The sequence below is a fragment of the Ostrinia nubilalis genome, chromosome 13, assembly GCF_963855985.1.
Source record: "Ostrinia nubilalis chromosome 13, ilOstNubi1.1, whole genome shotgun sequence".
NCBI lineage: Eukaryota > Metazoa > Arthropoda > Insecta > Lepidoptera > Crambidae > Ostrinia > Ostrinia nubilalis.
Genome location: NC_087100.1, coordinates 13,500,402 through 13,627,866, shown reverse-complemented (window position 1 = coordinate 13,627,866; position 127,465 = coordinate 13,500,402). Strand labels below are relative to the sequence as shown.

The following is a 127,465-nucleotide window of genomic DNA, read 5'->3' as shown; positions in this document are numbered from 1 at the left end:
CCGCTGACGTCGGTCACCGATGTCAGCCTAAATGGAAATCAAGCCTTAATGTTTGAAATGTTTGGAGTTTTTCGTTTCGACCAAATGACGTCCACTGCCAGACAAAGGCCTTTCCAAGGATTTCCACAAATACCGGCCCTGCGCTACCCGCATCCAGGTACCTCCCGCAACATTACCAGTTCGGAGCTTAATCACTACATAGTATAAAACAAAGTCCCATTCTGCTGTCTGTCCCTATGTATGCTTAGATCTTTAAAACTACGCAACGGATTTTGATGCGCTCTTTAATAGATAAAGTGATTCAAGAGGAAGGTTAATTATGTATAATTAGTATTAGTATAGTCATAATTTTAGAGATTTCTAATGTGATGTCATAAAGTTAGCATTGTATATAGTTCCAAAATACTGAACTGTCCTATCGATGACATTGACAGTGGGGCGCCACCGTCAATACCGGATCGCTGTTTCCGACTTTTTCCGTGTTGGAAACCATATAGTTGAACGATGGTAGCGCCCCCCTGTCATTGAGTTTGGTGGGACAGTTCAGCATGGGTCATCTATACCCGTGCGAAGGCGGGGCGGGTCGCTATATTATAGTATCTATCTGGGGGCACGGCAGTGCCCCCACCAAGTCGAGCAAAAAAGCGGCACGGCCGTACCATCCTTTTCTCGAAGCAATTCAGGCCATTTTCGACTGCCTGTAACTTCGTTGTGGATAAAACTAGAAGGCTGAATTTTCATTAGCTATGCAGACATTGTAAAGACACGGTATATTTAAAATTTCATTCAATTTGAACCAGTAGTTTAAGAATTATAACGGGTCAAAGTTACTTAATTTAGTCACTCACTGACTGACTCACTGACTCACTGACTCACTGACTCACCGATCATCAAAACTCTAAGGCACTTCTAGCAGACCTAGAAGCTTCAAATTTGGAATATAAGTAGTGTTTGGTGTATGAATCAAGGAAAAACTAAAATATTTGGGGGCACGGTAGTGCAACCGCCAAGTCGAGTAAAATTTTTCAATTTCGGTCCAGTTTTCTAGATACATAACTGCTGTCTACAAAATACAAAAAGAAATGAGATTTGGGGGCACGGTAGTGCAACCGCCAAGTCGAGTAAAATTTTTCAATTTCGGTCCAGTTTTCTAGATACATAACTGCTGTCTACAAAATACAAAAAGAAATGAGATCCCATCAAAAACAATACTTGTCAAAAAAACCAAGTCTCGCAACTCAGTTGTTCTACGGTAAAAAGTTGTGAGATCCATGTAATACCAAGTCCAGGCCAGGAAATCTTTAACGTTTTACATAAATATATTGACTTGGCCATCGCATGAAAACACGTGTAAATTAAATTATTTAGTGCGATGGCCAAGTCAATAATTTATGTAAAACGTTAAAGATTTCCTGGCCTGGACTTGGTATTACATGGATCTCACAACTTTTTACCGTAGAACAACTGAGTTGCGAGACTTGGTTTTTTTGACAAGTATTGTTTTTGATGGGATTAACTCGTACACGTCATGTCTTCTCTATTTCAATGGTTTAATTACCTACATTCATTTGGCTTTCTAAGTCACATGCTACTGTTTGGATATCATTCATCAACACCAGGTAGTTTCGTCTCCACTGCAGGACATAATATGACAGTCTCCATCTCCAATGTAGGTATCGAAGGCAATTTCCATTTGGTCCAAACTCCCTACTCTGGCCAGACGGCATGTAGTTTCGTCTCCACTGCAGGACATAATATGACAGTCTCCAATGTAGGTATCGAAGGCAATTTCCATTTGGTCCAAACTCCCTACTCTGGCCAGACGGCATGGGGATGAATTGGATTTCATGCATCATCATCATCATTTCAGCCATAAGACGTCCACTACTGAACATAAGCCTCCCCCAAAGACTTCCACATCGCACGGTTGGTAGCGGCCTGCATCCAGCGCCTTCCTTTATTAGGTCATCGGTCCACCATTTTATTATATGAGTTTAATTCTGTGCTGGCGATACAGGAGTTGGAATGGAAGGTAAGACACTGCCGACTATTGCCGACTGAAATGATGATGATGATGCATGAAATCCAATTCATCCCCATGCCGTCTGGCCAGAGTAGGGAGTTTGGACCAAATGGAAATTGCCTTCGATACCTACATTGGAGACTGTCATATGTCCTGCAGTGGAGACGAAACTACCTGGTGTTGATGAATGATATCCAAACAGTAGCATGTGACTTAGAAAGCCAAATGAATGTAATTTTTTTTTTTTTTTCATTTATTTACCAAATAAAAAGAATTACAAACAAAATTTGTTTTGACAGCATTCAGGAAACCACTAAGGTTTGTGTTGATGCTGTTGCAGTTCTACACCGATACTTATGGTTACAATAATAATTAAAATTAATTTACTATATTTTATGACTTTCATAATTCATCCCGAATATAAACAATACCCGATATTATTATGTTGACATCTCATTTATTTCATATTCAGAAGCAAATGCGTTTTAATTTTATGTTTAATATTAATTGGCGTTATATTATTTTTAAGTTCCGAGGGTAACTCGTTAAATAATCGCGGTAACAAATACGTCGCTGTGCGCTTGCCGTAGCACAGTGTTTTTTTTGACCCGAAAAAGTGACATTCTGTTTTTATCACTAATATCCAAAGTTTAACTTATTATTAATGTTAGACTAAAACACCCAGGTGACAAATAGCTATAGATTATTTTAAAAAAAATATTTTAGAAAATTTATTTTGTACTGGGTCAAACTACAATTTTATTATTATTTAAAGAAACGTACACACTAAGCTTCTCTTTGCATTGCTGGTAGGTAGGTTGGTGTATGGCGAATATTATTGCACCTATAATTGTTTAAAAGTAGTTATAGGAACGACAGTATGATTATTTTTTAAATTTAAGAAATTATTATTTTTCTCTTTTTCTACGCCGAAGTAGAATCTCTGCTTAGGTCAGATACATTTCTTAAAATAAGCTCTATCACCTATAATTTTTCTATATTCCAACTTGGCCGCAATTTCGAGAAAAAGTATTTTTTCCAAAATGTTAGGATTGTTACAAAAAATGACCTTACGTAGTTCCACTTTCTTTAGGGTTCCGTGGCCAAAGGATGCTAATCGGTCCTAATTATGTGTTTAATTTGTCTTAGGTAGGTTATCAGTTAAATTACTATCAGTGCTCAAGAATACTGTTTCTTCATCATCTTTTAAGATATATGAAGACTCTTGATCATCAGGAGTGGTATTTATATTTGCATAATATTAATTATGTCCCGTTAGCATCCTTTGGCCACGGAACCCTAAAGAAAGTGGAACTACGTAAGGTCATTTTTTGTGACAATCCTAACATTTTGGAAAAAATACTTTTTCTCGAAATTGCGGCCGAGTTAGAATATAGAAATATTATAGGTGATAGAGCTTATTTTAAGAAATGTATCTGACCTAAGCAGAGATTCTACTTCGGCTTAGAAAAAGAGAAAAATAATAATTTCTTAAATTTAAAAAATAATCATACTGTCGTTCCTATAACTACTTTTAAATAATTATAGGTGCAATAATATTCGCCATACACCAACCTACCTACCTGCAATGCAAAGAGAAGCTTAGTGTGTACGTTTCTTTAAATAATAATAAAATTGTAGTTTGACCCAGTACAAAATAAATTTTCTAAAATATTTTTTTTTAAATAATCTATAGCTATTTGTCACCTGGGTGTTTTAGTCTAACATTAATAATAAGTTAAACTTTGGATATTAGTGATAAAAACAGAATGTCACTTTTTCGGGTCAAAAAAAACACTGTGCGTAGGTATTGTTTGCTCGGCGTGTGCACAGCCGGCCCGCAGCGACCGCCCGAGTGAATACAGGGTGAACGCGTTGTTCTCGTAGCATTTCTTCGAAGAAATATTGTTTGAGAAAAACGTTTTTAAATTGTGAATGAATGGGTAAGATTTTGCAATGTTGAAATAAGCTAATATCGTCATCTAGAAATTGGTTTTTAATTTTAACAGAAACTATATTTTTTTAAATTTTTACTTGAAGCTTATATATTTTTTCGAGGTATAATTTGTACGTACGACCATAGCTACATAGTCCATATTGAATGTATGAATCAGCCATTGCGTGATACAACATTAATTTAGTTTTGAATGGTATGCGCTTTTTTAAAATTATTATATTGGCCAAAAATTGTCTTAATTTATTACAAATGTGTTGAACATGATTGGACCAGTTGAAAGTATCATCAATTATTAACCCTAGGTATCTTATGCTATTTACTACCTCCAGCGGAGGGCAGCTGCACACTAATGTATGCAGGCAGTTGTGGTTATGAGCTACTATGGGATTGGGCGGTAATCGTTTCATGTAAGGAGATTTTATGACCATGAGTTTAGTTTTTTCGCAGTTAATTACTAGACCTGCATCGTGACACCATCGTAATAGTGCATTTAGGTCAGATTGTAGTAGCGCACAAGCTTTTTGCGGGTCTTTATCCGCAATGATAAGGCACGTATCGTCGGCAAACTGATAGCAAGTACAGTTACTGAGGCAGTTGCTCATGTCATTAACATAGGTCAAGAAGTGGAGAGGTCCTAATACTGAACCTTGAGCCGTGCCAACCGTTGCCTCGACAGATTCACTTAACGATTGGTTAATTTTAACAAAGTATTTACGATTTTTCAGGTAGTCCTCGCACCATTTATGCAGTGGTCCGCGTATACCACATTTGTCGAGCTTATGAACTAGTTGTCTATGTTCTAATGTGTCAAATGCGCGTGAGAAATCAATAAAGAGAGCCATTACAATTTTTTTATTATTTAAATGCTCGTTAACCTCGTCTGTGAACTTAGACAATAACTCTGCTGTACCTTTGCCGGCTTGAAACCCGAATTGGTTCTCGTATAAAACTTCGTGTTTTGCGTAGAATTTATGTATATGCTCGCAAAAAAATTTCTCCACGATTTTGTCTATTATAGAAAGCAATGTGATCGGGCGATAGTTCGAGTAATGATCTCGTTTACCTTTCTTATGAATCGGTCTGACACATCCCATTTTTAGTTCATCGGGGTATTTCCCAGATTTAACGCTGCAATTAATTAGGTTGGCAATAGCCGTGGCAATGCCGGGCCTTGCCATTTTAATATCTAATACTTTGATATCATCTAGTCCTGGGGCTTTGTTATAGCTAAGTCTGTCAATAATTTTACTTATTTGTTTACTGGTGGCTTTTTGCAAATACAAACTACAGTTAAGGTCCATCTCAGAAATGTCCAACTGGTCTACTAATGGTGACTTACAACTAGGAATTATATCTTTGACTGCGTTATCAAACTCGTTTGCGAAATGATCCGCAATTATTTTGGGAGTAATTCCTTGTGCATCAAAGGCTTTTGCGATTGCTTGATCAATTGATAGCGTAACCCTTCCTAGCATTTGGTTAATTATTTGATAAATTTTTCTACTATTTCTAGAATTAGATTTGTTTTCCTCTAAGTAATAACAGTTTCTTCTATTTTCTAAGATTTTGTGTACTTTATTACGAGCTTTATTGTATTCTAGTCTCAAGGCCGGATCATTTGAACTATTTTTCCACGATTTAAATAATTGGTCCCTTTTATATAATTAAACCATTATAATAAATAAATAATAATAAATCTTTGGACAATTTCACACAGCGCCAGCTAGCCCCAAAGTAAGCAACTTAATGCTTGTGTTATGGGTGCTAGCTTAACGGATATACTACTTATATACTTTTTTTTTTTTAAATACATACATATTATACATAGTAACACCCAGACCCGTCACAGAAATTAAAATTCATCATTTCAATTTCTGCCCGGCCGGGAATCGAACCCGAGACCTCTCGGCATAGTAGTCCGCTCTGAACCACTACACCAAACGGCCGACATTGAAATTGAGAAGACATGTATACGAGTTAATAGATACTATACAGGGTGGAATTTTGTAATGCCACCTGAAGGGAAAGTACTCTTAATATTGTAGATAGAAATTTTTACTCAAAGAGAACATTCCTTTATTTTTGAAAAGAAATAGAACTGCATTCAAAGTTTTCCAAAAATTTTCTTGCTACACCCGGGAATCGGACCAACTAAAATATGATAAAAATTACATCCTGTATTTTTATTGCATCGATCGTTAGGGTTAAGTATAAGGATGAAATCTCTCAAACAAACTTGATAAATCAAATGAAAGGAAAACCATGAAATCTTAGATTATTGTAATTATTTACAGTATGGGGGTAAATTTTCGAAAAATTTTCGAAAATCTTTGAATGCAGTTCTCTTTCTTTTCAAAAATAAAGGAATGTTTTCTTTGAGTAAAATTTTCTATCTACAGTATTAAGGGTAGGTACTTTCCCTCCAGGTGGCATCACAAAATTCCACCCTGTATAGCGACCCGCCCCGCCTTCGCACGGGTATAGATGACCCATGCTGAACTGTCCCACCAAACTCAATGACAGGGGGGTGCTACCATCGTTCAAATATATGGTTTCCAACACGGAAAAAATCGGAACCAGCAATCCGGTATTGACGGTGGCGCCCCACTGTCAATGTCATTGATAGGACAGTTCAGTATTTTGGAACTATATACAATGCTAACTTTACGACATCACATTAGAAATCTCTAAAATTATGACTATACTAATACTAATTATACATAATTAACCTTCCTCTTGAATCACTTTATCTATTAAAAAGCGCATCAAAATCCGTTGCGTAGTTTTAAAGATCTAAGCATACATAGGGACAGACAGCAGAATGGGACTTTGTTTTATACTGTGTAGTGATTAAGCTCCGAACTGGTAATGTAGCGGGAGGTACCTGGATGCGGGTAGCGCAGGACCGGTATTTGTGGAAATCCTTGGTGGAGGCCTTTGTCTGGCAGTGGACGTCATTTGGTCGAAACCAAAAACTCCAAACATTTCAAAAGAAAACTGAGCATTCGCATGACGTTTGCGCCCTGGAAATGATATTCTTATAAGGACCTGTCAGCTTACTAATACATAGTATAATTACATATTAGATTTAATAATTAGAAAAAAAATTACAATATGAAAACTGGCTCCAAAAGGTGACAAGGTTAAAAAACCTAATATAAATTTATTTGTTGAGGAAAACGATGGACTTTTGTGGTAAAAAAAAATGCAACCGAATGAAGTATGGAGGCGATCGTGAAATTTATTTTGCCTTAAATGCTCCTTTGTCTAATTAGGGTACAAGCCACACACACATTTTCCATAATATTCTTTCTAACCTTGGTGGTAAACGATTATTATACCTAGTAGGTAATAAAGTTTTTAATTTCATTTGATTAAACACCGTCTTTTGTCTGAAAAAAGACAAAAGGGCAGGCACATATCTCGTAGAGCTGACGGCCGCTGGGGCAGGAAAGTTCTTGAGTGGCGACCACGAGCCGGAAGACGTAGCGTGGGCTGGGCAGGCCTCCCACTAGGTGGACCGACGATCTGGTGAAGGTCGTGGGAGGCGCCTGGATGCGAGCGGCGCAGGACCGGTCTTTGTGGAAATCTTTGGGGGAGGCCTTCGTTCAGCAGTGGACGTCTTTCGGCTGAAACAAACGAACGAACGAACGAAACACCGTCTTTTGTCTACTCCGTGATTCCCACTCGGCATGGGGCACACTGAAAACCAGCGCCGTGGCCTTCGTCACCGTGGGCCACTGCATATGCTGAGTGGGGTCCCATTGCGATGGGCATCGCTGTTGCGACAGGGTGGCACTTTCACTTTCTTTCTTTTTAATGTTTTATGTGCTAAGTTAAGTACTTTTGACTTTTCTTTTTTTTTTCTCGCAATTTTCTGTTACTCGCATATTTAGCAATCTTCTATTAGGATTGTAAAGAAAAATTAATGGCTTTTATTGTTATTAATAAACATGGGGTTATTTCATTTAATTATTATTATGCGTCTATTGCTAAGCAATTAGCAACATTAGTTGGATTTTCCTCAAGTGTTAATTAAGTGGCATATCAAATTGTTGCCATAACTTGAGTTCTAAGTTTCCTGTTTTGTTCTTCACAATGTTGTTGTACAGTCACGGAATGAAAAGGTTCGTCAGTTTTCAAATTGATTCCTTCAACGAATCGCGAGCACATATTACCTTTTGAAACTATGTTACAGAATAATCTCGAGTTAGAGAAAATAATCTTTAACTGTTCGTCAGTAAAGTTCAAAATTATTCAGATCAAAGTTGTTTGACGATTTAACTTGTCAAGAAGATTATTATGATTGATAAACTAAAACCTTCTTGTTGGTTCAACCTGCCATTAACTATTAAATAAAAAAAACTACATTTTGTAACATTGCACTGATGGGACAGAAAAATAAACAAGCAAAACCTTATTCGTTAGCAAACGTCATATTTATTTAAATGTTAGCAGCACTGTTTCTTGCACGGTTATGTTGGCAGGTTTGACTCTTACAGTACCTAGTGCATGCGAAAACCGACACTAAGGTGACGAACCTTTTCATTCCGCGACTGTACTTATAAAAAGATAAGTGTATGATTCAAGAGGAACTATTAGCTTTAAAGTAAGAATTATGTTATGTTTTATAGTAAAATGGTTGATACCTACCTAACAACTAATTATAATTAGTCATAGTTCTTTAAATTTTTTATCATGCGATCCCATTGTCTACAGTCGCATAATCTACTTTAATTTTATCCCTAAAACCTCTTTTCCTAAACGAAAACAAAAATACAAAAGTCATCAACTAATAAATTCAAATAGTAGGTATTAAATTAAAAAGTAGGTATTAGATAGTAGGTATTGTCTATGTACCTAAAGTCTGATTATATGATATATCACATCTGACATAACGTCTCTGTTTGACCCTGTTATCACCATATCAATTTTCCCCTGCTCAACTACAGTCTGGTATTTCCCAAACAGAAACAAGATAATTTCATAATCGACCCAAAGTTAAATAGCCTAATCAAAATAATCATAACTTATACGATTAATTTGGATAAAAAAATAATATGGCCACTAAAATATATAAATCCAGATCTCGCGAGTTCGTAGCTTAGTTGCTGGCTGCATAGCGAGCCAGGCAGACACAAAACTCGGAGTTAAAGCATTTGAAGTTGAAGTTAAAGCATGTCTTCAACAATGGTGTCATCAACTGTTATTTGTGTGTTGTTCTTGGTACTGTTCGACTCCGTTTTGTGTGCTTTTAAAGTACCAGACGCGAAGCTAGAAGCTATATACCCGAAAGGACTCAGAGTATCCATTCCAGGTAATTAATGAAATTGGTTTGAATTAATTTGCCGGTTGTTTCTTAGTTTTTAAATTATAATTAAATCTTTTAACAGTGCGTTTGTAGAAGATGTAAGAAAGAAATATTTGGATGTTGGACATCAGAATAAAATAAAGGAATCAATTTAACTTGTGTAATAAACTACTTAAGTCTTAGTAATTCCGGTATACTTACCTACTTAAAATAACTGTCGCATGTAAAAAGTGAAGGCCATCCATTCATAAGCTAATTGAGTAGGTAAGCGGTTTACGCAGTCAGTGACATCTATAATGAAGATAATGTCTGACGTCTTCTTACGGTAATTTAACAACTAGCTAATCTTCTATGCTGCTATCACATATAGTCAAATAAGTTGTTTGACAGGGCAAACCCCCTAGCTGATACGAAGCTCCGATAGCAGAACGGTGATGGGGTCGGACTGGCCCCGCCTCCTCTGAACTATTGTTGTGAACCTAGCTACTCTTTAAAACAAGCATATTTAGCTTAGTATGAGGAGTTAACGGGACTACTAGTTTTTTGCACAAATTAATATACCTACCTAATTTTCTTTAAAAAAAGCTCTCTCTCTTGGACCTAAGTACCTATTTTACTTATTAGATAACATTAAGTAGGTAAAGTTATTTATAATAGCTACAACGTACCATTCTACATTACATACATATTTAGCAGGCCTGCAAGTTATCCTTCTTATTTGCAACTGGGAAAACACAGTTCCAACCTAATCTTAAATGTTGGAATAAGAACCAGTTTTGTGGTAACGACCTCACTACTCACTACTCAGATGGGTGATGTCAGAATAAACATTTAAATACAATCTCGGTTTCAGCTTACTTACGAGTATGTCCAATTCTTTAATTGTAGGTATTGTTGTTTTGCAAGATTTCAAAAGGACTTTAAACATTACATAAGTACCTATATGCGATCAATAAATAACAACTCCTGTACCTACTAGAATTATTTTAATTTCAACGTGAAAAAATTTTTAAGCAATTTTGACATATTTGATTACTTAATAACTTGTGCTGTTAAGATTTTACGGCTATTATTAATTGAGAGCTTTGGATTTAGTAAATAAAAAAATTCCAAATGCGGAAAATCCGCAAGAAAACATACCGCACGTTTTGCTTATTTTACGAAGATTTTTTAAACGCTTTGAACCAGATTAATTTACACTTAAAAAACCCAAGAAAATGCATTAAATTAAATTAACAACGTAGTAGAAAGTAGAATACATTTGTCACCAACCCCTACTCTTCCCGCGGGTGTCGTAAGAGGCGACTTAGGGACTACACATCAAACAGAGAATGGGCAGCAGCGCTCTCTGAAAAACATCAATCTTTTAAACTGCGATCTCCAACCCGCCTGCCAAGCGTGGAGATTATGGCAAAACCCTCCACTATAGCGGAGGAGGCTCATAGTCCAGCAGTGGACTGTAAAGGGCTGTCGATGAATGAAATTAACAACAAAACTTTTGTCAAATTACTACTTTACTAGTAGCTTTTGCTCGCAGCTTTGCCCGCGTAAAAAAAATTTCTGTCACAGAAAAACTAACGTGCGCGTCCCTGATTCAATAACCAAGATAAAAACTATCCTTTGTCCTTTCCCGGGACTCAAACTATCTCTATACCAAATTTAATTAAAATCGATTCAGTGGTTAGGCGTGACAAACAGAATTACTTTCGAATTTACAGTATTAGTAGGGATTTAGATCATAGTTACTGGACCACAATTAAAGTTAACTTTAATCTCTCACAGACAATGGCTTCTCACTCTTCGCTTTCCACGGCAATCTAAACAAAGAAATGGACGGCCTGGAAGCTGGCGTCTGGTCCCAGGACATCACCAAGGTGAAGGACGGTCGGTGGACCTTCAGGGACAGGAACGCCGAGCTGAAGATAGGGGACAAGGTCTACTTCTGGACGTACGTCATCAAAGACGGCCTAGGATACAGACAGGATAATAGAGAATGGACTGTCACGGGTGAGATTTTTGTCTAAGAAGGTAGTTATAGACTAATGCTAGAATTTACTGCTAGACAACATCCCAAAAGTAAGTAGCATATTGATGTTCGATCGTTAATCTATTTACAATGATGATGAGGCTGATCTTAAAAGGAATTTAGCCATAGTTACCAAAATGTAGGTAATAAATTACTGGCTATCCATTCTTCCAAAGAGTAATTCTTGACATGTGCTGCTATCACATTAATTTGTCGTTCGTTCGATTTAGCTCCGCTTAAAAAAATCGTTTGTAACACGCTTATAATTATCTACAATTTTGCACACCTTTTTCAGGTTACGTCGACGAGCAAGGAAATCCTGTAGACGCTACCGGGTCACCTGCACCTAACTCTGGCCCGCAGAACCCAAATTCTGGGTCCATTCCTTCATCTACAGCACCAACCTTGAGTGGGAATCTGCCCTGTGAAGTCTCACTGTCCAAGGGCTCCGTGCCCGGCTTTGTGTGTAAGGTAATCTGTACCCCCAGTGAATGAATCTCTGAAAAATTAGCTATTTTTTTTGTATCTAATCGGTATGTTTCTACGACGTAGGTATAGAAAAGAAAATAATTTTGTGCCAAATGATACAAGTAAGGCTTTGTGAACCAATTTTGAGTTTTCTTTCGTGTATATTGATACATGTCTACTTTTAACAAAGTGTACCGGAGGTTTCTTTCACAATTTTATTGTGTCAAGAGGTATGACTCGTGTTACTACTTTTTACACGATTGAAGTTATTCAGATTGAATTTGTGATTAACAATATAAGATGACGTGTAAAATGTTATAAGTTACTTAGATCAAAAACATTTGAAAAGCGCAACTAATAATTTGGTTAATTATTTGGTGTAAAATGATACAACTTAGCCCAAACGTCAGATTAAAGGAAAAAATAATGTCGTTGTTAATAGTTTTAATAAATAATGGTGAACATCTACTAGTAAAACATATAATTGAATTCATAGTGCTTAACGTTATCAATAAAAGTACTTAATAAGTGCATTATCGAATTTACAAGAGCTCCAACTACCAGAAATCTTTATAAACAAAACTCATCACCTTTGACAACAAATTGAACTGGGCGAGTCATGTCGAGAGCAAAATAAAAATGGCCTGGATAGCATTCCATCAGTGCAAGAGACTCATTGGTAGTAGATGACGTCTCAACTCAAAGATAACACTTTGGCTCTACACGTCGGTTATATGGCCCTCCAAAATCAAATCAAAACTCCAAAGCCTGTGTGGCGTTTAACCTCTTAAAATTAAGTTAATATTAATTTTTAATAGTTTATCTTAAATTAATATCATTGTAAAAATATTATAAATATGTATCTGTATTAAACCTACTTAACGTAACTACACTGTGTATAATAAATAGCATACTTATTTTTGTATAACTTTTGTCAATCTAGTTAAACGCACAAACACCGCGCGCAATCCGTTTTACTATTAGATATTTTTGTAAATGCACGATCAGCACGGCGCGAGCGGCGGCGGTCGGGCCAACCGGTTTCGTGAATGAACGCCCCCCGCCGCAGCCGCCGCGTTCGCCTGACGCGCGCCAGTCAATCTTAGTCAGCTGCAGTGCCTGCAGTCAGCTGTCGATTTTGCATAAAAACATTGCGCGCGCGCTTAATTCTTTCGTGACCTAGTTAGTTTTATGTAAATTTCCGTTCTGATATTCAACTGTGACCTTGTTATCTATCTACTTCTTACTCCTTATTGTGGACAGTTATTCTGTGTGTGACGTCAATAAACTGTTTGGTGTTTCCCTGAGACTGTGTTGTGATTTATAAACGTCCTTACTACACACATAACAAAAGACACTTTCCACACCTGCAACGCCTAGTAAGCATAGCGGGCACTAGTTGTATGAGAACCACTCCATCGACATCACTTGAGTACCTTCAGAATCTTAGATCTTTAGACCTCTTCATTCAGGAAAGGTATATCCTGATAAAATAAAAACAGTAATAATGCTAAATAACAGGCGATACTAAAAAATACATAAAATACTCAGAAAATGCCAACAAATAATAAAAAATGATACTTTTTGAAAAAAATATGCTTTTAAATACGAGTTTTTTTGATTATTTGATAAATTTCTCCATAAAATGCCCTTATTAAGCTCGATTCACCACACATATCAGTGAAGCCACAGTTCCGTCACAGTGTCCGCTCAGTTCAGTATCAGTGCTACAGTGTTGCGTCAGTGAAATATTTTGAATATTTTAAAATGTCAGAGAGCTGTTTCAATATTCTTGTTCAGAAACTATGAAGTAAGTTATTTTGTTTTTGATGCCGCGGCGGCGTCCGTGATCCGACAAAAAATATAGTCGTCAACGAATACGTCCGTGATTGCCGGTGTCGGCACTGACACTGAGAGCACTGTGTCGTCACTGACACTGACAAGTGGGGATGCGTTCATAGAAACTGTATGAAAGAATATTTCGCACTGTGCCGGTACTGAGCCTGAACTGTGACTTCACTGATATGTGTGAATCTGCCTTGACAGGTAGTTTTTGTTACTTTGTATTATTCTCTATCGTATTACCTTCGTAAAACCAAAAATTGCATGTCTCTATCCCTATCACGATGTTTGCAATGATCGAACCCAATTCCCACATAAGGCTGATCCCGGGATAGTCCCGGGATCCCGGGATTACCCATAAAAAATCCCGTAATCCCGGGATTGAAAAACATGCTCGGGATTGTATTCTCTATATCCAACACAACTAATGTTACACATACACACGAGCTCACGCACACACACACACACACACACGCACACACACACACACACACACACACACACACACACACACACACACACACACACACACACACACTTACACTAACAAATCACAACGTATACACGCGCGCCATAAAAACTTACGCATAGGCACTTAGCACTTAACTTTAATCTTTTTGTATTGTAATATCTTATTGTGATCCGCGGGTGGGGGACCTGGAGGCCTGAAATACAGGGTGACCCTAGTTTAGGCTCCAGACCAGATCGCACACTCAGAACAACAATTGTTATCTTCCAAAAAATTTTTAATGTACTATAATGAGTGTCTGATAAAATAAACAATTTTATTATTATTATTATACATACGGCATATTATTGTGGGGCTCAGCCGCGGATATTGAAACTGTGTTTGTTCTGCAGAAGAGAGCAGTGCGGGCCATTTATAACCTTGGACCCCGATTTTCCTTGAAAGATTTTTTTAAGGAAATTAACATACTGTCAGTAGCTTCACAGTTCATTTATGAAAACCTTTTATATGTCCGCAAAAATATAGAGCAATTCACGAAAAAGAGCGATTTGCATAACTTTAATACAAGAAACAAAAATAAACTTGCCGTTCCAAATTTCAGACTGCATAAGATTGGGAATTCATTTATGGGGAAATGTATTAAATTATTTAATAAATTACCACAAACTGTTGTAGAACTACCCATTCATAAATTCAAAGCACATATTAAAAGTACCTTAATGAAAAAGGGCTACTATAAAGTCGATTATTATTTAAAAGATAAAAATGTTTGGGATTCGTAATTACTAATTTTAACTAGATATTTCAAATGTTTCTTAATATTGTCACCTAGAGATCAATTTTATTTTCTTTTATTACAGATGCTTGCATCGCTACTCGAACGAACTGTTTGAACTGAATAAATAGTTAAGTTACCTACATAACTAATTACATAGTTTTAATTAAAAAAAGATGTTTTATTTACTTTACCTTTAATATCAATCGATTACTACCATAAATATTAAGTAATAAAATACATTTTAAATAAAGCCTTGAAGCAATAAAATAACAAAAAAAAATCGCATCGCTGTGGAAATCCTACGAACGACCGTTAATCTACACTAATATTATAAAGAGGAAAACTTTATTTGTTTCTTTGTTTCGTTGTAATGAATAGGCTCAAAAACTGCTGGACCGTTTTTAAAAATTCTTTCACCATTCGAAAGCTACATTATCCACGAGTAACATAGGGTACATTTTATTTTGGAAAAAAATATGTAGTCCACGCGGGCGATGCCGCGGGCGGAAAGCTAGTTATACAAATAAACAGCCAGACACTTTTACAATTAATATTATTTATAGTCTACATTTTGAGTGCCAACACTCGGACTAGAATTACAATCACAATCACAGCGCGACCACTTTGACGTAGTCTACCACCAGCTCAGGCTGGTTCCAGGTCTGCTGCCAGGAGTCCAGGTGCTCCCAGAAGCTGAGCATGGCTTTGTGGGCGACGTCTCTCCAGGGCTTCGCCCTGTCCCCTGAGTAGGCGTCGTCGCGGAACTCGCTGATACCGCCCACGGCTACGCCCAGAGTTAGGTAGAACTGGAAGAAAGTGATCAAATCAGAAATGAGGAGAGCCGCAGGAGAATCAGTGACCGACATAGCTCGCAGAATTGCTAAAATCAAGTGGCAGTGGGCGGGCACATAATTCATAGAAACGATGGCCGTTGGGCAGAAAAGTTCTCGAGTGGCGACCACGGGCTGGAAACTGGAAACACTAGCGTAGCCTGCCTACGCCTGCCTGCCTCCTACTAAGTAGACCGACGATCTGGTAAAGGTCGCGGGAAGAGCCTGGATGCAGATAGCACAGGACCGTTAATTGTGGAAAACCTTGGGGGAGGCTTTTGTCCAGCAGTGGACGTCATTTGGCTGAAACGAACGAAGAAAGTTTCCTCGTTCGTTAATTGAGATAATCAATCGATTTAAGCAAATTATGCGTTAATTACATACTTTCAGATACCCTTTACCTGATATTTATTTTATTTTATTTTAATTTACTTCATTCGGAAAACAAACAGTGTTAATTGACTTATTAACTATCTGAGTATAAAGCTTTACACCAATTATATTATGTTTTCGCTTACAATAACTGAGATAATGTTTACTAATATACTTAAATTATTTTATACTTCTTACGCTACAAAATACGAATTACGCTGCAAACTAAACAACATACTTAAAGATAAAAAATAAAATATAAAAATAGGAACAAATGAACCTCCGGTCAGGGAACCAACTCAAACCAGGCTTTCGATTTAGGTAAACATAGGCGAAAATTCCACTTTGAGAATGGGGTTTTGAAACAATATTAGTGACGCAGAGTTAGATGAGTACCAAATTGCATCATAATTAATTAATGGACTAGAAGTATATAAATATGACTCCTTAGGCTTATGCATCACATTATGTTAAGGTGATTCAAGATAACTTTGCGAAAATATTATAACGAAAATGTATGTTAAATGTCACTGTTTTACGCGTACTTAAGGTAAGGTAGCGCGGGGATTCCATTGCTTCTGGTATATTAAATAAGGTTCTGCTGTAAAGAATATTTAAATGGCCTGACTTACATGGTCATCGAATCGCGCCAAGTTGGTTCCCTTAGCGAGCAGCGTGCGAGGTAACGCGCATCTTTGCGGGAAGCGCTCACGCAGCGCACGCGAGCCGTCCACGCGCGCCCACTGCTCACCATCCACTGACAGCGTAATCTGGTCTGTAACAAACACATTTTATGTATCTAGCTAGCTGTGCCCGCGACTTCGTACACGTGAAAACCCGTTTTCGCAACATTTTTCATTCTTACTCTGCTCCTATTGATCGTAGCGTGATGTTGTATAGCCTATAGCTTCCTCGATAAATGGGCTATCTAACACTAAAAGAATTTTTCAAATCGAACCAGTAGTTCCAGAGATTAGCGCGTTAAAGTAAACAAACAAACTCTTCAGCTTTATAATATTAGTATACCTACATAGATAGGACCTTCAAAGACCTTTTTTTACCCAGGAAAATGGCCTATCCATACCTACCGCCGGGGGACGGCAGGTTATGTGGGGCTCGAACCCACTAAAACCTGGGGTGTTCCCTCTGCCGCATAGTGGTAAGCGCATTGGGTACTAGAAACGACTAAGGCGCTTTTCGCGGACGTCCCGCCCTACACGGCGGGACCCACCACGCCCCCACTTAATGGGGGACACCTTCAAAGACCTGTCTTTGCTGTACTTAAAAAAAAATACACGCCAGATTATTATAATATGCTTGTATCCTATCAAAAAATACCTTGGCGAACAAAAAAATAATTTCGATTCACCACGATTTCTAGTCAATAAATATAGGTGTTTCTATTTTTTATTTAAACCTACTGCTAGGCAAAGGCCTCCCTGAGGATTTTCACAAAGGCCGGCGCTGCCCGCATCCAAATTACAAGTGTACAATGTTAACAGCATTGTTGTGTTCCGGCAGTTAGAGGTAAGATAGCCAGTTCCTCCGTGGTTGAGGATTCCGGGTCTTCACCCGGAATCCTTGCTTCCACCTTCGGCCTGATCGTCACTTATCATCAGGTGAGATACAGGCTAGGAGCTTCCTCGTTGTGGATAAATTAATTAATTACCTATTTTTTGAGACCGTCAACTTTCTTCTGGGATATTTTACTTGGGTTTATTGGGTACTTACCAGGCAACCATGTAATGGAGTATTCGTGGAAATCGTCCCCCCACATTTTTCCATTGGTCAGCACTTTATTTGTGAGCAGTTGCCCGCGACACTGGAAGTCCATCACTGGTCCTCCGTATAAAATCTGCCAAAACATAAACATTACAGATTAATCATCCTACATCTGCTGCTTACAAAATAATAAAATTAAGTGCTCTGTGCTTACAACGTTTAAAAGGGGATGATAAACACAAAAAAGAAGAAATTTCATAAATTTTCTGTTTTTTATGTTAAAGCCAAAAATATCCAAGTTCTACTATGCTTCACGAAACACGAATCAAAACAAAACCAATAGAACAAATCAAGGTAATGGAATTCACAAATTTTGAAGTCCTTAAAGGTGCAAATCCAAGATGGACTGTAGACCGCAAACTGCAAGGCACCACGGTTTCTTTGAACCTCTATCAAATAAACCATGGTGGCTTGCAGTTTTCGGTCTGCAGTAATTCATCTTGGACTTGTACCTTAATGCTAGGCCCATACCTACACGACCAGATCGGTACACCCATGTAGCAGATATTCGTACAGACTTGTCTTTGAAAAGAAGCACTACACAAGTGGAGCGAGCCACAGTTTGGGGCGGAGCCGCGAAAGAATGTCTAGGCCGTCTAGCCCGGACAATAATAACTCGCAGTTCCGTCCCAAAGACTTTGGGTGTTAGTGAGTAGGCCCTGCTCATCTGGCAGGGAGAGCCTCACAACACCCACTGTTTCCCCCACAGGTGGGACATGCTATTTCATGCATTTCCTGAGGAATTTTTTTATGAAAGAAGCACTATAGTATTTTTAAGTTACCTTGTTACCATACTCGTCAGGTCCCGCCCGTAAGTCAGCGTTACCGCGGGCTGAAGCTATCTTGATCACTCCTGAAGCGAAATGCGAACTGCCGTACTTCTTTAGAAACGGCTCTAGAAGTAATTCTGTAATAAAAAGCACGTACTTATTCTACTAACTAAAGTAATTGACATAGCCAACAGAATCGCCGAAATCAAGAGGCGGTGGGCGGGGCACTTAGCTTGCAGAGCTGATGGTCGCAGGGGCAGAAAAGTTCTCGAGTGGCGATTGTGGGCTATCAGATGACCTGAATTATCTAGATCAAAGACACTTTTCTAAACGATTTAGGAAGCTTAAATACAAACATTGGCGGAAGAATGGTGGGGCGCGTCTTCCTGGATGAAACGATCTATTGATCGTCGAAGACGCGCCCCACCATTCTTCCGCCAATGTTTGAGTGTTATTGGTACACGCTAAATCATCCATGAGTGCACACGCACACTACAACGCACATGACGCTCGGATCGCTCGGATCAAACTCCCCGCACCCCGCGCTTCCTTCGACCAATAATAATTGGTGGGGAGCATCTTCATGGATGACACGATCAGCTAGACTAAGTATGCGTATTGTTGGCGTTAGTTTTTACAAAACAAGTATTTGTTAGAGGATCCAAAAGGATTCCTCCATGGAAGCGGAAGAGCTACAGTCGCACAGCATCATCATCATCATCATTTCAACTAAAGCTGTTTCGGAATCGGATCCAGATAGCAAGTGGACATACAGCAGCTTTCTGCAACTCCCCAGGTATACCTATTCATCTTGTGGGCAATCACATGACACTTGTAAAAAATTTAGGACGCTTATCTGGGGGATCAGTGATGATCCTACGGCTCGGAAACGTGGCCTCTCAATATACTTATCAATAAGCTCAAAATGGTACAGCGTGCTATGGAGAAGGCTATGCTCGGTGTTTCTTTAAGAGATCGAATCAGAAAGGAGGAGATCCGTAAACAAACTAAAGTCGCTGACATAGGTCAACGGATCAGCAAGCTGAAGTGGCAATGGGCAGAGCACAAAGTACGCAGAACTGACGGCCGATGGAGCAGCAAGGTTCTGGAGTGGAGGCCACCTACCGGAAAGCGCAGCGTAGGACACCCAGAAGGCGATCGACCTTATAAAGGTAGCAGGAAGGCGCTGGATGCAAGCCACCAACTGGCCATAGTGGAAATCATTGAGGGAGGCCTATGTTCAGCCGTGGACGTCCTATTTCTGAAATGATGATGATGATGATCTTGGGGCGCTGCCACTGCACCTGGATACATCCAGTCGCCCTGAGGCAGCTTGGCGCGGATGGTGACGGTCCCGTAGGTGAAGGCCACGCTGCTGGTGAGACGGCCGCTGGCTACAGGCGGTAGGATGTTGGCGCCCATCGCTTGCCGGTAGCACGCCTCGGCGCTGGCGGTGCAACTGCAATAGCAGATGGTTGTGAGACTTTTGAGTCACCATGCACCAGCCGGGCTAGGCACATCCTAGATATACTATTATCGACGTTAAAATGTATGGGCAAAATCGATAAAATGGCTTGATAATCGCTTATCGCGGCGCGCATCCTAGGCCTACTGGATGGCATAGCTCTGTTACAGTCAAAACTCACAATCATGGTCAATATTAATTTTGACTGGTTGGCAAAACTTTAAATCAGGCGAAACCATTTTTGACAGATTTTTTGACTGAAAATATCAGTCAAAATTGATATTGACCAAGGGCATAAGCATTCAGTCAAAATTACTTTTGACTGATTTTCGTAGTCAAAAGTGGTTAATACTCGGTCACAATCTTCTTAATATTGGGGTAGATCCGCCGATTTTATTCCGCGGGATTTATTTTACGTTTTTTGAAAAACTTAACAGGGATGCGTGTAAACTAGCTTAAACTGAAAGGTTAAGCAATAAGCTTTTTAGATCAGTGTGAGGCCCTTAGATTCAATCGTGATTTTAGAAGTAACAAGCGTCCAAATATTTTTTCACAAAATGGTAATGACGTTTTCCTAATGGTAATGATTTTATTAAAATGGTAATGATCTTATGTTAATGGTGATGACGAAATATATTTTATAGTAATACATTAAATTAAAATTACTTAAAAACTAAAATTTAAATATAATTGTTTAGCTAAACACCAATTTTATCTATGTTATTTTCCTAGCTAAGCACGTACCTATTAAATAATGGGTTGGAAATAAAAATAAATGTATTCAATATTTTAATGAATTTATTGAATTTGGAACAATACGGACATTAGTTAAATTTTTTTTACGTTCCTAATATTATTCAGAATCAGAAAAAATATATATTTACACCAATGAGGATTTTGATTGAAAAATATGCCTAGGTACTCTTACTTAGACTTACACAATAGTCAACATACAAGAAATGAATAAAAAAACGTCTTTTCGTAAACTAATAAAAAACCTTCTCATTTAAAAACAAAGCTTAAAGAACAATGGGACAAAACGTCCCCAGAACTGTAGCACTTTAATACCTACCTTGTATGATAGACCATGCTAATACCCGACCGATCTCTCTAGCTACAATCACGGCAAAGGTCCTTGACAGTGTGCTTGACTCTCTACTAGATAAATATTTAAAATCACATAATGCTCAATTCGGGTTTAAGCCTGGACTGTCGACCGAGAGCGCCATCCTTAGTCTTAAGCACACTGTCAGGTACTACACGGATCAGGGGACTTCCATTTACGCATGCTTCCTCGACCTCTCCAAGGCGTTCGATCTTGTGTCTTATGACATCCTTTGGGATAAGATGAGGAGGCAGGGCGTCCCGTCAGAAGTATCACAAATATTCCATTATTAGTATGCTAACCAGATTAACAGCGTAAGATGGGCTAACGTTTTTTCTGAGGAGTATGGGTTGCAGTGCGGGGTGAGACAGGGTGGGCTGACGTCTCCCAGGCTTTTCAACCTATACGTAAATGACCTCATTGTTGCCCTTAGCAGTATGCGTATCGGATGCTGGGTAGATGGTGTTTGTATCAACAACATAAGCTACGCTGATGATATGGTACTGCTGGCGCCAACAATGGGGGCTCTCAGAAAGATGGTGGGTGTGTGTGAAGCGTATGCTAAATGCCATGGCTTATTTGTATAATGTGAAGAAGAGCGAATACATGGTATTTAAGGCCGCCAGTAAATGTCCAAACGTGGTACCCGACCTCTTGCTGAATGGGGTAAAGTTAAACAGAGTCACTAAATTTAAATATCTCGGACACTACGTTACTGATGACCTTAAAGATCATGTTGATATCGAGAGGGAACGAAGGGCGCTGGCAGTAAGGTGTAATATGTTGGCTCGCAGGTTTGCCCGATGTAATGACCATGTCAAGATCACTCTGTTTAAAGCATACTGTCAGAGTCTATACACGGGAAACCTATGGACCACGTACTCGCAGAAATCGCTTGGCGTCCTTCGGGTCCAATATAACAACGGTTTCAGGGTGCTGTTGGGCTTGCCTCGCTTCTGCAGTGCTTCGGAAATGTTTGCTCAGTCGCATACTGACGGCTTCTTTGCTGTCCTATGCAAGAAGACTGCCTCGTTGCTCAGTAGGATACGGGCGAGCCCCAACAGTATCCTGAAGACCGTGGCGGAGAGGTACGACTCTCCTATTATCCGACATTTCCTTCGGCTACTTCTTACCGAACGGGTTGGATAATTAGTGGTATGTTATAATAAGTAAATTACTAACATAGTTGTATAAGGCACCCATTTACTAACCATGTGGATCATTGTTATCTTTAAATGAATAAATTGAATTGAATACTATAATTTTATTATATGACAGCTCAAGTGTGACATGTCTCAGAAAAGTTATATCAAAAATAAAAATTCATAAGCAACCCTGAAAAAATACATACAAAATCACTTTTGACCAACTTCAAAGGGCACGACAGCTTGACCCCGGGACAATTCGACCCCTGTGACAACTCGACCCCTGCTACAACTCAAACCCTGCGACAACTTGATTTTTTTCAACACTCAACACTTTTAACTTACTTCAAAATAATGGTTTCACGACTGCTGGACAGTGGCGGCGTAGCATGGGTTGGCACCCGGGGCATAGCACAGCACAGCATCCCCCGTCATAAGTCCTTAATGTAAGTAAGTTGGGTATACATATAGTGGGGAGGTAAGACACCCCAAAATGGTCTGGTGCACCCCCTCTTTTGGGTTACCGATTGAATGAATGAAAGGTGTTAGTTCGAATGAGCTATATGATACTAATCGCAACACCCCCCCCCCCCCCCCCAATCATGGCATATCCTCGTTATACTAGCGCCAGTGAGTACTAATCTGCGTGACTTTTGTCACCCCCTGATGAGTGGCACCCGGGGCGGACCGCCCCCCCCTTACGCCGCTAGTGGCTGGACCCTACGACTGCTTAACCCTACGACCACTCGAACCCTCCGACAACTTGTACTTGTGACCCTGTGACAAGTCGAACACTGTGACACGTCAACCCCTGCGACTACTCTGAGCATTTATTGTAGATACAGTTCAGGCATTGATTGATGGAGCTAAATGGTTTACAATAAGTATCATAGTTGAATATTTTGGACTTGTCGTAGGGGTCGAGTTGTCCGGGTCAAGTTTTTGTAGGGTCGAGCTTCGTTTAAAGTAGGTTAAAATTAATTTAATCTTGTTATCGCAGGGGTCGAGTTGTCACAGGGGTCCAGTTGTCGAACTGTCGTAGGGAACCTACGACAGTTCGACCCCGATGACAACTATGATACTTATTGTAAACCATTAGCTCCATCAATCAATGCCTGAACAGAATCTAGAATAAATGCTCAGAGTAGTCGCAGGGGTTGACGTGTCGCAGTGTTCGACTTGTCACAGGGGTCGAGTTGTAATAGAGATCGACTTGTCGCAAGGATCGAGGTGTCCAGGTCGAGTTTTCTTAACGCTCAAGCAGTCGTGATACCGTTTGAAGTAGGTCAAAAGTAATTTAATCGAGTTGTCGCAGGGGTCAAGTTGTCGGAGGGTTCGAGTGGTCGTAGGGTTCAGCTGTCGTATGGTCCAGCAGTCGTGAAACCATTTGAAGTAAGTCAAAAGTGTTGAGTGTTGAAAAAAATCAAGTTGTCGCAGGGTTTGAGTTGTCGCAGGGGTCGAGTTGTCACAGGAGTCGAATTGTCCCGGGGTCAAGCTGTCGTGATACCCATTGAAGTCGGTCAAAAGTGATTTTGTATGTATTTTTTCAGGGTTGCTTATGGATTCTTATTTTAGATATAACTTTTTTCTGAGACATGCATGTCACACTTGAGCTGTCATATTATAATAAAATTATAGTATTATCATGTACTATCATATTATAAGGTAGGTATTAAAGTGCTACAGTTCTGGGGACGTTTTGTCCCATTGTTCTTTTAGGAAACCATTCATAGTCATCATTACCATATACAAAGTGTCATCACCATAAGCCTAAATGATATGGTAATGATGTTAATGGTAATGACGAAAACGATTTTAAAATTATATAAAAATAATTGTCACCACTATTGGGACACCTCAATATCGCCATTTTTTTATTGTAATCACATGCTACAAAGTGCTAATTATTAGAAAAATATCGATATATAAAACTTACCAAATCGCACAAAATGGGAATGACGCGAGCCGATGACAAACTGCGAGTGTCTCTCGTTTTCGGAGTTTAAAAAGTCTCGGAGCTGCGTAAATTTTACGTGCATTCTGTTCTGTTACGAGCAACGAATTGAAGAGTGGGACGCGCGGACACAAGCGGTGATAAGTCGCGTCGCGGCCACATTAAAGAACCTTTGATGCTGCCGCGATGGCTATGACGATTTCTCGTGACAATATTTCAATTCATGATTCCATTTTATTGGCTAATACGATTTCAATATAATTTTGTTATTTTGTCACGGTAAATATGTACATTTTAAATTTATAATCAAAATCTGGTCTGTGTATAGGTAAAGTAAAAAAAATTAAAAGACAACGGCAAAGGTCAGTATTTTTACTGTGATGGTAATGACGTTTAGTGCGTGTTTTCTTGATTATCGAAATAACTTGAAGTATTTAATCAATATGGATCATGGCGCCTTATGTGGAAACTTGTATGAATCGTTATTCAGAAGTTTAATTTACCAGAACTACAACAGTTTTTTTTTTATCGATCGGAACATAAGTTTTTTACTGTTTCGCGGATTTACCCATTGTCACAACTAGCAGTAACTAATGTATGCAATGCTTCGCTAAATCATTGACCTTCGAGACTTGTCAGATCTATTAGGCGTTTCGTTTCAAAATCAAAAATATTTATTAAGTTTAGACCACAAGTGGCACTTATGAACGTCAAATATAAAAAAAGAAAAGGTAACCCTTATGGGGCACTTTACATGTCTCCTTGTCTTTTGGCCCCTTCCAGCGCTTCGAGACAAACATATGGCAAGTGCTGAGAAGAAACGCCGGAACAAACTCAGTCACCACTTATAGCCAGGAATTTAAGCTTACATAATAATGAATGATGTTTAAAGCAATGTAAGCTTACATGATTATAAAAATCTTTTATACAACCTGCGTACTATCTTACCCACTGAATAAGTCCAGGCTTCCCGTGTAGATGGACTCATTGTTGAACCCCGGGAGAGTCTGCTGCAGTTTCGGCGCGATGTGCAGGAAGCCCCCGGACACTGACACGGGTCCGTTGGGAGACAACCTTTGGTATGACACGAAGGGGAATTCCTATTGAGTAAAAAATAATAACTTAGATTTCAAATCAAATCCTTTAAAAATACAGGTGTCTCAAAAGAAAGTTTTCATTTTATTAGCTTACTATGTGAACGCAACAAATCCGAGGGGTGCGGGGGTTATGTCAATCAGTAGCCTGGCTCTTTGGAATTTAGGTGCTATGGAGCATTCATCGGAAGTGTAGACTGTACGTGATGAGCCAAACCATTCCAAACTCCTCGCACCCCGCGCTTCCCTCGACCCACCTCGACCAAAATTGGTGGGGCGCGCCTTCGTGGATGAAACGAACTATAGGAATAGCTAGGTGATACTGCTTACAGGATGGTTGATGGGTATATATTGCTCGATCTGCCAAAGATCGTCCTTGAATGAGTCGAAGTTGTCTTCGAAGATGGTCTGCCCTGCGCATGCTTTGCCGCCGCGGATGCGCGTCGCTGACGGACGGCAGTCAGGCGTGGGCGTGGGATTTGGGCCCGTGGGGTTGCCTGAACGGCTGCTGAACTCTGGAATTGTTACCAACTACTTTAATCTAAATTCTTAATTAGTTACTCTTTCAAGGGTTGCAATTTGAAATTAAATCAGAAGGTACGTAAGAAAATTTTTAGTCATGTTGTCACAACCTCAGTGTTAGATTGATTTGGAGAAGTAGGGATCCTGGATGGGAAAACTTGGAGTGCAAGTATGGTTTTGTTCCCCAGTCGACGAAGCACATGATGTCGTGCCCAAACAACTGCACACAGGAAGATTTAATGAAGGCTACTGATATCACCATTCTTGTAGCGGAGTTTTGGGCTGCCACTGTTTAGGTTTGTTGTCGACACGACAAGAAGAAGTGTTAGATTTTCTCAGCTGGAAAAGCGAGACTTTATCGCATCTCATGAGATGCAGGTACAAGGTAACGAGATTTATTTAGGTATCTCAATCTGTTGAGAAAGATAGGTATTGAGGTGAGGAAGGAAAATGACAATTTATGCTACTGGAGAATCATTATTAGGCCTCGTTGGGAGGTCGTCAGTCAATGACTCAGAGAATTACACAATTTTTGGTTGTAAAACCCTAAAGCTGGAAGAGTTTTAGGAAATTATTATTACTGACGGGATTGCTACCATGTACCTTAATTTTGAGTTTCCGATATTTCGGCATTGTTGCAAGCGCCATGGTCACGGAGTAACTGAAGAAACTTGCGGGTGAGATGTTATGGGCACACATATCGGTCTACCCTCTTTCGCAGTCTTTTGTTGAAAAGACAATTTTCTCCAGGTACATGGTAGCAATCCCGTCAGTAATAATAATTATGTTAGTGACCATGAGAGTTTTAAGAAGTTTATCTCACCAGTGATAGTATAGGTGAGACCGTCCTTAACGAATCCTTCTCTGTTGACCGACACAAAAACGTAGTAGTTGACGACGTCGCCGACTTTCAGCTGGGCGTCTGGATTGTCGTACACCCATCGCCCGTTAGTTGCCTGGGTGATTTCGCCCTTAAGTCCGCCTACCGCGGTGCTGTCGATGGCCCTGTTTACATTCCCTTGGAATACGAAGAGGGACATTCCAGGGGAATCTAGAAGCAAACAAATAAATGTATACCTACTTATAATAAATCTGTAGAGAGGTCAATTCTGTACATGAAATATATTTTCAAAATAACTATCAGGGGGTGATTTTTTTTTTATAAATCTTTGGACAATTTCACACAGCGCCAGCTAGCCCCAAAGTAAGCAATTTAATGCTTGTGTTATGGGTGCTAGCTTAACGGATATACTACTTATACAGGGTGTCCCGTAATGTAACGTCAAGCCGGAACTGGGTGTTGAGGCAAGTTATGCTGGTTATCAGAAAAATATAAAAAAAAATCTATGTGGCATATTTTCAAAATAATAGGCATTTAAAAAAAATAAAAAAATTCTACTCCCGGTGACGGTCTTTTTACTCGTGTTGCCACAAATCTTCACTTTTTCCAAATTTTTTTTTTGTTATGTAACCCTGAATAATGCTAAATTGTTATCAAAATTACAAAACCAGCTGCTCCAACTTAGATGAAAAAAATACATTATTCCCAAAAAAATTTTCAAAATAAAAATTTTGCCTAGTTTAAACTGACTGTACTGAAAAAAAAATGTACTACACGAGTGTGGCAAGTGACGTCATAATTTGGCGTATTTAGTAAGGATTCCAAAATGGTATAACACTTGGTAAATTTTTGCTGTAATTGTCGACAATTTTTGTTTTTTTGGAAATAGTCCCGTTTTTTACTTTATCTACCTTGGTTAAAAAATATTATTCTAATGTGCCCAAAATTCAAGTTTCTGTGACTGACTACCGTACAGTCAGTCACAGAAACTTTTGTCACCATGATAGTAATTAGTAGTTGACATACTGTGACAAAAGTCACCCGTGCGCGCGCGCCTTTACTACCTGCTCTGCCTGCACTTGTACTTGGTTACAGGGATAATAAGGATATGAAGTTTCGGTTATGGATACGGTTACGGATATTAGAATAATATTATACCGGTTTCGGTTACGGTCAAGGATATGAAATCATTTCAGATTATCCGAAAGTTTCGGATAATTTCGGTTACGGAATTATTAGAATTTCAAAAATGTAGGTATAATTCAAATAGCAAGATGCTGCGTGACCCACATAGCTACTTTATGTACCAACTAAGACGACACCTATCTACACTAATATTATAAAGAGGAAAACTTTGTTTGTTTGTTTGTTTGGTTGTAATGAATAGGCTCAAAAACTACTGGACCGTTTTTAAAAATTCTTTCACTATTCAAAAGCTACATTATCCACGAGTAACACAGGCTAAATTTTATTTTGGAAAAAAATAGGGTTCCGTAAAATATGTAGATATTGTAGTCCACGCGCGCGAAGCCGCGGGCGGAAAGCTAGTGTATGATAAAGGTAAAAACTCCGCCTTTATCCGAAACTATCCGTAACTTTTGAATCAGTTTCGGTTACGGTTATGGATATTTTTTTATTTCGGATATCCGATAGTTTCGGTTACGGTTACGGATATCCATAACATCCCTGCTTGGTAAGATGGCCCTGTCCGTCCCGCTCATACCTATTAAAATGGCTTCTCCACCTCACTTAAGCCAGAAACTTGAATTTTGGGCACATTAGAATAATATTTTTTAACCAAGGTAGATAAAGTAAAAAACGGGACTATTTCCAAAAAAAACAAAAATTGTCGACAATTACAGCAAAAATTTACCAAGTGTTATACCATTTTGGAATCCTTACTAAATACGCCAAATTATGACGTCACTTGCCACACTCGTGTAGTACATTTTTTTTTCAGTACAGTCAGTTTAAACTAGGCAAAATTTTTATTTTGAAAATTTTTTTGGGAATAATGTATTTTTTTCATCTAAGTTGGAGCAGCTGGTTTTGTAATTTTGATAACAATTTAGCATTATTCAGGGTTACATAACAAAAAAAAAATTTGGAAAAAGTGAAGATTTGTGGCAACACGAGTAAAAAGACCGTCACCGGGAGTAGAATTTTTTTATTTTTTTTAAATGCCTATTATTTTGAAAATATGCCACATAGATTTTTTTTTATATTTTTCTGATAACCAGCATAACTTGCCTCAACACCCAGTTCCGGCTTGACGTTACATTACGGGACACCCTGTATACTTTTTTTTTTAAATACATACATAATATACATAGTAACACCCAGACCCGTCACAGAAATTAAAATTCATCATTTCAATTTCTGCCCGGCCGGGAATCGAACCCGGGACCTCTCGGCATAGTGATCGATATTCGATACTGATGCCAAAAATGAAATCAGTAAAATTTTTGTCTGTCTGTCTGTCTGTCTGTCCGTCTGTATGTTCCTTATAGAAACAAAAACTACTCGACGGATTTTAACGAAATTTTGTACAATTATTCTTCGTACTCCTGAGCAGGTTATAGGATACTTAGGAATTCCCACGGGAACGGGAATTAGCGGGAAAATCCTGTTGTATGAAAAATCTAAACCGCTTAAGTTAGACACTTTAAATTTGGCATGCAGGTACCTTAGTAAACTTAAAGCTTAGTTACAACAGGATATTGAAAAATTCCCAAAGGAACGGGAATTAGCGGGAAAATCCTTTTGTATGAAAAATCTAAACCGCTTAAGTTAGACGCTTGAAATTTGGCATGCAGGTATCTTAGTAAATTTAAAGCTTAGTTACAACAGGATAATGCAAAATTCCCATGGGAGCGGGAGTTAGCGGGAAAAAACATTTGTATGAACAAATCTAAACCGCTTAAGTTAGACGCTTGAAATTTGGCATGCAGGTATCTTAGTAAACTTAAAGCTTAGTTACAACAGGATATTGCAAAATTCCCACGGGATCGGGAGTTAGTGGAAAAAAACATTTGTATGAAAAAATCTAAACTGCTTAAGTTAGACGCTTGAAATTTGGCATGCAGGTATCTTAGTAAACTTAAAGCTTAGTTACAACAGGATATTGCAAAATTCCCACGGGAACGAGAGTTAGCGGGAAAAAACATTTTTATGAAAAAATCTAAACCGCGTAAGATAGATGAAGGGGGTAAAACGGGATCCACGCGTACGAAGTCGCGGGCGGCCGCTAGTTATTAATAAAGGTCCTTTCGAATACTAGTTTGGTCAATTTGGGAAATAATGTAAAAAATGTACTCTGGTAAGTTTTTTACGTTAATTATATTGATGTACTGTTCAAGCAATCGGGCAGATAAAAAAATATAGGATAGTAGGTACTATCTTTTTTTAGTTTAGGGGAATTACTTTTAGCAGTATCACGTTGACTTAATATTCAACTTAATTAAAGCTCTTCTTGAATTGAAAAATAAACTTAAGTATTTTTTAGTTAAGGCCCCAAATAAAATTTTTCTTATTTTGTCTATTGATTTAGTAGATAAATATAAAGTTTTGGTATCTTTACTTATATGGTTCCTTAAGAATGTTTGTGCTTACTTAAGTAGGTATTGGATACAAAAATAAAATAAAAGTTTATGGATCAATTAAGTTGTAGCAATAAATAAACAATTTATTGGAAGTCTTTTCATAAACAATACTCTATCCGTGTGGCGGTAAAAACACGGCTTTTAATGTTTACTAAATAAAAAGCTGTTTTCAAGGGCAATAAATATTTAAATTAAACTCACCAGGTATGGATGCCCTGAATCCTTTTGGGGAAAAAGCCTCGATTTTGACATCAGGGATATTGAACTTCTGTGCACAACAGGTTTGTAATAATATTGCTATGACGCACGTGTGCGTAAGCGCACGTCTGACCAGTGCGACGGCCATCTTGTCACTGAACGGGTTGAGGTGATAAACCCAAGACAAAGAGACAGTCCTGCAAATTGTATAACGTGACGCATACAAATGTGTCACTTCAAGCTTGAATTGTGAATTTGTGATGTGAATTTTGTTTCTATTAGACCTCAAATTATGTTGTCGACAATTTCCACGTTAGGTATATGTTGCTGCCGTTAAATGATATTGGTGTAATCTGATCGGTCTAGTTTCTTTCTAGAATCTGTAAATAAAACAATAAATATTATTTAACAAACCCAAACCGATTAAATTCAAGTAGTCATATTATATTGATAACCGCTAAACGATAACCTTTCTTAATTCTGAGTGAATAAAATCATCAAGCTTTTTATTATTGCAACAGGCAAATGTACTTAATATGTTGGGAAAACCCTACCTCCGGTTTTCTATGGTAAACATCAAATGGAAATTGAACCCGGGACCGAATGCAAGTCTGATAATACTTATGTAAGTAAGTAGTACGTGTTTTTGAGCTTTCCGGTTTTGGCCACGGTTTATTGCTTCTTCAATAAATTTTTAACCATTTGCTTTTGCTCATGACACATTTCTGTGGTATCACAGACTTCAATGTTTGCATTGCTAAGAATAAAACCCTAAAACTAGGTTCGGTGTGAGACATCAATTTGATCATGGTATTAACTTAATTGCAGTAATTCTTGGTATAGCGTCATTTACCGTATTGCTTACTTTGTGAAGTGAATCCCCGATTTCGCAAAATGTGTTTCTATTAATATTGTTGTTCATGTCGCGCGGTTCTTTTTGAAGCATTTCCATTACGTTTCAGTTTTATCTTTTCGGTCTAGTCCACTTTGATCACCTGGCTTTGATCACCCAGGTAGTCAAAGTGAACTTCAAGCGACAATTTGGTGTCCTTTGATCACCCATAGATAAGATGACCTGGGTGACCTCTTTGCTGTCCTGTACATAAAATCCATTTTTATTTCACCGCCCGAAGTTTCATTCCAACTGCGTTCTCAAATTACCTAGTCACAATTCGAAACCGAACTTTATTTTTATGTTGGGAGAGGTGTAAAATAAAACACAATCAATAACTTGATATTCGGGCTATTTATTTGTATCAGCTCCTTAACATATAAGTGGTCTTTACTGGCGGTATAAGTGTGACTTAGGGCCATAGCTGACATTTTAGTTTTATGCCCGTTTTCACCATCTCTATCTCTAATTTTTTAAGTGACCCCTACACGTAACAGGCATTTTGTTTTCAAAGGGGTCACTTAAAAATTAGGGATTGATGGTGAAAACAGGCATTTTAGAAAGACCATCAATCAGGTCTTAATTACTATAATTGAGCGATTAGGACTTGTTTGAATGATTCGTGTTTTTGCTACTTTTGCCATTCATTTAGTTGTTTCTCTCCCTCCAAAAATGCATGACTGTGTATTGCCAGCTAATCACGCAGAGTTGCCAAATTAAAATGTCAGTTATGGCCCCCATAATGAGGGTAGCCGTCATTTCAAATGGGCAAACAGAAGGGCATAACCGAGTCATTATGGCCGTTCTTTCAATATGCTATTAACAATACAGAACAGCTAAAATATTCCAGCTGGTTTTTGGGAGACCAATAATAATATTTCATATCTAACGATTGTGAAATGGATGTGTTTCAATATATTTCATTTAAATATATATTCTTAACATTACAAATAGAGGTGAAAACAGTTGAGGAAGTCGTACGTAGAATACAAAATCGTCGACTACTTAAATATGAAAGGACCCAGAGGTATATTTAATGTATTTTTTAGCCAACACACCAATCGCCTAATGTAGATCCTAAGCTTTTCACTCAATGAAACTGTGAACAATTTCTGCAAAAAACTTAAAAGTTTATCAACATACATTATTTTCTATGCCATTTTTAGTTATTTTTGTTTTAGTGGGAAATATAAATGTGTATGAAGTTCCAATGACAGTTTAACTTTCCCCCGGGACAAACTTGACCTTCACTGGCTGGTTTTTTATTGGCGATCAAGCTATAGATACTGGCTACATAGGAGTTGCAGCGGTGGGAACATGGGGTGGGAATAGTCCCATTATCTAGGTTCTTTTAAGAGCATCATTTCAAAAGTTATTATTAATTTGTTTGTGGCAAAATGCCTGTTAACCCCTCCAAGTAAACAATCGTCAAGAAACGAATTAGCGTTCCTCCAATATCTAATCATAAGTCCAATGTTGAGGAGACTGGGCTATTGTTGCCTCATCGTCTATGGAGCTTGCTCTACCACCTCTTTTTAGGTGTGACTAGAGGTTTTTGTCTGACATTTTGACATTTGCTAGATAATTTATTGGGCCAGTAGGAATCTAACTACGCGTTTTGTTTTATATTAAAAAAATAGCGACGTTTTACCTGAAAATAAAACGTTTATTAAACATACTTACCTTATTCGAAGCCTTTATAATGAGAGTAGTGTCTGTCTTTTCCTGTTTGAGTACTAGTTTTGACGTATAATCTGCCCACGTGACTACTGCTCCGGTCCCCCACCGCCTAAGCACGCCTCAATTAACGACACTAGCGCCACCAACGGTAGCTCGAAACTAGGTTTCGATATTCTCGCCATTGTGTTTTATGACACCAGGTAGATTTAAAAAGTAGGCTTCGAATAAGGTAAGTATGTTTAATAAACGTTTTATTTTCAGGTAAAACGTCGCTATTAAACAGTACTGTACCGTTATTCGAAGCCTTTATAATGAGAGACGTGTCTATTATCTCCTGGTGGCGCTGTGTAATCGCCAATGTGATCAATTGAAGAATAAGACATTGATCAGTGAGAAATGTTATGAATTAGTTAGAACCTAAATGATTGTTGAATATTTAGGTGGACACGCTTATCTGTCTACTGAGTGGTAATGTACTGTGTGTAGGTAGGTACATTATAATATTTTACAGAACGCAACCTGCATCTGCATCTCCGTAAATTCGCGTTTAATGCATCGTTTATTAACTATGTAATAATGAACTATCGGTTACTTTACGTCATGTAAAAGGCGCAAAAGCTACGTCTACCTTCACTCACAGTATCAGACCATGCATTGGATGAATTTAATAAGCTTCGGTAGGAGTGAATAATTATTAGGTATGGATAAGAATATTCACTGGTACAGTTTAGGTCGCTTGCCGATAGCGGGCGTTTGATGATCTCCCTCATTTAGGTATCAGATCAGGTTTTAATATTTGTAAACCTTTACAGGACCGTAGCCTAGGTGGACGGTGTAATGAATAGGTGACACTAGCTAGCCGGCTATGTATAGGTACGATATTTTTGTATTGCCTAAGTATTCCGCGTTATCGCTGTTCGCTAGGGATAGCGAAGTTTGAGTCGGAATTGATAAAATTTATAATATCATTAGGACTTTCCTAATACAAAATTAGTAAACTTTACGGTTTACAAACGTCGGTGCAGTGGTAGGACTGTGCGACCATTATCTTTAGGGCTAACAGTGATAACTTGTCAGCTGGATCAGCTTATTGACGGTTAGTCAACTAGCTTAATTCAGAGCAATCTTAATAATTATGTATTATTGCAATTACAATTGTGATAATAATGTAATAAGGTTAAGGAAGAAGAGTTTGTTTGCATCAACACAAACATTATCTTTGTGTTAGAGTCCTTTTACCAACGAATGCTATAAAATCATAATTGCATTATTCTACCACCAATAGTAGCGGAGCATCAATAAGAATGTTGCGAAAGCGGGTAAAGTTATGCAGACGAAGTCGCAAGCACAGCTAGAATTAAATGATAGTTTCGTAGCCGATCTAAACCTTATCAGGTTTCATCAAGGCCCTTAGGGTGGGCATCGGATTTAATTTCGAATGATTTATTTTCATCACCCTGAATGCCGTTGGACGATCGCTCATTTGCACGATGTAATAATATTTATGTAAAAATATTTATGTAATGATGTTTGTGTAACACAAAGTTTTATATCATCGCCAATGTCACTCATGATTCATTGAAGTGTACATACCTAAGTTGCCAGTAGGTAGGTAAGTACTAATTTTTTGTGACAATAGTCAGCAGAGACAAATTACTTTATTGACCTAGCGAGTCGGGTAGGTATTAGAATATTTCACGAGGCTGTTGTCCTTAAAACAAGCTAACTCGTAAACAGTTGTTTGTGCCACAACATTTTGCTTGTGACTACCTTCGTTACAGTATAATAATTGATGGATTTAAATCACATCAAATACGAATTTTGTAAATTGTACCATGTAGGTAGGCGAAGGACTTTCGGCCCCAAGCAAAGAGCTTAAGAGTGCGGCACAATTATCCAAAATTAATTCCAACCATGTTTATGTACTTCTGTGTGACCTTAAGGTCACAGTGATAATTGGAAAAATCTGAGTTAAATTACTTTCTTGGACTGAAGGTTTTTATTTATTCCCTTAATTCCTCGTAAAAGTCGTTCATATTCATACGACAATTTTTATTGTACCACAGAGGTGCACAAAAGGTCGAATTAGCAATATGACATGGTGTCATATTATGACACTAATAATATATTATATTTATTTACTTAAATTAAGTAGACTAGACGTAGTCATTGACACTATAATAGGGCACACGGAAAGTTCAGTTAAGAGACTGAAGACTTGTGTGACTTTTGGTATGCAATCTTTTCTCCAACGGATGTAATGGCTTGTGTAAATGAGAAAATAACAAATTGTAGTAGGTAAACCTGCGCGGTTTAATATATATTTAGTAGGTAAATACGGTTTACTAAAGTCACTGTTTTCGTTGTACAGTGAAATTCAATTGCGAAATGCGTTACCATGCAGCGTGTCCAATTTGTTTTAAGCTCAGATAAGCTTCATACTTTTGATTATTGTGGATCATAAGTACTTGGTATTGGGTGCCATGAGCGCCTCAAGTTGGCGGTTAAAATGCTCTTTGCCTCCCGCAAATCATGAATTGTAGTGTTATAACATGAGAAGAGCCAATGCTTTAGGATTTGTAACGTTACGTGACTTGATCTGCATGTTTTTGGTAACCGAGACTCGGTTAGACCATTTTGTATTTATGGAGTTCACTTTTTACTGTTACTAGTTTGTAAGACTGTTATTATTTTGTTTATTTATTTTATATAGGTAAGGACAGACTTCATTGTGTTTATTATCCAGACTTGTATGCTTTTATTACAATAGGGGCATGGGTTATATCTGACCCCGAAGCAAGGATGGGTCCTGAGTTACCCCAGAATGAAGTCGTCCAATAGGTAAGGGCGCGAATGCCGCGACTCTTTCTGTGCGAATCAATTGATGCCGTCAGAACATTTGCATGAGTCTGTCGGTGTACTATAGGTATGTATAGGCAGAAAAATACTTATTTTAGTATTCAGTACTTTGTGGTACCCGCCAAGCGTCTATGGATGTATAACCTTATTTAAAAGACTATCAGGTCAATAGTTGTAACTTTACTATGCAGAGGCTGCATAAAGGCTTAAGTTTATTTAATTTCTCCAGGCGTTAACTGTTCGGTACCAAAAATTCAGAGCGCATAGCTGCGACCCCGATTAATTAACATCCTTCAAGATTCTAAAGGTTTAGGGCGATGCCCTCGTATCATCTCGGCAGTAATGAAATAAGCCAAACTGACACGAATCGAGTCATTTTTGCGTAATCTCATGATCTCTGTCTCCACCTTTTACCCATGGTCGGTCTTAAATAGCTTACTTTTGTCATGAAATAAAGCATTTTAATTAGGGTTCCATAACCCTTGAACATTATGAGGATTTGGGGCGATGCCCTCATGTCCTCCCGGCAACATCACTTTAATTTTGCCGTGCAAAATAGAATTTCAGAACCTTTTATAGTTATGCGGATTTAGGGCGAAGCCCTCATGTCTACCCGGCAACTTTACTTATTTTCGTTTGCCGTGGAATAAGGTGTTTGGGTTCTATAACTCTTCAAAATTATGAGAATTTAGTTTAGGACGATGCCCTCATGTCTTTGAACCGCAAATACAAACGAGCGAGGTTGCTTGGCTCGAAATGTAATGATTTGAGTCCGATTCTCTTTGGGTAATCTCCTATCCCAGAGGGATGAGGAATAACATGACAGTTTAGAGCGATGCCCTAAGATCTCTCGACGTAAATAAAAATGAGCGAGGTTGCTCGGCTCGAAATGTAGTGATTTGAGTCCGGTTCTCTTTGGGTAATCTCCTATCCCAGTGGGATGAGGGATAACATGAGGGTTTAGAGCGATGCCTAAGACCTCTCGACGTAAATAAAAATGAGCGAGGTTGCTCGGCTCGAAATGTAATGATTTGAGTCCGGTTCTCTTTGGGTAATCTCCTATCCCAGTGGGATGAGGGATAACATGAGGGTTTGGACCAATGCCCTACTAAGAACTCTCGACATAAATAAAAATGAGCGGCGTTGCCTGGCTCAATATGAAACTCCTTGAGTGTTTGAGTTTTCTCCTATCCCGGTGGGAAGAGGGAGAAAAGGTTCTGGCTCCTGGTTTTTCCCTGTTTGCTCCAAGAGAACTTACCCTCGCTACAGGATTATGCTGCTGCGCTTTGGTTACACTGCCATCTAGCTTGCCGAGTAGCCAGTTTGAGTTTTCCACTGTAGGTATTTAGCATAAGACGAAATCTCAGATCGATCTGCGGAGCAGAGTTGCGATCGTATTGCTGCCGAAAAAATTTTCCAGACGCCGCTAGCATCAAATAAACTGCGTATCTCCTTCACCGTTTATTACACAGACTCACTGTTTATCTACACAGTAACAGCATAGCGTTTTCCTGAAATCATAGTTTAAGAAAACCACAAAGGTATTATTATACCTACGTACCGTATCCTAATAGGACAAACTGCACACTTCACTCTTGGGTTATAAGCCATGCGTTAGACTTCCATAATGGCGGTAGGATAGGTACGTCGGTACGCTACCCTACCTAGTGGAAGTTTTCATACTTTCCCCGGATGCATATTGATAACGGTAGTTTACCGTTTATTTATTTTGTTGATTTATAAATCAACACAATCCGTCCGATGGAATTCGTATGTCTGAAATGGTATTGGTAAGTTGGTACTTACAGCTTATTGTAGCAAGCAATCACATCTTGCGACTATCACATTACACCACACCATCCCTACGCCAACCCTTGCTCCTCTTCTGCACGTGGACATAATATTTCCTCTTTCCTTTTGAAAATAAAGACATTTAACGGAAAACCCTTAGGAACAAACACAGCTAAAAAGGAGTGTTATACCGTTAGGAATGAACATTGCTAAAAAGGAATATTAGTTTTAAAACACATCTGACGAAAACCGTTAGGCACAAACATTGCTAAAAAGGAATGTTAGTTTTAAAACACATCTAACGGAACACGCCGTCAGGTACGAACATTGCTAAGAAGAAAAGTTAGCTTAAAAACATATGTAACGAAAAACCGTTAGAAACAAACATTGCTAAAAAGTAATGTCACTTTTAAAACACGTCTAACGGAATACCGTTAGGTACAAGTATTACTAGAGAAGAAAGATAATTATTAAAAATTACACTGAGTTAGATTGAATGCAATCTACCCCCGAACGGTAACACCGTTGTAAAAATAAATTACACTGCGAAATAAGTAATCACAGTAATTTTTATAAGTTTTCAGCCAGTACATAATAATTTAGAAGTACTTACATTATGATGGTAATATTTTACCTGAATCACGTCACGACTAGTACCTGTGAGATGGGTCGCGAACTAGCGGAGCTAATTCTACGACCGTCTCGAACGGGAACTAAAACACCAATGGCGAGAATATCGAAACCTAGTTTCGAGCTACCGTTGGTGGCGCTAGTGTCGTTAATTGAGGCGTGCTTAGGCGGTGGGGGACCGGAGCAGTAGTCACGTGGGCAGATTATACGTCAAAACTAGTACTCAAACAGGAAAAGACAGACACTACTCTCATTATAAAGGCTTCGAATAACGGTACAGTACTGTTTAATAAGTTATGTGTAATCATCTCATAATATTCTTGCAATACTCAAGGTTTAATAATATTATGAGTGGTTTAGTATAGACTCGATAAAAAGTGTACATACATTTGTCTCGAGTGCATACGTCACAGCTCGGTCAGTGGCGGTCGCCATTTGGCGTCCGACCGTAACGCGAGTAGGTCGTGTTGCGAGCGTTGGCATGATAATCGAGTAGTGTACAATACAAAAGTCATAATAGTGATAGAACAATCCGACCTGGAACACGGACTTGGTCTGCGAGCGGCACGACAGCGCGTTGAACATGTCGAATAATACGAAGCACGTGAACGTCATCGTGGTGTCGCGCGGGGTTATCTTGTTGTCTGACATCTGGGGAAGGATAATATGTCATTATACAAGACAAAGTAAAAAAATCCTCTATTTGCATAGACTATTAAAAACGCCGCAACACTCAGTCACCAGTCAGCCGGCCAAATAAATAACGTCGGTTATGAAGGTCTTTAGGGTCGATGGGATTGGCCATATGGTCCCGGCTTATCCATTCGGGTCTTCATTGAGAAGGGACATGTTGAGTCTCGACGTTTTCGGATGGCTTCTTGGGTCGTTTCTAGTACGCAGGCGCTGACCACTAAACGACAGAGGGGAAACCCCAGGTTTAAAAGGGTTTGAGCCCATTTTTGTAAAGATGAAAAATTACTTATATTTAAGCACTAAAATTACCCTTGTCCCTTTGTAGGTTTCGGATACATATTTGAACCGAAGGACTTTAGTGACCAGTCTCATTTTGTAAGCTAATTGCACTCTATGAAGGAGTTACCTTTCATTATCTTTCGTCATTAGACATCCAATATAGCTTAATCTGTGATTGAAAGAGACAAAAACCATGTATCAGCTTCAGCATGTAAAGAAAAAGGTAATATACTATTTAGTAACTTCTACTGCAGATGAAGGTTGCCTGGTGGGGTAAATCTGGGAATTAGGAAATCTTAAATAGATGACCATAATATGAACTTGGTTACCCAAAAGGCGATGGAGCGGGCTATGCTCGGAGTTTCCCTGCGTGATCGAATCAGAAATGAGGAGATCCGCGGGAGAACCAAAGTAACCGACATAGCTCGCAGAATTGCTGAAATCAAGACTTGATTTCCTTTAAAGTTAAACCAGGCCTCCGTCACTCGCCTATGCCGGCCGAGATAATTACCTACAGCGCGTGACAACTTCAAGTTGCTAATCAGTCAGGGCCGCCGCCGCGCGCCTGTGAGCACACGATATTTCTATACACGCTCGGTCGATCATCGTCACAATCAAGGTTTATTGTTCGAACAGCACTGTTATCTTTCTTTAATGAAAAATCGTAATATTTAGGAATAATAATTAAGTAAGTAATTTAAATAATTTAAAAAATATACACTTTTTAAATAATTTTGAAATATTTAAGACAAAAAACTGTAGCAAAAAAATTATTTTAGCTAATATAAACATTAACTTTACTTCACCGTGTCTATTTTCCGACACTACACCTTTTATAATAATAATAATAAATTTTTATTTCAGAAAAAATATTTTCCATAGTGGGTTAGTAGTTACAGATGTACCTACTTATAAGCTAGTGTTAGTAATTAAAACAAAGAGAATGGATAAAGAAAACCTAACCTACTTTACATTTACCCGAGCAGGTCTCGAGCCGACATGGACGCTGTTCCAGTGTCTCAAGATAGGACAGCAATAGCGACTCCCTATCGCCGCCAGGAGGCTGTTGGAGCTGTCTCGGACGCGGCGCCACGCGGAGGCAACCCGCTTGCGCATGACGACTGGGAAACTGTCTATGCGAGCCTCAGTGAACATAGCTGACGCGCTACAGTACCGAGGCAGCCCCATCAGCATCCTGAACCTTTTAAAACTGTTTGTCCAATTTCGAATTATCGCAACACTGAAGTTTATTAATAAGTACTTTAGAGATGGTACGATTATACAAACACCACTAGATTAAAGTTTACCAATCGTAAATACAATAAATTATTTTACTTTGCTTATACAACCCTGACGCTTGAGCTGTGAGGTAGATCAATTCTGAACACAAAAAAATTGCGCTCTTGTGAGCGTAGTAGTAAGGTGCGATTTCGAATGCACCATGTGCGTTGGATATTTTGCATTATTATTATTACCGTTAAAATGTCGGCATCTGATCCTACACAAAGGAGTGCAATTTCTGTTGCTACTATTATGTAGGTATTCTGTGGTTAAACCGTTACTAAACGAATTTTTCGCAAAAATGAGTTATCAACGCCATCTTACTAAAGGACACGTAAACTACAAGATAAAATAGACCACTTCTTCAAAATTGCCTTCTAACGCCATCTAGCCTTAACGCATAACGTTACTAAGCCAAACTTTGAACGGCTCGCTAAATACAATAACGGGTTTATGCAAGTAAGAACGTGTTTGTTGCGGAGTGATGACGAAAGTTTAAATTCATAGTGTGATTATTTGCATAGTAACGGCCGTTCGTCACAAAAAAAGGTAAGTTGTTTAGTTTTTTTAATGAGTACCTAAAGTGTGACTATATTTTTAAACACAGTTTTCGTTTAAAAAAATACATACCTAATTCATTATAAAATTTCTTTAGTAAACGGTAACAGTTGGTATAGTCACAGTTTGCCTTTATTTTTTTAGGTACTTATCTAATAATATTTATCACTAAAGGGTGCCTATTTCGTTAATTACAGTTTTTCAATAAGCAATGAGTAAATTTTATGATAGGTATGCCTAGTTACAATAGTGAAACATTTTTTTTAGTCTATAACATAGATTAAAAGCATTCTCACTCCGCGCGGTACATCCGATAATTACCTACAGCGAAGCGCCCCGCCGCGCCGGCGGGTATTATATCAGTCGAGTGTCACGCTCGCGCCCGTCAGGACGCTGGCGTGCGTTGTAGTACCTAATTCTATGATCGAAGTATTATTTAAAAATGGACATAAAGAGAAATAAATATTATTGTGCGGCGTTCGGGTGTTTAAATTCGAAAAGAAATCTACCGGATTTATCTTTTTTTTTCGCTTCCCAAAGATGCTGAAAGGTATGTTGGCCATGTAGGTAATCAATAATTCTTAGGATAGTATAGGAACCTAACCTACCATGACTACTGCTCAAAATGCGTTCGTTCGTTTCAGCCAAATGACGTCCACTGCTGGACAAAGGCCTCTCCCAAGGTTTTCCATAATGAATGCGTACTTACCTACATACGTACCTCATTACAAATAAGTAGATTAATTATTTTTTTACTAGACAGACAACAGCGTAAGAAGAGTTCAGAGGCACGCGATAGAAAGAGACAAAACTTGTAGGTAAATAAAATTGTAGGTACGTAGTGCTGTGCGAGCTGAATTCCACTGTATCGCGTCGTAGCAAGACTCGCATTTATTTAAATCGTCTTGCGGAGTAATCCTTCTGTACCTGTACTATTACTTATTCTGTGCTTTAGGTGATGTCGTATTTCCGGAACCCACGTTTGGCTCGCATTATGGAAGCTGTGGACGCTGAAAAAGATTCCTCATGTTTCGAAGAACCCAAGCAAACATCTATGGACGAACTTAATATCATTTTAACTATAATTTTACACAAGATGCAAATCCGATACGTCATTCCGATCCGCGGCTTGCGCCAGTTCTCGTTCGCGAAGGAGAGCGGTGTGAGGCTTTTGTCAACTGCCGCAACATCACGATGCATTCCGCACTCATTGGTAAGGAAATAATCCCTGAGACTGCACACTTCACGGTTGTGGAGGTTCTTGGCATTTAAAAAGCCTCGACCTCCCCACTTCCGTGGATTATACAGTCTCATTACAGATGAGCGCGGATGTAACATGCGATGTTGTGTGAGCTGCTGACGTACCTTCCTATCCAGGGCGTTAAGCTCAGTCAGAGTCCATCTTAGTATGCCGAAGGAGTATATTAGTAGAGGCATCACCCAACCGTTGAAAGCTCTTGCTTTGTTGCCGCCAGACAAAAGGCTATTAAGAACTTTTGTCAGTCGGCTACAAAAGCGTTCTTTCACCATTTTTTTTATGTCTTCTACCGATATACCTAACGATTCTGACATACCAAGATACTTAAAGGTCTCAGTTTCGGACAGAGATTTGAGTGTCATTGTCTCAGAAAGTTGTAAATTCGGAGAATTCACAACTTTTCCCGGTCTACATGTAAGACCGCACACTTGTCTACACCAAACTCCATCCTGATGACGTTGCTAATACCAGTGTGGTTTTTAGCAACTTCACCAGGTCTTGTCGTTTTGTTGCGAACAACTTGAGATCATCCATGTAGAGCAGGTGACTAATGACCTCACCCCCTCTTCGTAGCCGATAACTAAGCCTGAATCCTTTAACAGAGTGCGACGAGGATTCAGTGCTAGGCAGAACCATAAGGGACTCAAACTGTCACCCTGGAAAATGCCTCGCTCAATCCTTATGAAGTTCAATGGATCAGGAGACCTCTCACCACCACCTGGCTGCCGAAGGACTGTAGTCCACTGCCCCATGCATGAGCGTAAAAAGGATCTCAGAGTTGCATCAACCTTATACAACTCTAAAATCCTCTCCAGCCATGAATGAGGCACCGAATCATAGGCCTTCTTATAGTCAATCCAGGCAGCAGCGAGAGCTTTCCTGCTCCGCCGAACTTGTTGGCTAATGGTCATGTCTATGAGGAGGAGCTCTTTAGTACCACGAGACCCAACCTTACATCCATTCTGAGCAGGGGCCAAAATATTGTTCGTGACAATATGTGTGTTAATTTTTGTGGTCAGAATAGATGTAAGGAGCTTGTAGATGGTAGGCAAGCATGTGATTGGTCTGTAATTTTTTGGGTCCATGGTACTACCAGATTTGTAGAGCAAGGTGGTGACACCGGTTGTCATGAAGGCTGGAAGGGACCCGAGCTCGAGGGCTTCTTGAAATTGTGTTGCTAAGCGGTCATGTGGGCATCGAATCCATTTAATCCAAAAGTTGTGCAATCCGTCCGGTCCAGGGCTCTTCCAGTTCTGGGCCGTACTGATTGCACTACTAACGTCTTCGGGTTCTATAACAATAGACCCCATAGATTCGATGGACTCACATTCACGCTCAATTACACGCATCCAATCACCCTCCGGGTGGCAATGGGCAGGGCACATAGTACGCAGAACTGACGGCCGATGGGGCAGAAAGGTTCTGGAATGGAGGCCGCGTACCGGAAAACGCAGCGTGGGACGTCCACCTACAAGGTGGACCGACGACATCGTAAAGGTAGCAGGGAAGCGCTGGACGCAGACCGCTGCCAATCGATCAACATGGAAAGCATTGGGGGAGGCCTATGTTCAGCAGTGGACGTCCTATGGCTGAAATGATGATGATGATGATGAATCACCCTCCGTATGTTCAACGGGCATCGACCAAATGCCACGCCAGAAATCAATCATGGTATTGACATCTGGCAGCTGCCCGTCGCTCACACGTTGATCAGATCCCTCCCATCTCCGGTACACCCTCCTCTGGTCACTTTGGAAGACGCGATTTTGCCAGTATCTGTTCACGCGTTCTTTGTAGCGACGAATACGGTTTGCCCATGCATAGACTTTTTGCTTTAGGTAGTCAATGCGTTCTGTGACACATGCCATGTAGTCCTGAGGTAGAACGCCAGTCCCAGCAAAGGCTTGTGCCACAAAACGCATGACTCGGGGGCGATTATTGCCCCGTCTAAAACAAATTAGCTTTGCAATGAGAGTTCTGAATGCATTAATACGCCGTTCGATTCGTATTTGCCACGCGGGTGTCATCCCGGCAGGACGCGCTGCTCTGTCCGGGTCCGGGAACTGGACACCAGCAACACGACAAACCGCAATGGCACCACAATATAGGGTCGAGTGGGTATCAAATAAATTTGATGTACTATTAAATATCAAGTAATAAAATACATTTTAAATAAAGCCTTGAAGCAATAAAATAACAAAAAAAATCGCATCGCTGTGGAAATCCTACGAATGACTGTTAATCACACTTTTGTCGAAATCATCTAAATATCTCTGACGACGCTGGTTCAGCCTTAATCTACACTAATATTATAAAGAGGAAAACTTTGTTTGGTTGGTTGTAATGAATAGGCTCAAAAACTACTGGACCGTTTTTAAAAATTCTTTCACCATTCGAAAGCTACATTATCCACGAGTAACATAGGCTACATTTTATTTTAGAAAAAAATATGTAGTCCACTCAGGCGAAGCCGCGGGCGGAAAGCTAGTTAGACAAATAAACAGCCAGACACTTTTACAATTATATTATTAGTCTACATTTTGAGTGCCAACACTCTGACTAGTATTACAATCACAATCACAGCGCGACCACTTTGACGTAGTCCACCACCAGCTCGGACTGGTTCCAGGTCTGCTGCCAGGAGTCCAGGTGCCCCCAGAAGCTGAGCATGGCGTTGTGGGCGACGTCTCTCCAGGGCTTCGCTCTGTCCCCAGAGTAGGCGTCGGCGCGGAACTCGCTGATACCGCCCACGGCTACGCCTAGGGTTAGATAGAACTGGAAAAGCATTATAACTGGTTAAAAATAAAGTCATAAAGTATGAAAGTCGCCTCTTACGACATCCACTTGCAGGAGTGGGGGTCCTATTAAACTTTGTCGAAACCAGACAGCTAATAAAGTAAGATGCTTTTAGTACGAGTATAGCGATAAGTAAGCAGACTCTGTTCTAGTAACGTATGGGTATTGGGTACGTTGATACCATTTGATATCTTTACAAGATACTATTACGTTATTAAATCCACGCGCAAAAAGCTACTCTTAGAGACTGCGGTTGTGCTGAGGCACCATAGTAAATTACACTCGATAAACGTGAGTTAAATAATTACTTGTTACTTTTTACTTCTTAGTTAGCCATTCATTTATTTCACACATTTTTTATATAAGATATTGCTAAGATCTCTCAGGAATGCCATAAAACACTGGTCTCTCCAACCCATCTGGTCAGAATAAAGGAGAGTCATATCCTCTGGAAAATTAAGAAGGACTTCTGTAATGGAGACTGACCAGAATATGATGATGGTGAAATATTTACTTATAACATTTATTTACAACTTTATGCAGGTTGAATATGTAGAAAAGGTAGTGTTGACTTACATGGTCATCGAATGGTGCCAAGTTGGATCCCTTAGCGAGCAGCGTGCGACGTAACGCGCATCTTTGCGGGAAGCGCTCACGCAGCGCACGCGAGCCGTCCACGCGCGCCCACTGTTCGCCGTCAACTGACAGCGTAATCTGGTCTGTAACAAACACATTTTATCGGCCATTCTCAGATTAGCTAGTTTTTACGTGTCCGGGCTGTTAAATCCTTAAAAATGACAAATTAGAGACATGCAAGTATTTTTATATGTTACTTAACAACCCTGTCCAGTTGTGCATAAAATTATAGGCCTCTATTTTAAGTATAAGTGGCAAAATTAATTTCATGAACCTCTGTTCTATAATTACCGTGACGCGTCCGCACACCGACTTAATGTTAAAAGTTGGCTGTAATTTTTATGTCGTTAAGTTTTGATTTACTCCATTCAACATTTTAAAGAGTTTATAAGATTGTCTTATGCTCGGCAAAATATCTATTCAATAGAACCATTCTGTAAATAATTATAATTAAAAAACCGCTTGTCCGAGCTAAAGTCCTAAATACCGTTACGTTTTCTGTTCGTGGTCATACTAGCCTAAATAATAGTATTTGACACTTATGACCGCGCGCAGCGATAGCCCTTAGTTAGTGCCTTGACCTGTTAGCAAGTGGATGTCTATTGCGTTGGCGTAACCGTTGATAAATTGCATAAGAGTATAATTACCATATCTTTGGTTTTAATTTTTTCTAATTACCATGTCCTTATTTTTATATATGATTTATAAAGGTCGATCAACGTTGTTAGTGTAAATAGAAACATTACTTTGGCCTCCGTACATTGTAGTAAGACAGTATTTGCATACCCTGCAGATTTTGGAAATGTTGAAGAAAATCTATCGTTTTATAATTTCCATGTACTAATTACCATATATTTATAATCACCGTTGTATGAAATTATTACCTACAAATTGCACTCACGATTGAATAAGTATGATGATAAAATATGAAAAAATACCTACACTTTCGCATAACTTCTTTACGGACTTTTCTTCCAATCTGACATCAAAATTTTGAAAAGTTTTCGTTAGAGTTACCTCGAAATAGATTCGATTTCATGATGAATGTTCAGCTTCAGTTGCTGCATGGTTGTTGGATTATAGAGTATATTTTAACTCTTAAGGTAACCCCACAAAAAGAAGTTAGCTGGAGTGAAATCGGGGCTTCCTGAAGGCCAGAAGATGTCACCCCTGCGTGAAACATGTCTCGTACCAGATATTTATTTTTACTATTAATATCATCGATATTAGCATGTTTAATCATTAATTAATATTTATATGTCTAATACCATTAAAATCGATCCATATTACCTTCGCAATAAGAAAAGGAGATTGTTCAACAGTAACACTTACCTGGCGTGAACACATTAAGAACAAAAGGAACAAATGAACAGACAATGGGCCTTTTCAAGGCGAGAGTGTATAGGCACTTTGTACCATCCTAGACTGCATCCTACCTGCCTTGTTATGCATAGAAAAAACTTCGTGATATGCAATAGATACTGGGCAGAAGAAGCTTGGAGAACAAACTATTTACAAATGCATCCTAAGACCCATGTAGACATATTATGGCATCCACCCAGCCTAGCAAATGTAGAAATAATTTAACGTTTTCAAAATAAAGTATTAAAAATCTTGAGCTGTGCACCTTGGTTTACAAAGTCCACTGAAGTGATACCAAACGTAAAAGAGGAAATCTATTTGCTGCATCCCTTCTAAATTCTGAAAACTCTACATTCAGGCTCAGGAGAAAGCGCATAGCATCAATCTGAAAACGTATTGTAAAAGAATCGAGGTGACAAATCATGGGATGTGCAGAGCTGGTGGAACTGTCATTATTACAAATTCAATCCAATCTGATAATGGCTGATGGCTGATCGCAGATAGATTAAAAAGAGGAAAAAAACATTAATATCATTAATTAATTTTTCGAATTTGTGAGAAAATTTGAGATCCATTATCTCTATCCATCGTTTGTACCACATTTAAAGCAAATAAATGATGATTCAGATTCTGATTCAGCTAAATGCTCTCATTTGAAATGTGACACGTAGCCCCTTCTTGCTGAAACTAAGTGTTCCTGTTATAGCCTCGATTCTTGCAGTATACTGAAAATATCTTGATTCAATAAATAATAGTAATTAGTGTTTTTCTTTTTAAAAAGGGTTACTAAGAGTACCTACAGCGTTTTTTATGACGCTATATATTTGTGTACAAATTTATCAATGCAAGATGTTGTTTTTTTGTTATTTTACATATCTTTTCTAATTACCGTTAGATTAAGTATTAGCCTTATCTAATTACCGTGACCATAAAATTTTTAGGACTCATTTACGCGGAAACCGCTTTAAATAATTGGACGCCTTTACGATTGTTAAATTCGTACTTTTCAGCTGTTTTATATTTAAATGCGTTGAGTCAATTAAGCCAAATTTCAAAATTAATATGGTAATTAGGCTGAGAACGCATAATCGTGAGAATGACCGTTATGTATCTAGCTAGCTGTGCCCGCGACTTCGTACACGTGAAAACCCGTTTTCGCAACATTTTTCATTCTTGCTCTGCTCCTATTGATCGTAGCGTGATGTTGTATAGCCTATAGCTTCCTCGATAAATGGGCTATCTAACACTGAAAGAATTTTTCAAATCGAACCAGTAGTTCCAGAGATTAGCGCGTTCAAGTAAACAAACAAACTCTTCAGCTTTATAATATTAGTATACATAGATAGGACCTTCAAAGACCTTTTTTTACCCAGGAAAATGGCCTATCCATACCATACATATTCCATACCATATATGTGGAGCTCGAACCCACTAAAACCTGGGGTGTTCCCTCTGCCGTATAGTGGTGAGCGCATTGGGTACTAGAAACGACTACAAGGCGCTTTCCGCGGACGTCCCGCCCTACACGGCGGAACCCACCACGCCCCCACTTAATGGCGGACACCTTCAAAGACCTGTCTATGCTGTACTTCAAAAAAAAAATACACGCCAGATTATTAAATACTTTTACCCTATCAAAGATCCAGGCTAGGAGCTTCTTCGTTGTGGATAAATTAATTTATTATCTTTTTTTTTTTGAGACCGTCAACTTTCTTCTGGGATATTTTAATTGGGTTTATTGGTTATCATGAGATCACATATTTTTAGATTAATAGGCAGTATAGCGTGGTATAGCTTTGTACTTACCGGGCAACCATGTAATGGAGTATTCGTGGAAATCGTCCCCCCACATTTTTCCATTGGTCAGCACTTTATTTGTGAGCAGTTGCCCACGACACTGGAAGTCCATCACTGGTCCTCCGTATAAAATCTGCCAAAACATAAACATTTCATATTAATCATTGAGGAAGACTTACAAAATTAATAAGTGGTGTGATTAGGTACCTACAATGTTTAAAAGGGGATGATAAACTTGAAAAAGAAGAAACTTCATAAAATTTGTTTTTTAAGTTAAAGTCAAAGTCAAAGTTTCTTTATTTGTATAGACTATTAAATAGTTCTTACAAATCGTCAAATATTTTGCTCTTAAGGAGCCTCTACATGTCTCATAATCTTTTTACCCTACCAGCGCTTCGAGACCAACATTTGGCTAGTGCTGAGAAGAAGCGCCGCAACAAACTCAGTCAAAAATATCCAAGCTCCACACACATATCAAAACAAATAGAAATAGACTGTAGACCGCAAACTGCAAGTCACCACGGTTTCTTTGGTGTACCTTAATGCCTGGATGCGGACAGCGCAGGACCGCTCATTATGGAAAACCTTGGGGGAGGCCTTTGTCCAGCAGTGGACGTCATTTGGCTGAAACGACGACCTTAATGCCAGGCCCATGCCTGTCTGGAGCGAGCCACAGTTTGGGGCGGAGCCGCGAAAGAATGTCTAGGCCTCAGATCATAGAAAGAGAATAGATATGAAGTCGCGCGTAACTACAACGAGAACCAGTGTCCCCACATTTCCCCCACCACAGCTCCCACACACACATTCAACTGTGTAAAAACAAAGCGACTGAGAGTCTACGACAACATGTGCAACCGGCTTAAAAGTGCTGTGATTGGCCAGAAGGCGTGCCTTATGGCCAATCAATGGCCGCGTGACGTGACGCACACTTTGAAAACTAGTGAGAGAACAAAGATAAAATCAAGTCGACCATATATCGATACTTTAAATCGCTAGGGGCAAGGCTCGAAACTGGTTTCACAAAATGATTATGTATGAAAACCTTTTTATTATTATACGTTATTATTAACTACTATCACGCATTTACTTTTTAACCGCTTGAGTCCCAGACGGCATTAATTAATGTCATAACAATTGATTATCTATTGTATCTAGATTCGCGGGCCTTGAAGGATTATTTTCCTCTTGCCTCTCGGCTGTTGTGTCGGTCGGACGTGTCGAGGTGCGTCCTCGAGCAAGTTAAATATTTTGGGCCTGCGCCCTCGGGCTTCGCCTCCAAGTCTCGAGTCTCCGGAGCCCCCTCGCGTCGCGATTGTTGAGCGGACAAATTTTTGTGTTCTCCGTGGGATTCGAACTCGGTGCTTGCCGACGGCTGATTCCGAGCTTGAACCAAACGCGCCAAGCGAACAGTGAGCGGCCGCGACGTAATTTGCAACCACAAGCTGCCCAGTGCTACGAGTGCCAGATACAAACATCGTGTTTTGCTACGGATGCTACGAAGACGCTACGAACAGTATCTGCGAGTTCTGCTACGGGACCGTTACTCACAGTGACTACGTGTGACTGCGCACCGCCTTATCTTTGCTACTCGAATTCTATACATCAGTGTCGTAAGAAAAAATAAAAAATGCCTCTAAAACGGACCCCCCCAAAGTCTCCGGGAGCAAAACAACACAAACAGAAAAAGCCAGCTTCACCAGAAGCCTGCGTATCTACCGACGCCACTTACTCATCCCCCTTGCCACAAGTGAGTACCGACGGCAACAACGCCTCACCACTGAAGAAGCAAAACAAGAAGCTTACTACACAAACCGCCCCAACTGGCTGTGGGCTGCCAAAAAACAGTTCAGATGGGAAATTAACACACTTTGGCTCAGAAGCGAACTTGTCTAAACCAGGTAATACCTTACACAATATAACTACGCGCAACGTTAGCAAGCGTTTGCGTAGAGATAGCGATAATGGTACCTCCGTGTCCTCGCCCATAGGGGATGTTTCGATAGAACGCATGATTGCAGCGCAAAACACAAAACTCGATGCCATCATGGAATTTATGCAAAATGTGAACACTCAAATGAATGAAGTGCAGGACTCACTAGAGTTTATGTCTCACAAATACGATGAACTTCTTGGTCGGTTCAACTCTATGGAACAGGAGAGAAGAGAGGAGAAAAAGTACATCGAAACTCTGGAAAAGAAAATTGAATATTTAGAAAAAAATGATAGAATAACTGACATTGAAATTAAAAACATACCGCCTAGCAATACAGAAAATAAATCTGATCTCTTAAATATACTAAAAAAAACGGGTGCTATCATCAATGTAAACATAGAACAGCATGATATTAGAAACATATACAGAGTGTCCACTGCTGTGCCCAACAACAAACCAATTATTGTTGAATTCAATAATATTTTCAAAAAAGACGAAGTACTGAAATCAGTTAGATCATTCAATGGGAGACACCCCAGTAATAAATTAAGCACATCCCATCTATCGCTGCAAGGACCGTTGAAGCCTGTATTTATCACGGAGAGTCTGACATTCAAAACCAAAAAATTTTATGCTGTTGCACGAGACTTTGCCAAGTCCCATAAATACAAATATTGCTGGACATCGCGTGGCACAGTCTACCTACGCTTAAACGACGGAACTCAAGCACACCGCATCAACTCAGAATCAGACCTCGACAAAATTAAACCATGACTATGTAAACAGTGTACTATCATAGTTTGTACTTTCTTGTTTTATTATTTGCTTTTTTCATTGTTCATTCATTTAACTCGCATTATATCCATTGTTTTAAAAGGAGTAGGATGTTATTTTGTTTTTAAAAATAGATGTTTAATCACTATACATTTCAAATATCCATACGTAATAAAAAATGCACTCACACAATCACTTATCACACACAAAAACAAATACACATATCAAATCAACATAGTTACATTAAATTACATACATATTGAACTAGTAAAATCTATTAATAGTTCTGGAAATTTACTAAACCATTTGCATCTGCTAACTACAGGTCATAATGGAAATTTCATGTCGCACAACTCAGGTTTCTTATACTATATTGTTGCCAACTTTAACACATTACAGCACAGTCTTATTTCTCTAACCAAACATGGAAACACAACGCAAAAGCATTGATGTTGAGATAGAACAATTAGGTCAAATACCATGTACATACGCAGATTCTCCTGTGTCGGCTAGAACAATTTTAAGCACGGATTGTGTGGATTCTATGTTTATCTTGTCAGTCAACATTAGAAGTATATTCTGCAATCTCGACAGGTTTTTGATATTCATGAAAGAGTTGGATCTCCCCATTGACGTTGTTGTGTTATCGGAGTGTTGGATAAATTCTAACGTCCCAGTGCCTGTTGTAGACGGATACAACTCCTTTGTTAGTCAACGTACATTCAATCAGAATGATGGTGTCGTAGTATACATCAAAAATAATATTGAAGTCACCTGCACAGAGATTGCGATTTGCGATGGGAATTGTTTGTTGCTCAATTTTCATAACGAAACATCTGTTATATGTACCTATCGGCCACCATCCTTCAAAAACCCTTCACGTTACATTAACTCATTGAACCATCTATTGGAAACCATCACTACTAGGAACATAATTCTCACAGGTGATGTGAACATCAACATCTTGTCAGAACACCTAAACAGCGCAGCAAGTGATTACTTAAATACCATGGCTTATCATGGTCTTAAACAAGGTATAAATAGGCCAACAAGACTAAATGCATGCTTAGACCACTTTATGGTAAAAACATCATTGTTCTGCCAGACATTGGTTTTTGACGAGTTCACGGACCACTCGCCAATTTTACTAAATATTTATAAATCCATTATTAGGAAAATTTCGAAACCACTAACTGTAAATAAAATTGACTATGAAAATGTTAAGAAAGATTTTTTGGACTTAAACTGGAACTACTTTTATTGTTTGACGGATGTAAATCTAGCTACTGAGTATCTAATCAATAATATCAAGAACATAATAAATAAAAACACAAAAACCACAAAGATACCAAACAAAATGAAACCATTGAAACCTTGGATAACATTTGGAATAGTAAAATCAATTCGGAATCGGGACAAATTACTTAAAAAATTTAAAAAAACGCCTAATGATCTAAATTTAGAAATAGAATATAAAAATTATAGAAATACATGTAATAAATTAATAAAATATGCCAAAAGAAATTATTATAAGAACAAATTAGAAAAATCGGTTGGGAGCAATAAGGAGACCTGGAAAATCATCAAAGAACTATGCAACATGACAAAAATTAAGGAATCGGAGTCAAATCTACTCACCTTGGATGATAATCCAGAAACGTCACTAGATAAAGTTAATCAATATTTTACGAATGTGGGCAGTGATCTCGCCAATCAAACACTGCACAAACTAGGGCTGACGGAATCAGACTTAATAAACAAAATAAAGACTACAACTGCACCTGTGCACTCAATGTCGTTCCTACCAACGGACCCCCTTGAGGTCGCCAATATAATAGCAAAACTCGATTCCAATAGTGCTGGCGGAGGTGACAAGATTGCTGTTCGTGTTTTGAAGATGATTAAGGAACTAATAGTGGCACCAATTGCTTTCATTTGTAACTTGAGTTTCACGACAGGTGTTTTTCCTACCTCTTTTAAAACTGCCATTGTTTGTCCCATACATAAGGCTGGAGACCGGAAGAACCCATCAAACTATAGGCCAATATCACTTCTATCGACCATGTCAAAGATATTGGAGAAACTCGTCAACCGCAGACTGGTCAGCTACCTGAATAAGGCAGATCTGCTTTCAGAAAACCAGTACGGATTTCGTGCTGGCAGATCGACGGAGGATGCTGTGCTCAAACTGACCTCTCTGATTACCAAGTACCTAGACGAGGGTGATTGCTGCGTTGGAGTATTTTTGGATCTCCAGAAAGCCTTCGACACAGTTTCTATCCCGATATTACTCGCACGGCTAGAGAGTTCAGGTGTTAGGGGCATAGTACACTCTTGGTTCTCGGACTATCTGACAGGTCGACGTCAAATCGTGAGAGTGGATGAGTATCACAGCAAGTCTGCTCCATGCAACTACGGTGTCCCGCAAGGCAGTACACTCGGTCCAACACTATTTTTAATTTACATAAATAGTTTATGTGATCTGAGTGTTCCTGGGGCTGACACCATCATGTTTGCAGACGACACTGTGGTTTTATTCCATAGTAAAAAATGGGAAGAGGCGAAGCATATAGCAGAAACAGGACTAAGTCATTATAACAGCCTGGTTAGAGCACAATCTTCTAACAATTAACTCCCAAAAAACCAAATTCCTCTGTTTTAGCAAGACAAAAGCCAAAAGTCCAGACAACAATTTATGCCTAACGTTACACACATTCCCCTGCAACCAGAACATACAATCACCCTGTCATTGTCCTACTCTCTCCCGCATTCAGACAATCAAATATCTGGGTGTTACTGTCGATGACAACCTCCAATGGAAGCAACATCTAAATGTAGTCTCCGCTAAGGCGCGCAAACTCATATTTGCATTCAGACAGTTACGTATTGCAGCAGATCACGATCTTCTTGTCTCAACTTACAAAGCTCTTTGTCAATGCATCCTTACTTACTGTCTATGTGTTTGGGGTAACGCGGCGAAGACTCATATGATTCTGCTGGAAAGAGCTCAAAGAGCCGTTCTCAAAGTTGCACTAGGTCTTCCTTATCGGTTCCCAACAGAGCATCTGTATCAGCAAGCTAGGGTTCTCCCAGTCCGTAAATTATACATACTATTAACCTTATGTAGATTCCACAACAAAATAGTCCCATATACAACATTAGACAAAAGGAGAGTCCCTAGGTTCACTATTCCCATAACACACTCAGGACTCATGAAACGGCATTTTTCACACATGGCCCCTAGACTGTACAACAAAATACTTGCAACAAGTAAAGACATCACACAACTTGTTTCGGTAACGTTTAAAAAACTTATTATAAAATGGATGGAACAATATACGTACGACACTTTAGAAATGTTAATCCAGACAATTACTAGTTTCTCTTAGCACACTTATTCACTTACACACAAAATCACACTTACACACAAAATCACACTCACACTATCATACACACATTTTTGTTTTGTTTTTCTATTTAAATTATTTTTTAAATTAAAAGATAATCTAAACACTAAATTTTAGTCTTATGTTTTTTTGAGGAGGAGCCTGACTCTCGTTACACAGGTTAACCTTATACGAGAGCGGCACATATCTTGTAATTGTAAAGTGTTTATTTAAGGCCGGGTAGCAGAGAAAATGGCGAAAATGAGGTTTTCATTTTTCATTTTTGAGGTACTAAACAGTAAAATTAAAGGCTAAGATTTTTATTGGGCATAGTTGAGGATATTTTCTAGGGCTATTAACGGATGGAAACACGATTTAATGAAGTTGACTCGATAGAATAAATTCCCAAAGTTACCTCTATTCGTTTTCTATTTATGGTTTTATTTTTAAAATAAGCGATTTGAGATTCTAAATCTTTTACTAAACTAAAGTTCAGAAATAACTTGAGGGCTTTTAACGGATGAAATTTTTATATTGCGTCTTATTTAGTTACTATGTTAAAAAATGTGGAAAAAATCGTCTATGACGGCTTGGACAATCTCAATCAGTCGCGCGGTGGCGCTTACGGAGGACGGACGCGTGTCAGTTTTTTGGCCGTGACAGTTCGCGATTTGTCAATATTTTTGACAATGATGACTTTGATGAGTCACAGTATAATAATATCAGTGTTACTGGAGAAAGCTTAAATTCAATTCAATTTTGTCTACCTATTGAAATTTAAATCGTTCGCATCCTTTTAAACGAAGACTCTACTCATGATACATAGTACATTCCTCAAATATGAGACAAAACCAATGAGTTAAAATTACATTTTAATAGGACCTACATACAATCGTCTTACATTCTTTAGAAGAGCACACTGACACAAATAAATAATAAAAAATACTGTCTAAGGTCTGTAGCTAAAGGTCTACGCTGCAAGATGGAAGAATCTTCTAACCAAAAAGATGGCAGATGCAGCAGATGTCAACGGATTTAAAACTGGAGTTGATGTGACTCCTTGCAGACTTGAGTGTCTAGAGCGTACCTTCCTCCACTATGCGTAAAAGTTTTCCAAAAATACTGTCTGAGGTCTGTAATAAAAGTCTAAACTGCAAGATAGAAGAATCTTTTAGCCAAAAACATGGTAGATGCAGCATATATCAACGGATTTAAGACTGGACTGGCACCACCTTGCAATGTCATCCTCTCATTGTTATCTGTAATGTAAATTATTTTTAAAATGTATTTAAAAAATAAAATGTTCGTTTTATTATTTCAATAATCTGACCTCTCAACTCAACTACACTACACAAACACCTTTGTTCGCAACTGTACTGACGAAACCTCGATATTATACCGTTCATTTAAGATGGCAAGCCTTATGTATGGAACGGTCACTTTTTTGTAACCTTTATAATTTGGTCGGCTTATAGAAGAATTCCGGGTATTTTTTTGCAGTTCGATAACTTTCTTATAAGTCGTAATATAAAGCTGAAATTAACAGGATAGCTTATTCAAGGAACATTTTAATTTGTCCATTGTATGCCATGTTCCCTTGTTATAAGGGAATCGCGTATTCGGCCACGAAAGTAAGACTGTTAAAATAAATTATATTTCTTGAAATCTCTCTTTTGCGCAAAGCCACATCATTTATATTTACTGTGGTTATAAAGGTGTACCAAGGGTACATGCTACACCTTTTTATTCGATTGTAAGAGTACTGGTTTACTCACAAATCCGTTTTATCTGATTTTCTGAAATCTTTTAATTACACTGGTGTTTATCATTCAAATCAATAATATCACTCATGTTTGAACTAATTTGGACATATCAAGGTCTATCATTGGTATTTTTTTCAAACTTCTGAGTTGAGCCATTTACGAGATCTGGGACATCACAAAACATTACCCTAGCAAAATTCTAAATAACTTGAGAACCGGAACAAATTTTGCTATTCGTGGACAAATTACTACGCAACAAGAGCTATCTATCCATGTATTTGGTTCCGGGATAGAACGACTTTAAAAAAAAAAAATTGCCAGGGTGTTGTTTGAAACGTTATCCCAGCAAAATCTGTTTTTTCCTAATAACTTTAAAACTATAATTTTGCTATTAGTGGACAAATTTCTGCTCACGATGGACTAATTATCTGCTATACTCTCGACTCTCTAAAGCACAACATTTATAAACATTTTGCTGCGGTAATGCACTCCAGGTAACCGTGTGTGATGCTCATTGCTCATAGTGATTTTCGATACAGAGCCCCGTACATACGTTATACATAAATTATGGAAAGAAAACACCCAGACCAATACAAACAAATATGTATGCAATTTTAGTATGATATTTTTATTTATTAATAAACAAAAAGACTGAACAAAATTGATGCGTGTACTGATTAATATAATTAACTGCATGCAAAGCTTTGTGAATTGCAACAACTATAATTTATTATCCAAGCTCTAAATAATCGCTACTACGAGTAACTGATCATAAAATGTTTTTCCAATCGCTCAAGCTCCCGAGGATGTACCGATAGGTCGGGTGACGTAATCTTGAAATTCTTTTAGCTGGCGCGGAACTTTTTGAACCGTGTTTACTTTGGCAGTTATATTCTATATTTATTCGATTCTAAAATATATTCCCAAAAATTTTGAAAGTTGTTTTAATTTGTATCACTTGGATATTATTTGTATTAGAAAGTGCTGTGAGTGTGACGCTTGAACGGAAGGAAGTCAACCTAACCTAACCAACTGCGTATTTCTAAACTGCGTATTTCTATACTGTGTAGCCGCGAGAGCTCTTTGGCGCGCTGTCTTCGGCGAAGTATTGCGCGCGCAGATTTTGACAGCGCGAAATACCTACTTTAACAGAAATACCAAGCCTTAATAAAAGTATTTTCATTTCATTTTCATTTTCATTTTCAATTATGGCGATCTGCGTACCGCATATGTTTATCAAAAATAATGCCTATATTAGGCTTTCAACTAGCTCATAAAGTAATTACATAGTTGACAGTTACTAATTACTTCTACTGTTATTATTTTTTTTGTAAAATCTTATAATCGCAAGTAACACATAATTTTTTTATTTAAAATTACAAAATAGAAAATTATAATTTACTTCTATTTATCGATAATAGGAAACCGCATTAGAACACGAGCACGGCACTATGTTACGACCGGCACATGCGACCGTACTGTGTATTTTCACACGACAGTGGATATCGGAAGAAATTAAATACATCGCGCAGTAGTTGAGCATGACATAAAGTGGTTGCTAACTAAATCGTCAATGTACAAGTGTGTTAGAATTTTTATCACCACTGATTTCGATATCGCAGTAACTGTTACGGCACTGAATTCGTTCGTAAAAATGTTAAGTTTTTTTTATTTATAACCAAAATACCAATGGATTTGCAATACTTACATGTAGTAAATGACTCCATTGTTCCTGTAGTTCTTCGTTTCACTTGTTTTATTGCACGTAACGACGCATTATCCAAAAAATTCGGAGAACATTTCCTTAGTACGACTGAATCGCGACTAACCTAGCTACGCGGCCGATGTTCGTTTCTGGGCATATCGCGGAGACACGCGCCACGCCCCCGTTTCACATCTATTCCCTTCTATGATCTGAGGTCTAGGCCGTCTAGCCCGGACAATAATAAATAAGTCGCAGTTCCGTCCCAAAGACTTTGGAAGGACACCGTCAGATTTTAGTGAGTACCCTGCTCATCTGGCAGGGAGAGCCTCACAACACCCACTGTTTCCCCCACAGGTGGGACATGCAATTTCATGCATTGTGGAAAATTTTTTTTGGAAAGAAGCACTAAGTATAGTTACCTTGTTCCCATACTCATCAGATCCCGCTCGTAAGTCAGCGTTACCGCGGGCTGAAGCTATCTTGATCACTCCTGAAGCGAAATGCGAACTGCCGTACTTCTTTAGAAACGGCTCTAGAAATAATTCTGTAATAAAAAATACGTACTTATCCTACTAACTAAAGTGACTGACATAGCCAACAGAATCGCCGAAATCAAGAGGCGGTGGGCGGGGCACTTAGCTTGCAGAGCTGATGGTCGCTGGGGCAGAAAAGTTATCGAGTGGGACCATGAGCCGGAAGACGTAGTGGGGGCAGGCTTCCCACTAGGTGGACTGACGATCAGCGGGATATTCCGTCATTCGAACGAAAGGCTACTTACTCCCTAATTGTTACTATGTGTATTCTTGGCGTTAGTTATTTACAAAACAATTAGACTAATTTTATTAGAGGATCCAAAAACAATTAGACATAGCCCAACGGATAGTCATAGTCATAGTCATTTATTCCATAAACAATAACATTATCGTATTGGAAATATTACAAAAAACATGAAAAATTAAAAAACATCAACCGATATAAAATCACAAATTATACAACACAGCATAAAACTTTAAGGAAGCATTTAACAAAATGAGATCTTTACTTTTTATCATTTAAATAATCCTCTATACAATAATAACATTTCTTCAATAACAAAGACTTAAGCTTATATCTAAATTTATTAAAATTATAAATAGTTTTAAACTCTACAGGCAAGGCATTAAATAACTTAATTGCTTGGTATCTTACACAGTGACTAGCGATATTTAATTTAGGTACTATAGCAATTTGTAAGTTTTTTTTGCGTGTGAGTTCTCTCTGTGTTCTGTCTTCATTTGACTCAAACTTGTACAAGTGTTTTATTAGATAGGTTAACAAGGTAAAAATATACAATGACGGGACAGTTAAAATACCTAACGTTGCAAAATGTGGTTTACATGACTCTATTTGAGGAATGCGTTTCATGGTGCGGATAGCTCGCTTCTGTAACACGAATGCTGCTGAAATATTATATTTATAACTATTTCCCCAGAACATAATACTATACCGGAGTTTAGATTCAATGAGCGCAAAGTAAACCAATTTGAGCTGATCTAAAGTTATTTCATCTCGTAAAGTTCTTAAGGCATAGCATGCTGAGCTTATGCTAGATTCTAATGCTTCAATTTCCTTCTTCCAATTTAAATCTCTATCAATATGTATACCCAAAAACTTAACTGTTTCCACTGAATTAATTCCTAAGTTATTTACTAATGGTTCTAAAGAATCTTTATCTCTAGCATTAGTCCTGAATAGCAAAGCAAAAGTTTTGTTTTTATTTAACACAAGATTATTTTTAGCAAACCAATATACAAATTCATGAAAGGTATTTTGTATTTTAATATTAAGTTCTTGTACATTATTCGCAGAAACTACAGCATTAGTATCATCTGCATAGATAGTTAATTTAACATCTGGCTGATTTGCTTTCATGTAATCAGCCAGGTCATTCAAAAATACTACAAACAAAATAGGTCCCAATATTGAGCCCTGCGGAACCCCTCTTTTTATTGTTCTTAATTCCGATTTGTATGTAGTTTCCTCATTATTAACTATTTGTATAATTTCAACAAATTGCTTGCGATTTGATAGATAAGATTGAAATAGTTTTAAGTTTTTATCTCTAATTCCGTAGTGTTCTAATTTTTGAAGCAAAATTTCATGATCTATTGTATCAAAGGCGGAGCTTAGGTCCAAGAACAATCCTCCTACTTTCATAATTATTACTATTTAATTTAGCAACTACATCATCAATTAAGTTATTTATAGCATCTATAGTTCCTACACACGTCTGATATCCAAACTGCCTATCACTCAGTATGCCATTTTGTCGCAGATGTACCAACAGTCTTGACATTATTAGCTTTTCATAGATTTTTGACAAAATAGGTAACAAAGAGATAGGCCTATAATTTTTACAATCTAGTTTACTTCCTTTTTTATGTATCGGAAGAACTCTTGCTAACTTAAGTTCATTAGGAAACAAATTTTTTTTTCCAACAAGCTTGATTAGCAAGCTGAAGTGGCAATGGGCAGAGCACATAGTACGCAGAACTGACGGCCGATGGAGCAGCAAGGTTCTGGAGTGGAGGCCACGTACCGGAAAGCGCAGCGTAGGACACCCAGAAGGCCACCGACCTTATAAAGGTAGCAGGAAGGCGCTGGATGCAAGCCACCAACCGGCCATAGTGGAAATCATTGGGGGAGGCCTATGTTCAGCAGTGGACGTCCTATTTCTGAAATGATGATGATGATGATCTTGGGGGCGCTGTCACTGCACCTGGATATATCCAGTCGCCCTGAGGCAGCTTGGCGCGGATGGTGACGGTCCCGTAGGTGAAGGCCACGCTGCTGGTGAGACGGCCACTGGCTACAGGCGGTAGGATGTTGGCGCCCATCGCTTGCCGGTAGCACGCCTCGGCGCTGGCGGTGCAACTGCAATAGCAGATGGTTGTGAGACTTTTGAGTCACCAGCCGGGTTAGGATGACTAATGTGCGCCGTGATATACTATTATCGACGTTAAAATGTATGGGCAAAATCGATAAAATGGCTTGATAATTGCTTATCGCGGCGCGCATCCTAGGCCTACTGGATGGCATAGCTCTGTTACAGTCAAAACTTACAATCGTTCAAAACCACTTGTGGTTTTGACTGATGCCCATGGTCAATATTACCTACTTTTGACTGGTTGGTAAAACTTTAAATCGGGCGAAACCATTTTTGACAGATTTTTTGACTGAAAATATCAGTCAAAACTGATATTCAAGGATTTTCGCAGTCAAAAGTGGTTAATACTCGGTCACAATCTTCTTAATATTGTCACAACTAGCAGTAACTATATGCAATGCTTCGCTAAAGCATTGGCCTTTGAGACTTGTCAGATCTATTAGGCGTTCTTGTCAGATCTATTACTTAGTTTGTGGAGATTTTAACGTCAATTTACTAGATAGCTCATCATCATATTCTGTAAGACTACTTTCCCTTTTTCAGTCATTTAACTTGTCTAGTCAATTTAAGGAACCAACTAGAATTACGGAAACCACAGCTACTTGTCTAGATAATATTTTCTCTAGCTGTGTCCCTGACAATAAAGCTGTCATACACAATCTTACGTCAGATCACTGTGGTATTAAAGTAGAATTTATTTGTAATAATTTGAATAATAAAAGTAAAAAAAATGCCGTATGTAGACCTGTAACCATTAGTCGTCTAGAACGTTTTAAAAATAATCTTGAAAATAAATTGCATTTAGTCCCGTATGTGCACGGAGACCCAGATGCTCTTTACAATAACCTTTTCGAATGTATTAAAACCGAACATGACAAAGTTTTTACGGTAAAGCCATTAAAACCAAATACCAAATCAAAGTTTAGTGACTGGGCTACCAAGGGAATATACAAAAGTCGAAATACGTTATATGAACTTTATGGCATGAAAAAGTATAATAATAGTATATCATTTCTTGAGCATGTAAAAAAGTATTCAAAAATTTTTAAGAAAGTTTGCTTCATGGCTAAGTCTTTTTATATTCGGGACAAGATAGGGAACGCCAGTAATAAAATAAAAGAAACTTGGAATGTTATCAACCGAGAGACTGGTAAACTAAAACCAAAAGATAATGACTTTTCTCTCAAAGTTCACGATAATTTGATATCTGCAGATAAAGATGTAGCGGAAGCTTTTGACAAATTTTTTGGTAATATAGCTTCAGCAACAACTGCCAACTTAAAGTCATCTCCCTCCGAGGCCGAAGAAATATTGAAAACCCACGTGACACCCTGTAACTCGCACTTCTCTTTTAAACATATTACTCCATTAGATATCACTAAAACTTTTAATCTTTTAAACGTAAAGAGTACAACTGATATCTGGGGCATCTCTGTCAAGATAGTCAAACACATTATTGATATAATTTCCCCACAGTTAGCGATAATATTCAATAATTGCATAGAGAAGGGAATCTTCCCCGACCTCATGAAACATAGTAGACTAATGCCATTATTTAAGTCTGGTAGCAAAACCGACCCTGGCAATTATAGACCCATTTCTATCTTGCCCGCTCTGAGCAAGATTTTTGAAAAAATCATACAGGAGCAACTTATGATTCACTTTGGCTCTAATAAACTATTTCATAGTGAACAATATGGTTTCACCAAGGGTCGTTCCACCACCGATGCTGGGGTTGCACTACTTAAACATATCTTCGAGGCTTGGGAGAATTCTCAAAATGCACTAGGGGTCTTCTGTGATCTCTCAAAAGCTTTTGACTGCGTAGAACATCAAACGCTAATTCGCAAACTGCACTATTATGGGGTAAAGGACTCGGCTTTGGATTTAATACAATCCTATTTAAACTTTAGAGTTCAAAAAGTTGACATAAATGGTGTTTTGTCTTCTGGGTCACCTGTGAAAATGGGAGTTCCGCAGGGGTCCATTCTGGGTCCATTCTTGTTTCTTATATACATTAATGATCTACCATATTTTGTTAAGGACTCTTGCGGAATCGTGTTATTTGCTGATGACACATCTTTGATTTTTAATATCGACAGAAGTAAAAATAACTTTGACGATGTAAATAATGCACTAACAAGAGTTTTAAGTTGGTTCACTACAAATAATTTACAACTCAATGCAAAGAAAACAAAATGTATAAAATTCTCTTTGCCTAACGTAAAAACAGTTAGTACTCAAATAGAACTTAATAATAATGCAATCGATCTGGTAGACTCTACTGTATTTCTGGGAATTACCCTGGATTCAAAGCTCCAGTGGGGCCCCCATATAGAAACTCTGGCGGGAAAGCTCAGCTCAGCGGCTTTTGCAATAAAAAGAATACGGTCATTAACCGATGTTTCAACAGCTCGCTTAGTCTACTTTAGCTACTTTCATAGCCTAATGTCATATGGAATCATGCTATGGGGCAAAGCTGCAGATTTTGAAACAATATTTATTTTGCAAAAACGTGCGATAAGATACTTGTATAAAATGAAAGCAAGAGCATCCCTTAGAGAATTGTTTAAAGAAATTGGCATTCTCACGGCCGCTTCACAATACATCTTAAACTGTATTCTATTTATTCAAAAAAATATTACTGAATTCAAAAAGAAAAGTGATATTCACCAAATTAACACTAGAAATAAAAATAAATTGGCTATACCCGCTTTTAGACTTAATAAAGTGTTTGCCTCTTTTATGGGACAAGGTATCCATTTTTATAACAAAGTCCCTGATAAATATAAAGAGCTACCGTATAATAAATTTAAAGATATAGTTAAAGATCACATGCTTAAAAAAGCCTATTATACAACTCGAGATTTTCTTAATGATAAGTCATCCTGGGAGTAGGATTATGGTCCTCTCATGCTCGCACTAAAAAGAATTAAAATGAAAAGTAATGTATAAACTCATAATAATTTCTCAAATGTTATAGTGTCATGCTTCTCAATCTGGACTGTTACTTAGCTTTATTATTAGTTTTTTATTTTAAAGAGATAACTTGGAATTGTCATTCTCACTAAAATGTCTCTGGGGTGGTGGCGTAGTGAGGCGGGTCGTTACATTCCCTCTAATATGGTCGAGTGAAGCGATGGCTGGTTCACTCGTCATGTCTGTGAACAGGCGCTGCTTTCGGGGACTGGTCAATCCAAGTTATTCAAATTTATGTATGCGAGTCATTTCTACTAGTATCTTAATATGTAAGTCTAGATATTAGCACGTCACTACCTTGTTTAATATACCACGCAATCTTGTATACCCATTCTTATAAGATACACCATACAAGAATGCATGGTAAATTCAGTGAACTGCTCCTGAATCGAATGTACCTACTACTACTATTTCTATTTATTTATATTAACCGGCAGACAGTGGTGACTGAGTTTGTTGCGGCGCTTCTTCTCAGCACTTGCCAAATGTTGGTCTCGAAGCGCTGGTAGGGTAAAAAGATTATGAGACATGTAGAGGCTCCTTAAGAGCAAAATGACGATTTGTAAGAACTATTTATTAGTCCAAACAAATAAAGAAATTTTGACTTTGACTTTGACTTTGACGTTTCGTTTAAAGGACTGTAAGCATCTTTTATACAAACTATTTACTATCTTACCCACTGAATAAGTCCAGGCTTCCCGTGTAGATGGACTCATTGTTGAACCCTGGGAGAGTCTGCTGAAGTTTCGGCGTGATGTGCAGGAAGCCCCCGGATACTGACACGGGCCCGTTGGGCGACAACCTTTGGTATGAGACGAAGGGGAATTCCTGGTGAGATAATAAAAAATCTATACTGTTAATTATGAAAAATCTAAAACGTTACAATTACGGTATCGTTGTGGCCTTGTGGCCAATGAGATGCTGTCATAGTGACATTGACAATACGTCAATGTCACACGAGAATCAAACATCAGAATCAGGCCCGTCCGACTTTGTAGGCAGCGCCGTGGACTTTATTAGGTGGGCTGCTAAGTGTGTTCCCCGATCCAAAAAAAAATCTAATAAGGATTTTTCTCTAACGACAACTCTTTAGTCATTTGTAAAAAAAAATTGTCAGCGATTTGTCACATCTTTCAAATTTCAAAACTTTTATTTTGCGCGTTTGCAGATGTTTTCTGTGATTTTGATATTTTTTTATTTTATATTTTTCTTTATTCAGAAAACCAACCAATTATGAATTCGTGATAATCTTTATTTATTGTGATAAAATAACGTTCTACCATCCTGAAAACCAACCATTAATGAATTCGTGATAATCTTTATTTATTGTGATAAAATAACGTTTTACCATCCTGTTGGAGATTGTTGAAGGTTGAAGAGTGTGATTTTAGGTGTGATTGATCATTATTTTAGTGTTTAAGTTCGGAAGCTATATTTAGGGCTCGTTTAAGGAGACGCGGGGCATTGAGCCACAATTCAAACAAACGCTTGCAAAATAGCTTCTCCTTGAACGAGGCCTTAGTGTAAGTTTGGAGGCAGTGACTCTATTAGAGTTTTAGGTAGTTTAATTCACGAGACATACGGCTACTACAATGTCAAGCAAAAGTAAAGAAAATGTACGACGTTACCTAAAGTGTGGCTGCTCACGGGCTATGGATCCAGCCATAGCAATCTTTCGCTTTCCCAAACCCGGAAAAACCATTGAGTTATAATGTACTACGTACTAGAGAAGACATGTCAACTAGACTGTTTCTGGCACGCAAATAGGTCCATGGACCGAAATTCAATTAGTATGTGCTCAGCGGTTGCTGTGACAACACGCTTGAGTGCAGTTTTGTTTTTTGAAATATGCCATCCTATAGACGAAAATACTGTTCAAATAACTCCAGATACATATTAAGTAAAAATCAAGGAATGACTTTTTACCATTAAGTTGTACATTTATGCACTTTAAAACACTAATTTAATTTTAATTTGTTAATTACAAGGCGTCACCGCGGCGGCAGCCATTTTACGAAAATTTCAAAGAATAAAAATCGCAGACTTGACACTGACGCATAAATTAGTATACGAAAGGATGGTTAAATACAGCAATAAAAAGATTTTTTTAAAGATTATAAGCACTTTGTATTGCACAAATTACTAATAGTCCCGTCCAGCCCCTTGTGTTAAGCTAAATAAGCTTGGGTTACGGGTGGGCTCACACAATAGTCGTGCGGCATCATGGATCAAACTTGTTTGAATCTCACTGCTGTTGTTCGTATGCGACTGGTTAGTTAGTAAATCACCCTAATTATTGACACCTAGCTCACGAGATAGGCTAAAATTATAATAATTGTACAGTGTGTCTGGTCACCAGTGTCCGACCCGTTAGGGCGCAGTAATATGATCAATTTAATCGACAAATCCAGTATTAAAAAATTACAGCTATTTTATTTTTTTTAGTTTCTGAGTCCGGATGGATTCATTTAATTACCAAATCTACCGATGTACAGGACCTATGAGTATAAAAGTGATTCGTTCGACAGCTGAAAAAGTAAGCAATACGTTGTCATCAAAAGCTTCCATTTAAATTACTTAGAAACACCTGAACGTAAAAAAAATGATGCTTCTTTTTAGATTTTTCAATGTTACAAAAAACTAGAAAGTTTTACATTTTTAGATGCACTAAGTCATTACCTAAAAACTGATATACCTTGGCTTTAAATCAACTAGTCTAGGTGCTAGCTACATAGGAGATGCAGCGGTGAAAAGGAGAGGTGGGAATAGTCCCGTAACTTCTACCTCACTGCTATTATACGTGTACTCAACCACTTAGATAGTTAACAATAGAGACAATAAAATAACTGAAAGTTTCTGACTTTCAGTTATTTTATTGGTTCTGGAGTGAAGGCGTGGGTCATCCCTAGCTTTGTTCCTACCGTGACGAGTGGGAATTTTTCTAAAATCTCAAGACGGACTGACTGAAGATAGCAGGAAGACGCTGGGTGCAGGCCACTATCAACTGGGCGATGTGGAAATCATTAGAGGAGGCCTTTGTTCAGCAGTGGACGTCCAGTAGCTAAAATGATGATGACGATATTTCCTTACAGTATCCAATTCAATAGGCAGAAACTAAACGTAAACGAAGTGTCGCCTCTGTAATGGTATCATTATCTATAACTCATAATATTTCGTGCGCTGTTGGATGACAGTTTTAAACTAGAGATGGGTAATTTTTTTATCGAATTAGAAAATACCAGTTAACGATTCTCAAGGCGATTATCGATTACATTAGATTTTAATCGGGAAGAAAAATAATTAATGGCTTAAGCATCAGTATGAAGCCCATACGCACTTGTAGCACAAGTAACACGATTAGCCTCAGTCCCCTCAGTTGTGAATTCGGAATCGCCAGTTGTAATTTTAAAATCGCATCACAGAGTGAAGTAACTAACACCAAAAAACGGCAGAGCGAAGTGATTTCGAATGTTTCAACTGCTACGTTTTGTCACTTGTCTAGGAGGGCTAATTTTAGTCTAAGGGAGGGGAGCTTAGATTACATTACAGGAAACGCACAATATAATAAAAGAAAATAATGTAAGTAGCTGAACCTTTTTGCTATTGAGCACCATGAAAATTTAACACAATTTAGCCGATTTGTTTATTTTCACAATCGATTCACAAAGTCTATGATGAGGCGACCGCAGGAACGTCACTATTCGTGCAATCCTATCAATGAAGTACGACATTTTCTGGTGCAGATTTTATCGCCATAAATTATGAAACTTGATAGTCATGGATTTGACTGACAGCTGTCCGTCAAATTCCCGCCCCGCACCCCGCTCTGTACAGATTTTGTTCGCGATGTCTGTTCTATACGTAGTAATATTACTTCAATGGGAAAAACAAACATTTTACGGTATGTACCTGACACTTCGTAATATTCATACAAACTTACTTATGCTAGACCACTTTAGTATTATAAAACTGTAATTACAATTTCATTTCAGATGTGAATTATGGGCACAGTACCTACTGTTTCCCTGATGGGGAATGGTTTTCACCTGAGTTTCAGCTGAAATTGCACAATGGACATAAAGTTCTCTGTAGCAAACATTTCAATAAAACCTCATTTATTGACTACCCTACACTCGACAGCAAATAAATCGCACCACCCGCGACGCGAACTTTAAAGATTTTCTTTTGACACAATAATGGTGCCCCAACAACATTGGTGTTATTTGAAAGCCCAATAAATATCCTTAAAGAAAAACACATTTAATTTCTTAATAAATGATTAACATATACCATAAATGTGACTTGAAAAAAGACCTCACTTTGGGCTCACCTCTGGGATCAATTAGACCAAATTTTATGGTTATAAAACCAAATAATGATCACACGTGTCCTCTTTAACAGATGGATAGCGATTAATCCCAACTTAACAGTTTTATAGCCATAAAAGTTGGCTCAAGCGTAACTATCTATTTTTTGAAGAAGTGACTCTGGATTCTTCTAAAGAAACATTTTTGGGGTAAAAACCTTTCCTATAATGAAATGAAGTTTAGAACTAGGCTTTTGAATGGTACCAATATTGGTGTGAAGTGGGGATGCATACGTTTGAAAGTGCTTGTCGCGGGTGGTGCGATTTATTTGCTGTCGAGTGTATATCATTTAAGAAATTACATAAATTTGCTGTTCCTGAAATAAGAAATTTGGTATGTTTTATTCTTTTATTTGCTTCAACTTATTATTATTATTACTTTTAGGTTAGTTGTTGTATGTATATGTTACGGTCAAAGTGATAAATGTGAAAATTATGAATAATCGCCGGTTATTATGAATAATCACCGCATGATTTGGTAAATGTGATTAATATGAGGTCATTTATGTGTGTATAAAACTAAATGGGCGGCTTAGGGGTGGCCCAAGGGCCACCCCCGCGGCGGGGGCCCCGCCGCACCTTAACCTATTTTTTCACTTTAAATCAAAACATTATGTTATAGGCATCATGGAAAAGTAATATTATGCAAGAAACATTGCAAACTCATTATGCCAAATTATATTAATATATGATATCAAAACGTTCAAAAGTTTGGCTGTACACGAGCACGTACACAAGATGTTGTTCTCTTTTATGAAATTTGTTAGTACTAAGGTTGAATTATTAAATAATCACTGTTAAATGTGATTAATTTATCACTTTTACCGCGACTGTCGGTAATTATTCATAATAACCGGTTATTATTAATAATTTTCAATTTATCACATTAACCGTAACATATATATTGATGTTTTTAATTTCAGTTTGCGCCTGAAGTCATGTCATCAGACGTAGCTGAAGCAGGGCCATCTAACATATTGAATGATGTCAACCAACCACCTTGTGTTACTTCTGCAAGTAAGAAACCAAGCACAAGCAGTGCAGTAGAAAAAAGGAAATGAGCACCCGCGAGAAAAAACTGTTTATGAAGTGCAAGAAAAATGTCAAAAAGATATGGGAATTAAAAAGGAGATTTAAAAAAATTTAAAATAAACAGTTATTAGAAAAACTGACGAATGACGAGTCGGTTAATGAATTAATGAAAAAATTGACACCTACATTTGCTTTGATGTTGCAATTAGAGATGGGTAGTGGGTAAAAACCCATTTCACCCGATTGGGTTAAAACTGGGTGATTTGGGTAAAAACCCGGTTTTTACCCATTATCACCCATTCTGGTGGGTGAAAACAAAAATAGCGTTTTTTTAAAAGTGAGAAGTGGTATTTGTTGCTAAGGGGGCGTTCTAGTGTTACGTAATGCAATCTGGGGGGAGATGAGGTCTTGAAAAACGTTACAATGCGTTACAGTGGCGGAAGGGCGGTTCGATTTCAAGTTTTTAAGCAGAAGTACTTCGTAGTTGGTGTTGTTATTTGTAACTTTATACCGTAATGTCATCAAAGAGAGAGTTTGGCATCTTTGGCATCCCCCCCCCCCCCCCTCCATGTCCTTGCCATGATCACAAATTATTGTATTCCTACTAAATTTCTTCTAAATCGGTTCAACGATTCTTGAAATAACACAATTTTATAAAATAATTGGTCACATCATCATAACATGATCAATTTTACGATTTGGCCACGATATAATTGCATATTAGTGTTAAATTTGACTTATTACTTATTAATCAATAAACTTAAATGAGAAAAATTCAATAAAAATAAAGAAAAGATACCAATTGAAATAATTATAAAATTATTTGTTTTCACCCGGTGTAAACACTCACGGGTGGAATGAAACGGGTTTTTATTGGGTTTTTACCCTCATGTGGGTTTTTACCCGGGTGGAAACCCATCTCTAGTTGCAATCGCAAATTAAAAATTAAAAAAAAAAACCGAAGGGGAGAAGGTGGTCTACTGAAGAAAAAATTTTAGGACTGCGATTATTTAAGAGATCTCCTACATGCTATAGATTGATGCGAAGGTTATATAACCTTCCAGCACAGTCGACACTCAAATGTTTATTGAGTAAATTTTACCTACATGTAGACCGGTGTCAATAAAATTATATTTGATGTGTTAAAAGACGTTTCAAAAAAAGAAAAAGAATCAGACAACAGACAAGGAATACATTTTAACTTTTGATGAGATGTCCATTAAAAAAAATCTTTATTATACCTACCTAATTGAAAACAAGATATCATAGAAGGATACCAAGACCACGGACAGCAAGGCAGATGTAACCTTATTGCATCACATGCACTTGTTTTCCTATTAAGTGGTATTAGGAAAAAGAAGAAGCAACCTGTTGCATTTTACCTCTCTAGTGGCTATGTAACAGCAGATAGACTGGCAGTAGGTACATAAAAAAGAGGTAATTCAATTATCTTCTGTAAAGATACTAAATTGATCATGACTTTGTATTACATAAAATAATATACTTGATAAATATCGAATGTTTATTTACATGACTATGTCATAACAATGAAATCGCATGTTGCTAAGCAACCATAAAGAAGGTCAGACATGACACGCCTCCGCCGCGATTCCTGGCTGCAGCACTGCTGGCACCAGTGGCGCCGGCAGCAGCTGGTCTAGATGGCGTGTCCAGGTCAGATCGCCGTCCGTACGCACGACATAGTGCAGCTTGCCCAGGCGCTGTACCACTGTGGCAAATGTCCACTTCTGAGCGGAGCTTCCGTAAAGTCTAGCCTGCACTCTGTCTCCACAAACAAAATGTCTTGTATGTGAGGCCAATGTGTCATTAGTTCTCGATGGAGAGGTTGATGGGGTTTTGAGCATAGTATGAAGTCTAGTCCTTACTTCTCGGCCAAACATGAGCTCGTAAGCTGAGTGTCCACTAGCGCCAGGGGTACGCCTCAGTCGGTATTTAATCACTAAGAGTTTATCCATTAAGTCGCCTCTCTCCCCCGTCATTGCACGCAGTGCTCTCTTGATGGTCTGTACGAACCTTTCAGCTTGGCCGTTGGTCGCTGGGTGGTATGGTGCGGTTTTTCGGTGCGTTATTCCGCATTCTGTCATAAAATTTTCAAATTCTGTTGATGTGAATTGGCGGCCGTTGTCTGAAACTAATATATGAGGCATTCCGAAAGTAACAAATAATTCATTTAATTTTTTTATGCACCATGAACTTGTAGTGGTTTTTGTTGGGATAATTTCAACCCATTTTGAAAATGCGTCAACGATAATGAATAGATAATGTCCATTTGATGGACCTGCGAAGTCGATATGAACTCTTTGCCATGGACCGTTTGGTTCTTCCCAGTGATGAATAGGAGCTCGAGTTGGTTGATTCTGTTCTAAACGACATGCTCTGCAAGATTTGACCTTATTTTCTATGTCTTTGTCTATGTTCTTCCAATAAACATAACTACGAGCTAGTAACTTCATTTTCAGAATACCAATATGGCCCGCATGTAATTCGTTTAGTATCTGCATGTGTAAGTTTTTTGGAATAAATACCCTACTTCCTTTTAAAATGCAATCATTTTGTAGAGTAAGTTCATTATCATTGTACCCATAATGTTTCAGAGATCGTCCTGACTTTAGCGCTTCTAGTATAGGCTTAAGTTCATTATCTTTAGCAGTTTCTCGAGCGATGACTTGCGGCCCTATCTCCAGTGTGTTAATTTGCTGTATTTGGTACGCGCAATGCTGGTCTATTGAATTTTCTTTAACATTTTCTACAGGAAATCTGGATAGGTAATCTGCATTGGAGTTATTCTTTGAAGTTCGGTATTCAATATTGTAATCGAATCCAGATAAAAAATGTGCATAATGAAACAATCTCATGGTGCTGAGGGCTGGCAAGGTTTGGTTCGGGTGAAAAATCGAAGTTAATGGTTTGTGATCAGTAATCAGTGTAAACTTTCGACCGTAACAGTAATGGAAGAATTTCTTTAACCCCCAATGTATAGCTGTTGCTTCTTTGTCAATTTGACTATACTTCTTTTCACTTGAAGTTAAAGATCTCGACGCAAACGCGATTGGCCGTTCGGACCCATCAGGGTATCTATGAGAGAGAACAGCTCCCAATCCGAGCGGTGACGCATCAGTAGCTAGAACAAGTGGCCTGGCTGGATCAAAATATGTCAATACTCTTTCGCTAAGAATTTCTTTCTTTATATTATCAAAACTGGTCTGGCATTTTGAATTCCATATAAATTCCGTTCCTTTCTTCAGTAATTCATTCAGAGGGTTTGTAATTGCCGTTAGATTTGGTATGAATTTATTATAGTAATTTGCCATGCCGAGGAATGTACGTAATTCATTAACGTTCTTAGGTGGTTTCGTTTGGCATATGGCTTTTACTTTGTCTTTGTTTTTGTGTAAGCCATGCTCGTCAATAGTGTGACCTAGGTAGTTAATACTGCGTTTAAAGAAGTGACATTTCTCTTTATTCACTCGCAGATTGTTTTCTTTAAGTTTTAAAAGAACTCCTTTCAATCGTTGACATAATTGACTTTCAGATGATCCTTGAATAATTATGTCATCAAAGAAACATTTTACTCCGCTTAGTCCTTGAAGCAGTTGGTCCATAAATCTTTGCCAAAGACTTGGTGCTACTTTGACTCCAAACATTAGTCTATTAACCTTGTATGTTCCTTTATGTGTGCTAAGGGTTTGTAGTAAGGCGCTTTCTTCGTCCATTTCCATATTTAAGTATGCTTGCGTAATATCAAGTGTACAGAAAATTTTACCTCCATTCATCTCCGAAAATATGTCTTCAATTATTGGAATCGGATATTTTTCATCTTGGATAACTTTATTCAATGTTATCTTGTAGTCAGCGCAAAGTCGAATTGAACCATTAGGTTTTACAATTGGAACGATCGGCGTGCCCCAATCAGAATGATCAATTTTTGTAATTACGCCTAATTTGCAAAGGCGATCGATTTCTTCATCTACTTTCGGTTTAAGAGCGTAAGGGATTCTTCGAGGTTTTATAAAAATTGGTTGTGTGTTCTCTTTTAAATTGAGGTGTGCCTTGTAATTGGGGATTTTACCAAGATCAGTTCGGAATACTGAAGAGGCAAATTCTTCTAACACTTGGTCTAATATATTATTTTGAGGTACTGATTCAACTAATCGAACATCCGCTAGTTCAATGTTTAATTCTTTCATCCAGCTTCTACCAAATATTGGATCAACATTTTTGTCAATAATATACAGTTTACCGTAGAAATTTTGATGTTTGTAAATTCCTTTGATGTAAACGACTCCATAAGGTTTAATTATTTCTCCGGTGTAAGTTCTCAGTTTCATATCAGTTTTGAAAATCTTTTTATTGATATTCAGGGCATTGTAGTCGGCAAGGGACATCGATGACAATGAAGCACCCGTGTCAAATTCCATCTTAATTGTTCTATTTTCTATGGTGATAGTAATCATATATCTTTCTGTGACTTCACTTTTGATGAGGTTAATATCAGCTATGCTTTGATCACTTACAGAATTCAATCCATCATCAATCTGATTCGTCTGTGTCCGTTTCAAGCATACTCTTGCCAGATGTCCTACTTTTTGACATTTTCGACATGTAGAGTTGATTGCTCCGCATTCATTTGCACGATGATCAGGCTTCCCACAGCGAAAACATTTACCTGATAGGTCTTTAATTGACCTAGGTGATTTTCGATTCATATTCTGCATCGCTGGTTTTTTATTAGAACTGATTATTTTGTTGATGCAGTCAGTACGTTTTTCAATATCAGATGTAATTTTTAAGCTCTCTGTTTTACCCAATTCATTTGCTGAAGCTATTTGTAGTAATTTAGCAAAAGAAGATGTGTCCGGTTCTTGTAATATTTTCGTACGAATTTCGCCATCTTTAAGTCCTCGTATAAATTGTAGAGATAGGAAGCTTTCTGCGGTAGTTTTCTTGCAATTCATGCATTTGAATTCACAATTTGATGAAAGTTTCTTAAGTTCTGATGCATACATTGCAATGGTTTCATTCTCTTGTTGTATTCGGGAAATAAATTTATGTTGTAAAGCCCAAATGCTGGGTTTAGGGTCGATGTATTCGTCTAATATTGCGGTAAGTTCTTCATAAGTTTTATGTAGTGGATCGTCTGGTGCACACAGATCATATAATTTCTCATGAAGTTCTGGTGGTAATGTAGATAGCAGAATGTATATTTTTGTTCTAGGCTCAACGATTTTATTTATTAGAAAATATACCATCAATCTCTTATTAAAATTTCGAAATGATTCTTTTTCGTGTAATGGTTGAAATTGTAATTTCGGTACATGTCCAGTTGTAATGTTTGTAATCGAAGATGTATTTTGTGATTCCTCATGAGTGGATCTATTGTTCGTACGTAATTTCAAGAGTTTCGTTTTTAAAGTAGTACATAATTCTTCTATTTCGTACCTTTGTTGAATTTCCTGTTCTAACAATTCTTCGTCCACTTGAGATTCTATTTCTTCTTGTGTTTCTAGAAATTTTTGTAATGTATTTTCCAATGACTGTAGTCGTGATTCAATCTCTTCGTTACATAAGTTTTCCTGTACGTTCAAGTAATTTTCTGTTCGTGTAAGGGTTCCTCGTAGTGCAGCTCGCACTCTGGTGTAGTTTTTATTTGAATTCGGCATCCTTTCGCCAATTTATTACATAAAATAATATACTTGATAAATATCGAATGTTTATTTACATGACTATGTCATAACAATGAAATCGCATGTTGCTAAGCAACCATAAAGAAGGTCAGACATGACACTTTGTAAAATTGTTTTATCTAAATTGTATGATTTATAAAATATTTTTTCTCTTTTGTTTCAGATTTTGCATGAAGGCCTAAATGCTGGTCTTAGTGTTGCTGCTACAGTTTGCGACATGGATGGTGTGAATAGGCGAGCACTGGCTATACTGGGTGCTACAGCAGAAAACCCGTCTATAAAAATAGACAATGTGGAAGTAGCCACAATTTTCGATCCTCCACATTTAATAAAATGTTTCCGAAACATGTTTCTAAAATATGACATCGAGTGTGTAACAGATATAAATTCTGAAAATAAAGCTGGAGTTGGTAAGTTGCTTCTCTACCCGCGCAGACTGTAAATTAAACTGTGATTAGTAAAACGTAATATTATATTATTGTGATTTCAGGTCTTGCAAAATGGAGCCACATAAAAGAATTTTATGACATGGATAGCAGCAATCAGTTTTTTGTTTATGCACCCGCTTTAAGAATAGAACATTTAGACCCCAATACAAAGCAGAAGATGAGAGTAAAGTTGGCTACTCAAGTTTTGAGTCACACAGTTGCATCAGGAATGATGGCAAAAATAGCAGAAGGTAAACTGCAAATAATATTCTATATTATGCAAATAATAACAAATTATAAGTTTAATTTATTTTATATTGAGCCCACCACATTGATTAAAAGTGTATTTATTTACTTTCAGGTTCACTGTCTACTGAAGCCATCGCTACAGTCAACGTGATAGAGAATATGGACAAAATATTTGACACTCTCAACAGTGACTCCACAGATTTGAGGCGAGGAAAAATATTTTCCACAAATTTAAGGAAGAGCACACCACATTTGGATTTCATGAAAAAAATGAAAAGTTTTTTTAAAAATTTAAAATTTGTGGGTTCCAGCCGTGCACCACCTTCCAAAGAAGGATGGGTATGGACCTTAAATGCAGTAGAACAGGTGTGGAAAAACCTTATTAAAAACATAAAGATGTCCAGAGTCTGTCCACACGCAGGTTGCAACAAGACCCATTGGAAAACCTGTTCGGCTGCATTCGAGGAAATTGTGGCGCTAATCCAACTGCTGGTCAATTTGTTGCAGCTTTAAAAACAGCAATATTAACTAATTTAACTCATCAAGGCACTGGAAATTGTGAGAATGATAACTGCAATGCAATTATCAATAATTATAAAATGGTTTTAAGTAATCCGGTCACAAATATATGCACAGAAAGAAAAAACTTCTCCGTAGAAGAAGAAGAGGAACTACACTTCTCTGAAGAAGTTTTAACTGGGGAAATAAATGCTTGTGCATATGTTTGTGGCTTTTTGTATAAAAAGATCGAAAGTCACTGTAAATTATTAATGGGACAATATTATTTGATCCTCTAAAAACTAATTGATCTTTTTTGTATGTGCACATTTAAAAATAAATGATGTGTTATAAATTATATTTTATCTTTATATTAATTATTGGGTCTATATTAGTTGATCTACGGATAAATTATGAATGATCTTCATTTAACACTAGAAGTGCCGAAGATTACGACCCCCCTAAAAGCGCCGCTGGGTCAATTTTGTCCCAGCATGTATTTTGTAACATTTTTTAGTTTCAGGCATGAATATTATGGTTAAAACTATTTGTAGTATCCTTAAAAAAGGTTTATCTATGTAGTTAAACTTTAAAAATTTAAATGTATTCAATTTTAATTTTGAATTATTAAAAGTCAGATATTTTTGGTTTCATTTAAAAATAGTCACATAATATTACGTGGTGTTCTACTGTATTAAAATAATGAAATTACTACTTTAACTAGTCATTATTATTTTTAAAGGAAAAATAAATATTATTCTTACAAATAATAGTGCACATTTTGCACAAAGTTTTTTTGTATGGTTTTTAATCTCTCTGGTGTACTATGTGTTTAGGAATTTTATAGGTATAGCCTGACCAGGAACATATAAAAACCCTGGCATAGAGGCGCGTCAATTGCATTTGATAGTGCAACACTGAGTACAGTCGTACCTGTTTTAAATTAATAGGCTACCTTTATGTATCAGGATTCAGTATTCAGGATTACGGGCTAATTTGATATTTTCATAAATTAACAAAAAAATATTATTATAGGTAACCTGGTTTAAATAAATTAAATGAAACCATCAATCGAGCTAGTAGGATTTATTTTATTATTCATCAATAATCAAATTCAGAACTTGAATATTCAACTGCAATGTCTGCTCATGAACGCTTCAAACTCGGTACTTCTTTCCCAATTCCATAAAATTCAACACTTAGAGTGACAAAAAACTTTCAAATAGGTAGTTGAAACAAACCACAGCTAATTTTCATAGTGGACTGTACTACACGATAAACATGTCAGTCAATTTGACAACCTTTGTCGGAAACATTATTCAATGAAAATATTGTCCGAAACCTTAGTATTTCTCTTCGACAAATACTTTAACACATAGTGAACCACTTTTCTTTCACGACTATAAAAAAATTTTAGCAATTTAATTCATAAAATCAATTGCGTACATTTAAAATAAAGTTTGTTTACACTTTGACAGCAATAGACTGACATGCAAGGTGACATGTCAATGAAGTTTTCAGTTACTGTTGTAGAAATTAGTACCATTAGTTTTCCGCAACATGGCGAGGGTTTTTATGTTCCTGGTCGGGCTATATGGTTATTTTACTGTTATCTGTACACAAACAGTGAAGTTTTTTACCAATTACAATGAAAAGTATGTACGTTTAATTTTCAAATTTTTATAAGTCACACATTTAAAAAATGTATCAAATCATACAATGTATGAACTGGCTTATGTCTAGAAGCCACCTTCCTACTAATATTATAAATGTAAAAGTTAATAAATATTGATGAATTGAAGGATGGATGGACTGATGAATGGATAGGAAGGATGGACGGGTGGATATATGCCTGGAACTTAAATTAAGTGAGTATGGATTCATGGTTAGATCGATGGATGTTTTTTCACTCTTTTACGCAAAAAATACTAAGCCGATCTTAATAAAACTTCGCAGTTTTATTGTTAATACTTCAGAATTACATAATATAAGCTATAATTTAAAATAATGTTCAGTTATTTGGTCAAAAAGCAAAGATAAGTGTCAAGAAATTAGGTCTTTCTATGATAAACTTAATTTCTCACGTGTGAAGTCATAGGCAAAAAGTAGTACAATATATTTACATTTCTGCATTGTCACGAGTCACCTAAACTCTCCTCACCTCTCTACTTTCGTATCTCCTCGAAACAAGGACTCTTCATCGAATTATTGTGGCAAATACCAGGGTGGGACAAAAATGACCCAGTGGCGCTTCTAGGTAAAACCGATTTTTAAAAATTTTCTATTAATGTTATATTATCAAAAACATTAAAAAATGATAAAATTAAATAAATCAGTAAAAGTCAAAAAGTTTCATGGACTTTCGTTGAAAAATAAAAAAGTTAGAGACGATCAAACTCGCGAGTGGGACAAATATGGGACGGCGGCCTTTCTAGTGTTAAGGTAACATAATATTTATGTATAACATAACTACTCTTCTACACTCAGCGGCACGGAATTTGGCCCAAGCCTAAACAACCAGATATGAGGCCAAATAGGTGTTGTATACCTAAGTTTCGTGTGACATGTTAACAGAACATTTGTTTTTGTGAATTTAAGAGCCTAGATTTAAAAAAAAATTCGTCTGTTTAACTTTTGTGACGCTAGAAACGCATTTCGTTGTTGGAGCGCAAAGAGTACGGGTAAGTTTAAATTCGATATTGAATGTTGTAAGGGCTTGGCGTTATCTTTTTCGTTTTTAAATTAATCTTAGAGTTATTCTAGTTTCCATATTTTGAGAATAATGCCCATTACTCCAGCTCAAGTTGCTCAAATAGTGTTGCTTAGAAGTCAAGGGCGTATGCAGCGGGAGATGGCTGAAACTTAAAATTTATCGCGTACAAACTTAAGATATGGGTTAAAACGGCATGACCAGACCGCCCTTTATACAAGAAGACCAAGAAATGGGGAATTAAGGTGTATGTCAGCGCGCGATGACCGGATTATCGTACTTGCAATATCAAGAAATCGGGTTCTCGCTGCGGTTGAGATACGCCAGCGTTTACAAACAGCAAGCCCAGTGAATGTCACTGAGCACACAATAAGAATAAGGATGGAGGAACATAACCTGCATACTCGAAGACCAGCTCGAGGACTAGAACTTCTCTCATAACTTCGCGAAGTGCGACCTACGTTTTCTAGAGAACATGCAAATTGGACGTTAGACTAATGGAGTAAAGTTCTATGGATCGATGATTGCAGAGGCACCTTAAAAGCTTCAGACGGCCGTGGAAGTGTATGGAGAAGGTGCAGAGAAGAGTTAGTACGCAAACAGACAGTTTTCATAAAGAGTTTACTCCATTAGTCTAACGTCCAATTTGCATGTTCTCTAGAAAACGTAAGTCGCACTTCGCGAAGTTATGGGAGGAGTTCTAGTCCTCGAGCTGGTCTTCGAGTATGCAGGTTATGTTCCTCCATCCTTCTTCTTATTGTATGCTCAGTGACATTCACTGGGCTTGCTGTTTGTAAACGCTGGTGTATCACAAACGTAGTGAGAACCCAATTTATTGATATTGCAAGTACGACAATCTGGTCATCGCGCGCTGACATACACCTTAATTCCCCACTTTTTGGTCTTCTTGTGTAAGGGGCGATCTGGTCATGCCTTTTTAACGCGTATCTTAAGTTTGTATGCGATAAATTTAAAGTTTCAGCCATCTCCCGCTGCATACCTACGCCCTTGACTTCTAAGCAACACTATTAGAGCAACTTGAGCTGGAGTAATGGGCATTATTCTCAAATTATGGAAACGAGAATAACTCTAAGAATATTTTAAAAACATAAAAGAAAACGCCAAACCCTTACAACATTTAATATCGAATTTAAACTTACCCGTACTCTTTGCGCTACGACAACGAAATGCGTTTCTAGAGTCAAAAAAGTTAAACAGACGCATTTTTTTATGAATCTAGGCTCTTAAATTAACAAAAACAAATGTTCTGTTAACATGTCACACGAAACTTAGGTATACAACACCTATTTGGCCTGATATCTGGTTGTTTAGGCTTGGGCCAAATTCCGTGCCGCTGAGTGTATTATTTAGTAAACAAAAATAATATTTGATCCTCTTTTTTAGTTATTGATCTTTAATTTTGTTAATTTGATGATTTTTATATCAAGTTTGCCTTTTAATATTGATCACCTAATAAATGTATTTCGATCTAAGTATAACTTAACTTTAAAATAATATTTTGATCTAACTAAAAATATTATTGGTTAATATTTTTAATTAAAAAATATCTTTTAATTTACGCGGTACTAAGTTTGTGGTTGAGTGACAATCGTCCGTCATTGGTCGTTTACTGAGTTGGCCAAGGGCTTAGCGGCCAATAAGCAAGCAGAATGGTACATTGCCATGTTTGTTTAAATTACAAGCTTTGCTTAGTTTGGGACTAGAGGCGCTGTGTAAAATAATTTCTTACTTCTGACATCATAATTTTTACCTGATGTAGCGCGCATACGAGGTGTATTCCGTTAGGTTGGCTAAACGCCAGCGGGTCGGTCCTATTATGTTGCCTGGACCGACACGGCCACGGCCAATAGGAGCGCTTCCCGCCTACGCCTCGGCATCGGACTGCGCTCTGCGCCACAGTATAATATATATGGCATGTATTTAAATGATCTTTTTAAATTAGCAAAAACGGCAAATAAAAAAATCTATATGGTCATCTATTTTAATGATTGATCATCTTTCTATGAGACATAAAATAAATGAAATCGATCGATATTTTAACCTCTTTTGAACTACGCAAAAAAATTTTGAGATGTAAAAATTATATCTGATCGTTACTTGTTGGTCCTCAAAAATAAGAGAAATGAGCACCAAATATTCAATATTGTGATACTTTTTTAAATAATTCGATTTGTATAAATTATTTTTTGTCTTTAACAAATAATCTTCAAAATAATTATGTTATGGTACTTATTTATATTAATTTGTAGTCAAAGGATGTAAACTATTGAAAGGCACTTGATATTAAATATTTATTTTTTATTAAAAAAGCATACCTAACACGTTCACACTGCGTTATCGGGTCGAATTGACCTTAGGTGCTGGATGCGTTGGTGGGGGATGGATATATTCGGTCTTTTCAGTAGCACAAAAGATAAATATTGTTTTGCAATTGTTTCGTCTAACAGTAAATATTTGGAAAAAAAAACTTTTCAGGTCCTTACGATCCGATGTCGCACTAAAAGTAAAAAAATATCGTTTAGTGCTTTTTATTTTATCGTTTAGTGCGTTGACAGATGACTCTATGGTCACTGATCACGATCGTGATCGGTATACTAAGAGAAAATCAACCTTGCGTTTTGAAAAAAAATAAAGAGGTAAAAATTATGATGTCGGGTTCAGGGATGCCAGAAGTAAGAAATTATTTTACAAAGCGCCTCTAGTCCCAAACTAAGCAAAGCTTGTAATTTAAACAAATATGGCAATGTACCATTCTGCTTGCTTATTGGCCGCTAAGCCCTTGGCCAACTCAATAAACGACCAATGACGGACGATTGTCACTCAACCACAAAGTACCGTGTAAATTAAAAGATATTTTTAATTACAAATATTAACCAATAATATTTTTAGTTAGATTAAATATATTTTTAGTTAACCAATAATATTTTTAAATAGATCAAATATATTTTAAAGTTAAGTTATACTTAGATCGAAATGTATTTATTAGGTGATCAATATTAAAAGGCAAACTTGATATAAAAATCATCAAATTAACAAAATTAAAGATCAATAACTAAAAAAGAGGATCAATTATTATTTTTGTTTACTAAATATTAAAAGAGTATGTTAAACATAAATATTATGTTACCTTAAATGAAGATCATTCATAATTTATCCGTAGATCAACTAATATAGACCCAATAATTAATATAAATATAAAATATAATAAAAAAAATCATTTATTTTTAAAAGTGCACATACAAAAAAGATCAATTAGTTTTTAGAGGATCAAATAATATTGTCCCAATATATATGAGCTAAAGCAGTACGGAAACTTAGCCCTTTCGGCGAGTTAAATACCTACACTTCAACTGAGTGTTAGGGTTGGCACTCTTAATCTTTATAAAATTAATAAGGTTCTTACTTACTTATTTATTAAAACGTTTATTTAGGTTTTTTTTTTAATTATAAAGTACCTAATGGAATAAATTAATTGACTAAGTAGGTAGTTAACAAAAAAATAAAACGTTAATTAGGTTCTATAATGATCGAATACATAATCGAATAAATTCATTAAGTACTATTAGAGGCCGGTAGAAGATCTATTCTCATAAATAAAATACCGGATACTTACTTTCACATACCTATTGCCTCATTTTAAATACAGTTCATCACTTAGTACAAAAGCGCGCGGAGCAAATCACTTTATCAAATAGAACACATAAATTGTTAAAAAGCGTAATTACGTAATTTAAAAAGAACAATTACAAAATCAGATGTAAGCACTTTATTTAAAAAGTAATATTTAATCATTTTTACAATTCAGAATTATTACGAAGTTTAAAAAATGAAAGTTCTGGTTTTGAAGATGTATTCAAGCAGCCGCGTAGCCGTATACTACGCAATACACTCGTGGCATGTTTTTAAAAATACAGCGGACAGCGCATGCAATAAAATTATTACCTATTAAAAACACAACGCGCGCGACACCCGCGACGGATGGACTGCGAGGTTCGCTTAGAGCTCGTGTAAAGCGTGCGTCTGTGTGCGTGAGTCTGATTTCGAGCGTTTGTATGAAGCTTCCGTACTGTTTTGATTTATCTCTGTGTCTGCGCGCCCCCTCTCGCGACGCTCCCATTGTTAGTTTTTAGGGTTCCGTAGCCAAATGGCAAAAAACGGAACCCTTATAGATTCGTCATGTCTGTCTGTCTGTCCGTCCGTCCGTCCGTCTGTCCGTCCGTCCGTCCGTCTGTCCGTCCGTATGTCACAGCCATTTTTTTCCGAAACTATAAGAGCTATACTGTTGAAACTTGGTAAGTAGATGTATTCTGTGAACCGCATTAAGATTTTGATGCAGAAATAAAATAAAAAAAAATATTGGGGGCTCCCCATACTTAGAACTGAAACTCAAAAATTTTTTTTTCGTCAAACACATACGTGTGGGGTATCTATGGATAGGTCTTCAAACATGATATCGAGGTTTCTAAAATACTTTTTTTCTAAACCGAATAGTTTGCGTGACAGACGCTTCCAAAGTGGAAAAAAGTTGCTCCCCCCCCTCCCCCCCTCTAACTTCTAAAATAAGAAAATGAAAAATCTAAAAAAACATATTATTATGATGTACATTACTATAAAAACTACCAACGAAAATTGTTTTGAACGAGATCTAGTAAGTAGTTTTTTTTAATACCTCGTAAATCGTAAACCGCTTATTACCGCGTAATCTTTCATACAAATAACTTAAATTAAAAAATAATAATTTTAATTCATAAATCAATGGTACGGAACCCTTTGTGCGTGAGTCCGACACGCACTTGGCCGGTTTTTGTTAGAGACAGTAAGCCGTACGAAGCCGCCACGTATAGACTGATTTTTAGGCTAACATTGCCATATTATAAAACTTGTGCCATTTTGTGAAATAATTTGTGTTTTCTGTAGTAACGAACGTTACAAGTGGCGCCCAATTTTTTTTCAAATCGCAAGGTTGATTTTATCTTAGTACACCGATCACGACCGTGATCAGTGACCATAGAGTCATCTGTCAACGGGTTGATTAGACCCGATAAAAGCACTAAACGATATTTTTTTACTTTTAGTGCGACATCGGGTTACGACCTGACCTGATAAGTTTTTTTTCCAAATATTTGCTGTGTTTGACGCAAACATTTGCAAAACAATATTTATCTTTCGTATCTACTACTAAATAGACCGAATATATCCATCCCGCACCAACGCATTCAGCACCTAAGGTCAATTCGACCCGATAAAGCAGTGTGAACGTGATAAGTATGCTTTTTTAATAAAAAATAAATCTTTGAACATCAAGTGCCTTTAAATAGTTTCCAACCTTTGACTACAACTTAATAAAAATAAGTAGGGTAAACCGTATAGCTATTGCCCACTTAAAGATTTCAAACACATTGAGATGAAAAATTAAAGAAAGTATTTTAATTATCGACCATTTATGACTTTTTTCTTATAACTCAATAAACTGTTAAACAGAATATCAACAGTTTTTAGTTAAAACTTACGTAACTTAGAAAATATTGAAATAAATTTAAAATCCTCCAAAAAGTACAGTTATTGCCCATTACTTACACTAATTGCCCACATTAAAGCACAGTAATTACCCAGTATCTTAAAACAAAATAATCAATTTTAAAATGACAAAATAGGCTTTAAATTAACAAAACAAAACATTAAACTTAAATTCTAGTACTTCAAAATTTCAAAATAAATTGCGTTTGGCCTTATTAACATATTATCAAATATTTCTTGAGCTGATGTTGATGAGTCAGAATCGGTAGAGACAGAATCATCTACTTCAAAACATAGATGACGCAAAAATTTGAATTTTATATCTAAATTTTATATGTATTTATTTTTTTATCTTCTTTGATATCAGTTGAAGTGGTTACTCAGAATGTTCAATTAGCTGTTGGTTATTCTTCCCTAAAGTTGTATCTATTTCCTTACAATTAACATTTTCACTAGTAGATTTAACGTAGGATTTTCATTTTTTGTATTTGCGTTTGAATTTTTATCAATTTTTTCAAGCAAAACCATATTTTTCAGCAATTCATCTTGTAGATAAATTGTTGGATACATCTTGTACAGCTTCGATCGCTTTTTGCAAATTTTCTATGCTATATTGTACTTTCGGAGTCTTTGGCATTCTGAAAATGAAACATTAAAAGCCATTTCAATAATTATGCCTGTAAATTGCAAAACAAGTCTAGCAATGAGCAACTTAAACACTGTTACTGCATGGTGGCAACACTCTAATAATAAATGCCCTGGGCAATAACTATACATTAACATATGGCAATAACTGAAATGATGGTGGGCAATAACTAAAAATATACAGATTTACGTGCAGTGATTACCCACCTTTAAAATGACCGTTAGAAATCAAATTTTATCAGTTATTTTCATTGATAATGGAGAAAACACTTATAATTTCATCATGACTATACACCATTAGTTGAATATTAAATAACTTGCAAAAAAAATTTAACCTCTAAGCAAGTAATTCCTTAGTAAAATTGTTAAAGTCTTTACCTGTTTGAGTAACATTTTCACCCGTCTTGACAAAATCCGCCATAACTGTTTTTTTAAGTGTTTCCTATTGTAAATTTTAAATCTACTGTACATTGATCTCGGAGCCATCTACTTAGTAAATTCAAATCTAACTAGAGTGATTCAAAGTCGGCACCTGACAATATTATTCTTAAAGCGGGCAATCACTACCAGTGGGCAATCACTCTCTGGTTTACCCTACCATAACATAATTATTTTGAAGATTATTTGATATAGACAAAAAATAATTTATACAAATCGAATTATTTAAAAAAGTATCACAATATTGAATATTTGGTGCTCATTTCTCTTATTTTTGAGGACCAACAAGTAACGATCAGATTTAATTGTTACATCTCAAAAAAATTTTGCGTATATCAAAAGAGGTTAAAATATCGATCGATTTCATTTATTTTATGTCTCAAAGAAAGAGGATCAATCATTAAAATAGATGACCATTTAGATTTTCTTATTTGCCGTTTTTGCTAATTTAAAAAGATCATTTAAATACATGCCATTATTAATTACTTATTAATTATTGTAGTCTCAACATGATAAATTACGTAGAACATTGTGCGATAGTAATTAAGACGATGTTAGAAAAATAGGCCATGAAAGGAATGTTTACATACAGATAATGCAAAACCTTCATAAAGTAGACTCTAGCTTTTTAAATCAATGCCCTTCTCATTGGGAAACACTGTAATTTATGTAAAAACATATTTAAAGGCACTGGGTCTCTATCAGAAGGAACTCTAGGGGTGGAATCTCCATTGGCGTGGGTTAGCGGGCAAGGAGATAATATGTTGGATGGTTGACAATCACTTTCCCTACAATTTAACGTTCCACCAAACTCAATACGCTTTCAAAGATAACCTCGTAGCCGCTTGCTCACACTTGACATGACAAAACTGATTGACAGTTACCTTTTTCTGCGCATCAGTCGGGTGTTACGTTTAGGAATCACAAACCTCCCGCTTTACAGATTTATACAGATAACATAATATTAAGATTGGTACTATTAATTATCAATAATAATTTGCAGCATCTGTGTCCGGCGCCGACATATTAATTACTGATGTTAAAACAAATGTTCACATTTTCACAATATTCAAGGAATATAATTAAAAAAGAAGCCTTGAACTATTGTAATCTCAACATGATAAATTACGTATAGCCTGACCAGGAACATAAAAACCCTGGCATAGAGGCGCGTCAATTGCATTTGATAGTGCAACACTGAGTACAGTCGTACCTGTATTAAATTAATAGGCTAATTTTATGTATCAGGATTCAGGATTACGGGCTAATTTGATATTTTCATAAATTAACGAAAAAATATTATTATAGGTAACCTAATTTAACACGCTCACTGCGTTATGAGGTCTAAAAAGCCACATGCAGAACTTATCGCATGTGCGGCAGTCATAATCGCGTTCTCTCACTCTGTGCGGGGGGCGACTATTTTAACATTTCTATGAGTACAACAGAGACAAATATATCAAATTGCTTCTCTTACGAAGCCTAGCATAATGACGTAGACAATATTGTATGAGGTCGATTAGGTCCCATACGCACTGGATAGAAATTAATCACGTTCAGTGCGCCGTGAGGTCTGAACTGCCTCAAAAATTGCAGGCCTCATAACCGCACAGGGTGAGGCGCGGGCGCCGCGCATTTAGAGTAGTGATGTGATAAGTTTCGATACGGACGCACGCTGTTAGCCGGTGACACATTAACACTGACTTTTTAACTAAAAATGGCATTTGTATACACTTAACGCACGTATTTATTTCAGGTATTCCTAGTGGCAGATAATAATAATAATAATAATAAATATTTTTGGACATTTTACACTGCGCTTCTAGTCCCAAACTAAGCAAAGCTTGTACTATGGGTACTAGACAACGGATATAAACATACTTAAATACTTTTTTTTTGTAAATACATACATATTATTATACATAGAAAACACCCAGTCCAATACAAACAAATATGTTCATGCACACAAATACTGTGCGGGAATCGAACTCGCAACCTCCGGAATAGTAGTCCGTTTCGAACCACTACACCAAACGGCCGACAATGATGTGCTGAACATTCGCTTAAAAAAGGTGGTCAACGAAAGCGCTGCGTAGGTTGCTACGAGACAGATTAAGACTAACACTAATTAGCACTCAGGCTGCAAAAAAAAACTATAAAAATTGTAACTTTTTGTGTTCTGTGTGACAAATCCTACTGTTTGCCCTGTTTTGATGAAAAACACTTTAATTAAAAACAAATATTATAATTTTATGGTAACTGAAATTTTGTTTTATTCCCATCCCTAGTCGAGACACAAATTGGACTTTCTTTCAGTGCGAAATGAGGCAGAAAAGATGTCATATATATTTTTTTAATTTATTCAATACCAAAATGTCATAACTGCGGGCGAAGCTAGTTTATGGTTAAACATCTATTTAAGTTTATAATAAAAAAGTTTCAAGCCAATATTGTCTTTTCTGAGCTATATTTAAAGTATTTTTAGAAACAATATTTTGTGAGGCAGAAAAGGTCTCATACGCACTGTAAAGAAGTTCAATATTGACTCGAAAAGACCTCATACGCACTGGCTGAAAGTCTACGAAAAATGGTATCGCAGTGAGCGTGTTAAATAAATTAAATGAAACCATCAATCGAGCTAGTAGATTTATTTTATTATTCATCAATAATCAAATTCAGAACTTGAATATTGTCTGCAATGTTTGCTCATGAACGCTTCAAACTCGGTACTTCTTTCCCAATCCCATAAAATTCAACACTTAGAAAGTGACAAAATTTTTAAAATAGGTAGTTGAAACAAACCACAGCTAATTTTCATAGTGGACTGTACTATACGATAAACATGTCAGTCAATTTGACAACCTTTGTCGGAAACATTATTCAATGAAAATATTGTCCGAACCCTTAATATTTCTCTTCAACAAATACTTTAACACATTGTGAACCACTTTTCTTTCACGACTATAAAAATATTTTAGCAATTTAATTCATAAAACCAATTGCGCACATTTAAAATAAAGTTTGTTTACACTTTGACAGCAATAGACTGACATGCAAGGTGACATGTCAATGAAGTTTTCAGTTACTGTTGCCATTAAAAGAAATTAGTACCATTAGTTTTCCGCAACATGGCGAGGGTTTTTATGTTCCTGGTCAGGCTTATAGAACATTGTGCAATAATAATTACACTTCTCTGAAGAAGTTTTAACTGGGGAAATAAATGCTTGTGCATATGTTTGTGGCTTTTTGTATAAAAAGATCGAAAGTCACTGTAATTTATGTAAAAAAATTATTAATTACTTATTAATTATTGTAGTCTCAACATGATAAATTACGTAGAACATTGTGCGATAGTAATTAAGACGATGTTAGAAAATAGGCCATGAAACAATGATATTATAGAACTAAGAACTATAGATATGTTACGTTCATAGAAATTACGATTTTAATCCGTGCCGAGCTATTCCAAATTGCACACATTGACAAATGTAACTGATAAGTGAAACAAAAGATACGAAATAGCACGCAAATGAAAGAGATAGCTATAGTTTTAACGATTCTGCACTAACTAATCTATGTCCGCAGCGCACGCATCCTTATCGCTCTAACGTCAAAACAAGATCGCTTTCTCTTTCTTAACTTGAACATGGCGCATGGCGTCTTGATTGTTTGCATAAATAATTGAAAATATAAATACTAAATAATTTTGCATAATCACATGTGGTAAGAGATCCCTTGTATTTTGTTTACTTTAGAGTCATAATTGGTACACTTTCGAAACACACACGATGGCATTTTTTATTTATTTTGGTAAGAACACAGGAACTTACGGTGTGGTACACGCGATTGCGCACGACGCAGGCCACACGAAGACTAAACACAAGACGTCCCAATTGGGACGTATTTGAGTATTCACAGCGCGAGCGCTTATAACATATCTGCTTTTGTTTTTATATAATATCATTGCCATGAAAGGAATGTTTACATACAGATAATGCAAAACCTTCATAAAGTAGACTCTAGCTTTTTAAATGAATGCCCTTCTCATTGGGAAACACTGTAATTTATGTAAAAACATATTAATTACTGATGTTAAAACAAATGTTCACATTTTCACAACATTCAAGGAAAAAAAGAAGCCTTGAACTATTGTAATCTCAACATGATAAATTACGTAGAACATTGTGCGATAATAATTAAGATGTTAGAACAAATAGGCCATGAAAGGAATGTTTACATACAGATATTTTTCAAGTCACATTTATTGTATATCGCGTTTATGTTAATCGTTTATTAAGAAACTAAATGTGTTTATTAATGCACTGAATAGAAAAATTTATATTATACATAATATTGTGGTCTAAATGTTCTATTCATAAATAAATAAAGAACATTATTCATGGTACTACTATTTTTATTATTTTTAGTAGCTGTTTCTCATAATTAAGTAACCTTTACGTGTAATATCTTTCAATAAGCTGTATTTCTAATGTGTTTTCAATTGTTTTAGTATCATTTTCTCTTAATGTAAAGAAAAAGATTGTAGCTTCATTAAAAGATATTACAAGTTTGAATTCTAGTTACATACCTATATACCTAGATTAAAATTACTCCACTATTTTTAATCAGTGCACAAACTTTTAGGGCAACTTAGCGTGTCAAAAAACTTTTCTTGTGGGATTGGTCTCATACGAAAAGCTCTTGGCGGGCTTAGTTACTTCTGAAAAGTTTGTGCATTGATTAAAAATAATGGTAGAACATAAAATACGTAGCCATAATATGCACAGATTAAATACCGCCTTAGTACCAAAGTCACTCACTAGATGGCGTTAAGAAAAGTCCAGTTTTTTTTCTATGGAGTCGCCGTTCGCTTTTGTGCAAAGTGATGAATTGTATCTAAACTATGGCAATAATATAATGTATAAGATGAGTATCCAGTGTTTTATTTACGAGAATAGATCGACCGGCCTTTAATAATACTTAATATTACAAATGCGAAAGTAACTCTGTCTGTCTATCTGTCTTGCTTTCACGCCTAAACCACTGAACAGTAGGCCTAAGATGCGCGCCGTGATAACTTTTATCGACGTCAAAATGTATGGGCAAAACCGATAAAATGGCATGATAACCGCTTATCGCGGCGCGCATCTTAGGCCTACTGATTTTGATGAAATTTGGCATAGAGATAGTTTGATTCCCGGGAAAGGACATATAGGATAGATTTTATCCCGGTTTTTGAAACAGGAACGCGCGCGATAAAGTTTTTCTGTGACAGACTTAATTCCACGCGGGCGAAGCCGCGGGCGGAAAGCTACTAACTTGTATTTCAAGTCAAATCCTTTAAAAATACAAGGTGTCTCAAAAGAAAGTTTACATTTTATTAGCTTACTGCGTGAACGCAACAAATCCGAGGGGTGCGGGGGTTTTGTCAATCAGTAGCCTGGCTCTTTGGAATTTAGGTGCTATGGAGCATTCATCGGGAGTGTAGCCTGTACGCGACGAACCAAACCATTCAATTCAGACGGTCGGATTGCTCGGATCAAACTCCTCGCAGCTCGCGCTTCCCTCGACCAAAAATTGGTGGGGCGCTCCTTCGTGGATGAAACGAATTATAGGAATAGCTAAAGCCTGGTCCGTGAGCACGTAGAATTTTGTCCAAGACCCCAAGCTACCCATCCTTATCGCTCGCGCGTAATTATGTTGCTGTCGCGCTCGCGCACTCACTGCGGGCGCCCGTCGCACAGTCGCGATTCTACGTGCTCACGGACCAGGCTTTAGGTAATACTGCTTACAGGATGGTTGATGGGTATGTACTGTTCAATCTGCCAGAGATCGTCCTTGAAGGAGTCGAAGTTGTCTTCGAAGATGGTCTGTCCTGCGCACGCTTTGCCACCGCGGATGCGCGTCGCTGACGGTCGGCAGTCAGGCCTGCTGAACTCTGGAATTGTTACCAACCACTTTAATCTAAATTCTTAATATTAGTTACTCTTTCAATGGTTGCAATTTGAAATTAAATCAGAAGTTACGTAAGAAAATTTTCAATCATGTTGTCACAACAGTGTTAGATTGATTGGGAGAAGTAGGGATTCTTGGATGGGAAAACTTGGAGTGCAAGTGTGGTTTTGTTAACCGGTCGACGAAGCACATGATGTCGTGCCCTGCGTGCCCAAACAACTGCACACAGGAAGATTTAATGAAGGCTACTGACAACGCCACTCTTGTAGAGGAGTTTTGAGCTGACACTGTGTAGGTTTGTTGTTGACACGAGAAGAAGAAGTGTTATATTTTTTCAGCTGGAACAGCGAGATTTTATCGCATCTCTTGAGATGCAGGTTCAAGGTAACGAGATCTATCTAGGTATCTCAATCTGTTGAGAAAGATAGGTATTGAGGTGCGGAAGGAAAATGACAATTTATGCTACTGGAGAATCGATAGGCCTCGTTGGGAAGGTCGTCAGTCAATCTAAATATACAGGGTGGAATTTTGTAATGCCACCTGGAGGGAAAGTACTCTTATGTAGAAAGAAAATTATACTCAAAGAAAACATTTCTTTATTTTTAAATATAATTTTTATTGATAAATTTTCTATCTACAATATTAAGAGTACTTTCCCTCCAGGTGGCATTACAAAATTCCACCCTGTATAACTCAAAGGACTGACTGACTGACATAGTGATCTATCAACGCACAGCACAGCCCAAACTACTGGACGGATCGGGCTGAAATTTGGCATGCAGGTAGATGTTATGACGTAGGCATCCGCTAAGAAAGCATTTTACGAAACTCCACCCCTAAGGGGGTAAAACGGAATCCACGCGTACCAAGTCGCGGGCGGCCGCTAGTGACTCATAGAATTACACAATTTTTGGTTATAAAACCCTAAAGCTAGAAGTTTTTAGGAAGATATCTCACCAGTGATAGTATAGGTGCGGAAAGTGTACCCCGCCTTCTCGTCGTTCACCACAAGAACGCAGTAGTTGACGACGTCGCCGACTTTCAGTTGGGCGTCTGGATTGTCGTACACCCATTGCCCGTTGGTTGCCTGGGTGATTATGCCATTAAGTCTGCCTACCTCCGCGCCGCAGGAGGAGATGGCCCTGTTTACATTCCCTTGGAAATCGAAGAGGGACATGCTAGGGTAATCTAGAAGCAAACAAAGCAAAGTCCTCAATTCGATTCCTAGTTTCGTCAATTTGGGAAATAAGGTAAAAATGTGCTCTGGTAAGTTTTTTACGTTAATTATATTGCTGTTACTGTTCAAGCAATCGGGCAGATAAAAAAATATAGGATAGTAGGTACAATCTTTTTTTAGTTTAGGGGAATAACTTTTAGCAGTATCGTAGACTTATATTGAACTTAATTATAGCTCTTCTGGAATTGAAAATTAAAAATAAATTTAAAAGTAATTTTTAGATAAGGCCCCAAATAAAATGTAGCTTATTTAGTCTACTGATATCATACATATTAGTAGGTAAATAAATATAAAGTTTTGGTATCTGTATAAGGTTCCTTAAGAATGTTTGTGTTTACTTAAGTAGGTATTGGATACACAAACAAAATAAAAGTTTATGGACCAAATAAATAACTATAATAAATAAACATTTATTGGAAGTCGTTTCATAAGCAATACTTTATCCGTGTGGCGGTAAAAAACCCGGCTTTTAATGTTTACTAAATAAAAAGCTGTTTTCAAGGGCACTAAATATTTAAAATAAATTAACTTACCAGGTATGGATGCCCTGAATCCTTTTGGGCAAAAAGCCTCGATTTTGACATCAGGAATATTGAACTTCAGTGCAGGGGTCAATTTCCCAAACACATTTTTTGAGCGGCGTAGCTGAAAATCATAATTATGTTTTTTATGACATAGAACTTTGATTTTTTTTTACACGAAAATATACAGAGGTTCCATTTTGAGGACAACATTATTAATGAGTATTTTATTTTACAAATTCGACAAAAAATAATTGAACTAAGCGTTTCTAATTTTGGTGCAGTGTCCACATCCTTAATTTCTTACAATATGTATTTTTTTAGCTGAAGATCAAAACAGAACTTAGGGAAAAAGTATATTTTTGGATTATACAATCTATCTATTATCTAAGATTACCAAATTAAGCAAGTTTCCCAAATAACTGTGATTAAGTCACGTCCTTAAGTTTTGTCCGCGAAAAATTTATGATTTTGGTGTCAATAATGAAATAGCTCGTCAGTTTCTTTAAAGATCAAACAGGATTTAAACACTCCCATCATTCGTTAGGTTTAGTACCGCCCCCGCGAGCAGTGACGGCAGACGGGTGCAAGACCTCTGCGTCTTCCCGCCAAAAACGTAAATGTGTTGTTTTTTTTTAAACGGACAACAATTCTGCAATTTTGGTGTCTTTTTGTATAAGATTTCTAAGCTATTCTTTTTAGTTGAATTCCTCGTATAATGTAAAGGAACTGTTTTCATACCATGTGTTAAAATGTTATTGTTATATTTAAAACAGATTTCATATAATTTAGCTTTTTCAACGAGAATCTAATTTTGGTGAGTCAATTTTGGTGTTTTTGGTGGTGCACCAAAGCATTTTTAACCGACTTAACTCCGTCAATTGTGAACCGATTTTCAAAATTCTTTTTTTGTTTTATAGGGTACACTTATGTGGTGGTCCCATTGTCACCAAGTCAGGATCTGATGATGGGATCCTAGGGAAATCGAGAGTAAACCTCAAATTTTGTAGGAATGCAATACGTTTTCTAAAGTTATTCAAGTAGTCATCATCTAATGTTGATGAGGTGATGATGGAAGGTAAAACTCCTTAACGCTTAGGAGTTGGAGGATAATTCTTTAAATATTTTAGGTAGGTATGTACATACAGTTGTATTATTTCAGGTATTTAAGATGAGCTGATGATGAAAGGTCAAACAACATAAGTTAGGAGTTAGATGATACTCAATACTCATTTGTTGATACATACATTGACACATGATACATTGATACTTTTTAGTTGCCGATATTTAAAGTAGGGAGCCTGTATTTTGCTAGGAAGATTATTTACACTTGGATTGTGATTAAGACTATAATTTTCCATTACAAAATGGAAAATTATAGTCTTAATCACATTAAACATAGGTACTGTCCCTCTTCAGTGACAATAACAAGGACTAATCAACTAAAAAGCATGAAAAAAAATAATTTTAACAAAAAAATTAAAACCGACGCCAACAATCACTTAAAAGTAGAAAATAAGTACGTCGTTATTTATTTATTAGGACAATATACCATGATTAATATTTTTGGAGTCGGTGCTGGTAAATTTAAAACCATTTCTTGAGCTTGGCACTAAGATATGACCGACTGACAGCATATTTTCTAATTTTGGTGCTTTAATATAAATTTTGGTGTTCTCTTAATTTTGGTGTAAGGAAAATCTAAAAAACTACTGGACAAAATTTAATGTCTTAATCATTTTAGAAACAGTATAAGTTTCCAATAAATTTGATCTATAATTAAAGAATAAAAATACACAAATAACAATTTCCACCAAAATTAGGCAAAAATATGCACTTGTTGAAATTCACCCGCACGATAACCGGACACTGACACGGGTCCGTTGGGCGACAACCTTTGGTATGACACGAAGGGCAATTTCTGGTGAGATAATAAAAAATCTATACTTAATATTATAAATGCGAAAGTAACACTATCTGTCTGTCTTGCTTTCACGCCTATACCACTGAACCGATTTTGATGAAATTTGGCATAGAGATAGTTTGAGTCCCGGGAAAGGACATAGGATAGTTTTTATCCCGGTTTTTGAAACAGGAACGCGCGAGATTAAGTTTTTCTGTGACAGACAAAATTCCACGCGGGCGATGCCGCGGGCGGAAAGCTCCTAACTTGTATTTCAAGTCAAATCCTTTAAAAATACAAGGTGTCTCAAAAGAAAGTTTACATTTTATTAGCTTACTACGTGAACGCAACAAATCCGAGGGGTGCGGGGGTTTTGTCAATCAGTAGCCTGGCTCTTTGGAATTTAGGTGCTATGGAGCATTTATCGGCAGCAGATCAGGCGTTGTGTTTTCGAGAATTTTACAAAAATGGTGATTGGTGACTGTAACGCGTTGATTTCGCCACTTAAATGATGCCCTAAGCATACCTCTTATTAGAAAATGAGTCAAAATGTTATAAGAGACCAGTAAAACGCTGAAAAATCCAGGTGACCAAGGTAATTAAGAACGGTAGAAAACGTGGAAAGTGTTAATCAGCCTGTACGTGACGAGCCAAACCATTTAATTCAGACGGTCGGATTGCTCGGATCAAACTCCTCGCAGCTCGCGCTTCCCTCGACCAAAAATTGGTGGGGCGCGCCTTCGTGGATGAAACGAATTATAGGAATAGCTAGGTAATACTGCTTACAGGATGGTTGATGGGTATGTACTGTTCAATCTGCCAGAGATCGTCCTTGAAGGAGTCGAAGTTGTCTTCGAAGATGGTCTGCCCGGCGCAGGCTTTGCCGCCGCGGACGCGCGTCGCTGACGGACGACAGTCAAGCGTGGGCGTGGGATTTGGGCCCGTGTGGTTGCCTGAACGGCTGCTGAACTCTGAAATCAAAATGGAGTATAAATTACCAGCTTCTTTATAATCTTAATAATTAAACTTAGTTACTCTTTCAATGGTTGCAATTTGAAATTAAATCAGAAGTTTAACGTAAGAAAAAATTCTGTTACGTTGTCACAACCTCAAGTGTTAGATTGATTGGGAGAAGTAGGGATTCTTGGATGGGAAAACTTGGAGTGCAAGTATGGTTTTGTTCCCCAGTCGACGAAGCACGTATGATGTCGTGCCCTGCGTGCCCAAACAAACATAGGAAGATTTACCTAATGAAGGCTACTGACAACGCCACTCTTGTAGCGGAGTTTTGAGCTGACACTGAGTAGGTTTGTTGTCGACACGACAAGAAGTAGTGTTAAATTTTGTCAGCTGGAACAGCGAGGCTTTATCGTATCTCATGAGATGCAGGTACAGGGTAACGAGATCTATTTAGGTATCTCAATCTGTTGAGAAAGATAGGTATTGAGGTGAGGAAGGAAAATGACAATTTAATGATACTGCAGTATGTGGAGAATCATTATTAGGCTTCGTTGGGAAGGTCAATGATTCAGTCAATGACTCATAGAATTACACAATTTTTGGTTGTAAAACCCTAAAGCTGGAAGAGTTTTTGCTACCATGTACACACGGCCACACTGTTAACTATCCATTTCCGTTTTTGCTCTCGCTCTCATCAAATGGTGATTCTTTACGATAGAACGAGACGACATGACAGGCAATGGATAGTTAACACTGTTGCCGATGGTACCTTACCTTTGAGTTTCCGATATTTCGGCACTGTTGCAAACTCCATGGTCACGGTCACGGAGTAACTGAAGAAACTTGCGGGTGAGATATTATGTTATGGGCAGACATATCGGTCTACCCTCTTTCGCAGTCTTTTGTTGAAAAGACTATTTTCTTCAGGTACATGGTAGCAATCCCGTCAGTAATAATAATTATGTAAGTGACCATGAGAGTTTTAGGAAGTTTAATCTCACCAGTGATAGTATAGCTGAGACCGTCCTTAACGAATTCTTCTCCATTGACGGACACTAAAACGTAGTAGTTGACGACGTCGCCGACTTTCAGCTGGGCGGCAGGATTGTAGTACACCCATCGCCCGTTGGTTGCCTGGTTGATTTGTGTTATAATATCTTTGAGTTATATTATCTATGGCATGTATTGTCTGTGGTGATGTCTATAAAAATAAAGCGTCAGTGCGTTTCTGGTTACCGAACCTAGACGTGTGTTTTAATAGGTTATGGGCCCAGTCCCGCTAAAATTGTGAAAAGTAATAATAGTCTTTATACAGCACAGGGAAAATGACTTCAAATTATTCCTTGAACGTCCCGAAGCTCAGGGGCAGGGATAATTACGACGATTGGGCATTCGCCGTAGAAAATTTTCTGATTCTGGAGGGCATCGACATCCGTAACAGCGAAGCGTTAAATGAGCAAGACAACAGGAAGGCTAAAGCTAAGATGGTGATGACGATAGATCCATCTCTGTACGTACACATCAAAAATGAAACTACAGTGCATAGCTTGTGGACCAAGTTAAAGTCATTATTCGACGACTCTGGTTTCACCCGCCGCATCAGTCTACTCAGAAACCTCATCTCCATTCGCCTCGAGAGTTGTGACTCGATGACTGCGTACGTGACACAGATGGTGGACACGGCACAGAAGCTGAAAGGCACAGGATTCGAAATAAACGACGAGTGGGTCGGGTCGCTTTTGCTAGCTGGATTGCCAGAAAGGTTCTCGCCAATGATTATGGCTATTGAACATTCTGGAATGAACATTAGTGCAGACGCTATAAAGACTAAATTGCTGGATATGGGAGCAGATGTAGAAATTACGAAGACCGAGAGCGCTTTTATTGCAAAAAATCCACATCATCAAAATGCACGCCAAAACCGCCAAACGTGCAACAAAACGCAAAACCAAAATGGCGTCGGCCATGTTAGTGAGAACGCGACTAAGCCGCTGAAAAACATTAAATGCTACAAATGTAAAAGAATGGGACATTATAAGAACCAGTGTCGAAGTACCAATGAAAAACCAGTAAATGCATTTAGTGCAATGTTCCTAACGGGCGAGTTCGATGATCAAGATTGGTACGTGGATTCGGGCGCGAGCACGCATCTCATAACCGAGTCGAACAAGAGTTTGTTGACAAATATCTCGTATAATACTCAAACTCGAGACATTGTCGTGGCAAATAAAGAAAGTGTGCCAGTTTTATGTTCGGGGGATCTGCAGATTACAACTTGTGTTGGAGATTCACAGTACAACATAAAAGTGAACAATGTGCTCTGTATACATAACCTAACTACAAATCTTCTATCTGTGAGCAAGATGATATCTAATGGCAACAGAGTGGACTTTCATGAAAATGAGTGTCGCATTTTCAATAAGGAAAATGAATGCATTGGAGAAGCCAAGCAGGTTAATGGAGTATACAGGCTGAACATTGTGAAGTCGGAGAGGCTACTTGCAGGGATGGCAGTGGCTACCAGCAAGACTTGGCACAGGAGATTTGGTCACATAAATAACAATGATCTGAAAACAATGAAAAATGGAGCAGTAGAGGGCTTGAATTACCATAGCAAGGCAGAAATTGACAAAAGTAATTGCACAGTATGTTGCGAAGGAAAACAAACTAAATTACCTTTTCCTACTAGTTTGTCAAGAAGCACAGAGGTACTAAATTTAGTACATGCAGATCTTTGCGGCCCGATGGAGTCCAAGTCACTCGGAAATGCCAGATACTTTTTATTGTTAGTAGACGACTACAGTCGGATGGCTTTTGTATATTTTTTAAAGTCCAAGGATGAGACATTCACCAGCTTCAAGCACTTCAAGAACCTAGTGGAGAACCAAAAGTCAACAAAGATCAAGATCTTGAGAACTGACAACGGTGGTGAATTTTGTTCAGCAGTTATGGAGAATTATCTGAAGCAGTGCGGCATTATACATCAGAAAACAAACCCGTATACTCCACAGCAAAATGGGCTTTGTGAGAGATATAACAGATCCATCGTAGAGAAAGCCAGATGCCTGCTATTTGATGCCAAATTTGAAAAACACCTATGGGCAGAGGCCGTTCACACGGCAGTGTACCTGAAAAATAGATCTCCAGCTGCGGGTCTCCATCAGAAAACACCATTTGAATTATGGACAGATAAAAAGCCAAATGTGAGCCATGTTAGAATCTTTGGCAGCGTGGCCATGACACACATCCCAAAAGAAAGACGTCTCAAATGGGACAGAAAGGCAAAGAAGCTTTATCTTATTGGGTATGCTGACAACATAAAAGGATACAGGCTGTATGATCCCCAGACACGCACAGTGACAGTAGCAAGAGATGTCATAGTAATGGAACAGGACAATGACAGTGAAACGTCACAGATTATAGTGCAAAGTCAGAATCAGGATTCAGTGGGGGAAGATCAGTCAAAATCTGTTCAGGATATATCAGGTTCTGACATTGACAGTCCAGAACAGACTGATGAACAAGATTTGACATTTGTGCCTGAAGAACAGTCCAGTTATTCAGATGACAGCTTTCATGACACATTGTCATCAGATGACAGAGATGTCTGTGCAGAAATGCAAAGCACCGACATGTCACAAAAGCGTATCAGGCGAAAACCAGATCGATACGGCTATGCTAACCTGTGTGCTGCTGAAGTTAACTTTGAAGAAGATTTATCTCTCAGTGATGCAGTCAGTGGACCAGAACGGGAGCAGTGGTTGAATGCAATCCAGGAGGAATTGCAGTCATTCAACGACAGAAATGCTTGGGAATTGGTAGAAAAACCAGTGAACAAAACAGTAGTTAAGTGCAAGTGGGTTCTTAAGAAAAAGCTAAATAGTGAAAGTGAAGTGAGATATAGAGCTAGGCTTGTGGCAAAGGGGTTCAGTCAGAAACCAGGTACAGACTTTAAGGAAACCTTTTCACCAGTGCTCAGGTACTCCACTTTGAGGTTACTATTTGCTTTGAGTGTTAATCTTAACCTAAATGCTATTCACTTGGATGTTCCAACTGCATTTTTGAACGGCTTTTTGGATGAGTCTATTTTCATGGAAGTACCAGCTTATTTTAATATTCCAAATTGTGAAAATAAAGTTTTAAAACTAAATAGAGCCATATATGGATTAAAACAATCGGCCAGAGCTTGGTACCAGAGAGTTGAAATATTATTGTTAAAGTTAGGTTACACCAAGTCTCAGTATGAACCATGTTTATTCATGAAATGCAGTGGAAACATCAAAGTTTACATAGCATTATTTGTTGATGATTTTTTTATTTTTTACAACTGTCAAGATACTTGTGATAATTTGAAATCTGAGTTAAAAGCAAAATTTAATATTAAAGATTTAGGCCAAATTAAAAATTGTTTAGGAATGAATGTTAATATTGACCAAGTAAATGGCACTGTTACTTTGAGCCAGGAGAATTATGTTAATCAGTTGTTGGATAGATTTAACATGGCAGAATGTAAAGTAGCAGATACACCTTTAGAATGCAAATTGAATATTAACTCTGAAAATAAATATTGTGAAAATGACTTACCTTATCAGCAACTTATTGGTGGACATAGCTTATTCAGTCAGTTTTTTAAGTCAATTTAATAATTGTTACAATCATGAAACCTGGGCATACGCTAAACGTATTTTAAAATATCTTAAGAAAACTAAAAGTTTTGGGTTGAAATACAGTAAATTTGGTAATTCAAAATTAAAAGGTTATGTAGATGCAGATTGGGGGAATAATGTTATTGACAGAAAGTCGTATACAGGTCTATGTTTTATGTTAGCTGGAAGTGTTATTTCATGGGAGTCTAGGAAGCAAAGAACGGTTGCTCTCTCAAGCACCGAAGCCGAGTATATGGGTATAGCTGAAGCTTGTAAGGAGGCTGTTTACTTAATTAATTTGTTGAAAGAGATTACTAATGAGACTTACATCATTTCAATATTTAATGATAATCAAGGTGCACTTACTTTGTCAACAAATAATAATACTAATAACAAACGTACTAAACATATAGATATAAGGTACCATTACAGTAGAGATTGTGTTAGAAATGGAATTGTATCTTTAAAGTACTTGGCAACAGCTGAAATGCCGGCAGATCTTTTTACCAAATCATTAAGCAGTGTAAAGCATTACAACTTTGTAAAGTTATTGGGTATACAGGATGTAAAAATTGTTTAGTGTAACCTTTATTTTTATAAGTGGGGGTGTTATAATATCTTTGAGTTATATTATCTATGGCATGTATTGTCTGTGGTGATGTCTATAAAAATAAAGCGTCAGTGCGTTACCGAACCTACGTGTTTTTTAATAATTTGGCCGTTAAGTCCGCCTACCGCGGTGCTGTCGAAGGCCCTGGTTACATTCCCTTGGAATTCGAAGAGGAACATGCCAGGGGAATCTAGAAGCAAACAAACAAATTATTAATAAGTCAGTAAGGGTCCCTAGTTCGATTCCTAGTTTGGTCAATTTGGGAATGAGGTAAAAAATGTACCTACTCTGGTAAGTTTTTTACGTTAATTATATTGCTGTACTGTTCAAGCAATCGGGCAGATAAAAAAATATAGGATAGTAGGTACAATCTTTTTTTAGTTTAGGGGAATTACTTTTAGCAGTATCACGTTGACTTAATATTCAACTTAATTAAAGCTCTTCTTGAATTGGAAATTAAAAAGAAACTTAAAGTAATTTTTAGTTAAAGCCCCAAATAAAATTTTGCTTATTTTGTCTATTGATATAATATTAGTAGGTAAATGGTAAATATAAAGTTTAGGTATCTGTATATGGTTCCTTAAGAATGTTTGTGCTTACTTAAGTAGGTATTGGATACAAAAACAAAATAAAAGTTTATAGACCAAATAAATAACTAGCTATAATGATTAAACAATTTATTGGAAGTCGTTTCATAAACAATACTTTATCCGTGTGGCGGTAAAAAACCCGACTTTTAATGTTTACTAAATAAAAAGCTGTTTTCAAGGGCACTAAATATTTAAATTAAACTCACCAGGTATGGATGCCGTGAATCCTTTTGGGGAAAAAGCCTCGATTTTGACATCAGGGATGTTGAACTTCTGTGCACAACAGGTTTGTAATAATATTGCTATGACGCACGTGTGCGTAAGCGCACGTCTGACCAGTGCGACGGCCATCTTGCCACTGGACGGGTTGAGGTGATAAACCCAAGACAAAGAGACAGTCCTGCAAATTGTATAACGTGACGCATACAAATGTGTCACTTTAAGCTTGAATTGTGAATTTGTGCTGTGAATTTTGTTTCTACTGGACCTTAAATTATGGTATCGACAATTTCCACGTTATATGTTTCTGCCGTTAAATTATATTTGTGTAATCTGATCGGTCTAGTTTCTTTCTAGAATCTGTAAATAAAACAATAAATATTATTTAACAAACCCAAACCGATTAAATTCAAGTAGTCATATTATATTGATAACCGCTAAACGATAACCTTTCTTAATTCTGAGTAAATAAAATCATCAAGCTTGTTATTATTGCAACAGGCAAATGTAATGTTGGGAAAACCCTACCTCCGGTTTCTATGGTAAAAATCTATATCTGTGGTAAAAATCAAATGGAAATTGAACCCGGGACCGAATGCAAGTCTGATAATACTTATGTACCTAAGTAAGTAGTACGTGTTTTCGAGCTTTCCGGTTTTGGCCACGGTTTATTGCTTCTTCAATTAATTGTATTAACCATTTGCTTTTGCTAATTCATGACACATTTCTGTGGAATCACAGACTTCAATGTTTGCATTGCTAAGAATAAAACCCTAAAACTAGGTTCGGTGTGAGACATCAATTTGATCATGGTATTAACTTAATTGCAGTAATTCTTGGTATAGCGTCATTTACCGTATTGCTTACTTTGTGAAGTTAATCCCCGATTTCGCAAAATGTGTTTCTATTAATATTGTTGTTCATGTCGCGCGGTTCTTTTTGAAGCATTTCCATTACGTTTCAGTTTTATTTTTTCGGTCTAGTCCACTTTGATCACCTGGCTTTGATCACCCAGGTAGTCAAAGTGAACTTCAAGCGACAATTTGGTGTCCTTTGATCACCCATAGATAAGATGACCTGGGTGACCTCTTTGCTGTCCTGTACATAAAATCCATTTTTATTTCACCGCCCGAAGTTTCATTCCAACTGCGTTCTCAAATTACCTAGTCACAATTCGAAACCGAACTTTATTTTTATGTTGGGAGAGGTGTAAAATAAAACACAATCAATAACTTGATATTCGGGCTATTTATTTGTATCAGCTCCTTAACATATAAGTGGTCTTTACTGGCGGTATAAGTGTGACTTAGGGCCATAGCTGACATTTTAGTTTTATGCCCGTTTTCACCATCTCTATCTCTAATTTTTTAAGTGACCCCTACACGTAACAGGCATTTTGTTTTCAAAGGGGTCACTTAAAAATTAGGGATTGATGGTGAAAACAGGCATTTTAGAAAGACCATCAATCAGGTCTTAATTACTATAATTGAGCGATTAGGACTTGTTTGAATGATTCGTGTTTTTGCTACTTTTGCCATTCATTTAGTTGTTTCTGGACCCTCCAAAAATGCATGACTGTGTATTGCCAGCTAATCACGCAGAGTTGCCAGATTAAAATGTCAGTTATGGCCCCCATAATGAGGGTAGTCGTCATTTCAAATGGGCAAACAGAAGGGCATAACCGAGTCATTATGGCCGTTCTTTCAATATGGTATTAACAATACAGAACAGCTAAAATATTGCAGCTGGTTTTTGAGAGACCAATAATAATATTTCATATCTAACGATTGTCAAATGGTTGTGTGTCAATATATTTCATTTAAATACATATTCTTAACATTACAAATAGAGGTGAAAACAGTTGAGGAAGTCGTACGTAGAATACAAAATCGTCGACTGAATATGAAATGACCCAGAGGTATATTTAATGTATTTTTTAGCCAACACACCAATCGCCTAATGTAGATTATAAGCTTTTCACTCACTAAAGTGAACAATTTCTGCAAACAACTTAAAAGTTTATCAACATACATTATTTTCTATGCCCCTTTTCGTTATTTATATTTTAGAGGGAAAAGTAAATGTGTATGAACAAACAATTTTCACTAACCCCAAAAATATATAGAACAAAATATGAAGTCTAATACTACCTTCTAAACCATTTCATTTCTAGTCGACATTATAAAAGACTACAAATAATGTTCATATCAATATATTTTCACGTACATTAAATTTTAACTTTCTACAATAGAATTAACATTAAGATATAAGTGATAGATGCCTCAATTTCTATCTAAAGAGTGTCAATACCTACATACCTTTTATAATGCGGTATATTTAAACATCAAAATGTATGCTAGGGTTGCCACTGTTAAAAAACTTTTTGTTCAAAAAAAACTTCGTCGAAAGATAACCTGTTTAGAAGCATATAGGAGGTGGAGGTGGCTCGAGACTGACACCAAGGTTAATTTTTTTACGAGTGGCAACCCCAAAAGAAAGCATAGCTAAGAATTAACGAGATTGGACTATGTGTTACAACACGCTACGACGTAATACAAATTTTTTCTTATAGATATGACTCGAATCACAATGATATAACCGTGCGTGATAGACATAAAGTAGCAAATAACAATTTTGTGGGTGTGCACAGCAAAAATAGCTTGTTTTGAGAAGGATAGGTGCGGTTTTCGTGTTCACGTGCTTACTCAAAAGCAGACAATAGTTATATTGCAACCACATTATTTTGAACTTTATAGTCTTACTAGCATTCCGCCCGCGGCTTCGCCCGCGTGGAATTTCGTCTGTCACAGAAAAACTTTATCGCGCGTGTCCCTGTTTCAAAAATCGGGATAAAAACTATCCTATGTCCTTTCCCGGGACTCAAACTCTCTATGCCAAATTTAATCAAAATCGGTTCAGTGGTTTAGGCGTGAAAGCGATACAGACAGACAGAGTTACTTTTGCATTTATAATATTAGTATATATGTTAAAGTCGAAAAACAATGACCAATTAGACTATATTTTTTTGTTTTCTTTCGATTTCATGATTTGCACTTACTACTTTATGAATTTCCGATATTCAAATTTAAACGACCTTTCTAAGGAGTTTTATATGAATAAGATTCAAAACATTAGATATTACAAGAACAGACTCTAAACAACCTTAATACAAATACAACACTAACGCTAAATAAATTCGAAATAATATCTATGGCAACACCAAAGGACGCCATTTTATGTCGTCATAACGAGCTCGTTTCTTAAACAGACATTGATAGGAGAATTACTTTATCTAGCTAAATTAAAGGAAAACCTTAAATTCACCATACAGTAAAAGTGATTTTTTATTATTTACTTGTTACATTTTAAATACAGAGTGTTTTTCATTTGAGGAAAATTACTAAATAATATCAAACTATAGTCTTTTTCACCTAAGATGATCCGTATGACACTTCAAGGTTATCCATATTACGCATACTACATATGCAGAATATTTTTGAAAAAATATTTGTATTTTATTAGCAATATAATAAAGAAAAAATTAACTACTTGTCTTGAAATATATAGTAAAATCTGAGTCTATTGATTATATTTTAATTAAATACGATGTAATAATATTTTTTATTTAATGTACGCAATGTGTGAAACGGAATAGATTTAGTGCTGGGGTATTTGTTGTATAACAAAATCGATTACAAAATAGATTCATTAATCGATTGCAGTGAATACTTAGTTATTAAAAACATCACAAAAATCAACTATATTTTTCGATTGTTGACTTTAATAAACGCATTGAAAATAAATTAATAGTTTTTAATTCAAAGAAATAGAACCAGTACTTTTTAGGAATGGTTTTTTTGAACACGAAGTCCATGGAATTTGAATATTATCAATAAAAAATTGTTACAAAAATATTTGTAATTAAAAAAAACATGTTTTTTGTTCAATTACACCTATAAAAAATATTTCTCTAAAAGTAGGTTTTATTAACTCTTAGAAAAAAATCGATAGATAAATCGCTATGGGTTAGTTATGTGACATCTCTATAACTTTCAAACTCGAAACGTCATACGGATCATCTTACGTGAAAAAGACTATAGCTAATAGATAACTGCAGGAGACATAAGAATGAGAATGTATAAATAATGTTACAGGAAAAACACAGTTAAAATTAATGTCGAATGTAATATTGCATAACAAGTAAAATGATATTCAAAATCGTAGGTTATTATTTATACCAAAAACAACAGATTTTCTAAGTAAGACCCGTATTACAGAACGAAGCTCAAACTGGATTCTATCTCAAGCATTGAATTTCATGTTTCGGCCAATCACATGGCAAAATCTGGCTGATTCTGAATTTTTGAGTAGAGTTTTGAGCGTTGTTGTAATACGGACCTAGTATGTATGTGAACTAAATACCTTATTACCTTGCCACCGAAATCTTCCTCAGTATCAAGCACCAATCTTAAGACTTATCCACAACTTAGGCCACGACATCTACCGCCATATTTTGACCGTTTTAATCCAAAAGAGAAAGATGATTAGAAAACAAAGACAATAATTCAGTCAGAATGTTGATCTGAATCAGTTTTATTCCTTTGAAGTTTATACATTTCAGAAAAGAACGTTTTTTTTTTCTAAAATATTGCAATAGAAACTTGATTAGGGCCAAAATATGTATGTCAATTTTAAGGCATCGCCAAAGAACGCGTACTTGTGCGCTATAGTGCCAAATTGTGTTGGTAGAATGTAGATAGTTTCATATCAAACGGCGCCAACGCTAGTACGCATTGCTTTATCGCGGCATTAGGGATGGTTTGACGTCAGGTTCTACATTCTACAAACATAGATTGGCGCTATAGCGCGACGACAGATTAGCGCGCTAAGTATTTGGCTAAGCCTTTTCTAGATGAGACCTTTACAATCCATCCAATTCATTCCACCCAACTAGCAACACGAATGCTAATAAATACATTAACATCAATACAGTACCACAAAATTAAGAACAGGATGGGTGAATATAATTTACCTAACCTTACACAGGGGAAAAATCACAAGTTTTACAAGATAAAAATGGTCCTCATAATTTTTACTGGGATTGATTAAAAATGCTGGTATACAAATAATAGCTCATCATAGATTTTAATAAGAAATAATAGAGCCATAATTATTATTATTAAGCACAGTTAATAAGTGCGCGCAGAAGCTATGAATGCATAGTTTATATTACCTATTTATTTATAATAGACCGTAAAACCGCTTGACTCTTCACCACTTTTCTAATTTACAGTGGCGATTGTCTTGTACCACTCTTAACAAAATTATCGATCAGCCTGTCTCTTTCTCTCTTACGTGAGTAGAAAAGGACAACATGCAGTCAATCTGAAAATATGACAGCATTCAGAGACCAAGCAATCTGGCCTTTAAACTCTACTAAGTAACAACCAAAATAGGCCAGACTAATAGTTTGTCACTTTTCAATTCGACTTGCTGTCTCGCTTCTTTCACAAAGGAGAAAAAGAGAGGTCCCCACTCAGTTTTAGATCTTGGCTCAACTCAACAAAATTGCCCACAGATCTTACTTCAGTTATATTTTCTTCTACATTTTTTTGCTATTAACTATCAAGATAAATTCTAATTCATTTTTTCACGCAATTATGTACAAAGCCCATTTTGTTTCTCGAATTTAGGAATATTTGTTACTTCGTTATCAATAATTTCAATTCAAATACAAGTAAAATGAATATTTTATTGGATAAATAATACATTCGATTAAATAATAATATCGTAATATAATATGCCGATAAAATAAATATAAAAATATACCAGATAAAATTGTACTTTCCTTTCTATTTTCTCTAATATTTTCCTACCTTCTCTAACCGAGAATTTTTAATATGAATAATTTGTTAAATTTTATAAAATAAAAATCTTTAGTTGGTTAAAATCATCGCTATAATAGTGAAATCGTTAATATTCATTGCTAAAATTCTTTTTACACAATTAGAAAATACAAAGGAATGTAATTGAAATGTTTTTTTTAGGAAAGGCTACTCTTTTTAACTATTTTTGTCTCGCTCGCATGCAAGCTAGTATCTGACAGTGGGAGTGAGAGAGAACTAAATGCCAAGCTAATTTCACACTATATTTAGATCAGATCCGATATAATTATTATAATTTAAAATGTCAAACATAGAATAGTCATGTAAGGGTTTAGCAATCTCACATCACTGGTAAGTGGTCAGTTGAATAAAACTGGCACGTTCACAATACTAAAATAAATCAGTTTTATTATACAGCATGTATAAGAAAACATTACACTATATTCAGCAATAAATAATAGTGAAAACAATAACTATCTCGCTCATAAGTTTGACAGCTTGTGAGAGAGATAGATCGATATTTTATAATACGTTTGCAATATGACGTCACGTGACGTGCGCGTGAGCTTATTAATACTCCACACAAACGCAATACGTGTATGTGCCAGCTTTTTTAACCGAGCTGTAGATTTAATTCACTATTTTATGCATACTCGTACATGCGTTTTTTTACCTAATAAGAATATTACTTGACAGCCAAGAGTTAAATTCGAAACAGATATTTGACAATTAAACCACAGATTATTATACCGAAAATAAACTCTTTATGGCCACTTCAAATTAAGTTTTTTTAGTAATTATCTTGCCTTGCCTTTGCAACTCTCTAAATACTGTTACATGTTACGGTTTGAAAAACTCCATGTCGTATGGTAAAAATCAGTGAATTTAATATCAAGTAACTGATTAGAAGTAAATATCGGCATGTCAAGTAAATAAGTATCACTCTTCAGTGACTAAGTCCATCATAGTTTTACATTTCATTACATCATGCAGTACATGTACCCTGCAACGTAAAGCCAACCTTGTTCTGTTGCAATAAGAAACATTTTACGAATACAGTATACTGCAGGGTAAAGGTATTCACACATATCTACAACCATTTCATTAAATCTAACACTTTGTCAAAGTCAATTTCTTTATTCATGCAACGACATCAAAATGCCACATCGCAAAACTACATCACATAAAAAATGCACATTCACTCTTTCTGGGCCCAAATTCCACACGTCCAACGTCAATTAGCTATCTTAAAAATAAAACACCAAACATTCACTATTACCACTTAAAATTACATCGTAAAAAAAAGATAAGAAAAATAAATAATAGCTACTAAAACACGTTTTAAAAAAAATACTGCATTCATCAATTAGAAAAATAATTTAAATACGAACAGGAATATCGATTTTGCCGTCGTAAATCGAGAACGGTCCTTTGTCCCGGCCGTCACCGCACTGACAGCTGTCACTGAAGACGCACCCGTCACTCGATACCTGCGACTGCGACTCGGTCACTCGATATTTGGGCTGTGATTTTGTCACTTGATATTTTATCAACTCATCGGTGAATTGGATGTGTGTGGGGGAGTCGGTCACGTGATATTTGGAACAGGTAGGCGTGTCACAGTGGGCGGGGCTTTGGGCGCCGCTTACTGCGCCTTCTTGTCGGTCTCGTGTCATACGAAGTCCATGAGTAGTGTATTATTGGGCATTCTGTCCCCCAGTCGTCCGCTTCGCTTCCGACCGTTCGCTGCGCTCACTCTGGTTTGACAGAATGCCCAATAATACACTACGAACGGAGTGTTGAAAGTAGTTTTATCTTCCAAAATTCCTATAAAAATTATAAACTCAACAAAGTTTTTATCATTCCATTAAAACCTATCAATCAGAACGGTTGAGTTTAAACCAAAAACTGTAATGAGATTTCTGAAACAAAAAGAATCTCTTAAATTACAATGTATTTGTCCAGTATCCTCGAAAGAGTTTAAACGTCATGGTAATTTATTACCAAATACTATTCGCAGCATTGTTTGTGGCCCATCAAATTGTGGAAAGACCAATTTTGTAATTAGTCTGTTGCTACACCGTGATGGACCACGTTTTCGCAACTTATATGTTTATTCAAAGTCCTTGTATCAACCTAAGTACCAGTTTTTGGAAAAAGTATTGGAAAAAGTTGCAGACATATCTTACTTCAAATATAGTGATAATAAAGACATTTTAAGTCCACATGATGCTTTGTCTGAATCCATTTTCGTATTTGATGATGTTGCATGTGAAAATCAAAACAATATACGTGATTATTTTGCTATGGGACGACATAAAAACATTGACTGTTTTTATATTAATCAAACCTACTCAAGAATACCTAAGCAATTAGTAAGAGATAATGCTAACCTTATCATATTATTTAAACAAGACAACATTAATCTAAGGCATATTTACGATGAGCATGTAGGGTCTGACATGACCTGGACTCAGTTCCGTGAAATGTGTTCAACTGTGTGGGGTAAGCCATACAGTTATGTGGTCATAAATAAGGATTGTGAACGAAACAAAGGTTGTTATAGAATGAAGTTTGATACATTCATTAAAGTAGATTAAACTATTTATTTCTTATATAAGTAACTGTTACTTACGTTCCAACAAACTAGTTTGAATTGAGAAGTCAAACAGAGTGGAACTCGTAACAATGGAGCGGAACCTTAAGGAACAAATTTTTAAAGTCAGCGTCAGCTGTGAAAAGAAAAGTAGAAATGTTAAAAGATTCAAAAATGAAAAATGATATGACACTGGAAACAATATTTAAACCTATTGTGAACCCTCTTAAACTATTAAGTAGTAGACCTGATGGCAAACGCTACAACGAAGAAGAAACAGAACCAATCCAGTCAGTTAAAAGAACTAAACATATCGAAAGCCAGTCATCCAATAATTCAGATGAAGACTTTGATTACTACAAAACGGATGTTGACAACGAGGAAAATTTAAATGATTATGAAGATATTTTAGAAAATGATGATTGTAAAACACCTAACAAAACCCTCACCACATCACCCACTCATGAACACGATGTCCATGACAACTCATTTAAATCTATTCAGTCATCACCAAGTATTGCTAATGATTCTTTATCATGGTCTGTGTCATCTGAAGTAATGCAAAATATTCCTTTTGGTGTTAGAAATGTTAATGGAAAATTGATGCTCGGTAATACACGTGTTTATGACGATGGACGCATTTTGAAAATTGGAAGCCGTAGCCTAAAAAAAACTCCAGGCTTGAAAGAATTATTATACCAAAAGGCACCAAATTTTAAAATAATTACAAACGAGGATTTACAAAATTATAAATTAGTACTTATAGATACCAATGCACACAAACGTAACTTCGATCCATTTAAACCAATAAACAGTAATAAAGGATTTAAATATATGAACGTGATTAAACCTTTATTTAAGTTCTCTAGAAGTCACGCAAGTAGTGTAGAAAGTCTCCCGCGAGGTGAAGGCATCGATATATTGAAAGAAGTTAAGAAGGATACTGATTTAGTTTATTGGGATGATCCGAATGAATTAGTAGAAAGGCTAAAATTACTACTCGGGTCATGGGCAGCTGGTAACACTGGAGTTAATAATGAAATTTATGCAATAATAGAAGAACTGCATGAAGCTGGTATTATAAAAGACATAAAATATATAAAGCTACCATCTGGAGGATTCAACAGTACCATTAAACTACAGAAGCCGAGCAGACGGCAATGAATATAGATAAATTTGGTCATCACGTTCATAAGCGTTTACGACTATCTGAATTTTCTAATAACATTCCTACCAACACATTAGTAAAGTCAGATGCAGGCGACTTTGATTTAAAATCATCGAGATTAAAAGGACTACCAACTCCTGAAAAGGATGACGAGGCTGTAAATAAAGAGTATGTCGATAAATATGTTCAAGATCTAAAAAATGAAATGAAATCAATTCAAACCAACATTAAAAAATATTTAAATAATTTAGAAAAATTAACTAGTGTCAATTTCAGTAAATTGTATTACACAAAAAAAGAAATCGATCTTATGTTACCTTCAAAACTTGATAAGAATGAGTAAACAAGACATAGTTAACGAGCTCCACAAGCCAGCAAGAAGAAATTTCTGTCGCCGTCATACTAACATTAAAGGAATAGATGATTTATGGCAAGCGGATCTTATGGATTTTCAAAAATATTCATCGTATAATAAAGGATATAAATATGTACTAGTAGTAATTGATACTTTATCAAAATTTGTATGGGTAAGACCGTTGAAAGCAAAATCTAAACAATATGTTACAAATGCAATGCAAAGTATATTATCTGAATCAACACGGAAGCCAAACAATTTACAAACAGATCTGGGTACAGAGTTTTATAATAATTCTTTTGAAAAGTTAATGAAAAATTACAACATAAACCATTATTCCACATATTCTGTTAAAAAAGCCTCTATAGTAGAACGAGTTATAAGAACTATAAAATCACATCTTTACAAAACATTCAGTCTGTGCGGACGATATCAATGGTTTCAATGTAATTTAGATTCCGTGGTGCATCGCTATAACAACACTTTGCACCGCATTACAAAGTTCAAACCGATTGATGTTAATCATGCGAATCAGGCTTTAGTTAAATCTAATATCATTAAAACCCGAAAGCCAAAGACAGTACGTCAAGAATCCACTTTTAAAGTTAACGATTTTGTTCGTATAAGTAAATACAAAGGAGATTTCTATAAAGGTTATACCCCTAATTGGTCTACGGAAATATTTCAAATCGTAAAAATTAATGATACCTATCCTCAAACGTATCAAATAAAAGACAAATACAACCAAAATATTCTAGGCTCTTTTTATGGATACGAGTTACAAAAAACTAAATTTCCAGACATCTACCTTATTGAAAAAAGTTATAAAGAAAAAAGAAAACAAACTTTTTGTAAAATGGTTAGGACTAAGTGATAAAGAGAACAGTTGGGTAGACAAACGTGAATTAGTGATTTAGATAAGTATATAAATAACACAGGATCTCTCGTTGGGACACTAGATGATTATCGATGAAGGAAGGCAGTGGTGTAATCAATAGCTTGGTAGATCATTTGCCGTTCGAGTTACATATACCTGGGTATCAATTTTGTGGTCCCGGTACGAAACTTCAAAAACGGATTCTAAAAGGCGATCGAGGGGTTAACAAATTAGATAACGCTTGCATGCACCACGATATTTCTTACAATAATAAAGATCCTGGAGCTCGACGCAAAGCCGACTTGGAACTTTTGAATATGGCTCAAAGGAGATTGAAATCGAAAGATGCTGGAAAAGGAGAAAAAATTGCATCATGGATAGTAAAAAATGCTATGAAGGCAAAAATCAGAACAGGCAGTGGCATGAAATCATTTAAGAAAGGTGTGAAAAAAATACAGTCCCTATTGAAAAAAATGAAATCCAAGGATCAAAACTCTGTTATAAAATATGCTTATGCAGTTGCAAAGAAACTGTTTAGTAAAAAGAAAGGAATACGTTTGCCACGTATCATTCCTCTTCCAAAGTGTGGAGGACTTTTACCACTTATTCCCATATTTGCGGGATTGTCAGCTTTAGGTTCACTAGCTGGAGGAGCAGCAGGTATAGCAAAAGCTGTGAATGATTCTAAAGCTGCACAGAAGAGTCTTCAGGAATCTGAAAGACATAACAGAATGATGGAAGCGGTGGCTCTTGGAAAAGGATTATATATTAAACCTCATAAAAAAGGAGCAGGGTTATATCTTAACCCATCAAAAAAACTGATTAAGCGGCTACCTAGACGTGCGCTCACTAACCTCGATATTTTGGAACATGCTAATGACATTCCTTACTTTCGCGGTGTTTACATGAGAGATACGTTACCTTTGAAACCTAGAAAAATAGAATGTGGAATATTAAATTTGGATAGCAACATAAATTCAGGTACGCATTGGGTAGCCTTTGTAAAGCAAAACAATTACGTAGAATATTATGATAGTTTTGGTAATTTAAAACCACCGTTAGAATTAATGAAATATATGTATGCCTTGCCTATAAACTACAATTATGTAAGACATCAAGCTTACGGCACTACTAATTGTGGTCATTTGTGTCTAAAATTTTTAAGAAATTATTGGAAAAAGCATTTAAATAGCAAACGAAATAAATAAATGTGTTAGTATAAAAATGTCTTTCACTGTATCTTTAACTGGAAGTGGAGCCTCTTTAACAACAAATTATTCACCAAGTTTGGAACTTCGAGGAGAATATGAATGCGGTCTTTTTGTATTTCTCAACTTTTAACTCTATTCCTAATATCGATAAACGAAACAATAAGTTTCATTATGGTGAAAATGAAATCATCGAAATTCCTGAAGGATCTTATGAGCTTCAGGATATTTGTGATTATTTAAAAGACAATATGAAGAACACTGTATTAAAACTAACTTGCAATAACAATACATTGAAGACAAACCTTTTTTGCTCCAAAGATGTTCATTTTAATAAAAGTGAATCAATTGGTAAAATACTAGGTTTTGGAATGGAGACAATACAAGCTAATATAAGTACTGATTCACAGTACCCTGTTAGCATTCTATCAACAACCATTGTGAGAATCGAATGCGACGTAGTTAGTGGTTCCTTTGTAAACGGGAAAGCCAGTCACATTATTTATGAATTTGTGCCTAATGTTCCACCTGGTTATCGAATAATTGAGATACCTAAAAACTTAATTTATTTTCCTGTTAATCAAAATTCTATAAGTGCTATCAATATACGGTTGTTGGACGCTGACAATAAAGAGATAAATTTACGAGGTGAAGAAGTCCAGCTGTATTTACATTTCAGAAAAAAATGATAAATTTCAATAAAAACCCCCCTCAGTCGTATACCCAAGCCATTCCTCGAAGATCATCTCGCAAAAGCACACCGTTTCAACTAAAAAAGAAGCTTACCAAGACCAATAAAGAATTTCTAAGGCTAATCGGGTTGATAAAATGAATATTCTAAATATATCTCAACAAACATCATACGACAACAGCATTGAAAGTTTCGAATATCATTCATACAAACCGTACGTGACAAGTTTCAACAAGAATGATGAAATAAGAATTCCTATTAATCAACAAGATCTATACGTATTGCCTTCACTTAGTAGTTTGTATATCGAGGGGAAAGTGAATGTTTATAACACCACAACTAAAGCAAAAATATCTGAGGTACATTTCATTAATAATCCGGCATTGTTCCTATTTCAAGATATTCGGTATGAATTGAATGGAGTAGAAATAGATAAAATAAAAAATGCAGGTATAACTACAACAATAAAATCTTATCTATCGCTAAATGAAAATGAATCAAAATATGCACGAGTTTGGGGTTGGTAAACTATGGGAACCAATAATACTGGAGGTGGGGCGTTTTCCTTATCCATTCCGCTAAACAAGATATTAGGATTCGCAGAAGACTATGAAAAAATAATCATGAACTGTAAACACGAGTTAGTGTTACTTAGAAGCAATACGAATCTTAATTCTATCAAATTAAATACAGGAGAAGTTGTAGATGACATTATAATTAGTAAAATTATTTGGAGAGTGCCACATATCAAAGTGTCAGATCGAGAAAGAATAAATTTATTAAAGCATTTAGAGAAAGATCGTGCTATTCCTCTAGCATTACGAAATTATAATGTCATCTACAACTTCTCCTGTATTTAATTTGATAGAATTAAGATTCGTATTGCTTCTAAGTAACACTAACTCGTGTTTACAGTTCATGATTATTTTTTCATAGTCTTCTGCGAATCCTAATATCTTGTTTAGCGGAATGGATAAGGAAAACGCCCCACCTCCAGTATTATTGGTTCCCATAGTTGACCAACCCCAAACTCGTGCATATTTTGATTCATTTTCATTTAGCGATAGATAAGATTTTATTGTTGTAGTTATACCTGCATTTTTTATTTTATCTATTTCTACTCCATTCAATTCATACCGAATATCTTGAAATAGGAACAATGCCGGATTATTAATGAAATGTACCTCAGATATTTTTGCTTTAGTTGTGGTGTTATAAACATTCACTTTCCCCTCGATATACAAACTACTAAGTGAAGGCAATACGTATAGATCTTGTTGATTAATAGGAATTCTTATTTCATCATTCTTGTTGAAACTTGTCACGTACGGTTTGTATGAATGATATTCGAAACTTTCAATGCTGTTGTCGTATGATGTTTGTTGAGATATATTTAGAATATTCATTTTATCAACCCGATTAGCCTTAGAAATTCTTTATTGGTCTTGGTAAGCTTCTTTTTTAGTTGAAACGGTGTGCTTTTGCGAGATGATCTTCGAGGAATGGCTTGGGTATACGACTGAGGGGGGTTTTTATTGAAATTTATCATTTTTTTCTGAAATGTAAATACAGCTGGACTTCTTCACCTCGTAAATTTATCTCTTTATTGTCAGCGTCCAACAACCGTATATTGATAGCACTTATAGAATTTTGATTAACAGGAAAATAAATTAAGTTTTTAGGTATCTCAATTATTCGATAACCAGGTGGAACATTAGGCACAAATTCATAAATAATGTGACTGGCTTTCCCGTTTACAAAGGAACCACTAACTACGTCGCATTCGATTCTCACAATGGTTGTTGATAGAATGCTAACAGGGTACTGTGAATCAGTACTTATATTAGCTTGTATTGTCTCCATTCCAAAACCTAGTATTTTACCAATTGATTCACTTTTATTAAAATGAACATCTTTGGAGCAAAAAAGGTTTGTCTTCAATGTATTGTTATTGCAAGTTAGTTTTAATACAGTGTTCTTCATATTGTCTTTTAAATAATCACAAATATCCTGAAGCTCATAAGATCCTTCAGGAATTTCGATGATTTCATTTTCACCATAATGAAACTTATTGTTTCGTTTATCGATATTAGGAATAGAGTTAAAAGTTGAGAAATACAAAAAGACCGCATTCATATTCTCCTCGAAGTTCCAAACTTGGTGAATAATTTGTTGTTAAAGAGGCTCCACTTCCAGTTAAAGATACAGTGAAAGACATTTTTATACTAACACATTTATTTATTTCGTTTGCTATTTAAATGCTTTTTCCAATAATTTCTTAAAAATTTTAGACACAAATGACCACAATTAGTAGTGCCGTAAGCTTGATGTCTTACATAATTGTAGTTTATAGGCAAGGCATACATATATTTCATTAATTCTAACGGTGGTTTTAAATTACCAAAACTATCATAATATTCTACGTAATTGTTTTGCTTTACAAAGGCTACCCAATGCGTACCTGAATTTATGTTGCTATCCAAATTTAATATTCCACATTCTATTTTTCTAGGTTTCAAAGGTAACGTATCTCTCATGTAAACACCGCGAAAGTAAGGAATGTCATTAGCATGTTCCAAAATATCGAGGTTAGTGAGCGCACGTCTAGGTAGCCGCTTAATCAGTTTTTTGATGGGTTAAGATATAACCCTGCTCCTTTTTTATGAGGTTTAATATATAATCCTTTTCCAAGAGCCACCGCTTCCATCATTCTGTTATGTCTTTCAGATTCCTGAAGACTCTTCTGTGCAGCTTTAGAATCATTCACAGCTTTTGCTATACCTGCTGCTCCTCCAGCTAGTGAACCTAAAGCTGACAATCCCGCAAATATGGGAATAAGTGGTAAAAGTCCTCCACACTTTGGAAGAGGAATGATACGTGGCAAACGTATTCCTTTCTTTTTACTAAACAGTTTCTTTGCAACTGCATAAGCATATTTTATAACAGAGTTTTGATCCTTGGATTTCATTTTTTTCAATAGGGACTGTATTTTTTTCACACCTTTCTTAAATGATTTCATGCCACTGCCTGTTCTGATTTTTGCCTTCATAGCATTTTTTACTATCCATGATGCAATTTTTTCTCCTTTTCCAGCATCTTTCGATTTCAATCTCCTTTGAGCCATATTCAAAAGTTCCAAGTCGGCTTTGCGTCGAGCTCCAGGATCTTTATTATTGTAAGAAATATCGTGGTGCATGCAAGCGTTATCTAATTTGTTAACCCCTCGATCGCCTTTTAGAATCCGTTTTTGAAGTTTCGTACCGGGACCACAAAATTGATACCCAGGTATATGTAACTCGAACGGCAAATGATCTACCAAGCTATTGATTACACCACTGCCTTCCTTCATCGATAATCATCTAGTGTCCCAAAGAGAGATCCTGTGTTATTTATATACTTATCTAAATCACTAATTCACGTTTGTCTACCCAACTGTTCTCTTTATCACTTAGTCCTAACCATTTTACAAAAAGTTTGTTTTCTTTTTTCTTTATAACTTTTTCAATAAGGTAGATGTCTGGAAATTTAGTTTTTTGTAACTCGTATCCATAAAAAGAGCCTAGAATATTTTGGTTGTATTTGTCTTTTATTTGATACGTTTGAGGATAGGTATCATTAATTTTTACGATTTGAAATATTTCCGTAGACCAATTAGGGGTATAACCTTTATAGAAATCTCCTTTGTATTTACTTATACGAACAAAATCGTTAACTTTAAAAGTGGATCCTTGACGTACTGTCTTTGGCTTTCGGGTTTTAATGATATTAGATTTAACTAAAGCCTGATTCGCATGATTAACATCAATCGGTTTGAACTTTGTAATGCGGTGCAAAGTGTTGTTATAGCGATGCACCACGGAATCTAAATTACATTGAAACCATTGATATCGTCCGCACAGACTGAATGTTTTGTAAAGATGTGATTTTATAGTTCTTATAACTCGTTCTACTATAGAGGCTTTTTTAACAGAATATGTGGAATAATGGTTTATGTTGTAATTTTTCATTAACTTTTCAAAAGAATTATTATAAAACTCTGTACCCAGATCTGTTTGTAAATTGTTTGGCTTCCGTGTTGATTCAGATAATATACTTTGCATTGCATTTGTAACATATTGTTTAGATTTTGCTTTCAACGGTCTTACCCATACAAATTTTGATAAAGTATCAATTACTACTAGTACATATTTATATCCTTTATTATACGATGAATATTTTTGAAAATCCATAAGATCCGCTTGCCATAAATCATCTATTCCTTTAATGTTAGTATGACGGCGACAGAAATTTCTTCTTGCTGGCTTGTGGAGCTCGTTAACTATGTCTTGTTTACTCATTCTTATCAAGTTTTGAAGGTAACATAAGATCGATTTCTTTTTTTGTGTAATACAATTTACTGAAATTGACACTAGTTAATTTTTCTAAATTATTTAAATATTTTTTAATGTTGGTTTGAATTGATTTCATTTCATTTTTTAGATCTTGAACATATTTATCGACATAGGGGAGAGGGGGGCAGCTTTGGACAGGGGCAGCTTAGAACAAATGAATTTAAAAATCACTGGTTTAGGCTACAATGGTATAAATCATAATTTATATTGCCAGCACTGATGCGCATAGCCGTCACATCTAATTTTTAATATCTAACTGTAGGTTAACCGGCAAAAGTGGTTTTTTGTTTTTGACTGCCAATTTCGCACTTTTTTATTTTGGTTCTAAGGTTTTTGTGGACGTAGTTTTATAAAATAGTGAGTGGTTTGTTTACTATATGGAAGTTTAAATAGTTTCAATGAAGATTTGATAAGAAATTGCGATATAAAAGTATGTTCCGTTATTAAATTTATGTTTTTTTCTGGAAATATACCCATGGGGCAGCTTTGAACGAAATGGTTGGGGCACCTTTGAACTTTATAAATTTTCTTATTTAAGTGGTATTATGAAACCTTAAGTTTTCTAATACTTCGTAGAAGGTTTTTACATAAAAAATAAGCAGATTGCTTTACTGTGACAGATAAAATTTCAAGCTGGGTGAAGTCCGGGCAAAAGCTAGTTTTAGTAGTTGATTGATATTTTTTAAATTATGCAGTTTTGTGTTTGATGTGTCATTAAACAGAAAGTTTATTATTATTTAGTTAATTGATATATCTTATATTTACTTTTTTTTAATAATATCCCTAAGTTTTGTGTTACTTTGTACAGAGTGATGTAAAATAAAATAAACATGTTAAATTGATCCCAAATGACACTGATCATTTAAAATTTTGTTTATTTATTATTTTAAAAATACACATTCATAAATATTCAGTTTTATTTCATTGAAAAAAATACTAATTCAAAACTGCCCCAGGCGTGTTCAAGGCTGCCCCGACTACGGGGCAGTTTTGAACGTTTACAGGTCTGTGAAAAAATCTAAATATCTTAATAAGCGTTCATGAATAAGTAAGAAGAACATCATTATTTTGTTGTGTGATAACCATGACCTCTATCTAGGAAGAAAAAATTAATGAAATCGTTCAAGTTTGGAAGATATTTAATAAAGTATGAAAATTGTTCAAAGCTGCCCCCCTCTCCCCTACTCTTTATTTACAGCCTCGTCATCCTTTTCAGGAGTTGGTAGTCCTTTTAATCTCGATGATTTTAAATCAAAGTCGCCTGCATCTGACTTTACTAATGTGTTGGTAGGAATGTTATTAGAAAATTCAGATAGTCGTAAACGCTTATGAACGTGATGACCAAATTTATCTATATTCATTGCCGTCTGCTCGGCTTCTGTAGTTTAATGGTACTGTTGAATCCTCCAGATGGTAGCTTTATATATTTTATGTCTTTTATAATACCAGCTTCATGCAGTTCTTCTATTATTGCATAAATTTCATTATTAACTCCAGTGTTACCAGCTGCCCATGACCCGAGTAGTAATTTTAGCCTTTCTACTAATTCATTCGGATCATCCCAATAAACTAAATCAGTATCCTTCTTAACTTCTTTCAATATATCGATGCCTTCACCTCGCGGGAGACTTTCTACACTACTTGCGTGACTTCTAGAGAACTTAAATAAAGGTTTAATCACGTTCATATATTTAAATCCTTTATTACTGTTTATTGGTTTAAATGGATCGAAGTTACGTTTGTGTGCATTGGTATCTATAAGTACTAATTTATAATTTTGTAAATCCTCGTTTGTAATTATTTTAAAATTTGGTGCCTTTTGGTATAATAATTCTTTCAAGCCTGGAGTTTTTTTTAGGCTACGGCTTCCAATTTTCAAAATGCGTCCATCGTCATAAACACGTGTATTACCGAGCATCAATTTTCCATTAACATTTCTAACACCAAAAGGAATATTTTGCATTACTTCAGATGACACAGACCATGATAAAGAATCATTAGCAATACTTGGTGATGACTGAATAGATTTAAATGAGTTGTCATGGACATCGTGTTCATGAGTGGGTGATGTGGTGAGGGTTTTGTTAGGTGTTTTACAATCATCATTTTCTAAAATATCTTCATAATCATTTAAATTTTCCTCGTTGTCAACATCCGTTTTGTAGTAATCAAAGTCTTCATCTGAATTATTGGATGACTGGCTTTCGATATGTTTAGTTCTTTTAACTGACTGGATTGGTTCTGTTTCTTCTTCGTTGTAGCGTTTGCCATCAGGTCTACTACTTAATAGTTTAAGAGGGTTCACAATAGGTTTAAATATTGTTTCCAGTGTCATATCATTTTTCATTTTTGAATCTTTTAACATTTCTACTTTTCTTTTCACAGCTGACGCTGACTTTAAAAATTTGTTCCTTAAGGTTCCGCTCCATTGTTACGAGTTCCACTCTGTTTGACTTCTCAATTCAAACTAGTTTGTTGGAACGTAAGTAACAGTTACTTATATAAGAAATAAATAGTTTAATCTACTTTAATGAATGTATCAAACTTCATTCTATAACAACCTTTGTTTCGTTCACAATCCTTATTTATGACCACATAACTGTATGGCTTACCCCACACAGTTGAACACATTTCACGGAACTGAGTCCAGGTCATGTCAGACCCTACATGCTCATCGTAAATATGCCTTAGATTAATGTTGTCTTGTTTAAATAATATGATAAGGTTAGCATTATCTCTTACTAATTGCTTAGGTATTCTTGAGTAGGTTTGATTAATATAAAAACAGTCAATGTTTTTATGTCGTCCCATAGCAAAATAATCACGTATATTGTTTTGATTTTCACATGCAACATCATCAAATACGAAAATGGATTCAGACAAAGCATCATGTGGACTTAAAATGTCTTTATTATCACTATATTTGAAGTAAGATATGTCTGCAACTTTTTCCAATACTTTTTCCAAAAACTGGTACTTAGGTTGATACAAGGACTTTGAATAAACATATAAGTTGCGAAAACGTGGTCCATCACGGTGTAGCAACAGACTAATTACAAAATTGGTCTTTCCACAATTTGATGGGCCACAAACAATGCTGCGAATAGTATTTGGTAATAAATTACCATGACGTTTAAACTCTTTCGAGGATACTGGACAAATACATTGTAATTTAAGAGATTCTTTTTGTTTCAGAAATCTCATTACAGTTTTTGGTTTAAACTCAACCGTTCTGATTGATAGGTTTTAATGGAATGATAAAAACTTTGTTGAGTTTATAATTTTTATAGGAATTTTGGAAGATAAAACTACTTTCAACACTCCGTTCGTAGTGTATTATTGGGCATTCTGTCAAACCAGAGTGAGCGCAGCGAACGGTCGGAAGCGAAGCGGACGACTGGGGGACAGAATGCCCAATAATACACTACTTCCATGGCGTCGTGGGCCTTCGTCGAGAACTTTCCGTAGGACTTCTTCTTGAGGGTCCGCTCGATCAGCTTTTTCACTTCGCTCACGATGAATACGCTGGACGTGAGGCAGACTAGGAATATGAGATCTGAAACAAAAATGTTATATGAGGAGATGTCCAATCCAAGTAGTTATTTCTTTTCATATTACGAATGATCGCCATTGAGTGTTTTAGAACTAGTGGCAGAAACGATACCATATTTTTAACTTTTATTGATATTGTGAAATCAAAATTAAGTATGTTTATATCCGTTGTCTAGTACCCATAGTACAAGCTTTGCTTAGTTTGGGACTAGAAGCGCAGTGTAAAATGTCCAAGGATATTTATTTATTTATTTAAAAAAAATACATTTATACAAATCGTCAAATGCTCTTAAGGAGCCTACTTGTACATGTCTCATTCTTTTTTGCCCTACCAGCGTTTCGAGATAAATATTGGCAAGTGTACGCTCCTCTATTACTAAGACGATCCTGCATTAAACTTTACTACAACGAAACGGTTCGTTTCACTCCTAAAAAATTTTAAGAAGAAAATCGTAAAGCTGTATATTTAACAGTTTCAAATAACCTTCGGAACATTAGTATCGTCTCCATTGATAGTCTTTAACAATTTTGAACTTTATGCACAATATAAATAAGTTTCAAAACAAATTAAACTAATCCCTATCGATATTAACCGCACTCACCATGTCCAGTGAGCGCTTCGGTCTGGAACACGCGCTGCAGCGGCGGGAAGAATACCACCAGCATCTGGCCCACCAAGCTCAGTGTCACGGCTACCAGGAACATTCTAGATACAATACAAGATTTAGTACACATAGTAAATATTAAAGGACCCGTTCGGCTGAACCATTTAAGAACCTAGTAAGGGACATGTTTTCAGATTTTCGTTTTTATCATAAAGCTACATAATATTAAGGTACCTACCGAATGCAAAGACAGAAATTGCGATCAAACAACTAGAAGCCTAAAAGGCAAGGGACTCCAAACCTAGTAACTACACCACAAACCCAATTTGACCATTTTAAAAAACCAGTAAGTAACATAAACCATTTCGAAACCTAGTAAGTGCATGAACATACTAGGTTTTATAATGGTCAATGTGCCTTACTGGGAAATGAAAATTCGTGTCCACCCACCTCCCGACCATAAAAAACCTAGCATCACTGGCAACACACACTGATCAAAGACTTTTGTCTTGAGACACTGCGGTATTTCGGACGTGAGAATATTGTGAGGCTTCCCGAACGCTACCCAGTAGAGATGGGTTATACTAGGTAAATTTGATACTAGGTGCACCTATTCCAAGTATTTATTAATACGTGATCCAAATACCTGTTCCACTTAGTAGGTACGTAGTAATTTACCATACTTGACGCGACTAGTGCGGAGTGCGGACTAATCCACGTATTATGACTTTAAAATACAATTTTCTTTGAAAAGATACAACCGTAGTATTAATAATGCAATTTGAAATTGAATAACTTGTAGAATAGAATGTTTCTTCTATAAAAAATAAACACTTCAAAAATCGGACGTGTGACGGCTCATGTCAAACTGAGAGTGTTCCATTTCAACATTTTTTCACATCGCTCACAAAACGCTTACAGATTAAAGAAATATCACAGATATCGCTAAATTTATCAACGTTGATGTCAAAAATAGCAAATCTCCATACATGTAAAGGAACACGCCCAAATTGACAAAGAAACACAGACAAAAAATCTTGGTGACAAAACTCCCCATGGGTCATCTACTACCAAAAATTTCTGGGAACTTTTGTCACCACCGGTATTTTAGCGGGTAACTTCTCAGAAACAGGAGTTAAATTCTATCTAATCAACACTCGAAAACTATTCCAATTTAATCTAATTATCAAATTACTATTTCAATACAAATTATGCAATTATCACGGACGCGTGACAACAAACCAAAACAAACCTGTCGGAAGAATAAAAACTGGTTTTTTACCGGCTAGTCAACAAGGAGTGAGCTGGATGAGAGAGAACAAAAATTAAAATATTCAAAACCTTACCTGTGTACAAATAGAGTTTAAATTACGTAATACATCAAACACCTATTCCTATCTCACACCTGCCTGCGCTCAAATTTGTTTGTCAGACAGAGACGGAGTGAATCTCTACGTTCGCACATAAGCTTAGCGAGAAATACGCGGTGCACGTAATACACGACTACGGATTATGCAATAATAACCTCTATTACTTTGATGGTAGGGTCGGAAATCGTGTAATTTAAAAAATACTTAGCGAGAAATACGCGGTGCGTGTAATACACGACTACGTATTATGCAATAATAACCTCTATTACTTTGATGGTAGGGTCGGAAATCGTGTAATTTAAAAAATACTAGGTGGATCAAGTATTTTAAAAATTGGAATAGGTGCCACTTAGTACTGTAAAATACCTAGTGTGTGGATCTGTTCTAGTAAATACGTCTCATCTCTACTACCCAGCTGCGTTGGATTCGACGATTGACCTCTTTCTCGAAGTTGGACCTACCTAACTGGACTGTTTGTGCCAGGTACCTATACATAATTGTCAACAACTTTCAGTGTAGTGTCTCCAACCTTCAGAGGAGTGGGTACAACACGGGTATTTGACATGATTTTTGTCTTGTCCATGTTCATTTTAAGACCCACTTGTTGAGAGGCTCTACTGAGGCCATTGAGCATTGTGCTTAGATCCTCCACGGTCTCAGCCATGACTACGATATCGTCCGCGAAACGAAGGTGGGTGATATACTCGCCGTTGATATTTATGCCGAATCCGCTCCAGTCCAGAAGCTTGAAAACATCTTTCAGGGCGGTGGTGAATAGTTTCGGACGTAGACATGGCTCAGAAGTGAGATGGGTCTATAGTTTTTAACAAGATTTTGTCGTCTTTTTTGAAGAAGAGTATCACCACACTTCTGTGCCATGCCGTAGGCGTTTTTCCCTCGAGTTTGACGGAATCGAACAGCCTCTGAAGATCCTTTCAGACCGGCGTTCCGCCTGCTTTTAGAAGCTCAGCCGTGATTCCATCATAACCCGGTGCCTTGTTGTTTTTCAGCAGCAGCCATTCTAATCTCGTACAGACTGACGTCCGGGATATCTTCGGTGTAGTGTCGGGTCAATCTAGCTCTTGGCTCTCCGGCTAGATTTGTGACAGGTGTACATACACTCGTGTATAGTTGTCCGTAGAACTTCTCAACCTCTTCCAATAACTCAGGCCCCAACGAGATGTCTCTGCCATCCTCGGTCTTCAGCTTGGTCAGTTGGCTTTGGCCAACAGACAGATCCCTTGCGAACACTAGAGCCTTTGGTACGCTCAATCGCCTCTTTAATACGATCTGTATTAAATTGGCGTAGGTCGTGAGTCAAAGACTTGGAGATCTGTCTGTTAAGATGCCGATACTGAGCAGCATCTTCAGAGGACTGCAGAACCAAGTTCCGTCTCTCTTGCATAAGTTTATTGGTGAGGTCAGAGATCTTTTTGGTTCCTTTTGAACGACGGTTTTAAAGAACTTAGACCCAGTCGTTTGGACAATTTCCACGAACCTGTCATTGTATTCGTCCACATTTTCACAGTCTCCTAGGCATTTGAAACGATTTTGCAACTCGAGCTGAAAGGTTTCGGGGTTTTGGAGTTGGATGGGCGCTGGGTGGAGCGTAGACTTCATCAGTCGACGCCTCTCCAGCTTGGGTCTGATATTCAATGTGCCTCTTACCATTCGGTGATCACTTCCTGTTTTGACCGACCTATGGTAAGATTGAAATGGACCCTGACCCCAATAACCATTTTAAAACCTAGGAAGTGCGCTCATACTAGGTTTGGATTCTGGTTTTTACGAAGTAAAAAAAAAAAGAAAACCATTTGAGTGTTAGTAAGGGCCATAAAACTTGCTATTTAAAAGTTAATTAATTAATTTATTGTAAAATATATAGTTAAATTATTAAGCTTCAAAATAAACATCAAAAAGTTTTCAAAAGTTTGAGTATACCAGTATGGTAAACGAAAATGTGTTTTTTCGCGCTCCTGTAAAAT

At 36.8% G+C, this 127,465-nt stretch overlaps 5 protein-coding genes, 1 long non-coding RNA gene and 1 pseudogene across 6 annotated transcripts in view; 3 read left to right on the top strand and 4 right to left on the bottom strand.

The window, feature by feature from the left end:
- The first annotated feature begins 9,078 nt into the window (after positions 1 to 9,078).
- On the top strand, positions 9,079 to 12,870 carry LOC135077735 (beta-1,3-glucan-binding protein 1-like). The gene is made up of 3 exons (XM_063972310.1): positions 9,079 to 9,297; positions 11,074 to 11,298; positions 11,613 to 12,870. The coding sequence occupies exons 1-3, from the start codon at positions 9,159 to 9,161 to the stop codon at positions 11,810 to 11,812; spliced, it is 564 nt and encodes a 187-aa protein (XP_063828380.1). The 5' UTR covers positions 9,079 to 9,158; the 3' UTR covers positions 11,813 to 12,870.
- Positions 12,871 to 15,410: 2,540 nt separating this feature from the next.
- LOC135077719 (beta-1,3-glucan-binding protein-like) lies at positions 15,411 to 30,816 on the bottom strand. Its single transcript, XM_063972290.1, has 9 exons — positions 30,558 to 30,816; positions 26,737 to 26,964; positions 25,722 to 25,906; positions 25,246 to 25,397; positions 19,933 to 20,087; positions 18,641 to 18,765; positions 17,808 to 17,931; positions 16,709 to 16,851; positions 15,411 to 15,680 (listed from the first exon to the last, which is right to left on the bottom strand). Exons 1-9 carry the CDS (start codon positions 30,700 to 30,702, stop codon positions 15,483 to 15,485), a joined length of 1,455 nt encoding a protein of 484 aa, XP_063828360.1. The 5' UTR covers positions 30,703 to 30,816; the 3' UTR covers positions 15,411 to 15,482.
- LOC135077257 (uncharacterized) lies at positions 20,279 to 22,936 on the top strand (annotated as a pseudogene).
- Positions 30,817 to 44,984: 14,168 nt separating the features above from the next.
- LOC135077720 (beta-1,3-glucan-binding protein-like) lies at positions 44,985 to 93,915 on the bottom strand. Its single transcript, XM_063972291.1, has 9 exons — positions 93,867 to 93,915; positions 93,054 to 93,284; positions 91,934 to 92,079; positions 65,209 to 65,360; positions 61,386 to 61,540; positions 59,047 to 59,171; positions 49,076 to 49,199; positions 45,848 to 45,990; positions 44,985 to 45,250 (listed from the first exon to the last, which is right to left on the bottom strand). Exons 2-9 carry the CDS (start codon positions 93,271 to 93,273, stop codon positions 45,053 to 45,055), a joined length of 1,263 nt encoding a protein of 420 aa, XP_063828361.1. The 5' UTR covers positions 93,274 to 93,284; positions 93,867 to 93,915; the 3' UTR covers positions 44,985 to 45,052.
- Positions 75,803 to 77,107, top strand: LOC135077213 (uncharacterized). Its single transcript, XR_010258430.1, has 3 exons — positions 75,803 to 76,045; positions 76,126 to 76,314; positions 76,425 to 77,107. It is a non-coding gene; the product is annotated as an uncharacterized LOC135077213 (long non-coding RNA).
- A 1,758-nt stretch (positions 93,916 to 95,673) lies between the features above and the next one.
- Positions 95,674 to 103,004, bottom strand: LOC135077335 (beta-1,3-glucan-binding protein-like). The gene is made up of 3 exons (XM_063971862.1): positions 102,770 to 103,004; positions 96,544 to 96,728; positions 95,674 to 95,775 (listed from the first exon to the last, which is right to left on the bottom strand). Exons 1-3 carry the CDS (start codon positions 102,912 to 102,914, stop codon positions 95,674 to 95,676), a joined length of 432 nt encoding a protein of 143 aa, XP_063827932.1. The 5' UTR covers positions 102,915 to 103,004.
- Positions 103,005 to 121,166: 18,162 nt separating this feature from the next.
- Positions 121,167 to 127,465, bottom strand: part of LOC135077334 (calcium-transporting ATPase type 2C member 1-like) — an 8,146-nt gene continuing 1,847 nt past the window's right edge. Inside the window, exons 3-4 of the mRNA XM_063971861.1 lie at positions 124,108 to 124,211; positions 121,167 to 123,509 (exon numbers count right to left, since the gene is read on the bottom strand). Coding sequence (XP_063827931.1) covers positions 123,268 to 123,509; positions 124,108 to 124,211 — 346 coding nt within the window. The 3' untranslated portion in view covers positions 121,167 to 123,267. The remainder of the gene's footprint in view (positions 123,510 to 124,107; positions 124,212 to 127,465) is intronic.

Bases quoted from the DNA above. Each gene is read 5' to 3' on its own strand.
- LOC135077720 (XM_063972291.1), bottom strand. From the start codon at position 93,273: ATGTCCCTCTTCGATTTCCAAGGGAATGTAAACAGGGCCATCTCCTCC. The intron at 65,361-91,933 runs GTAAGCAGTATT...TTATCTCACCAG, and splicing joins ACATACCCATCAACCATCCT to GAATTCCCCTTCGTCTCATA. The intron at 45,991-49,075 runs GTAAGTACAAAG...TGTTTGTTACAG, and splicing joins CTCCATTACATGGTTGCCCG to ACCAGATTACGCTGTCAGTT.
- LOC135077719 (XM_063972290.1), bottom strand. From the start codon at position 30,702: ATGGCCGTCGCACTGGTCAGACGTGCGCTTACGCACACGTGCGTCATA. The intron at 25,907-26,736 runs GTGAGATAAACT...TAACAATTCCAG, and splicing joins TCTCACCTATACTATCACTG to AGTTCAGCAGCCGTTCAGGC. The intron at 25,398-25,721 runs GTAAGCAGTATC...TTTACTCAATAG, and splicing joins ATATACCCATCAACCATCCT to GAATTCCCCTTCGTGTCATA.
- LOC135077735 (XM_063972310.1), top strand. From the start codon at position 9,159: ATGTCTTCAACAATGGTGTCATCAACTGTTATTTGTGTGTTGTTCTTG. The intron at 9,298-11,073 runs GTAATTAATGAA...AATCTCTCACAG, and splicing joins ACTCAGAGTATCCATTCCAG to ACAATGGCTTCTCACTCTTC. The intron at 11,299-11,612 runs GTGAGATTTTTG...CACCTTTTTCAG, and splicing joins TAGAGAATGGACTGTCACGG to GTTACGTCGACGAGCAAGGA.
- LOC135077335 (XM_063971862.1), bottom strand. From the start codon at position 102,914: ATGGCCGTCGCACTGGTCAGACGTGCGCTTACGCACACGTGCGTCATA. The intron at 96,729-102,769 runs GTGAGTTTAATT...TTTTGATTTCAG, and splicing joins ATTCACGGCATCCATACCTG to AGTTCAGCAGCCGTTCAGGC. The intron at 95,776-96,543 runs GTAAGCAGTATT...TTATCTCACCAG, and splicing joins ACATACCCATCAACCATCCT to AAATTGCCCTTCGTGTCATA.